Here is a 144,179-nt window from a genome sequence, read left to right as displayed (position 1 = left end):
ATTATGCAGACAACACAAACGCAAATTTTGGAGGAGAAGCGAGAAGAGGTACAAATAGTATTTTTTATAAATTAAACAAAAACCTTAATCAAAACATTATTGGTGTTGGTTGTCCAGCGCACATAATACATAACACCATTCAAACAGGTGCTGATTTGTTGCCCGTAGATGTGGAAAATATTGTTATTAAAATATATTCTTATTTCTATATAGTCACTATGCACATTGAAATGCTTAAAGAATTTTGTGAAACTGTGGAAGTTGAATATCGGAAAATATTTGGATACAGTAAAATGTGCTGGTTAGTTCTTTTACCAGCTGTTGAAAGAATTTTGAAAATATATGATCCTTTGAAACCCTACTTTCTATCACAGGATAAATGTCCTAGAATTTTAGAAGAGTTTTTTGAAAAAGAATCTTCAAAAATTTGGCTAGAGTTTATACACAATCAAGCAGCACTTTTTGAAAATGCTATAAAACTTATTGAAGGTGACAAAATTTCAGAAATTGAAGTAGCAAATGAAGTTTATAATTTAAAATTTCAGTGTCAAGAGCAGTTAGAAAATAATTTTCTTCTGTTAACTATTTGTAATAGTATAAGCCAGGCAGAAGAACAAGGTGAAATAAATCATGCAGATATCATGAATCACATTAAAAAGTTCTATAGTAATTGCATAGATTATTTAGAAGAGTGTATGGTACATTACAATGATACTGAACATTTTCATTGGGTTATATTAAAACAAGAACTTAATTGGAATGATGTGAAAAAAAATCATTTGATCATATTACTCAAAATTTCCCACATAGTAATATTTCCAAAACTGACCTTTTCATGAGGTATCATTATTAAAAATATATATTGATAAAGAAAAGGTTAAATCTTGGGCATCAGCAAAAATCACAATAGTGAACAAATGGTTAGAAATATTTTATCATTTGGCCACAAACCATGTTCCATACAATAATGCACTAAAAATTGTGGAATATGCGCTGTCTTTACCAGGAAATAGTACTGTGACTGAACATGTTTTCTCTATAGTAAATAAAGTGTGGATATCAGAAAAATCACAATTAAGTATTGAGACTTTGAAAGCCATTCTTTGTGTGAAATATAATTTAACAAATTCTTGTGAAAATTTTCATGACCTTTTAAACAATGACAGCAATCTACTAAAAATATTCGCTCAAAAGAGAAAGATGCCAAAGAATAAAATAATACTATACATAATTTTAATGTATTATATTTGTAAATTGTACCTATGTTGAAATTTAAAATATATACCTTAAAATACTATTTTTGCGTTCCATGAAAATTTTTGTTGTTCCATATAGACCAATTTTTAATCAAGACCCACTACCCCCTCCCCCCAGGTCAATGGTGTCCTGCTTTACCAATGTTAAAATATGGTCACCTCAGGTATCAGGCATCTAATACCCAGAACAAAACCATACCCAATGTGAATGGGGACGGGGGGTGGGTGGGGATGGAGTGGAGACACAATGTCCATCTATAGACAATTGGACATCCCCTCACAGAGGGGTCACAGAGAAGAGATGAGCTTGGACAGCGTGCAGTATGGCACCGATGAAACACACAACTTCCCTCTAGTTCTTTGGTGCTTCCTTTCCCCCACTATCATGACCTCAATGCTACTTACAAATCGGACTACGCCAGAACATACACACTGCTACAGATAAGAGCTCGCAACACAGGGAAACCAGGGTAGATAAACTCCTCAGGGTCTACCATGACAGTAAGGATACCAGGAGGATTAGGGGAATATGTGGGGGGGAGAGGGAAGGGGAATCGATCACAGGGGTCAACTTATAACCCCCTTTCTGGGAGATGAATAATGGAAAAGTGTGTGAGGGGCGATGGAGGACGATGTAAGATATGAAAATAATAATCTATACCTTATCATGGGTTCGTGAGGGAGGGAGGGCAGACAGTGGAGGGAGAAGAAATGGGGAGTTTGAGATCAGGGGCTCAAATGGGAAGAGAATGCTTTGAAAATGATGATGGTGGCATATGTGCAAATGTGCTAGACACCCTGGATGAATGTATGGATTATGATAAGAGATGTCAGAGCCTCCAATAAAAATAAGAAAAAGGCAAAGAAAAACTCCCAACATCAAAAAGTCTGGGACCAAATGGTCTTACTGGGGAATTTCATCAAAAATTCAGAAAGGAGTTAATTTAAATTTTATATTAACTATCACACAATATACACATGGACAATATTCTACCAAACACAGTTTACAAAGCAACTATCACTTTAACACCTAAGCCAGACAAAAATATTACCAGAATTAAAAATTATAGACCAATATCTCTAATGACTATAGATGCAAAGATTTTCAATAATATTCCAGCCAACAAACTTCAACAAAGTATAAAAATATAATATCACGATCAAGTGAGATTCGTACCAGATAAGAAAGAATGATTAAATATTAGGAAAAACCCAATGCCTTTTACTACACTGAAAACAAAAGAGAATAAACATATGCTTATATCAATCAATGCAGAAAAGGCATTTGATAAAATTCAACACTCATTCCAGGGGAAAAAAATTCCTTAAAATAGGAATAGAAGGGAAATTTCTCAACATAATGAAGACCATGTATGCAAAACCAACAGCCAGCATCTCACTTGCTGAAGCAAATTTGAAAACATTCCCCTTTAGCTCCACTTTTATTTAATACAGTCTGGAAGTTTTAAACAGATCCATAAGACATCAAATATTATTAAAGTTATCCATATAGACACAAAAGAAACAAAACCCCTTTATATTCACAGATGATCTAATCCAATATATAGAAAACCTCAATGATTAAATTCAACAATTGTTGGAACAAACTGACAAATTTGGTTTTGTCAGGCTATCGGATCAAAATATAAAAATCAGTTAGATACTTGTGTATTAAAGATGATGCTGAAAAAAGATATTAAAAGAATAATACAATTGTCAATTACATAAAAGATAACATATTTAGGAATAAATCTTACCAGAGTAGCAAAAACACTTACAAGGAAAACTTCAGAACATTCTTACAAAAAAACGGAAATAAACTTACACAAATGGAACAAGTTACCATGCTGCTGGATAGGCAGATTACATATTTTGAAAATGCCAATATTATCAAAAATACTTTATAAATTCAATGCAGTTCTAATTCAAATCCCACCACAATTATTCAAATAAATATTTATATGGAAACAAAAGAAAACCAGGATAAATAAAACACTATTAAAAAATGAAAACAAAGTAGGAGGCCTTTCACTCCCAAACTTTTATGCAGCCAGAGTATACAAAAAACAGGGCTCTGATATTATGATAAATATAATGACAACTAGATTAGAATTAAAACCCAGAAAAACAATCATGTGCCTACAGACACCTAAGTTTTGATAAAGGACTAAGACATATTATGTAGGGAAGAGATCGCTTTTACAACACATGGTATTGGAAAAACTAGATATTCACTTGAAAAAGAATGAAATAAGACCCATACTTCACACCAGGTAAAAAAATAAACTCAATATGCATCAAACACCTAAATATAAACAACACATCATAACAATAACTAATGAAAATATATGGACAAAATTAAAGGACCTAATACAATACATAGACACACCGCCAACGTAATGAAGAGTATACACACTTTGGAAGACAAAATAAATGACAGAGACTTTCTACAAATACAACACTTATGCATATCAAAAGGTTTCATCGCAGAGTTAAAAGAGAACCTACAGCTAGGGAAAAAGCACTTAGTAATGATACATCAGATAAAGATTTTAATCTCCAAAATCTATAGAAAACTTCAACGTCTTAACAAGAAAATTATTAAAAAGTAGGCACAAGGCATTAATAGACAGATTACCCAAGTTAACTTCCAGGCAGCCAACAGCCATATAAAAAGTGTTCGAGTTCATTAGCAATAAGAGAAATATAATTTCAAACAATGAGATATGACTTAATACTTATAGCAAAATGCAATAAAAGAGAAAATAATAAATGCTGGCGAGGATATAGAGATGGAACACGTTTACCTTGCTGATGGGACTGTAGAATCGTACAACTATTAAACTCAGCATGGCACGTCCTTACACAAAGACAAACACAAACTATCAAAAATGTCCAGTGATCAGTGAAACTTATTACAATCATGACAACCAGAAGAACAGTATGATTTCATTTATTTATGCATTGTCCAATGGTTTTAGAGCCAGTTCACTCTATTAGTCTGTTTGGCCTAATTTTATCAACATAGCTACTTTCCACAAAGATTGCTTTGCTCTCTGCTTTGCTCTGAGAAAAGCTATGTTCTTATGTACAAAGTTCTATCTTCCACACCTTCCCACACATCAACCCTCTGTGATTAATGTGTACATGATTGTTAGTATCAAGGTCTAACCTCATTTGTGTGGCTTCAAAGACCAATATTCACTTAGAAAATATTTGGATTTCTCTTCAATTTGTGGAGTTCTTCTTTTGTTGTGTGATCAAGGCTGCCAATAACCAAACAAACATCTAACTGAATCTTGAGGGAATTAATAAGCATAATGTCCCAATGACTTGGGATTAGTGGTCGTTTTTGAAGAATTGCTTTTAAGCTTAATAATGAAAATGTTGGAGTGTAACTGGATTACAATATTAAATGACCCAAGAGAATAAAGTAAGGCCAGATAACCTGCGGCTGTGGCACTTATGTTATAATACCTACAGTGTAAAATATGAAAATTGCAGTTCAATTACCATGATAAAATGGATTGCAGTAAATTGATATAATTAATGTAAAAAAATGACATCATGACTGCATTTAAGAGGCCATGTCAAACTCTAGCTGAACAAATTTCACAGATTTGTAAGACTACCATATAGTAACAGTGGTATTGTGAAAACAGAATGAATGATTTTATCTAAAGGTCACTTTGAAATATTGCTCCTTAAGTGCTTCCTTAGATGTATCATTTTTATAAATCCAACACATCTCCTTTGCTAGGTGTATGTATTCCAGAATTTATTTGCACTATTTAATTATCCTTCAAATTTGTTCTATCTATAGGGAGAAACTTTAATAAGTGCATTCTATTTTATTATATTATTATTATTATTGCAATCAAATCACTACATTGAATAGTCACTGGAGGAGGGGGCAATGAAGTCTGACGACTGCAGTTTGACTGAATATCACAGCCACTGAGAGCAATAAACATACTTGAAAAGAATAGGTTATCTCTGCTAAATAGGACTATTTTTAAAAGTATAATCAATGTTCCAAAAATGATATTAAAGGAATAAGCCATATGCTTGGAACAAATGGATTTTTTGTTTCACCTTTGACTGGAGATTAAAAGAAAACCAAAATGGATCGAATGGAGATTTCAGTCACACCATATTTAATCCAATTTGCTTTGGATTTAATCTCCAAAACAAGACTGGTCTGCTAATTCCCAATTATAATGGCACATGTAATCAGACTCCTCATTAACAAAGACTGGCTATATTGTGTATTAGAAAGGAAAATTTGAAATGCAAATTCAGCAAATCAAAACATTAAATGAGCTCCTACCCAAGACACTCTTAGCTCCTGCCCAGGCAGACCATGCTGGCTGACACCTGCCCAGGATCTCCCCTCCAGCTGAATGTTTCCTTCAGTTCCTGCCTTTGCCTCCTAATTGACCTGCTTATGATCTCTGCTACAATTAACATATGCTTATTAGCAATGGCTCGTTAAAGATTTCAACTGCTGCATTTTACAAAGTATAATAGAGTTGGCACACCACAGGACGAAGCCATTGTTTTCCTCATCAGCAAAGTCACAAAGGGTGGAGTGCGTGTGCTAAAATTAGGTAATACTTTCACACCATCTGATGTTCAGAAATTGGTACTAACTGACACTGGAAATCAATGCATACTCCTATCCTCATAAATACCCAAAAAGATGCACGTCTTTGGTGAGCAGATAACCTTCATTTTGGTTTTAGAAAGAGGGGAAACAAGTTTCCTAACTGCTTCAGATGGCGATGGGATTTCATCTACTCTGAATTGAGAGATCATAACTACCCCCCCACCCAACAAGACACTCACCTAGAAGAACCCGCTGGGCTCCTTCAGAAGACCTTAACTATTGGAAAGACAGTAATGCTGTGTGGCCTTCCGTGCGTGGAAGAACAAAAACAAAACACCCAGACCCTTTGGAAATCTCCGATGGAGAAGAAGGCTACAGTTCTGAAGCACTGAGTTTTGCAACCCTCCCCCGATTTTCAGAGTCTTTAGACCTAAACACAAATATGACGAAAGACAATATACGTATTCTTTCATCCATATGTTTTCCACCTGTAAAGTAGGGGTAGTAATAATGTTAACCTCAAGACATAGTTGTGAGAATTTAACAAGTTAATTCTCATAAAAAATTAGCACACTAGGTGACACACAGTTAATATTTAGCAAATATTATTGTGCTGTCATTTAGGTCTGAACTAGCCTAGGTCATGGTTTTAATTAATCTCACTGATATATTAATTTTAATGGTATATTTTCATATAGTTTAAGAATGCAGTATTATTTATAATTTACAAACTCCATGAAGTCATCCCAAATGGAAATTAAGTAGATAATATAAACAAAAGGATCAGGATTTACCTGAAACAGAATTCCACAAGATCTCCTGGTTTTTATTATACAGATCATCAGTGATGCCATCACTCAGAAGAATACATTTTCTTTTTTGAAATAGTTCATTGGGGGCTTGTACAGCTGTTATCACAATCCATACATACATCCATTGTGTCAAGCACATCTGTATTTGTGTTGCCATCATCATTTTCAAAACATTTGCTTCCTACTTGAGCCCTTGGTATCACCCCTTCATTTTTTCCCTCTCTTGCTCACCCTCCTTCCCTCATGAACCGTGGATAATTTATAAATTACTATTATTTTTTCATATCTTACATGGACCGATGTCCCCCTTCATCCACTTTTCTGTTGTCTGTCCCCCTGGGAGGGGGTTAGATATAAATCATTGTGATCGGTTCCCTCTTTCTTCCTTGACCTTCTCCTCCTTACTCTCCTGGTATCACTACTTTCATTATTGGTCCTGAGGGGTTTATATGTCCTGAACTCCCTGTGTTTCCAGCTCTTATATGTACCAGTATACATGCTCTGGTCAAGCTGGATTTGTAAGATAGAATTGGAGTCATGATAGTTAGGGGGTGGGGGAGCATAAAAGATCTAGGGGAAAGTTGTATGTTTCATTGGTGTTATACTGTACCCCGACTGGCTTGTCTCTTCTTTGTGACCATTCTGTAAGGGGATTTCCAATTGTCTACAAACAATGGGCTTTGGGTCTCGACTCTGCCCTCCCCCTCATTCACGTAGATAGATCTTTGTTCTGGGTCTTTGATACCTGATACCTGAACCCATCGACACCTCATGATCACATAGGCTGGTGTGCTTCTCCCATGTGGGCTTTGTTGCTTCTCAGCTAGAAGACCACTTGTTTATCTTCAAGCCTTTAAGACCCCAGACACTATATCTTTTGATAGCCGAGTATTATCAGGTTTCTTCACCACATTTGCTTATGCACTCATTTTGTCTTCAACAATCTTGTTGAGAAGATGAGCATCAGAGAATGCCAGGTAAATAGAACAAAGTGTTCTTGTGTTGAGGGAGTACTTGAATAGAGGCCCAAAATCCACCTGCTAACTTAATACCTAACATAAGTATGTACATAGATCTATTTCCCTATCATTATATAAAAATATATTTACATATGCACATGCCTGTATTTAGACCTCTATCAATGCCCTTTGCCTCCTAGTTCTTTGCTCTATTTCCATTTACTTTCCTCTTGTCCCACTATCATATTTGGCCTTCATTTGGGCTTCAGTAATTCCTCTTGGCTACATTGCCATTGATCGAGCTCCACCAGGCATCCTATACCCTCCTTGCCATTGATTTTAAATCACTTGTTGTTCCCTTATCCCTAGATTGGCTGATGCCCACTTCCTTTTCTCCTTCTCTTGTGTCTCCCTGGAACCCTTGTTTTCTCTTCTGGATTGCTTATTCAGCTTATATTTTTTAGATAGACATGCAGAGACAACAAAAGAACAAAAACAAGGCAGAGCAAAACAAAGCAGCAAAAGAAGGAAAAAAGAACTGAATAAAACAACAACAACAAAGAAAAGCCTATGGTTTGTTGACCGTTATGAATGTTTTGCAGCTGAATCTGATGTGGCAGCCCACTCTGTCCCCAAAGTCTATTTTGGTATTCCCCGGAGATTTCATTGCTCTGTTACCCTTGCTGCTCTGTTGCATGCCTTAGCGTTTTGCCCCGGTTGGTGGGGTCGTATCGGGCACAATTCCCACACTGTGTCTTCAGTGCTGTGCCTTTTAGCACAAGGGTCAGTGAGGAATGTTGTGTCTCATGGTGGGGGCTGAACCTATGGTCCTCGCTGTGCATTAGAGGAATACTTTTTCTAGTTAATTTTCTACACACATGGTTTTGAATATTTTATATTTATTTCTTAATTCCATGGTTAGCCACCACTTAAAAATGTAGAGAGACTTCGGAGAGTGTAAGATATGACAAAACCATAATTTATAAATTATCAAGGATTCATGAGGGAGGGTGTGTGGGGAGGGAATGGGGAAATGAGTAGCTGATGGCAGGGGTTTATGTGGAGTGCAAATGTTTTGAGAATGATGAGGGTAACAAATGTACAAATGTGCTTTATATAATTGATGTATTTATGAATTGTAATAAGAGTTGTATGAATCCCCAACAAAATGATTGGGGAAAAAGGAAAAGAAAAAGAGGAAGACCCTCAATGATATGACTGGTCATAGTGGCTGCAACAATAGTCTCAAACATAACAACGGTGGTGAGGACCTGGGCAGTGTTTAATTAGTTATACATAGGGTCACTGTGAGTTTTAACTGACAGACACCACAGCACCGAAAGACAATAATATAATAGTGACATCTCTGTGGGTTGAAAGTGAAACAAAAATTCAAAACAGTGAAAGAAAGGTCTACAGAAATTATCACATTAATATAAATTGAGTTGATTTATTTGATGGATATATGACTGTTGTTAAAAACCCCAATGTTACAATTGAATTGGAGAAATGAAACACTGTTGAAAGACCTATTTTTGAACTGGGGACCCAAAAGGTGAAATGGTGAACAACTACAAAATCCCTAAAGAAGAAACTAAAGAAAATGTAGAAATCAATATTTCATTCTAAATGCATCTGTAGACGTATAAAAAATGGACACATTTTTATCTATCAGATGGATATTTTTGAATAAAAGAGTTATCTTTTATATAAGAAAAGAAAAAAAGAGAGAGACACTTTGGAGAGCAAACTAAGAATAATAGTTTAACTGATGAAATGATATATTTCTTATCTCTATCACAGTTTAACTATTTATGTGTCACTGATTCTCGTTTGAGCAAGCTTTAATGGTTCCCACAATTTATCTGCCAGTTTTTTTAATATGGTGGCTTGCATGTTGCTCTGATGCTAGAAGCTATAAACATGGTATTTTACATACCATCAGGGCCAAACAAGGTGAACAAGGTTCAGCATAGCTTCTAGACTAAGAGGAGATTGTGGAGAAAGACTCTCACTGCCCTCAAGTCAATGCTGACTCAGCGACCCTGGTCACTGAGGAGTAGCTGCTGGTGGTTTTGAATCGCTGATCATGCAGACCTCAATTCAACGCTAGGCTGTTGAATTGAAATGTTTCAACCCAATGATAAAGCACTAGAAGACCTCAATCACCTATACCAAGAAATTTGGAAGGCAGCTACCTAGTCAACAAAATTGAAAAAAAATTCATATTTCTACCCATTCCAAAGAAAAATGTCCCAAAAGAAGGTGGAAATAATCACACACTGCCATTAATATCACATGGAAGGAGCTTGTTCCTAAAGATTACCCAACAACAATTGTAACAATACATTAAAAGGAAGCTGCCAGTAATCCAAACTAGATTCAGAAGAAGACGTAGAACAAGGGATATCATTGTTAATGTCATGAGATGGATCTTGACTGAAAGCAGAGAATACCAGAAAGAGATTTACTTGTATTTTATTTACTATGCAGAGAAATATGACTGTGTGTGTGATAAACTGTGGATAACATTGAGAAGAATGAAAATCCTAGAACATTCATTGTGCCCAATATATTCATTACATTACATGTGCTCATGTGCATTCATTATGTACATGGATCAAGAGCCAGATGTATGAAAAAGAGAAAAGAATACTGCATGGTTTAAAATCAATAAAGGTGAACATCAAGGTTTTCTCCTCCATCATACTTATTCAATCTGTATGCTGAGCAAATAATCTGAGAAGCTAGACTATATGAAGAACTCCGTTTCAGGACTGGAAGAAAGTTTCTTAACAACCTGTTATTTGTAGATGACACACTATTGCTTGCTGAAAGTGAGAAATACTTGAAGCATTTGCTGGTGAAGATCAAGGATTTCAACCTGCAATATGGATTACAACTCAATGCAAAGACAATAAAAATCCTCAAAATGTGGACCAATAGGTAACATGATGATAAAGAAAGAAAAGATTGAAGTTGTCAGGGATTTCATCTTGCTCAGATCAGCAACCAATGTTCATGGAAGCCTTAGTCAATAAAAAATAAAATACTCCTTTGATTTATGGTAACAAATAGAATTTATTCAAATTCAAAATCATATGTGATCATCAAAATCATATTGTTTTAATTTCTCTTTCTAGATAATTCTACAATTTAGCCAACACACATTTGACTAAAGTAGTGGTTCTTACCCTTGGTTTCATATTGGAGATTTTTAAAGGCGTTGTCCTAGTCTCTCCCCAAAGAGATGTGATATAATAGGTCTAGAGAGGGGGACTTATCCTGGGATTTTCTTCACTTTTATTGGCTATGTTAGTTCAGGTAGACCAGAGAAACAAATCCAAGGAGAGTCATTTATGTATAGGAAAGAGCTTTATATCAAAGATTAATTGTTTATTAATAAAACATTTCAGAATGCACACCTTCCCAGCATGATTGCTGAAGAAAAATGTGTGCATAAGCAATTGTGGTAAATAAAGCTGACGGTGACCAGCTATCAAAAGATATAGCATCTGGGGTATTAAAAGCTTGAAGATAAATAAGCGGCCTCACTGTTAGACATCAAAAAACTAAAAATCATATCAATGGGCACCCACATCCCTGATACAATCAATGAAGACAAATGTGTGCATAAACATATGTGGTGAAGAAACCTGATGGTGCCCAGCTATTAAAGGACATAGTTTCTGGGGTCTTAAAGCCTTGAAGATAAACAAGTGGCCATCTAGTTCAGAAGCAACAAATCCCACACAGAAGAAACACACCAGCCTGTGTGACCACGAGCTGTCACAGGGATCAGGTATCAAGCATCAAGGACCAAAAATCATACCATTGTAAATGTAAGTGAGTACAGAGTAGAGACTCAAAGCCCATTGGTAGTCAACTGGACAACCTCTTACTAAAGGGTTGTGGGGAGAAGATGAGCTAGTCAGGGTGCAGGGTAGCAACGATGAAACATATGACTTTCCTCTAGTTCTTAAATGCTTCCTCCCCCACTATCATGATCCCAATTCTATCTTACAAATCTGGCTAGATGAGAGGATGTACATACGTACAGATAGCAACTGAAAACACGGGGAATCCAGGACAGATGACTCCTTCAGGATCAGTGGTGGGGGCGGCGATGTCTGGAGGGTGGAGAGAATGTGGGGTAGAAAGAGGGTCTGGTTACAAGAATCTACATACAGCCTCCTCCCTGGGGGATGGACAGCAGAGAAGAAGGCGGGGGGAGACGTCAGACAGTGTAACATATGACAAAATACTAATTTATGAATGATGAAGGTTTTATGAGGTAGGGGGACTGGGAAGGGAGGGGGGAAAGGAGCAGTAGATATATTTTTTTATTTTAACAATTTATTAGGGGCTCATACAATTCTTATCACAGTTCATACATATACATACATCAATTGTAAAAAGCACATCTGTACAGTCTTTGCCCTAATCATTTTTTTCTCCTCTCTTCTTTTTTTACATTTTATTAGGGACTCATACAACTCTTATCACCATCCATACATATACATACATCAATTGTATAAAGCACATCCATACATTCCCTGCCCCAATCATTCTCAAGGCATTTGCTCTCCACTTAAGCCCCTTGCATCAGGTCCTCTTTTTTTTCCCCCTCCCTCCCCTTTCCCCCCTCCCTCATGTGCCCTTGGTAATTTATACCTCGTTATTTTGTCATATCTTGCCCTATCCGGAGTCTCCCTTCCCCCCTTCTCTGCTTTCCCTCTCCCAGGGAAGAGGTCACATGTAAATCCTTGTAATCAGTTTCCCCTTTCCAACCCACTCACCCTCCACTCTCCCAGCATCGTCCCTCACACCCTTGGTCCTGAAGGTATCATCCACCCTGGATTCCCTGTACCTCCAACCCTCATATGTACCAGTGTACAGCCTCTGTCCTATCCAGGCCAGGAGCAGTAGATATTAAGGGCTCAAGTAGAAAGCAACTGTTTTGAGAATGATGATGGCATCCAATGTATATATGTTCTTGACACAACAGATGTATGTATGGATTGTGATAAAAATTGAACAAGCCCCCAATAAAATGATTAAAAAAACAAAAACATCCCAGCTCAGTCCAGATCAAGTCCATAAGTCTGCTATTAGCCCATATGTCTGATACCAGCCTATAAATTCCTCCAGACTCACATAACACATGCAATGATGCCGAATGCAGGAAGATCACAGGCAAGTGGGTGGAAAATCTCGTGGATCCAGTAGTGGTGGAAGCATCTCAGCGCTGGTATGGGTCTCCACATGGCTTATTATCAGGAAGTTGTAGCATGGAGAGAGTATGTACCACCTCCAGGGAGGAAGGAGAAGTTTCCAGAATCCTCCTGGTGGGTGTTATCTTGTGACCTGTTTGATAAGCTAGACTCCACTCCTTCGCACAAGTCATCAGGAGATTATGTAACTGCCACGCTGACCCATAGCCCCTAACAATCTGCCTTTCAGACCTCCACTCTTCCAGTTTACAACTCCTGCCATTCAGGTCCATCTTTGTGAACTAATCACCACACCCTCACCTCTATTGATGCCTAACTTATTAATGCCTAACTTATTCCCGTTTGGCTTTTAGATCTCAATTCTATGGTAATTTTCCCAGGAGACTCTTATTTAACATCCTGCACACAGTTGTGCCGTCTATTGGGTTGGCCAGGCAACTCCTTTCAGAATGATTCATCCCCTTAGAGACAGGGTAGTGGAAAATTTTAAGTCATGTCATCATCATGGCCTACCTGTTGGACTTGGACAAGTTTTTTTTTCACTTCTCCATGCTTCAGTTTACATATATATAAAATGAAGATTTCAATCATACTTACCTTTTAAGTTTCATATGAGGATGACCAAAACTAATTGCAGAAAACAATTAGAATAGTAACTATAATTAAATAACCAGGGTACAATATCGCTATTTAATTTTTACTAAATTGTGTAATTATTGTTAAATGCAGTATCTATTTCATTCACTAGAATTCGGGCTCTATGGCGGCAGGCTCATGGCTAGCTTTTTCGTTTGTTTACCTTTTTCCATTTCATTCTGAAACTAGGCTCATAGTAAAAGGACATAGTACACATGTGTTGAGTACATGGGTGACTATCTAATGTAAATTCATAATTATGAACATGTAGCACATCATCTTTCTCAGAGCATTGTCTTATAAGCCCTCTTTCATCATTCAATATTGTTCAACTTTATGCTTTTAAATTCTAAACAAGTGCAAGTAAACCAAATACACAACCATCCATTTCTTACATATTTAATAGAACGCAATAATATGATTTTTCTTCTCCTATTAACATTTTTATTTACACAGGAAACTGTTAGAGGGAAATAAATGACCGAAAGTTTAATAGTAGAATCAACCAGGTTACATAAGTTAAAAATTAAGTCTTAAGGAAGCAGAAATTGACAATACCTTGATAATGTGCAAGAAATATTATATAACAATAATGCCATTATAAAATTTGGCACTTTATATTTTACACCTGCCCACAACATTTTAATGTAAATCGATCTTATGTTTCATTTGTGAATGCTGACAAGAAGAAATGCAACCTCAAAATCCAATGTGTCTGGTTTTCCAGTTTGATTTCCACCTTGGTTTAGCGTCCAGCCTGGTGCTATCTATAAGAAGGCATTGAGCACGGAGTCATCACTGGATAAATGATCAGATAGATAATGCAGGATCACGGCTAAACAAGGCCATGACTGCTATCCATGATAGATGCACACCGATAAAGTAGATTTTTATTTACACTTATACCTCATTCTTAGGACTAATTATGTTTCTGGGAACTTTTGCCTTCATTACGGCTATGTGAGAAGAAGCAGTTAATTTGGCCACCTGATAAAAAATGTAACACTTATGAATTTCTAAACCTTTTAATCATTTTATTGGGGGCTCATACAACTTTTAGCACAATCCATACACACGTCAATTATGTAAAGTACATTTGTTGCTCTCATCATTCTCAAAACATTTGCTTTCCACTTGGGCTCTTGGAGTTAGCTCCTCATTTTTCATTTCCCCCCTCTCTTTCTGCTCCTCCCTCCCCCTGGAAACCTTGATAATTTATAAATTATTATTATCTTATCATATCTACACTGCTCGACATCTCCCTTCACCCACTTTACTGTTGTCCATCTCCCAGGGAGGGGGTTATATGTAGATCCTTGTAATCGGTTCACCTTTCTACCCCACCTTCCCTCCACCCTTCCAGTATCAACACTCTCCCCACTGGTCCTGAGGGGTTCATCAGTCCTGGATTCCTTGTGCTTCCATTTCCTATCTGCACCACTGCACATGCTTTGGTCTAACCAGGTTTGAAAGGTAGAATTGGGATCATGATAGTTTGGCAGAGGAGGAAGCATTTAAGAACTAGAAGAAAGTTGTGCATTTCATCAATGCTACACTGTACCCTGTGACTCATCTCCTCCCTACTACCCCTCTGCAGGGGATGTCCAGTTGTCTACAGATGTTCATTGGGTCCCCACCCCACATTCCCCCTCATTCACGATGATATGACTTTTTGTTCTTTGGTGCTGATACCTGGTCCCTTCGACCCCTTGTGATCACACAGGCTGGTGTACTTCTTCCATGTGGGCTTTGTTGCTTCTGGGCTAAATGGCTGCTTGTTTACCTTCAAGCCTTTAAGACCCCAGACGCTATATCTCTCCATAGCCTGGCACCATCAGCCTTCTTCACCACACTTACTTATGCACACATTTGTCTTCAGCGTTTGTATGGAGAAGGTGAGCCCACAGTGATGATTTTTGTTCTTTGGTGTCTGCTACCTGATCCCTTCAGCACCTCATGATCGCACAGGCTGCTGTGCTTCTTCTATGTAGGCTTTGTTGCTTCTCAGCGAGATGGCCGCTTGTTTATGTTCAAGCCTTTAAGATCCCAGGCAGTATATCTTTGATAGCCGGGCACCATCAGCTTTCTTCACCACATTTGCTTATGCACTCATTTGTCTTCAGCAATTGTGTCAGGAAGGTGGGTATTATGGAATGTCCATTTAGTCAAGCAAAGTGTTCTTGTATTGAGGGAGTACGTGAGTGGAGACCCAACGTCCATCTGCTAGCCTACTATTAAACCTATAAATATATGCACATAGATCTGTTTCCCCACCATTTATATTCATATACAAACATATTTACATATGCACATGCCTGTATTTAGGCCTCTGTGCATGCCCTTTGCCTCCTACTCCTTTCCTCTAGTCCTTTTGCTTTCCTCTTGTCCCACTACCATGCTCAGCCTTCATTTGGGTTTCAGTAATTCCTCTCGGTTACATTGCCCTTGATCACTCCCTACCAGTTCTCCCACCCTATCCTTGCCACTGGTTTTGAGTCACTCATTGTTCCCTTGTACCTGAGTTGGTTAACATCACTTCCCTTCCCTCACCTCCCATTCTCCAATGTGTCCCCGAACCATCAGCCCCATTGTTTTCTTCTCCACATTGTCTCTCCAGCGTATCTTATCTAGACAGACCTAGAATTTCTAACTTTTTTTTGTTTAATACAATATATTATGCTTTCTCACAACCGTAACCAATGTTGAAAAGTATTTTAGTGGTTACTAGATTGGAGGAATTATCATTAAATAGGAAGGGATCAAAAGAGTTCAGATTTCCAAACTTTGGTATATACACACAGACTACTACCCAAAATTAAAGAATGACAATGAATCTGTGAAATTGACATGGAGTAGTGAACTTAGGGTAAATGTTTTATGAGACCACTATGGTAAAAAGTAAAGACATAGTTTTCACAATAAAAGAAGCATCCTTTGATGGTCACCAGGGGTGTAAAAGGAAAGGAAAGTAAGCTACAGGTTAGAGGGTAGACTCATGGTAACTTGGGTGAAGGGAAAAGCCATATACAAATTTGGTGGCCAGTATGTCCGTCAAGGAACCTTGGGGTTGCCACGACCCAAACACTTGGCTGCTAATGGAAAGGTAGTAGTTGGAACCTAACAGCCATTTGAAGGGAGAGTGTTTCCATCACTCCATTTAGTTCATTTAGTTTTTTTGCCTTTCAATATGAAGTTTAGCATAAGATTATCACCTTGGCATCCCTGTAGAACAGTACTATTTGGCCTCTAGGATTGCTACAAAATGGGATGTACTGGATGACAATGAGTTGGCTCATTCAGTGAAGGAATTCTTACCGTCCATCCTGGAGACTAGAGTTCAATTGCTGACTGACATACTTCATGCACAATTATATCCTATAAGCAGAAGTTTTCATGTTATTATGAATTTCACTTGCCAGACTAAGAATAGGAAGAAAGGTCTGGTGATATACTTTCAAAGATCTTACAATAGAACCTATATGGATCACAAACGTTCAATTCCCAACCGATCATGGAGTTAGTGCAGGATCAGACAGTGTTTGCTTCTATTGGCCATGGAGTCGACATGAGTTAGTGCTAACATAACAGTAGCAAACAACAAAGCCCAATTTAAAATTCCTATTGGAAAATGATGGTAGAAGTCAATAAACTAACCAACTAATAAATAGAAGAAGTTTTGGCTTCAATATGACTAGGTGAACCACAGAAGGCAAAAAAATTACAATGAATGAAAGAAACAATCTCTTTAGCACTATGCAGATACTGATCATGATAATCATAATAGTAGTAGTAGTAACATTTGTTAAGAGCTTCAAAAGAGTAAGACATTTTATTATCACATTAAAGTAAATGAGTATTTCTTAAGCATCTCTGAATACTATCTATATTCACTGAAAATTAATACAAGTATATGACGGAATGAATGCCTAGGAATGCTCATGATCATTTAACTATCCACCCACCTATGAACACGTTGAGAGCAGTTTTACTTATTTTTGCCAGGAGCAGAGCAGCTATTCAATGAATGAATGATAAACATACAGCAACTTGTCTGGTTGTTTAGCTACACTTCCTTTAATACTGAAGAATGATGTCTTACCCTCCTTGAAAACATTTCCCTAACTTCTACACTGCTCAGCACAGAATATCAACTCCATAAAAAAAAGTATGACTCACCTAATAAAGAGTTCAGAGCAGGACTAATGCCAAATATCAAGCATTAATCCTGTGTGTTGTCCCAGGAATTAGAATTATAAACTAAAAATATATCAAATATCATAATAGTCAAGGTTTAATAATGTTTAGTTGATGATGAACATGTAAACAGAGAGTGAGACAGCTAATATTAGTGATGCTTCTATTGTGGATTTTATTTAGCTGAAAATATATCTTCATGGTCATGATCAAATCAGGAGCAGGCAATATTTTGGAAGTTCTAATTTAATCCATCCACACAAGCAGCAGCTGTGGATGCCCAGTGCAACCTGTCCATATTACACATGAGGCCCAATTATTGAGCCACAGGGAATTGGAATCATGAAATCTTAGGGTCAAGTTCAATTAAACCTCACACAAGAAGATAGAGCTGATTTTGCCAAAGAGAGACAGGATGAAAGCAGTGGAGTGATTCTCCCAGCCCAAGTGCCTCTCATGTACACACATATAAACACTATTGCCTATAGGGTGCTTTTAAAAAATAGCTTACAATTTATACTAAAGCTGGTATTCCTGAAAGTATATTTTGAATCATTGTTTACTTTCCTTCCATTGCTTTCATATTGAAGAATGGATTTTTTTTTCCTTGTTTGCTAGCACCTACTGTGTCCATCGCTCAGCAGTCCTTTGTCAAGATGCCACTATTCTCACATTGTGGAATTTCTGGGATCCTAACTTTCCTCGCATCTGCATCCACTTAGGAACAATGTCCTCTTCCTTTAACCTCTTAAACATCATCTCATTTTTGAGCAGCTTCTTAGTACAATTATTAAATCAGTTCTATTGCAGAATATTTCTAACACTTGACATGTCACCCAGCTGGTAGCACATATTCAATATGTATTTGTTGAATGTATGAATCTGCCCTTCCCTCTAGTCTCACTGCCATTAGTGCACATCAGTAAATAATCTAACCATTGTTGTCTTCTCGATTCTTGCTTTAGCCAATTTATTATGGGACTGCCAGATTGATCTAAAAATGAAAATCTGATTTGTTGTGTATGATTTATATGATTCTGATTCCCTGATATAAAATCCTTTAACAATTTTCCATTACCAACAGGAGCAAATGCAAACTCTACACCAGTGTTTCCCAAAGTGAAATTTGGACAGTGCTGAAGCAATCCCCCAGGGCTGCAAAAGCAGATACCAAGACTTTAGCCTGGATTATGGTCTATAGTACAATAGTTTTAAATTGCCAGGGATGGGGGGCCACTAAGTGAAATAAACTTATTAATTATAAATTTAAAATAATTTTTTTCTGTGAAGAGGGCAAGTAGGGCAATACATTTGAAAACCTGTGCTCCTAGCATGATATTTGAGACCCTGGCTGCCAATGTTCTTTTTTCAGCACTTTGCCCTTTCCTGCCTCCTATATCACTCTCAGAATACTGTGTTTCAGACACACTCAGTGAACTAAAGTTTCTGGTGTATCCATTGTCCACAGCCCATCTTTCTATACCTCACGTCTTTTACTGGTCATTTGTCCTCTTTGCAAGAATGAACACAAGTTTCACTTCTTCATTCAGGCAGATGCTGACCCCAGTTTCCAAGAAGACACACACCTTGGAAATATCTAGTTAAATCTTCTGTCACTGCATTTATAGTATTAATTAATCTTGTTTATCTTTATGATACTGTTTAACTTATATTTATGTTTGCTTCTACATATTATGGTTTCAAATATTATGAATATAAGTAATTATATTAGGAACCCAGTCAAATTCATTTATGCATACACTTACTTAACATAGAACCTGGGTATATAGGAAACATTAGATTAGTGTTAACTAATTGAAACCATTATTGGTATTTCTTAGTAGGTTATTAGTGTTTTTCTGAGATAGAATTTAAGCTTGAAAATAGGAATCACATTGCACATCATTTGTAGTCCCTAGATATATCTTAGTTTTTATACTCAGTACTCAGCTCAGTACTGTTCATTCTTCATGATGTTGACTATGATTTCGTTATAAGTTTCTAAACTATGACTTGCTCAGTTTTCTAAAAGCATAAAAAAAAATCTACCATATGGCTATTGTTGCTGCTTGGTGCTCATGAGCTGGTTCAAATTTTTAGAGACCCTGTCTGCCAAAGAATAAGGGACTGCCTTGTCTTGTGCCATCCTCAGAATTGTTTGAGTCCTTTACTGAAGCCATTGTGTCAATCCATTGGCTGAAGCCCTTTCTCTTTTTTTGCTGCCCTGCCACTTTACCAAGCATGATGCCCTTCTCAAGGGTCTAGTCTCTCCTGAAAACATGTCTAAAGTACATGAGAAGTCTCACAATCCTTGCTTCTAAGGCATGTTCTGGCTCTACTTCACCTGAGACAGATGTGCTTGTCCTTTTGGCAGCCCGTGGTACTTTTGGTATTCTTTGCCAACCCCATAGTTCAAATGCACTGACTCTTCTTGAGTCTCCTGAAGCAATGTGTAACTTTTTACATGCATATGAGGCAACTGAAAATGCCATGGCTTGAATTAGGTACACCTAATCCTCAAAGGAATTTCTTTGCATTTGAATACACTAAAGAAGTCTTGTGCAGATTTACATAGTGCAATACATTATTTGACCTCTTGATTGCTGTGTCTAAGAGTTTAATTGTGGTTCCAAGCAAAATGAAATCTTTGGCAGTTTTTTCCTCCATTTAGTGGTCCAGTTGTATTTTTGTTTTCTTTAGGCTGACTTTTAATCCACAGCGAAGGCTACACTACTTGATCTTCATCAAAAGTGCTCCAAATACACCTCCCTTTCCGCCAACAAGGTGGCTCCCATCAGCCGCATACTGAAGGCTGTTAAAAAGCCTTCCTCCACTCCTAATGACGAGTTTTCCTTCATATAATCCAGCTCCCTGATGATTTGCTCAACATAGAGGTTCAATATTTATAGTGAGAAGATGCAACTCTGACACACACCTTTCCTGATTTTAAATCAAGCTGTGTTCACTTGCCCTGTTTGCATAACTGCCTCTTGATCCATGTACAGTTCCACATGAGCACAATGGAGTGTTGTGCAACTCCATTCTTCCAAGGTCATCCACAGTTTTTATCATCCCTACGGTTGAATGACTTAGCAGTCAATGAACACAAATAAACATCTATCTAATGTTCTCTGTTTTCCACCAAGATCCATCTGACAATGATATCCACGTCCTCTTCTGAATCCGGCTGAACCTTTGGCAGCTCCCAGTCCATCTACTGCTGCAAACGTTGTTGGATGATCTTTCACAAAATAATTTTACTTGCTTATGATATCAATGATAGTGTTCTGTAATTTGAGTGTTCTGTTGGTTCATCTTTTGTGGTAGTTACAGAATCTGTTGTTAATTTTTGAGATTTAAGAGTGAAGGGGTGGAGTTTAGCCTGTCCATCAGGTCGCAACTTGATGACCTCATTTGGAGATGCTAAGGAGATAAACAGCTTGCTAGAGGCAGGACACACAGAGCCCTGGAGCTGCAGGAGCCGCGTGACGAAACTTGCCAGTGCTGAGATGCCTCTACTGCCTCTGGATCCACAAGACTTTCCACCCACTGTGTGATCTTTCTCCATCTAGCGTCACTGCATGTGTTGTATAAGTCTGAAGAGGGATTTATAGATTGGTATTGGACATATGGGGTAATATTGGACTTATTGATTTGATCTGAACTTGGATGAGATGTTTTCTCAATATTTTATTTTTCTTGTATGTAAACCACGTTCTTACACACATGTGAGTGTCTCTGGATTTGTTCCTTGAGTCAACCCAGACTGACACCCCTTTCGTTGGAATGTATCAAAATATGGATCTCTTCCAGCCAGTTGGCCAACTAGTTGTCTTCCAAATTTCCTAGCATAGATGAGTGAGTGCTTCCAGGGATTCCTTAACTTGTTGAAACGTTTCATTTGGTAGTCCACTGGGAGCTTTGGTTTGGGCTAGTTCTTTCAATGCAGTTGCACTTCTTCCTTCTGCATCATTGGTCTTGCTCATATAAAATTTCCTGAAACGGTGGAATGTTAACTACTTCTCTTTGGTATAGTGACTCTGTGTATTCATCCTATCTTCTTTTCATGCTTTGTGCATCATTCAATAGTCTTTCAAGGTTGCAACTTTAGGCTTGAATTTTTTTTCTTGAGCGTTTTCAGTTTAAGTTATGCTAAGTATATTGCTTCCTTTTAGTTTTCTAGCTCTTGGTCCTTGCCCATTTCATTGTAATATTTGGCTTTGTCTTCTAGAGCTGCCCTTTGAAATTTTCTGCTCGGGTCTTTGACTTCATCATTTCTTCCCCATGTTTAGCTCTTCTATTATTAAGAGCAATTTTCAGAGTCTCTTATGACATTCACTTTGATCTTGTCGTTCGTTGCTGTCTTGTTTTTTTAAATCATTTTATTGGGACCTCTTACAAACTTACAACATTCCATATATCAATTGCATCAAACATATTTGTACATATATTGCCACCATCATTTCCAAAACATTTTCTACTTGAGCCCTTGCTATAAGCTCCACTTTTATCCCCTTCCTCCCCCACCGTCCCACCCTAGTGAATCTTTGATCAATTATATATTATTATTTTGTATCTTACACTGTCCATTTTCTCCCTTCACCCACATTTCTGTTATCCATCCCTTTTGTGGGGGGGCTATATATCCAACCTTGTGATGAGTTCCCTTTTCCCCCGTCCCCAACCATCCATGATCTCACCACTCCCACTACTGTTCCTGAGGGATTTATCTGTCCTGAATTCCATGTGTCAAGAGATCTTATCTGTAACAATGTGTGTTCTCCTGTCCAGCCAGATTTGTAAGGGAGAACTGGGTCATAGAACTGGGAGGGGAGGGGAGGGAAGGAGAAGCATTCAGAAACTAGAGGAATGATGTGTGCTTAATTTGTGCGATACTCCACCTTTGTTGAATCATCCCTTCCTTATAACCCTTCTGTGGGGGGACATCCAATTGTCTACAAATGGGTTTTGGGTCTCCACTCCAAACCTCCTCATTTGCCTTGATACGGTTATTTTTTTTAAATGACCTTTTGTTATTTTCATGTGTGATGTTCTTGATGTCCTCCCACAGCTCATCAAGTATTCTGTCATTTGTGCTCAATGCATCAAATATTTTCTTGAGATGTTCTCAGGTGGGATGAACTCAAGTTTGTATTTTTGGCTCTCATGGACTTCTTTTCATTTTCTTCAGCATCACGTTGAAGTAACATGTGAGTAACTGATGGTCTGTTCTGTAGTTGCCTCTGACCTCAGTTTAACTATTTATATTGAGCATCTCCATTGCTTTTTACCACAGATGCAGTCAATTTGATTTCTGTGTATTCCACATGGAGCAGTACTAGTATATAGTTGCCATTTTTTGTTGTTGAAATAAAGATATCTACAATTAAGACAGTGGTCTTTCAAAGTTCTATCATGAAATCTCCACTTTTGTTTCTATCACCAAAACTACAATATGTAGTTTCCACCTACTGTTTCTACCTCTTTGTTTCTTATTTTTACATTCCAATCACCAATAATTATGAATATATCTTAATTAAACATCTGATCCATTTCAAACTGAAAACAATGATAGAATTGGTCATTTTCTTCATCACTGGCTTTTGTGGTTGGTGCATAAATTAGAATCATAGTTGTATGGATTGGATTTCCTTGAAAGCAGATGGATATAATACTATCAAAACAGCATTGTCATTTAAGATAGATCTGGAAATGTGCTCTTTGGTGATGAATGAAATACAGTTCCTCTTGATTGTGTCACTCCCAGCATAGTAAAACATATGTTTTTCTGGTATAATATGACCAATATCAGTTCATTTCAGCTCACTATCACCTAGGATATTAATCTTTAAGCTTTCCATCCCATTTTTTACAATTTCAAATTTTCCTACATTTAGTCTTCATTCTTTGTAAATTCCAATTATTACTTGATGTTTGCGGTCATTTCTTCTCAATTCACCGTATGTCCCATCAGCAAATGAAGTATTTGAAGACTTTACCCGTGAAAGTTTTTATACATCCATGTCCTTATGATCGACTGTACTTTGAAAAGGCGGCTCTTCCTCGTTCATATTTTGGGTGACCACTGACCTGAGGGACTCACCTTCCTGCACGATTCAGAACAGGACTCAACAATCTTGTGGAGTTCCTGGCTTAATGCAAGGAACTTAGACAGTATTGGCACACCGTAGAACAGCTGGCTATTGTGTAATTAAGAAATAGGGGGTGACACCTCATCAATTTGAATGGGACACTGTATATGGGTTTGACTTTATTAGCTCTTGCTATTAGCTTTCTAATACCACTGATAAAAAATCACAGTTCCTTTCAGTACTTTGACACAAAAGCGCTTGGTTCCAAACCAAGCAAACCAACCTAAACCACTTACATATTGTAGTAGATTAAATATGGTCACAATTTTTTTTAGCAGTTTCTCCAATAAAGAGGTACAATCTAATTTCTCAGCCATCACGTTGGAATGTCTTTACTTGTAATTTCTTTGGACCAATACAATAAGGATGAGATGACATTTTGATAGTTCAGGGGCAAAGGCTTTAGAAAAATATGTGGTTTTCATGTTTTTCCTTTGGAAGGTTTTCCAAAGATGGTCAGATGGAGAAGCTCAGATAGAAGGCCATGTAGTGAGAGTGACCCACTCAACTCCTCCCACTGAACTCAACTTAGTTTACAGGAGTGAAGTTGGTTTTTCTATGTTAATTTATACCTTGTCATGCTGCCCAGTCTCTCCATTCTTTCATATATATATTCAAATCTTTGAGATTTTCTAAATATAAAGTCATCTCATCTGCAAAAAGTGAGAGTTTTACTTCTTTACCAATATAAATCTTTTCATCATTGTTTTTAAGTGATGCATAGTATCTATTGTGTGCATGCACCAAGGTTTCTTTATCCATTCTTCTACCAATAGGCATTTATATTATTACCATCTTCATGCTATTGTGAACAGTGCTCCAATGAACATGGATGTGCATATGTCTGCTTTATTATGACTCCTACTTATTTAAGATATATGCCCAGAAGAGGGATTGCTTAATAGTATTGAATTTCTGTTTCTAGGTGCTTGAGGTATATATTGATCATGAACATTACTAATAACGCTGAATAAGACTTCCAACACAATGTTGAATAAGCCTGATGATAGCGGGAATATTTCCTTGTCTTGTCTGAGTTCCAAGGGAAATGCTTTTCTCCCAGGGAGCTACATATTGGCCCTTGGTTTTAGTTTTCCAGTATTGAGAATTTTCCTTATATTCCTCTTTTGTTGTTTGATTTTAGGAATGGGTATTAGATATTGTAAATTCCCTTCTAAATCAATTAATATGATCATATTTTCTGTTTTGTTTGCATAATATTGATTGTTGTTCTAAAGTTGAACCATCCTTGTATATCTGGTATGCATTCTGTTTTATCATGCTGTATTATTTTTTTGACATAATGGATTCTATTGGTTAGTATTTTGTTGAAAATGTTTGCATCTATTCCGTAACATTCAGTGTCATTATAGATATGTGTGTGTTTGTTACTGTCATTTCAGTATGTGTTTTTGATAGTGTTATTGATTTATTTTTCCTAGATTTCTTGTTTGAAATACTGCTTTAATTGTGTTGATATCTGGGAGGTGTTATCTTGTTTGTTGATCTCAGGTGTTTTAGGGTTGTTTTTGAGTACATATGAAGAGCGCCCCCCATAGTAATTTTTGTTGTCATGGTCGTTTTAAATTTCATCAATTTCTCCTTGTCTGGAAATACCCTTAATGGATATCAGATTCTTGGTTGACAATTATTTTATTTCAGATTGTTATGTATGCTATTCCAGTCTTCCTGCCTGCATGTTGCTTCGGGAAAAATCTGAGTTTATTCTTGGTGGTTTTCTTTTGTAGGTGACGGCTTTTTCTTCCCTGCCGCTCTCAGGAGTCTTTCCATGTTCTTGATATTGAAAAGTTTGACTACATTATTTCACAATGTTCATCTTTTGAAGTCTACCCCTTGTGGGGTTTTTAAGCTTCCTTAATAGTTATTCTTTTCTCTCTTTTGCGAATAAAGAATTGTTCTTCCATAATTTTTTGTAATTGTTTCTCGCTTCTGTTTGTTTCCTTCTGTTTTTGCAGTCCCGGTGAGATGTTAGTTGTTCCTCTTGACAGTGTCCAAATAATTCGTAGGCATTCTTCAGACCCCTTTGCTGTTTTTGTTGATTGCATACTGGAGTTGAGAAACTTATCTTCAAGTTCACTAAATTGATTTCAACTTTTTAAATTCTATGACTTTTGTCTTTTAAAGTATTGTCTCATTATGATATCTTATATTCATCTTCTGGATTTCTGTTTGGTGTTTTGTTGTAAGATTTCTAATTTTTCTAAAAAATTTTGTTATTCTCCCGAACTCTTTTTCTAGTCATTGACAGAACCTGAAGATTATTCTTACAAATCCTTTGCTCCGGAAGCTCCAGAGGCTTTTCTTTCACAAAATAATCCTTAGGCCCTTGTCTATGCCTACATTCCTGTCTGGTTTTTCTTTTTCATGTGGACTGAGACTCACTAAAGTCTCCATGGCACTCTGGTGCAAGTGTGAAAGCTGGAGGGCTGCTTAGTTCAGTGAGGAGAGTGGAGTCTGTCAAGTGGAGGTGCAAAGGAAGTGTAGAAATTACAAACAGAACAAGGAGGAAAGAAGAATAAAGAGGAAAAGGGAGAAAAAAGATGATTTGGAGAAAAAAACAAGAAAGGAGGGAAAAACTGTCAGTTTGTGAAAAGATAAAAGGAGCTATTATTTTTTCTAATACCCCCCCCCAAAAAAAAGGAGAGGCCTACATTTATAATCACCATTTATGTTACTGAAAAAAAGTATTTGTGATGCAGAGGTCTTTGTGTTGTAAAATTTCATCATGAGAACACCAGCTTTATTTCCAACCACGGCTCCTTCCTCTGTTTCCAGTTTTGCATTCCAGTCACAAATAAATATCAGTGCATCTTAATCGCATGTTTTGTCAACTTCAGACTGAATAAATTAGTAAAATTCAATCTTTCCCTCACTAAATTTAGTGATTAATACCTAAATCTGAATAATACTTGTATTGACCAAATTTTCTTGTGTGTGGATAAATGTTATTCTATTACAGACAGCATTGTATTTCAAGATAGATCTTGACATATCCTTTTTGGAGATTAATGCAAAGTTATTCCCCTTGAATTGGTCATTTACAGCTTAGTAAATCATGTGGCTTTCTGATTCAAAATGAGCAATACCAGTCCATTAGAGATCACTGGATGCCTAGGATATTGATTTTATGCTTTTTTGATGACTTCCAATTTGTCTAGATTCATACTTTGTACATTCCAAAATCAAATTATTAACACATTTTTTCAGCTGTTTCTTTTCATTTTTAGTATGCCCATCAGCAAATGAAGGCTCCAAAGGCTTTAGTCCATCCATTGTTATGGCCAACTCTACTTTGAGAAAACAATTCTTCAGTCATATTCTGAGTGTCTTCTACCCTGAGAGGTGCATCTTCTGGCATTTGCTCTGACGATGTTCGGCTGCTATTCCTGCAGCTTTCGGTGTTTGACCATGTTTTCTGCTATTCATAAGGCTTTTAGTGACTACCTCCTCAGAAGTAGACAGCTGATTCCTTCTTTGTAATCTGTTCTTATCATCTTAATCGCATGTTTGATCAACTTCAGGCTGAAGAAATTAGTAAAATTCAATCTCTCCCTCACTAGCTTTCATGATTGGTGCCTAAGTCTGAATAATACTTGTATTGACTGGAAACGGCTGAGACTTGTTCATTTTGCCTGATGGTGCTCACATTTGAAATAACAGTGCGAGGGCTTCCAGGATCATTGCAACATGCAAGCTATCACCAAATGACAAACTGGCATACAGGAAGATGCAGTCAATACTTTTTCAAGTTAATTCTGAGAAAATAAAAAGAGATATTAATACTAGTGTTGATATTCTTATGTTCAGAGGATTGATAATTCAAATAGCAGGGGTCCTGAAAAGCTAAATATTCATTTATTAATTATTAAGGAGATATGATTAGGACACTAAGACCATAGATTCCCATATTTGCTACTGAATTGGTCTTATCTATTTGAAATATTGCCCCCAAAAGCTTTATCCTAAGGAAAGATGAAAAGTAATGGTTATACTGTAATATTCATGTTCCGCTCAGCAGACAGAATATTCATTCCATTCCTTTAAATTTTTGCTCTTTTATAGTCACTAAAAAGTCAGTTTATTGAAAAAGAAATGAATTACTGAGAGGTAAATGATGGGTAAACATAATAGTGGGGTAGGAGAAAAAATGTATATATATTTATATGAATGTCTGTATTTGTTTATATATGTATAGATATGCACTCATAACAATGAAGCAGATAGACTTTTGACTTCTACTTAAATCTTGCCTCAGAATAAGAACTGAGGTTTGTTCTAACAATGTGGCACTATGTAATAATCGCCTTTTGATAGGATTGCTGCAAACAAAATAGATACAAGCAAATGTGAAGAAAGCTGATGGCACCCGGCTATAAAAAGATATACTGCCTGTGGTCTTAAACAAGCTTGTTTAACTGTTTGTGGTCTTAAACAAGTTAAACAAACAAGCTGCCATCTAGCAGGAAAGCATGAAAGGTCAGATGGAAGAAGCACACCAGCCTGTGTGATCATGAGGTATCGATGGGAAGAGGTATGAGAATCCCCAAAACATACTTCCAAATCATCGTGAAGAGCCATGGATATAGTGGAGACTCAAAACCCACCTGCAAGATAATTGGTAATCCCTCTCAGAAGGGCCGCATGGAATGGATGAGACCATCAGAGTGCAAGGTGGCACTGATAAACCACATAACTATCCTCTATTTCTTTAATATTTCCTCCCCTTACTATTATGGTTTTCACTTGTCTTACTTCATTAATCAAGTTAGATTTTCATATATCCATTTTTATTTAAGATTATTCAGTACATGAAAGTCAAGATAGATAACACTTCAGAAATAATGGTTCCCTGAGGGTGCGGGAAGGGGAGGATGGGGAGCTGATAACAATGATGACTGTATAACCTCACTCATTGAGTTTGAACACCAGAATTGAATGTGAATAGATATACTGGATTGTGTGAGAAATCCCAATAAAACTAGTATATATAAATAGTTATAGATAATATATATAAAGAAATAGGTCTTTATGATCACACTGCATCACTAGATAGGTGAAATGATATACAACTTTAGTTTTTCAGGACTTCTCATAGTAGAGTGTAGAACAGGGCATAGAGTGTCTCTTTGGGATTTTCTTTTCTTTTTTAAAGGAAAGATTTAAATAGAAATGTTATTGAAGGGGTATACTTTGGAAAAGAAATCAAAAGGCCCCTTTACTATTCTAGGAAAGCCTCTTTGGAAATCTTTTGAGTAGACTCTCTCTATCACCAAAACACATATAAATAAAAATATATTTGAGTTTCAAGTGTTCAGAGGATCCTTCATAATATACTAACACTGAGATTAAATATCTTTTCTCATCATCTATATTTCTTATGTCTCAAACGTGGCTAATAAGATACACGAATCATATATCTTATTAATATTATGGACTATTTTATTAATATTAATAGTAGCATTGTCAGAAAATTATTAGCATTACCTAGCATTTACTGGATACTATGATCAGAAATATCCTACCAATAAGGAAACAGGGGTGTGGAGGGCTTAACTTTACCCAAGCAGCTAGTTAGAAAGTGCTGAAGCCAGAGTTTGAAACTAGATAGCCTGATGCCACAGATCACACTCTTTACCAAAATATCTTTCATATTATAAATGCTCAATGAACATTAGTTTCTGTTATTTGGGTACTATTATTTGAAGATAAAGGCTATACTTTTAGAAATAAATGAATTCTCTAGTACTGTAGTCAAGCGATTGCCTGCTAACTGAAAGGTGGACACATAGAATCCACCAGCCCTCTATGGAGTAAGATGTAGCACTCTAATCCTACCAGGACAACAGCCATCTGGGGCAGTTCTACTCTCTTCACAGGAGCATTATGAGTTAGAATGACAGCAATGGGTTTGGTGTTATGCTTTTGTAGAAAAAATGCATAAAACATAATTAAAAACTAATTTCTTGAATAAGAGGAAGTTTTTTTCTTTTGATTTTATAGCTGTCCCTTTTTGCTATTCATTCTAATAATCAGTTAATGGATCTCACAACCATTATATGTCTTCACCTTTAGCTAGGGACACATCATTCTTATTGTGGTCCATTATCTGTCCATTAGTGTCAACCAGGGTGTCCCTTGGCCCTCTAGCTCACATCAAGCAGAAGAGGAGGAGGGGAGGATATGGAGGTAGCGGCCTTTTCAGGATCAAAAGTGAAAGATACTCCAACCACTTGTATATTGAGATCACTCATTTTCCTCCTGCTGAAAAATCCATCATGGAAGTACTGTGAGTAAAATTTAGTCTGTTTCCTGATCTCAACTCCTGGACATTAGTTCTTCCAAAAGAAGTCAAACCCAGTAATAGAAAAACTCCGCTCACCTTGTGATTGGTTCCTCCTTTCCCCCTTCCAGAGCCCCACCCACCCCCACCCTCATAGTATTGCTACTACCACTGCTGTTCCTGAGAGGTTTATCTGTCCTGAATTCCATGTGTCAAGAGCTCTTGTCTGTACCAATGGGTATTCTCAGATCTAGTCAGGTTTTTAAGGTAGAACTGGGTCGTGGTAGTGGGTAGTGGTGGTGAGGAAGCATTCAGGAACTAGAGAAATGATGTGTGTTTAATCAGTGCTTTAATTTCTTCAGTACCGAGGGTGAGGAATATCCGGTGCATTATAGGCAGTTTGACAGCATCCCTGACATTTGCCAACTCCTAAAAGAGGAAGCCAAAATCATCTCCAAACATTTCCAATGATTTTTGAAGGGTCAAAATCACCCACAGTTGAGAATCATTGGCCTAAATCAAGGAAGGTAGACTGAGGTTGGGGTAAATTGGAGAGATTTTCAAGAGATGTGAAAATTGTGAAGCATATAACAAACGACACTGAAATAACTTGCATACAAAATGTTGACAGGAACTTATGCTGCTGTGGAAACCTATGAAAAAGGAATATAATATTTTTAAATTAAAAATTTTCAGTGTGACAATCACAACAAAGATATCAATAAGAACAGCATGCATAGAACTCTATTACTGACTCAATATTGATGTGAATGATGACAAAAGAGAAGTAGAACACTGACAGAGAGAAAAAAACAGATGGAAAGCAAGTGATTCTTGCCCATGGGTAAGTACCTTACTTATAACTGGTGCCTCGTTAGTCTAATAATGCCACAAGCCACAAGCAGACAGCATTTGACAATTTTGTTGTTGTTAGTTGCTGTTAACTCCAACTCCCAAAATGAAACATTAGCTGGTCCTACACCACCTTCTTGACCTTTGATGTCTGTGTTCATTGTTGCAGCTGTGGTATAGTGCCTTCTAACCTAGATATTCCAGCACTATATCAAACAATATTTGGTTTTGATCTCTGGAGGTCTCATTGACTAATTTTATGAAGAAAATCAACAAGTCTATTTTCCTTATCTGTCTTAACTTAGAAATTCTGCTGAAAACTTTCTTTCATTGATGACTCAGATCCTATAGGAAAAACAAATGGCATAGTTTCTAGGCTTGTAGAAGCACAAAACCGCAACAGTAATATAAATTGACAGACAGTACTGGTTGAAAATAGTGGATGGACACAAAGCATTGTGCTTCATTGAATTATTTAATCCGATTGTGGAAGAGTGAGGTTCATATCGTATCACCTTGTGTAGCTGTGGTTATATGCTGGCATGCAGGGGCAAATGAGGTCTGAAATTCAGTTCCTCAGGACTCATTGAACCAGTATTTTGATGCTAGGCTATGTTTACCAAGAAGGGGACTTTTTGTTAATGTACACAAAGATGACTTGTTTGTGAGACCTGGTTTTTATTTAATAAAGAAAAGCTTCAGGGGGAGGTGGCAATATGGCAGCCAGGTAGGCAGCTCAGAGTGGGAGCTCCTTGGAGATTGGTGAGTGGGGAGATCTGGGGGCTGAGTAGGAGTTGCTAGACTATTGGTTAATTCCTGTGACAGTCCAAGGTGAGTCCCTGAATCTGGAATTTACTCCCACCCCATATCCTGCACCCCAGCAGTGTTCCCAAGGATGGGGTCTGTTGCAAGAACTTTTCCAGTCTGAGCCTCCTGCATGGCTGTGGACCACTATGCCTCTGCCAGCTACATCCCCCAACACCTGCCAACCACCTAGCAGAGGCTCCTACAGCTGTGGTTTGATATCATGTATGGCATGGGGCCTTCCTGTTGCCATTGGCTGATCCCTCCTCCAAGAATGACATGCTCCTTCTTATCTTTTCCCTGCTCTACCATGTATTTCCCAGATGTATTCTATAGATGTGGATGGGCCCTATTTCCCACCAACCCACCTAACCACAATGGCTCTAGCCAGGAGTAGACGACCCCATCCCTGCCCGATCCCACTAAAGCTGCATGATTATGCACCTTGGACAGTACTTTCCTCCATACCTTGGTCTGCACAGTTGTTAGTGGCTTCTACAGAAGCCTGTGCGGTCCTGGAGGGCAAACACAGGCTGACCTCAAAGCCTGGTGACTAAGAGGATCATACAACATGCCCTCCAAACAACAGATTCCAGATAGGCAAGGGTGAGAAGGAAACCCCAGTAGGACAAAGGTGAAACACAACCCCTCAGGGAAGTTGGCTACAGGCAGAGTGCAGAAGCATTCAGAGAAACCTCCCAAAGGAGAGCCCAGGGCACTCTAACTCCTGGAAAATAGCACCAAATTCCTCCAAAATGACACCAAACAGCAAGTTTCCTAAATAGTCTCCAAAATAAAACAGGAGAAACAAAATCCAATGTCAGAGGATAACCTGAACCTAATGGCAATCATAGAAGGGCAGGTGTTGACCTGCCACACAATGATTTCAGAATGTTAATTAGAGCCATATAGGATATGAGGGAAGCAATACAGGAAAAGGATGAAATGATATAGGAGATAAAGGCCATGCACCAAAGGGAACCATAAGACCTAAGGGACTAGGTAACAGAAGCCAGTAGCCAATTCACAGACTTCACCAACAGACCTGAGGAGACAGAGAAAAACACCAATGTCCTAGAGGATAACCAGGCAGACTTCAACAAGCCCAAAAGACCGTCGAATATGATAAGAGAAGTGGAAGGAAACCTGAGAACATGCCTGATGCTATGAAAAGGAACAATATGAGAATAATTGGACTATTAGAACGAGACAAAATGAAGAAGTCAATGGCAAAAATTGTGAGGAAATTCTTAGAGCAGTGGTTCTCAACCTTCTTGGGATTGAGTCTAGCTCAGTGATTCTCAACCTTCCTAATGTTGTGACCCTTTAATATAGTTCCTTATGTTGTGGTGACCCCAACCACAAAGTTATTTTGGCTGCTACTTCATAACTGTAATTTTGCTAGTGTTATGAATCGGGCAACACCTGTGAAAGGGTCATTCAACCCCCAAAAGGGTTGTGACCCTCAGGTTGAGAACTGCTGTCTCAGATGAAAACTTCTCCAGCTTAATGAATGAAAATCAGGCAACTATTCAGGAAGCTGAAAGGACACTGACTAGACTGAATCGCAAGAAAAAGTCACCAATGCATATAATAGTTAAACTATCCAACTTTGAGGAAAAAGAGAAAATCATGAGAGCAGCTAGGGAAAAGTAAGCAGTCATCGATCAAGGCCTTCAAATAAGGATATGTTCAGACCTATCAGCGGACACTAAGACGAAGAGCAGTGGAGTGACATATTCTGAAAATGGAAGGAAAATAATGCAAACCTAAGAATACTCTATCCAGTCAAGTTTTCTATCAAGATAGATGAAGAAGTAAGAGTCTTCCCAGAAGAAAAGACTCAAAGAATATGTTAAAATATACCAGCCCTACGAAATATCCTTGATGACCCAGTATGGGCAGAAGAACAACACTCATCGAGTAAAAATAAGAGACCAACACATAGAACAACTCCACCCAGAAGTCAACAAAGAGAAAACATCCCCCAAGATTACGTTTGCTTGACTGTGGAAAGAAGGCAAGAATGAATCACTCACACACTCACATGCACATTCATTGATAAGAAAGGGAGGAAGGAAAACACCCAACACAAAAGGTACACGATGACACCACAGAGTCCACAAATGGATGTAATAATCCAGAATATAAATGGACTGAACTCAGGAATTAAAAGGCAGAGGCTAGCAGATTGTCTTAGAAAGCACAACTGTTGATCTGCTGCCGACAGGAGACGCATCTCAAGAGTAAAGACAAAAATAGGCTGACAATCAAAGACTGGTAAAAATATACCAAGCAAATGCCAATTCCAAAAAAGGCAGGGATTGTAATATTAATGTCAGACAACATTGATCTCAAGATGCAAGCTGTAACAAGAGAGAAGGAGGCAGGACTTCTGGCAAGATGGTGACAGAGTAACACATACCAGAGGGACTCCACCGTAATCAGCACAGGAGAAAGACTGAGGGAAATTCCACTCTGCTGAGTCACAGGAGGAGTATCATAAAGATAAGTAGACACAGATTCACTAGGTTTTAAGGAGCTGTGGTATTTTGGTTTACCACTGTTGAGGCTGGCTAAGTCCCTCTACAGTCTCAGTGAGAGCCATGCCCCTTTGGCCAGCCCAAAGGCTTTATTTGAACACAGACACAACTTGCTGCTACTTCTTGGCAGGGTTTAAACTGCTCCAGCCCCACAGTGAGGCAGGCAATTAGAGTTCAGTTATATCTTTACTTTTGTTTCTCTCGTTTCTTCACCCCCCCCCCCCCTGTCAGTGGAATCAGTTTTTTTTTCTATTCTTTTTCCTCTTACTCACCACTGCCAGCCTCAAGGCCACTTCTCTTCACCTAAGGCAATTATGCCAGATTCCCACTTAGCTGGGGGAGCTCGTACACTCTATGGCATAACATGCAGCTTGGGAAATTCTGCCCATCTGCCACCACAGGGGAACTCCTACCTATCCACCAAGGCACTTTAAGCAGCTGAGGAACCTCCCAACCAGCCTTTGGAGTTTTCCACTTGGCTGGGGAACTCCTTGCCCATTCTCCACTGTCCCATGTCGATGAGGCAATTTCCTCCTGCTTGCTCTAGTGCTTCATACGATCTAAGGCAATTCCAACAATGCTCTCCTACACTCAGGCTGCTGAAAGAACGTCTGCCTGACCTATGCAGTGATATAATCAATTAGGGCAATTATGCCCACTTTCTGTGGTCCTCTACACTAAAGTGGGCACATCCACCGGTCCTTCATGACACTCCTGTTGCAGCAGGTATTTGCACGTGCCCTTTGCGATGCCCCAAGCCACCATGGGCTACACCATGACTTCCTGTGAGATCATACAATGCAGCACCATCCTCGTGAGTTCATAAACACCCACCCAGCATCCCCTGAGAGGACCATCCAACTTGTCCTCCAAATAACAGAATACTGACTGGCTAGGGAAAGAGTGAAGCCAAAGGAGGATAAGGTGGTAGACCAACCCACAGTGAAATTAGCTGCAGGAAATTTTGAAGAAACATTCCTACAAGTCTCCCAAAGATAGAGCCCAGTGCTCTTCAACTCTGGAAATCAACTCTCTAAAACAACACAATGCAAACAATAATCAGCCCAAACAACCTCAGTGAAAAATCAGAGAAACAAAAAGCAATGCTGGAAGAAGTCTTGAACCTAACAGGCAGAGAACCACACCACTGACCCAGAGGGCAGCTAAACAAACTTCAAAAAATGTTATTAAAAAAAAGTCAAATATGATCACGAGAGAAGCTGAAGAAAACCTGAGAACCATGTCTGGTGCTATGAAGTGGAACAGCAAAGAATAATTGGACTACCTGAACAAGACACAATGAAAAAGTCAATGGCAAAAACAGCAAGGGAATTCTTAAAGGAAAACTTCTCCAGCTTAATGAATGTAACCAGGCAACCATTCAGGAGGCCGAAAGAGCACCAGCTAGACTGAATCCCTAAGAAGAAGTCACAAAGTCATATAATAGTTAAACTATCCAACACTCGAGGAAAAGGAGAAAATCATAAGAGCAGCTAGGGACAAGCAGGCAGCCACCTATAAAGGTACCCAAATAAGAATATGTTCAACCCTATCAGCGGACACTATGAAGAAGAGGACTAGAGTAACATATTCTGACAATTGAAGGAAAATAATGCAAACCCAAGAAAACTCTACCCAGCCAAATTATCTATCAAAATAAATGGAGAAGTAAGACTCTTTCCAAACAAGGAAAACCCCAAAAAATTTGTTAAAAGAAATCCTGCCCTACAAAAGTTCCTTGATGACTCATTATGGACTGAAGAACAACACTTACTGAATACAAATAAGAAACCAGCACAGAGGTCAACCCCACCCAGAGGTCAACAGTCCTAAGACAGCTCTAAGATAGCATTGGCTCAAGGGTTGAAAGAAGGCAAGAATGAAATACACACACATACACACACACATATCCACAACACACTGAGAAGAAAGGGAGGTAGGAAAACACCCAACACAAGGTACAAGATGACATCACAGAGTCCACAGATGGATGTAATAGCCCTGAATATCTATGGACTGAACTCAGGCATTAAAAGGCAGAGGCTAGCAGACTGGCTTAGAAAACACAACTCATTCTTCTGCTGCCTACAGGAGACACAGCTCAAGACTTCAGAAAAATACAGGCTGATGTTGATGTTTGATGTTGGAAAATATACCAAGTAAATGGCAATTCAAATAAGCAGGGCTACAATCTTAATCTCAGACAAAATTGATCTCAAGGTGCAAACCATAACAAGAGATAATGCTTAAGGGAACAGTAGACCAAGAAACAGCATGCTTACGAAATATGTACGTGTCAAACAAGGTACCCACGAAATTCATCACTCAAAAAGATGAAAAATAAAATTACAAGATCAATAATTATAGTATGTGACTTTAATACACCACTTTTGGAGAAAGGTAGATTACAGGGAAAGAAGCTTAACAAGGAAGATACAAATCTGAACACTATGATTAGATGAGTTGATAGATAATTTCAAATGTAAAACAATTCACAGTCTTTTAAAGTCCACATGGCAAATACTCGAAGACAGACCACATGCTGGGGCACAACTCAAATCTTTGTAAATTAAAGTACAGAGAGATCATACGGACTTCTCCAACCACTATGCTATAAGGTTGGATATCACAAAAGGACAATTAAGAATACAAGGGCAAACAATTAGAGACTGAATAACTCCCTATTGCAAACGGGGTATGTACTGGCCGAGAACAGAGATGAAAACAGGAAGTTTCTAGAAACAACAAGAATGAGAATACAATGTACCAAAACTCTGGAACACAGCAAGGCCAGTTATCAGAGGATTTTGATAACAATATATGCACACATGAGATGTATGATTGATACGCTGACCCAAAACTTGCAGCAATTACAGCAGTGTCAACAGGACAATCCTACTAATGGCAAAAGAAAAGAAATAATAAAAATCAGGGCTGCAATTCATGAAAGGGAAAACAAGAAAACTATGGAAAAAATGATGCAGCTAAAAGTTGGTGCTTTGAAACGCTTAACATAATCAATAGACATAACCAAAGAAAGAAGGAACAAATTTCAGCAGCAAGGGTTAGGGATGAAACAGGGGACATTAAAGTGGACCCTAATGATAATCAAAAGGATAATTACACACTACTATGAAGGTCTGTACTCCAATGAATTCAACTACTTGGAAGACATAGACAAATACTTGGAAAAACAATCCCTCCCTAGACTATCCCAAATGGACACCAAGAAGATCAACAGACCCATAGCAATAGAAGAAATAGACAAGGTTATCAAAGGATTACCAACAACAACAACACACCCCGGACCAGATGGTTTCACAGGGGAATTCTACAAAACACTTAGGAAAGAACTGACACCAACCCTACAAAAACTCTTCCAGAACATAGAAAAAGACAGCAAACGGCCAAACCCTTTCTATGGAGCTAGTATAACTCTGATACCTAAACTGGGCAAGAATCCCACAAGAATCAAGAACTACAAACCAATATCCTTAATGAACATCTATGCAAAAATCCTTAACAAAATATTGGCCAATAAAATATAAATGCATATAAAAATAATTTACCATGACCAAATGGGATTCCTAGCGGGAATACAGGGAGAGTTCAACATATGAAAGACCATTAGTATTAACATGATAAATGAGTAGAACCACAGGATAATATCCATAGATGTGAAGAAAGCATTCAACAACATCCAACCCCAAATCCTGTGTAAGACACTTAAGAAGATAGGAATGGAAGAAAAATTCTTCAATATAATGAAAGCTGCATATGAAAAACCATCAGCCAATGTGGTTGTCAATGAAGAAAAGACATAAAATATCCCACCGAAAAAGGGTATACCAGACAAGGATGACCCTTGTGCCCACTCTTATTTAACATCACGCTGGAGGTACTAGCGTAATACCACAAGGCAAAGAAAAGAAATCAAATGTGTTTGCCTGTGTAAGGAAGAGGTGAAACTATCTTTATTTGCTGTTGATATGATGTTACCCGCGGGAAATCCCAAAAGCTTCACAAGGGAGTACTGAAAGCAATAGAGGAATATGGCGGAGTGACAAGATACAAGATCAACAAATAGAAGTCTGTCAGACTGCTATACACATCAGACAAGACCACAGAAGAGGGGATGAAGGGGTATTAACCTTTACAATAGCCAAGCAGAAATAAAAATATTTAAGGATATATACCTGACTAAAAAAACTAAAGACTTGTATGAGAAAATCTACAGTACACTATTACAAGGAACCAAGAGTGGCCTCCTCAAATGGAAGAATACCCCCCTCTCATGGACCAGAAGACTCAATATAGTAAAGATGTCTGTTCTGCCCAAGGCATTATATAAGTTTAATACTATCCCAAGACAAATAACATCATCTTTATTCAAAGAATTAGAAAAACTAATTACCAACTTCATATGGAAAGGGCAGAAGAGCAGAGTTAGCAGAGAGCTCCTCAAGAGGAAGGACACAGTTGGACGGCTTGCTTTACCCGACTTTAGCACCTATTATACAGCTCCAGTAATCAAACTGTGTGGCATTGGTATAATGACAGATAGTCAGACCAATGGGAAAAAACTGAAAACCCAGAAATGAAATGATCAGCTTAGAGACAACTGATCTTTGGTAAGTGTCCCGCAAACATCATATGGGAAGCAGATGCCCTCTTTAACAAGTGGTGGTCGAAAAAATGGATATCTATCTGCCGAGAAATGAAGCAAAATCATTACCTCCCTCCATGCACAAGAATAAACTCAAGTAGGATCATAGAACTTGAGTTAAAACTCCAAACTGTTAGGGCCATCAACGAGGGATTTGGAATAAACCTGAGAGCTTTGATGCAGGGACTACATAGGGTATCAGAAATAGGGAAGGACCCAAACAGAGAGGAGGCACAAATTGACAAGTGGGATACACTGAGATAAAACACCTGTGTACGTTGAAAGAATTATCCAAGAGGCTGATAAGAGAGTCCATATACATGGAAATCATCTTTAGCACTGACACATCAGACAAAGGCCTTATTACTAACATCTACAATACTCTGCTAGCTTACAATAAGAAAAAAAAATTGCCCACTGAGGAGGTGGGCAAAGGACCTGAACAGAAGTTTCACAAGAGCAGATATCTGGATGGCCAATAAACATATGAGAAAATGTCCCCAATCTAAATTAAAACAACTATGAAATACCATCTAACACCCTCAAAGTTAGCCCAATTCAAAAAATCAGAATGTAACAAGTGTTGGAGGGGCTGTGGTGAGATAGGAACTCTCATCCACTGCTGGTAAACCTAGAGATGTGTAGAACCATTACGAAAATCGATTTGGTGGTATCTAAAACAAATGGAAATCAAGCTACCACACAATCCAGCAATCCCCCTACTAGGCCTATACCCAAAAGAGGCAAGAAACAAACTGTGGCCAGATGTCTGTGCTCCAGTGTTCATTGCAGGGCAGTTCCCAATCTCAAGGAGTTAGAGACAACCTTTCCATCCTTGGACAAATGCATTTAAAAACAATGGTATATGTGTACAATGGAGTACTACACATCCTGAGAAAGCAGTGATGAATGCATGAAGTGCATGACCTCATGGGAAGAATTGGAGGAAATTATGCTCAGTGAATTAAGCCAAACACAAAAACCCAAGTACAACATGAGTCCACTGAGGTCAGCTTAAAAATCAAAAGGAGTATATGGGAAAAGCCAGTATATGCATATATGTTCCTGGGTGAGATCCAGGTACTATGGCAGGGGTCAGACCCAATGCAGGAATCATGCTCAGCAACTGAAGCCCAGCACAAAATAACAGTACAACACGAACCCACTGAGATATGCTTAAAAAGTAAAAGGGGCAAATGGGAAAAATCCACTATAGCATACATTCTGAGGTGAAATCCAGGTACTATGGCAGGGGTCACACCTAATCCAGTGATACATATGGCGTCCCACTAAAAAGGAGTGGAAAAAAAACCCCAAAAAACAACACACATGGGTAGTGAGGTAATAGGGGACTAACTCACCTAAGGGGATGGTATTGCTTATATCTCCACAAGAGAGGGAGAGAGGGACCAGACTCCAACCAAGATGTGAACACAACATACTGGCATGAAGCAGCAAACTAATACTAAGGTCGTGCAACAGAGCAGCAAGGAAAGCAAAGCAATGAAGTTCCAGAGGAATACCAAAACTAGACTTCAGGGCCAGAGCATGGCACGCCTTCAGACTCCACTGGAAAACACTCATAAAAGTCAACAAACAGACCTGGAACTATTTGTAGGATTTTCTTTTTTGTTGTTTTGTCAGCGCAGGTGTAGTCGATGTTGAAGTTCTACTCATTGGGTGTTTGAGCTCTGTGGCAAGAAAAGTATTTCTGAGCAAAATCAATGAAGTTCTGAAGGTCTTAATGTTGCTGTTGATGAAAAGGATGAGGTGGTCTTGAGTGCAGTCCTTGAAGATCAAGGCCAAGATCCCAGTCACAAGCTCCAGGGCCCAGGAAGAATATGAGGCCAAGGAACGCAGAGCAAAACTTGAGCGGGAAGATGTTCTCCCACAGGGCTTTGATGCATCCAGCGAAGTCCACTACCAATAAGACACCTCTCACTTCCACTAACAGCCAAATGCGACCAAGTCATAGAGATCCAACAGCCCTGGGAATTGGAGAGCATGCCCTGCTCCCCACAGAACCACAGACTGATAGCCAGGATAAAAGCTCCCAGGACTCGGAAGACAAAGTTGAAGCCAATCAGGAAGATTTCCCAGAGCAGCCAATTTTGGGTTTGGGGAAGTGCTGGTCCCTGCTCAGAATAGCCAAGTGGGTCTTCCCAACACTTTTATAAGAAAATGGGAGTGTAACTGAGTCCCGCAGTCAAATCTAGAAAACACATTTAAATTTATTCAAGGAATAGATATAATCATTCATTTTTAAAAAAATAGATATCATTTTAATTATAATAGCATAAATGATCATTGGTGACTAATATCCAGGTTTTTCCTTCCTGTACATTTTCACTAGAGTCCTAGGTCTTTTGAGTCGTACTTCCGGAGGCATGGAATTAGTTGGTGTATCTTGCGCACAATGATGTGATGCTTTGGGGGCTTCTAGGGATTAGGAGGGGTAGGGCAATAGCTAGGATGAGAATTTGAACTTAAATCAAATCAAGAAGCAATGATAAGCCTTTATGTTAGAAAAAGACAAGTTTTAGGTCCAAACGTGTGGCTGGCTCAGGGGTGGTGCAGCATTTTCAGTGGGTAGAAGGTAGACTCATGCAGGTCTATTGTGGGCTAACCTTAACATGACCTCAGCTTGTGATCATAGTAGGAAGTGTTCTTACAGACTGTATGAAAAAAGAGCATCATTTATCTGGGGGATTTGCCATGATAAAACTGGCACTCCCAAGTGCTATTCTACATAGTATACTTTTGATGCCCACTTAAGAAATTTTCATTTGATCTTTGAAACTTGCAACTATGACTGAGCATGTCTTCTTTCTGTAAGAGACCTGAGCTCTTGCAAATTTTGACTTCCATAATAATCTTAAGATCATCCTAACCCAGAGAAGTGCTATGCAAATACGGGATGTTTAAAATGGTGTTAGTGAATCAGTGAATAGACAAACACATCAATGTGTGTACAAATAAATGAGTGAAAAGATATTATAGCTCCATATTCTTTCTTATTGAGAGCAAAAGGTATGCCCTGTTAACTAACTCTGATCTCAATTTGGAACTTAGAGAGTCACTGATAAATCTGCCTAAGTTAATAAATAAAAATGACTGTAGAATTACTAAATGAATCAAACATTTTATAATGGTAGCAAGGTTATTATCTTTGCCCCACTCATAATATTATATTCTATATTAATTTCTAAAAAATTGACCATAGAAAAACATTTCTGCATCTCTTTATATCTTATAATAGTAGGTTTATTTCGGAAGAGCTCACAAAAACAGATGTTATTACTAAAAAGTATATCTATTTGCTTCATTTAAAATACCAGAGAATCTGTATGTATATCATAGTTCACAACTTAATTGTTAATCAAAGTATATAAATATGACACAAAGAAGGCTGTAAGTTAGTTTCTCAACTATAGTGCCAGAGATCAAGACTGTTAATGCTAAAAGTAATTGTTAAAACTTAAAAGTTGTTCATTGTTTATGTTAAAAGTTAATTGTTAAAAGTAATGTTGATTAGGGTCTATCTTATAAGAATATTTGAGGTGAGAATTTGAGCTTAATAGTTCTCTTCCTCTTTTCTATTTCAAACTAAATTTATGTGCTAACAATAATAGTCTAAGTAAAAACTACAGAATTTAATCCTGGAATCCCAATAAAAGTGCACTCTTCATTGATTACTCTTGTTACTACTTGAGCTTTCAGGTGTCTTGCTGTACAAATCTTAAATCTTTTCTAGATGGCAGCATTCTATCTTGACCTCCAGAACAAAGGCTTTTTGTAATTAATTATTGAATATTTATATCTGAAACAGTTCAGAGAAAAAACAAAGAACCCTAAATTATAATAAATTTGGAATTTCTTGTGTATTTTTGTTTCCTCATCTTGTGTACATTTTTTACCCATTCTCCTCCTAGTCAAGGTACCTGTTGTTTCCAAATTCTTCCAATTCCTCACCATCTGCATCGATGACATGGACTCATGTTAATGATTGGGCCTTGGAGCTATCTTCAATTTTGTTGCTTTCCCAGAATGCTATTCTGATGATCATATTCATGTATTATGACCACGGTTTTAATTGGGGTGTTAGATTTTCATCGGCATAATAGAAAGGCCAGTCTATAGACCACATCAAAATAGAGTGAAAAATGTGTCATAAACTAAGTGAATAATTGTTTATTGGTTTGAATATGTGTGTGCACACTGAAATAATTCAGCTGGTGACTTGCTATAAATTTTATCTCTGTTTTCTTCCATTCCTAAATTCCAGCATTCAATAAAGAGATTTCACTCACTGTACTGCAAGAAGTATCAGATGATACAAGCCCATTTGGGAAACAAATCATGATTCTGAATGTTTTTTCCATTTTAGTTATGTGTAGATTTTATGAAAGCTACATTATAGATTTTTATAGTTTCTTAAAGAAAGTAGACTATTTTAAACTGCTTCTGCATTTACCAGCACTTTTCAGATCATCTTTTTTTTCTCTTTAAAGAAAGTTCCTTTGATCTGAAGGTGATTTTGCCTAAGGCTTAATAAAATTCAATAGCTGTTAAACTTTACTTTCTGCCTTACATGCATTTTTTATTAAATTATTGAAGATTTCATCCTGGATTAAAAGTAATCAGAGTATTTGATATATCAATCAGTACCTTGATTCTCAAAATTAAAACACAGATATAAAACAAATGAAAAAATATGTGTTCTGTATTTGTTAATTTTCCTTTTGTACAGTTAAAAATTTTTAAACATTATTGTTGCTAATTAAAGGTTTTTTTTTATTTTATTTATGATGCTACATACTGAATTTCTAAAACTAGTAAGACACTCTGTTGATATTTGGGAATTAAAATTTGAATAAGGCATTTTCCTGCCTCATGTGAATAAAAACAATAGGGGTGAGGTTATATATAAATAATTCAAAAGTGTGAGGGGTGGAGGCAAAGACAGAATGCAGGAAAGAAGAAGAACAGGAACAGGGAGAAAGATGGACTATATGGCATTCTCTGTGCCGAGGGAAAATGCGCGGCTCCATTGCCATACTACGTGTGCAAAAAGAGACCCACTAGTATTATCTTGCTCTCGTCATACTTACTCGTTGGTCAGCAGTTCCTAGTCTCCTGCCACTCTGAGAGAGAAAGGCAAGGCTCTCTGCTTTTGTAAAGGTTTGTTTAGGGAATCTCAAAGGGCAGTTCCACTCTCTGTCCTATAGGGTCCCTATGGGCTGGGAGCAATGCAATGATACTGAATAATATGCCTATATCTAATACTCATCGCACAGACAGTGATTCTAATGACCATTGATTGAGAGCAGACTATGTTATAGATGTTTGCTCATTTGACTCTTATAAGAACTAGTTGTGATTATTTCTGCAGAAGAGGAAATTGAATGCACAAAGGTAGATCAGGTGGAGGAAGATGGATGAAATCAATGTCGGAATGACAATGAAGCCCATGTCAAGGTAGAGAACTATTTTATCTTAGAAGTAGGAAACAGAGTGAATGGGATGAAGGTTTTCAAAACCAAACTCAAAAGTATGGCCCAGGCAACTGAGCCCTTTGTCCAGGGCAACGGGATATTATATTGTAACACGTGTTTTGGTTTCCTTGTAGATGTCTTCTCATAAACCAGCATAACTCATGCTGGTAAAAGTAGACATTTGGTTTGACAGATAAATGATACTGTTGTTATGTACTGTTGAGTTGACTCTAATTTATAACAACCCGTCGCACGCCAGAATGAAGCATTCCTTTGTCCTATGCCATCCTTATATCCACTATTATGTTTGAGTCCGTGGTTGTAGCTAGTGGGTTAATCAATCTCATATTCAGGTCTAGGACCCTTCTGATAACACGTCTCAAATAAGTAAGACAAAGTCTTGCCATCGTAGCTTATAAGGAATATTTTTGGCTGTACTTCTTCCAGCAGATTTGCTTGATCTTCTAAAGAGTTCAAGGTATCTTCAATGTTTTTTGTCAAGATTATAATTTAAAGGTGTCCATTCTTTTCTGTTCTTTTTAATTGTCCAACTTTCATATACATATGATATGGAAAATATCATGGCTTGAGTCAGGTGTAGTTTAGTCCTCAGAGTGATTATCATGCTTTATGGAGTCTAATTAAATGGCACATACTTTTTTTCTTGGTGTAGAAGTTGGAAACAGGGTGCTTGGGTTCCACCAACTAGGTTGGCAAACAAATTGCAAGACTATTTGAGCTCTTCTTGTCATTAGTAAAATAAAAGGAAAACATCCACCTTTAGTGATAGCTTTGAAAAGGAAATCAAATTATAAGCAGTGCACTAGGCTGTTTCTCAGCCATTTGTGTCAGTAAAGTACTTAAAATTATCATTAGTGCGTGGACATAATCCTACTCATATTTGTGCTTCCTTTATGGATCATATCTTAGTTTTTGTTTCTAATATATTTGATGAAATTAGAGCACTGTAAATTCAGAAAATCTTTAAAATCACTCAGAGAGAAATAACTAATTTCCTGGCCCATTTATTACACGAAGCTTCCTAAATTCAGGCCAAAAGAACTCTGGCTCTGTTTACAGCCCTATCACATTAAACACAGATCTAATTTGCAAATTATTATTGCCCTTAGACTTCAGATTTCTTTTATTCCCTTGCCTGGACATAATTCATAACATTTCTTCCACATCTAGTCATTTGCATTTTCGAAGGCCAAGTTTCTTTTTATGTAGACAGTTCTAACTTCTTTGGATTATAGTTCTGGCCTCCCTAGTGTTTGCCACTGCTCCCCAGCTAGGATCCATCTTAAAATTTTATGAATATGTTTCTCAATCTCCATCTTCCCCCTCCACATTAATAAAAATATTGAATTGGAAAAGGCCTCATTCAGAATCCCTATGGCAACCTCACTTATATATCTCCACAGTTCAACAAAGATTTTTATGAAAATGTACTTAGTTCATTCCAACAAATGTCTCTGAAGGCCTTCTATGTATTGGAGGTGAAGAAAGAGAGCCCTCGTGGCACTGTGGTTTTAGTGCTCTGCCGCTAACTGAGAAGTTGGCAGATCAAATCCACCAGTCCCACAAGCTGCTCCTGAGGTGAAAGATACGCCAGCCTGCCTTGGGAATTCCATGGGGCAGTTCTACTCTTTTGCATCACTTTGAATCAGCGATGATGCAACAAACGTGGGTTAGGTTTTAGCGTAGAGGTGAAACCAAGTATCTTTATACAGACGGTTCACTTTATCGTGCCTTACAGCAACCGTGGCTCTTAGAAATGGGAGGCTCGTGACCATCCTGAGTCAAGCATAACCTTTTGGTACTGTTGTTTTTATTTCCCCCAACAGCTTGATCAGTTTGTGTCCCGATCACATTTTGGTAATTCTAACAATACTTAAATGTCCTCCTAGTGCGACTGCACACTTAATAGACTACGGTATAGTGTAAACAGACTTGTATATGTACTAGGAAATCAAAATGCTTTTGTGACTTGTTTTATTGTGAAATTGACTTTAATGCAGTGGACTCCAATAGAAGCTTCTGAAATATGATTTTATTCACGTTTAAAGACTTCATATGTGACTATCCAAATGAATCCGCTTAGCGCCATGACATTTTAGTTGCTGTAAAGCTAGGAGATAATATTTCACTTCCTTAGCTCCAGTACAGTTTAAAAAGCGGAAAAAGTTACAACGAGCGCTATTGGCTATGACTTCTCTGTTGTGCTATGACACCTTTGCAGATTAACTCATAGTTGAAAGGAGACTGGGGGTGCAAGCAGTTTGTGATCCGCAACTAACCGTAGTTTGGCGATTAAGGCCCACGTAGAGGTTTCACAGAAAGCAAGGGTAACGAATGACTTCCATGAAGATTTACGGGCAAGTGAATCCTGTGGAGTAGTTCTACGCTGCAACACACTGGGTTATACTGAGTTGGCGGTTATTGAACAGAAGCTAAATATAGCGATCGATAATTGAAGAAGCGAATCACTTTGGTGTTGAAAGACACTGGCAGGTTTATCTCGGAAACCCACAGGAGCAGCTCTACCCTGTTTTATAAGGTCACTGTGAACGGGAATGGATTCAATGACAGCAAGTGAGCAGCTTTCGCTGGTGTGGTTCTGCAAAGCTCAGATGGAGTGAAAGTGTCTAAGCATGATCACACAGCAAGTTAAAATTACATTCAATCATTATTGGAACCTGTCTCCCTATCTTCTCTGCACTGCCTTGATAATTTGCATATGCATGGAATTGGTGTTTTTATCAGGGTAAATTCTGTACAGTTTCTCTTATGAATCAGCCATCTACTTGCTCTTACAACTAGATTATAGTAAATTTTGTTTGTTTTTTTCAACACTGAGGCAGAGATGGCTACTCATCCATACAAAATCTCTGCTTCTTCTTTTTCTGTACGGAGTTGTTCCTGCAACCTGGTACCCCATTCTGGGACTACATTTCCCATCCTGCTTTGAAGCTAGGTAGGGACACATGCCTAGTTTTTAAGCACTGAATGGAAATATGTGTTACTAGGCATGCTCTCTTTTAAAATTTTCCCTTTGGAAATACAAGGCCCCAAGGCCCTGACTGAATGATGTAATTTTAAAAAGTAGGGAGTCCAGGTCTGCAAATTATGCATAGAAAATTATTCACAGATCAATGATCCCCCCACTGTCAGATGAGGATAGAATACAAATTCATTGACTTTCCCTCTGTGAATTTCTCTGAGAATGCATGTCAATCTCAAAGATATCTCACATTTTCCCAATCATTTAAAGAAGTAAAGCAGAAGAAACTGTTTTCTGTTGAGTATGAGGAGCGGTGATATACTTCAGTGATCTTTTCCAGAGAAGCATCTGAGAGACACTCATGCCCTAATGGCTGAGTGACATCCAAGAAGTGGGTGCTCTCTAGTATAGCAAAACCAAAATGAAGCAAAGTGAACAAAACAGAAATACTAGCCCCAGAGCCACTCTTACTCAATCCAATGGCAGCAAGACGCAAGCCCAGGCAACGCGGTGTAGGAATGGAACAATTGGGAGACCTGTGTTCTGGCTTGATGGATCCATTAACTAGATGATAACTTTGGATTTACTCCCTCCTCTCCCTCTCTCCCTCCTTCCCTTTATTTCATATTCTCTTCTTACTTCCCCTCTCCCTCCCTTCCTTCCTTCCTCTTTCTGACCCTCCCTTCTTTTTGTTTTGCCTGAGTTGAGTTTCTTCCAGTATAAAACGGTACCATTCTCCCTCATTTCAGTGAGGCTAAAATTCAATTGTTCATGATAAAGCTCAGTGAAGACTCTGACTCAAGGCAAAGCGTGAGTTCCCTTGAGTTGATGTCTATTCCAAGGGCTGTTATAAGTCCTATAAAATGTAGCAAATTACTCTGATGCTTCAGCCTCTCAATTTACAACTCATGTCAGTTTAATCAGTCATGTTCAGGGAATCCTATTGTGAGTAACTATTAGTAGGCTTTTTCATTTTAGTTTTATGGGATTAGGATTACATTTTATACATTTTAATTATCTTTGCATTTCTAATTACACAAAACACGGAGACTTCTATTTAGTAGGTTTTAAATTATGTCTATAGAATTGTGTAAGCAGTTTGCAATTCCTCTTTGCTTTTATAGATTGGTGTTACTAAATCCCCAGTTCAATACACATGGAAATGTTGGCATGAACCAAGCCAACAGAGAGAAACAAGCAGGAGTCTTAACATCACACAGCTACAGGTTATTTTCTCTAAATCTTAACCTCTCTGAGCTTTCCCAGAACCTCACCCTTGTAATTACCATGCGTCTCCTAAATCAAAAATTTAACTTTCTTATTTCTGGATTATTCCCATAGACTTAAATCATACCCCGTTTCCTTCTTCCTTTTTTTTAAAAAAAGACAAACATCACTTTTGATCCCACATCACCCAAAAGCTGTTCCTCCCATTTCTCTGCTTCCTTCTTGGCAAAACTTCTTGAAAAGATTAGCTAAACTTTCTATCTAAAATTCCTCATCTCCTCCTCGTTATTGATGCTATAAGAGTTTCCAGCTGGCCATTAGTTTTCACAAGTTCACCAGGTAGACACTCACTAACATCACCAATGGCCCCAAATTCCTAAAGCCAAACAACTTTTTTCTGTTCTCACATTACTGGATGCATCTTCTAGAAACAAGGTGCTTTGGGATATAATTTTGTTTTCACAATGACTGTTTCGCTTGGGTTTCTGTCTTCTTCTGTAACAGGGGGACCTCTTGAATCCTTGCGTTCTGTCTTCAGGAAATCTCATTCCCTCACTTGTCTTTAAATACTATCTAAGTGTTGATGATCCCCACATTTTTATCCTTAGGTACACAATTAAGGTTACCGTATATACTCGCGTATAAGCCGACCCAAATATCAGTCAAGGCACCTATTTCTACCACACAACTGCATAAAAACTGTGCTGAAAAACTCAGCTTTTACACGACCTTATACGGGATTTGACTTCAAGACAAAAGACTCAACTCTGGCTAATGTATGGCTGTTGCTATTGTTGCTGGATGCCATCAAGCTGACTCTGACTCAGATTCTTTGTGGCCTTCCATAAAGCAGAAGGAAATGCTGCCCAGTCCTGCCACATGTTCATGGTCATCAGCGTGATAGGTCTGTGTGTGCCATCATGCCCCCATATGAACATGTCGATCGAGTTTAGTGTGATTGGAGGGTGATCAGGGAAGGACTGCTTTCACCTTCTGTTGACAAGTCATGTGCAGCCAGGCTGAGCCCTGCAGGAACCCTGCAGATGCTTCCACTGCCACTGGGTCCACACGGTCTTGCTCCCGCTGGCCTGTGATCTTCCTGTATTTTCATCATTGCATGTGCTGTATGAGTCTTCCAAAATTACATCATGTGCTGTATCCCGGTCCATCTTCATTAAGAAGCTCACCTGATCACCACCGATGACCCTATTGCATTTTACATAACAGTGCTATAAATCCAGCCAGCATCGCATGCAAGCTACCACATTATGAAAAATGTGGTAGAAAGTATGAGTGGTGAAACCGATGGCTAATTGGCATTTATTGCAACATTACGAGTGGTAATAGAATGGATGATGGCTTAGGCTGGGTTCTCTAGAGAAGCAAAACCTTGAATCTTCTGTGTATACACAGAAAGATTTATCACACGGAAATTCACAGGTCATAGAGGCTGGCAATTCCCAAGGCTGTAGGTTATAATTCAAATTGGAGGCACTTACATTATAATATAATATGTCTTTACAAGGGTAGAGATTTTTCCCCTGTTCCCCTCCCCCCACTATCAAGATTCCAGTTATCTATTCAGTGCCTGCCACACAGGATCATGCAATTAACATTTCAAATAAATAAATTACTTACAAAAGTTTTCAAATGGGGAAATATAAGGGCGAGTAGCTGAAATAAGCATAAGGTTAATCAATAACAACATTGAACTGTGGTCTCATCTACCCTGAGACCAGAAGAATAAGATATTGGACTAAAAACACCAACTATTTTAATTAGGGCTATAATAGGCAGTCCCTGATAGAATAGGAGAAAAAATATGGAACAGAATCTGAAATTCCTAAATAATAGTAATAACAAATCCAGACACACTGGATTTGTGGAGACTCTGCAATCCTTTGAGGCTGTTTCCCTAAGATACTTTTAGAAACCTTGAACTGAAATGCACCCTTGTGGTCACCTTTTAACTAAATAACAAAGTGGCACACAGAATAGTGAGCATCACCCATAAGTACACTGCTACTTTAAACTATTTGTATATTTATACATATGAGACCAGGTGGTCAACAATTTACTTTAAGCAAGAAGCTTTAAAACAAAGAAGGGGCTGTAGAGGGACAGGGAATGTTATTAGGGAAAATAGAACAAGCAGAACAGAAACAATGAGAATGCTCACACATAGCGAAGAGTGTAATCAATGGCACCAAATTACTTATGTAGAAATTGTTGAGTGGGAACCTAACTCTGTGTAAACTTTTACAGAAAATGCTATAAAATATGTTTTTGAAAAGCACACATACATAGTAAAAACAAAACAAACGAAAACTGAAACAATACTTAGAATTTCAAAAAGTACTAAAACGTTCAAGTCCTGAAGTCAGTTATTTTTTACTTAGTATTTTATAATCATGCAAACTAAAAATCAATAATGCAGGTAGAATAAAGGAATTTTAAGCACCCAGACTTGTTATTTGTAAATTAAAGGTTGACATATGTCTAAAAAATGAGAGTGTTAACGATGAAACAAACTGAGGAATGGGAACTGGTCAAAGCAATTCCTAACATGATGCTGCGAAGTTTCTTTGCGTTTTATGTCGGGTCACTACTACTCAGGACCCGCTTGATGGCACCCGATAACAACATCATGCTACCCAAGGGAAGGCGCGACAGCTACGGAGTATTCCTAACCAACAGTTGGAGTAATATAAAATAGATTCTCAAAAGACTGGCACTGATAGATGGACCTAATGTGATTAAGAGGAATGTTATAGTTCTACCGAGAAATGAGGAAATCTTATGCCAGCAAAATTTTGCAGAAGATAATGAAAAACTGATTGCAACAGTACATCAACAGGGACGCGCTAGAAATTCAAGCTAAATTCAGAAAAAGATGTGGAACAAGGGCTATCATTGTGGACATCAACCGGATCTTGGCTAAAGCAGAGCATACTAGAAAGATGTTTACTTCTATTTTACTGACTATACAAAGTCATTGGAGTGTGGGAATCTTAACAGATAACTGAGACATTTCAACGAATGAGAATTCTAAACACTTAATGGTGCTCATGTGGAACTTATACACGGACTAAGAGGCTCTGCTGTTCCAACAAAACAAGGAGGTATTGTTTGGTATAAAATCAGAAAAGAGTGAGTGACAGCTGTATCGTTTCTTCCTACTTACTCGGTTGTATTCTAAGCAAATCAACTGAGATACGTATGGCCTATAAGAAGATAAGCTTAGCATCGGGACTGGAGGAAGGCTTATCAACAACCCGGCATATTCAGGCTACACCACTTTGCTGAAAGAGGGGAGAACTTGATTGATTTACTGATAAAGATCAAAGTAAAGAAAGCAAAAATCTTGACAAAAGGACAAATAGGGAACATCATGATAAATGGAGATAATATTGCAGTTGCTAAGGATTTCATTTTACTTAAATCCACAATCAATACCGATGGAAGCAGGTACTTTGAAATCAAATAACACCTTGCCTTGGACAACTCTGCTGCATGAAATGTCTATGAAGTGCCAAAGAGTCAGATGTTAAGCCACGGTATTTTGCACCAACACTTAAGCTGGTGAAAGCTGGACAAGGAAGAAGAAAGGCCACAGAAGAATTGATACATTTGGTTTGGTAAGTATGGTGTTGGCAAAGAACCTGAACAACAACAAAAATTGTCTTGGAAAACATACAGCCAGAATGCTCCTTAGAAACGAGGAGGACAAGACTGTATTTCATGTGCTTCGGGCATGTTGACTGGAAGGACATTGTGCTTGGTAAAGTGGAGGAACAAGAAGACGCTCCGTGAGATGGGTGATTTCAGGGACTGCAGCCTGCATTCCAACAAAGGAAAGATCCTGCGTCTGCAGCAGGACTGGCCACGTTCCTTCTGCTCTACATAGGGCCACTGTGATTTGGAGCCAACGTCAAGGGTCAGAACAAGGACAACAACTCAGAGGGATTTAAAGGATGACTGGTGAGAGGTATAAAGGAAACTAAGGAAGGAAAACAATCACTCTATTACTATTGCTAAGAAAACATGTAAACCTCCCTGCTATCAAGCTATTCTGACTCACAGCCGCCCTATATCTTGTTTTGGAGGTTTTGCACACCTTAAAGGGAGCAGAGAGTCGTGTCTTCTCCTCCAGAACAGGTGGTATTTTTGAACCACTGACCTTGTGCTGAGCAATCCAATGCTTACCCAGCAAGTGTCCCCGGAGCATGAACAAGATTAGAGTGCATTCAGCTTTGAACAGTATTTATGTTTTTGTAGTACTATAAAGAGTAAAACCTAATTTAATTAAAATTTGTGATACAGTATGATTGAAAGGCTTGAGCCACGATAAATATCCTCATTTTCCATAGCAAGAATGAGGTGGATGATGCTTAAAACTAAGAAAGGAATAAAAAAAAGGCTCCATAGATATTTAGATATTGGAAGTGAAGACACTATTTTAATGATAAACAATGCATGATAAACAGTACAATATGCATATGTACATATGAATATGTATGTATGCAATTTAAGAAACACATATTAAACAGTTTCATGAAGTACACAAAACCTGCAGAAAGTCAAAGGAGTTTGAGCAACCCTTGGCATTTCTCAAACTGAAAGAACTAAGACAAATTTAAACCTTGAGTTGAAATATTGAAGGCTTCTCTGGGGAGGGGCTGAGAAGAAATGAGGCAGGAAACATCAAGAAAATGGAATGAATACAATTTGATAAATGGATGTTTCAACAGATGCAGACTCTAGCGGGAAAAATCGATGGAACTGCAGGGGGAAGGTCAACAGCACTGAACGCACTGGCAACAACTGAGACTCCAGGAATTCACAGAATTTCATGGAAATGCTAAAATGTGGACACAATGCTGGAAGGCCTCACAGAGCGAGGCCAAGAAATTCAGAAGGCAGCTACCTGGCACACTGATTGAAATAGATCATATCACATCGATTCCCCAATGGCATATGGAAATTATCAATCAAAATCTTTAATATCTCATGCAAGCAATTTTATGCTGAAGTCAGAGCGCTGCAGCCATGCATTGACTGGGTATGCTGGAAATCCAAACCAAGTGCAGAAGAGGGTGTGGACTGAAGGATATCACTGCTGATATCTGATCCATCTTGGCTGAGAGCAGAGAACATTAGAAATCGGTGTATCTGTGTTTTATTAGCTGCAGAAAAGAATTTGACTGAGTGTATCATAAAAATTTTATGGATAGAATTGCAAAGAATGAGAATTCCACTTGATGGTGCTAATGTGGAACTTATAGATAAAGACAAAGTCATTAGAATAGAAAGGAGAGAGACTTACTAGCTTAAAATGGAATGCTACTCATCAGGGTTTTAGCTGTTTATCACACTTATTCAATGCTATTTGTTGAGCATATAATTGGGGAGCTGGACTAAATAAAAGGAAAGCAGCATCAAGAAAAGAAGACGGTGGTTTTTAGATGGCGCATCTTGCTCACGAAAGTGAAGAGAATTTGAAGCACCTACTACTGATGAAGATTAAAGACTAACACCTTCAATATGGAACAGAACTCACAGAAAGAAAACGAAAATCTGCACAACTGGATCAGTAAACTACCTCTTGATAAGTGGGGAGAATATTGAAGTTATAATAGATTTCATTCTACGTGGATTCACGAACAACACTCCTGAAAGCAAGAGTAAAAAAAGTAGACTGTGCATTTGCATGATGCAAATCTGTTGCTGCTGCTGCAAAAAACAACAACAAACAAAACAAATGGTTTTAAATTATCAAAGCAAAGATATGTCCCTTTGATGTGTAAAGGGCATATTATCCAAACAATCAACCACCTCAAATTTATATGAAACTTAAAACATTGAAAAGGAAGACAGAAGAGGAGTTGATGCAGTTGTATTATGGTGTTGGCTTAAAATATTAAATATATTACAGCCTTCCACAAAAACTAATATGTTTGTTTGGAAAAAGTCCAGCCAGAATGCTCTTTAGAAGCAATGATGGTAAGCCACAATTGTCTGGCTTACCTTGGCCCTGTCATCGGGAAGGTCAACTTGGTAGAGAGTAAGCAAACTTTCCATGAGATGGATTGACCAGCTGCAGTCATGAGCTCCAGCATACGATTGTGAGGATGGCTCAATAGCAGGCAATGCTGCATATCGGGCACTCACTCTGAGTCGAAGCTCACTTAATGGCACCTAGCAACAACAATAACAATCTGTGAAACATATATGTGAATGACATATGTAATATATTAAATCAACGGTAAAATGTACACACAATATAGGCAGTTACAGAAGTACATTTGGTGGAAGGAAATAACTAGAATTTTGCCAAGTTGGACTGTCTATGAGGACATGTTGAGCAAGTCTGGGTTAGAAAACTTTCCATTTGGATTTTGTTTTCCAGGAAAGAGTAAAAAGAATTTTAAATTGGGGGATGACAATTACTCATAATGAAATTGATATTTCAGCTTTTGTGTGACTAAGATAACAGTGCTTCCAATGTTTTCACACAACCCAGGGTGTATATGATTAAAAAGAGAAAAATGCATTTTCAATTACATGGTCCCATAAGTTTCTTCAGTACACAACTATCTAGATGTAGTTCTCTGTTACATATTTTTATTTTGGAGTAATATTACACATAGCTCTTGGAAAATATTTAAAAAATAACTTCTTGACTGTTTATATTCCATTTCAGAGACTGGGTAGAAAGTAATTTATTTCTTTGACCCATAGTTCTAAAATGAAGAAAACAAACATGATATATTGAAAATAAGGGACACCTAATAAAAATTGAGATTCCAGTTCTTTATTCTTACTTTCAAAAAAATTTTAGTGGTATAACTGTGAGATGCCACATCCTGCACCAACACATGGCCCTACACAGGACAGCACCTGAGACACAGTGGGGGATGTGCGACTGAGCTGACCCCACCACACTGAGCCAAACATTGGGGGCGTGCAATGGAGCAGAGGAGGAAGCAGAGCAAAGGGATCCCAAGGGAGTTTAAAGGATGGACTTTCAGACCAGGATGTGGCACCTCACAAGCTACATCTAGAAAACACTCCTAAAGGCCAACGAACTGACCTTGAACTACTAGCAATTTTTCTTTTAATATTTGCTATCTTTTTGTTTTGTCTTTTTTTTTTACCTTGTAAATTTTGTATGTTAGCGGCTTTTCTGCTTATCAGCGTGTCGATGTTGCTGCTGTCAAAGCCATGTTCTTATGTGCCACTTGGGCACTATCAAAGTCATCTGCATTTGTATGCACATATTACTATATCAGCAGGTCCACCTAGACAAGATAGGCTGGGCAAACAAAGAGAGAAGAAAATAAGGGGCCAACAGTCCTGGAGGGACATGAGAGCGTGGGAGATAGGGGAAGGGAGGAGGTGTCGCCCAACACAGGGACAAGGGAACAGCGAGTGGTTCAAAACCAGAGGAGGGAGGGGAGGGGAGGACTGGTAGGGAGTGACCAAGAGCAAGGTAACTGAGAGGAATTACTGAAACCAGAATGAAGGCTGAACATGGTAATGGGACGGGAGGAAAGTGAAAGGAAATAGAGGAAAGGAGTAGGAGGCAAAGTGCATACAGAGAAGCCTAAATACAGACATGTGCATATGTAAATATATTTATGATTATGGGGCAATAGACTTATGTGCATATATTTATAGGTTCAGTAGTAGGGTAGCAGATGGACATTGGGCCTCCTCATGCATAACCCCCCAATACAATAGCATCTAGCTCTGCTAAACGGTCATTGCATGATACCCACCTTCCCGACATGATCACTGAAGACAGACGTGTGTGTAAGCAAACGTGGTGAAGAAAGCTGATGGTGCCCAGCTATCAAAAAGATATAGCGTCTGGGGTCTTAAGGCTTGAAGGCAAACAAGCGGCCATCTAGCTCAGAAGCAACAAAGCCCACAGAGAAGAAGCACACGGCCTAAGCGAATACAAGGTGTTGAATGGACCATGTAGCAGACACCAAGGAACAAAAGCAATCATTGTGTGATCACCTTCCTCACATGATCGCTGAAGACAAAAGTGTGCATAAGCAAGTGTGGTGAAGAAGGCTGATGGTGGCCGGCTACTGAGAGATATAGCATCTGGGGACTTAAAGGCTTGAAAGCAAACAAGCGGCCATCTAGCCCAGAAGCAACAAAGCCCACACGGAAGCAGCACACCAACACAGGTGATCGTGAAGGGCAGAGGAGACCAGGTCTCAAACAACAAAGGTGGGGTGGTGGTGAGAATCATATCACCGTGAATGAGGGGGAGTGCGTGATGGGGACCCAATGCCCACCTGTAGACAGCTGGACACCCCTTCCAGAGGGGTAGTGGGGAGGAGATGGGTTACTCAGGGTTCAGTGTAGCAACAATGAAACTCAAAACCTTCCTCTAGTTCCTGAACGCTTCCTCCCCTCCCAATTATCATGACCCCAATTCTACCTTGCGAACCTGGTTATACCAGAGGATGTACAGCGGTGCAGTAGGGATCAGGAAACACAGGGAATCTCGGACAGACAAACCCTTCAACACCCGCGGTAGGAGTGGCGACACCAGGATGGAAGGGGGTGTAGAAAGGGAGAACCGATCTTGGAGATCTATGTGTAACCTCCTCTCTGGGAGATGGGCAATGGGAGGTGGGTGAGGGGAGACGCCGGGGAGTGTAAGATAAGATATATTAATTATTTATAAACTATCAAGGGACCAGGGGGAAGGGGGAGAGGGGAGGGAGGGGGAGAGGGGAAAAAAAGGGAAACCGAGCTGATTCCAGGAACCCAAGCGGAAGGTGAATTATGAGAATAATGAGTGCAACGAATGTATAAGGGTGCTTTGCTCAATTGATGTATGTACGGATTGTGATAAGAGCTTTATGAGCCCCAATAAAAAGATTTATTAATTTAAAACAACAACAAAGAATTTTAGTGGTATATAAAATTTCCATAAAAATTCCCCATGATACTGCATAGTATCCATCTTAGGTTTCACTTATGAAAAGAATGTATTGCTTTTGTGCATGTTCATTAGCATAATCAACTATCTGGTTCACATTTTTTCTTTAATACGTAAACCATGAATAGATTTCCAAGCAAAGTCCTTTACATGAGCAGCCAAAATGATGATATTTCCAAAAGACGACTTCTCTGTCCCTTTCAAAATAGTATACGTATTGTCAGAGATAAAATCCAAACTGTAGTCATCACACAGCTGATGGAGCAGGAAATCAAACTATGTGTGTATTGCTGCAGTCTACCTCAATTCCATCTGAAGTTAGGTTTCTGAGGAAGCATCCCCTAGGTGAAACCACAAAGAGCCAGCCAAACTGGACGAAGTAAAGGTGACATTGGAACAACCGAACACTTCTCCAAAACCATTCACTGCCATCAAGTTGTTTCCGACTCATAGGAACTGCTCACATGGATTTCTGAAACTCTAACTTTACTGGAGAAGAAAGCCACATCTTTCTCTTGTGGAGCAACTGGAATTGTCAATGCTGCCCTTGCAGTTAGCAGCCCTAAGAGTATCCCACTTAATTTGCAGCTCATAACTCTTTTGGCTTTAAGATTCATGTGCAACTTTTATTAGGGCATATATATTCTACTTCAGATATAGTAACATTTATGCAGCAAGGATTACATACATCTTTGTTTTTTAAGTAATTTTCACTAATTTCCTAAAGATTACTTATAATTTATAAATGTATAAATTATAAATTTATCATGTCCAGTTTTGTGATTGTGGCCAGATTGAAATATTTTGTAGCAATTTTTATATGCATCACACATTAGATTGTTCCATATAAACAAAAATCACTTTCTCCTTGAAAGTTTACCACTGGATTTTGAATAATTTTTAATAAAACTTTTATGTATCTCTATCTATCTATCTATCTACCTAGCTAGCTAGCTAGCTAGCTAGCTATTTTCTATTTATTTGTTTATTTTCTTTTGCTGCCAACTAGCAAAATGTTATTTCTGGGCTCAGCTGCAATCTCCTGCATTCTACAATATTCTACACTATTTCAGAAAACTCCTTTCATTTTTTTAGTCATCTAAGTAGCTGTAAACACATTTGCATTTATTTTATTGATGTTATTATATGTTACCACAGGAACCCTTGTGGTGCAATGGTGAAATCCTCAGCTGCTAACAGAAAGCTCATCCTTTGAACCCATGGGCTGCTCCACAGGAGAAAGCTGGGGCCCTTTGCTTCCATACGAATGACGGCCTTGGGGACCCGTGGGCACTTCTTCTCATTCCTGGCAGGTCGTGGGTCGCTGAGAGCAGAAATGGACTCCATCATGGTGGGTTTTATTATCTGAGTGGGCCGCAAAACGTTTTTGTAAAATTAGAATTAAAAGATAATTATGTTACTATTATGTTTTCAACTTGACTGTTACAGACCGCACTTTCCCCCCGCCTGGTTTTATTTCTGTAAGTATATAATTTGTAATGCATGCTGGACTTGCCTTTGAAAGTACTGTTTTCTCTCAGGGTGCACAGCTTCCATAGCTTTGCAATGCTAGTTTATTACTAATATTAACAAATTTGGGGTGGTGTGATACACTAGTATTTAAATGTCTATTTTTTCCCCTTGTAAGTGGTTTCAAAGATAGTATATTTGTCTTCTGAAAAAGAACAAACTCAATTCTCTAATGCAGTTACCATGCCAGCTCAACATATCCCGAGGCTACTCTGGCAAAGGATTGTAAAAGATCGGTATTGATATTCTATGGCATTCAGATTGTCAAGCTCCCCACAGGAGGAAGAGCATTTACAAAATCTGTCCATGTGGCAGCTAATTACACCATTCTAAACTAAATTTACAACAGGTGACTGGTGGGCTATGCATTGACAACAAGCACCCCAGCCTTTCGTCAATTATTCTACCATAAATCTCAAAGGCAAAAGTAGCATTCTCTATACCCCACGTCAACGCAGACATCGAGGACACAGTGCCCAAGTCCTACGTGGGTTTTTACAGCACAGGCAACTGCTTGGTGCTTGATCATTTCCATACATATATGTTTTTTAAAATTTAGTATTTTCCTGCGATGCTCTATGATTTTTTAAAGCTGAAGACTCTCATTCAAGTCGTTAGAATACAACTAAGGGAGATGGCACTACATTAAAGTACTTTGGGGGTTCTTTCGATGGGACTTTGTACATTTGAAAAGTAGAATGTATGATTGATGTTTATATCTGAAGTCAGTTTTGTGTGCTCTTGTCCTTTAAAATTTATCGGGTGTCTCAGGAAGCATGTGCTTTATAATCAGGCATGATCCATGCGACATTGAAGTCAAAGCTCCAGTGCGCTATGGAAATTTTCTGATGCATATTATAATCGGTTGTTTGCCATCTTGGCTAGATAATCCTGCTTCATTTATTGCGACTCCATTTGAGCTGCACTGTCAACAGTAGAGGAGGATTGGGTCACCTTTGCCTTGAATATTATGTAAAAATTGTCAAATGTTCAGGGTTATGGGCACATTAAATGTCTGAAAGATTTTAGGCATTATCAGTATTACTGAAGAAAATTTAAATGGTAAGTTTGTCATTATTCCTTGTTAGATAGCTTTCACTTGTGCTAAAATCATGAAATACTATGACCAAAAAATGATTAGACCCAGTTCTTTGTATAAACGGAACAGATGTTAGTAAGTTTATCTGGTTATGTTTATAAATGTTGGACTAAGCACATTTTAAACTAAAAAGTGGCATAATCTGTCTTATTATCTTTAAGAATTAAACATGTACTCCTTTCCCCATAGTCATACAAGCCCAGTGACAACACTGACCTTTCACTTTTGGAGGATGACTTTATTATAAACCTCAATACATTTCATCAGAAATATTTATATTTTTTATCAAAGACACAGCTCCCAGCAAGACTATAGTAGCTTATGGTTATTTTTAAGTTCTAGGAGCTGTGGTGGTGTACTGGTCACACCTTGAGCTCTAACCACAAGGTGAACAGTTCAAGACTACCAACCACTCCTCGGGAGAAAGATGAGGCTTTCTATACTTGTATAGCGTTAACAGTCTCAGAAAACCACAGGGGCAGTTCTGCCCTATCTTATAGGGTACTCATGAGTCTGAATCAACTCTGTGGCAGTGAGTTTGTTGGTTTATTGGTTAACTATTGTGTGTTGTACATTATGAGAGCATGGGGTGTTAGCAAAGCTATTGGAATAATAATTGGACTTTAAAATTATATTTTAACGTTAATTTTCTTTTTCTTGATATGTAATGACTTTATTGTGGATAATGTGTGCCTAACCACATGGGACCGACCTGGTTGCTGTTCTTGACTGGAGTTGCCCGCTGTACTCCTGATATTTTTTTCTTTCTCTTTTTTATAATCATTTTATTGGGGGGTTCGTACAACTATTATCACAGTCCATACATCCATCCATTGTGTCAAGCACATTTGTACATTTGTTGCCATCATCATTCTCAAAACATTTGCTTTCTACTTGAGACCTTGGTATCTGCTCCTCATTTCCCCCCTCCTTCTTCCCACCCACCCCACCATGAACTCTTGATAACTTATAAATTATTATTATTTTGTCATATCTTACACTGTCTGACAGTTCCCTTCACCCGTTTTTCTGTTGTCCATCCCCCAGGGAAGAGGTTATATGTAGATCCTTGTAATCAGTTCCACCTTTCTACCCCACCTTCCATCCACTCTCCCGGTATGGCCACTGTCACCAGTGGTACTGAGGGGTTTATCTGTCCTATATTCCCCATGTTTCCAGTTCATATATGTACCAGTGCACATCCTCTGGTCTAGCCAGATTTGTAAGGTAGAATTGGGATCATGATAGTGGGGGTAGAGGGTGGAAGCATTTAAGAACTAGAGGAAAGTTGTATGTTTCATCGTTGCCACACTGCACCCTGATTGGCTCTTCTCCCTGTGACCCTTCTGTAAGGGGAGGTACAGTTGGCTACAGATGGGCTTTGGGTCTCCACTCTGTACTCCACCTCATTCACAATGATATGAATTTTTTTGTTCTTTGATGCCTAATACCTGATCCCTTCAACACCTCATGATCACACAGGCTGGTGTGCTTCTTCCATGTAGGTTTTGTTACTTCTGAGCTAGATGGCTGCTTATTTACCTTCAAGGCTTTAGGACCCCAAACACTATATTTTTTGATAGCCAGACACCATCAGCTTTCTTCACTGAATCTGCTTATGTACCCATTTGTTTTCAGTGATTGTGTCAGGGAAGATGAGTATCATGGAATGCCAGTTTAATTGGACAAAGTGTTCTTGCATTGAGGGAGTACTTGAGTAGAGGCCCAATGTCCATCTGCTACCTTAACACTAAGCTTATAAATATATACGCATAGATATATTTCCCCATCATCCTATATAAATATATTTACATATGTACATGCCTGTATTTAGATCTCCATAAATGCCTTTTGCCTCCTAGTTATTTCCTCTATTTCCTTTTACTTTCCTATTGTCCCATGATCATGCTCAGCCTTCATTTGGGTTTTAGTAATTCTTCTCGGTTACATTGCCCTTGATCAAGCCCTACCATGCCCCTTACACCCTCCTCACCACTGATTTTGTATCACTTGTTGTTCCCTTGCCCTGGGTTTGTTAACACCACTTCCTTTCCCCCACCGCCCCCTCTCCCATGGCCCCCCAGAACCATTGGTCCAGTTGTTTTCTCCTCCGGCTTGTTTACTCCATCTATCTTATCTAGATAGACCTGCAGAGATAATAACATGCACAAAAACAAGACAGAGAAAAACAAAGTAACAAAAGAAAACAAAACAACAACAACAAAGAAACCAATGATAAAAAAAAAGCCTATAAATAGTTCAAAGTCTGTTTGTTGGCCTTTCTGGTTGACTCTGATGGGGCACCAGGACCTGGCCCCAAAGTCTATTTTGGCTATTCCCCGGGGAGTTCCTTGCTCTGCTCTCCTTGCTGTTCTGTTGTACTCCCTTTGTGTTTTGCTTTTTTGTGGTGTGGTGAGATCGGGTTCAATTCCCACACTGTGTCTCCAGTTTTATCCCCTGTAGGGTTATGGGTCAGTAAGGGATGCCGTGTCTCATTGTGTGGCCAGTCTTATGGTCTTCTCTGTGCATTAGCTGCTCTGAGCAGAGATATCGTCCTGAAGGCTTGATGGGCCAGGATGTACTCCACTCTCTCTTTCTCCCCTTTCATTTGCTCCCATGTGCTCTGATCAGACATGTCCCTCTCCCTGAGCTGTAGCTTCAGTTCTGTCCTCTGAAGGAAGTGAATTCTTCTGGGGAGAGGGGCAGCTGTCCATGTAGTTGGGATTGTGGCCGACCCCTCAACTACAGTTATTAATTTTCATCAACAGTTCCACATTACAAAATGACTTACATTATGCTCAGGAAGAATCCTTCCTGAAGTGCACGATCGACATTTAACATCATAGAATTCTATATACCCAGATTAATGTTTGCATGCTCAAAAGTTTGACTATAAAAATATTATCAATTTTAAATACAGAAAATTTTCATATAGAAATATTAATTATTATATTGATATAATATAAATGTAGAAATGTTAATTAATAATTATATTAAACAATTGGACCTTCTGTTTAGAGGGAAGTTTCTGAGACATTTATGATTCAGCTTTCCAGGTGGAAGCAAACCCCCGAGGAGATGGTGGCTGGTCTAATGGGGAGGGAAACAGATAAAGGGATCCTGGAGCAGGTGTCCTTTCTGAGGTAGCACAATTTGGAATGAAGCCTCAGCCAGAGCACTTAGAGGCTGAGGCCCCAGATGAAGAGCTGAAAGTACCCTGGGACTATATTTTCACCCAGCTACTTTTTTCTCTGCATTTCCACTCAGTCCTTATCCTTGGATATGCACACCCTTAACAAACTGGTTTATTGTCTTTAATACCTTTAAAGATCAGCTTTTCTTTTTGCTATGGTTACAGATATATCTATTGCAAAACTTTTGCCAGGTTAGCTTTTTATATATGTAGAACTTATTGACAGTAGTTACGACAACTGACTGTGCAATCCTCCCTTAATTCACATGCCATTTTTATCCGCTTTACCCCCTCCTTTCCCCATCCTTGGTGGTGCAGTGATTACATGTTGGACTGCGATCCACATGATCAGCAGTTCAAAAGCACCAGCAGCCCCTGGGAGAAGCACTCGGCTATGAGTTAGCACTGACTCTACGGCAGTGAGTTTGTCTTATTTTGTTTTTCCCCATTCCTATCATGCTTGATACTTAAAAATCCCCAAACCAAACTCACTGCTATTGAGTGATTCAGACTCAAAAGAGCCCTATTATAGAGTTTCTGAAACTATAAATCTGTATGGAAACAGACAGGTTCATCTCTCTCCCATATAGCAACTAGTGAATTGGAATTGCCAGCCTTGTAGTTAGAAGCCTACCATCTACACAACACCACCACCAGTGCTCCCTTGGTAATCACTGATAAACTTTGTTTTCTATATATTTTATTTTCTTATCTTTTTATATAAGTGAGTCATACTTATTTTGTCCTTTTGTGATCCTGCAGCAATGTTCTCCAGCTTCATCATCTTATATTATGTATCCATCTTTTACCAGAGGAAGAGTATTCAATTGACTGCAAGTATCCCATTTTGCTTACCCATTCATCTGTTGATGCCTATTGAGGGTGTGTTTACCTTTTGTCTCTTCTGAACATTGCTAGAAAGAACAATGATGTATGAGTCTATGTCTGAGTCTCTGCTCTCAGGTCTTTGGGGGTATATAGTTAAGAGTTGAATTGTTGGGTATTGGTTGTATTTTCAGGTTTTGATTGTTATTGTTTTTGAGGAACCGCCACTCTGATTGCCACAATATTTACACCATTTTCAGTTACATCAGCAATGTGAAAGGCTTTATTTCCTCACAACGTGTCAACATTTGCAGAATTTCAGTATTATTTAAAGGGGGCAGGTCTGGAAGGCTATTGTTTTGTCTCTGTTTTCCTGAATGTGTGTCTGACTGAACTATGTTTTTGCCCCGATGTTTTCCCCCATGGAGCATGAGAAGGTAAAGACCTGGAGGTCCTGACCAATAGTGTGAGCCACGTTGGCAAGAAGTCATAACTATAGCATGGTTATTAATTAATACTCGATGAATATACTTTAAAGACTATTTTTCAATTAATATCTGAAATGTTATAGATATAGATAGATACACTCACACATATAATCTAATTTCCTCAGAAGTCCTAGTAATGCAGTGACTAAAGTGCTCAGGTGTAACCCAAAGCTCAGTGCTTTTCCCCCCTAGCCTCTCCACAGGAGGAAGATATGGCAGTCTATGCCATTAAATATCTGTTACTCCTGTGGGAGGGTTCCACTCTGTTTTATAGGGTCGTTATGAATTGAAATAGAGTTGAGGGCAATGAGTTTCAATCATATCCACGCAGTACATGTGCGTAAGCATTCAATTCTTAGCTCAACGGTTGTTGGCAATCTTCTGACAAATGGTTGCTGCCTTAAAAGTCCTAGGTTGCAGACAGCCCAACTCACCTGAAAAGTCAGATCTCTATTTCCTGATGAGGCTTTGGTAAAAATCTAGAAGATCTGCTGTATCGTTTGGACATTTTTGGCTTCTTACTGTGAACCCAGCATTTGGCTCACGTCCACCTGACCTTTGGATTTGGGATGAACAACACCCACCAATATGATTCACGAATGGGACTTAAACCTACAAGTCAGGCAAGAAGGCAATCGAATGACATATATCAAATTTGGAAAGAAAAACACTTTCAACCATGAATCTTATGCCCAGAAAAAATACCCCGCAAACACAGGGAGAAATACAGGTATTTGCAGGCAAGGAAAACTAAAGGAATTCATAAATATAAGACTAGAATTACAAAAGTAAACATGTAATTATAGAATTATTGAATCACTGTTGACAGAGAATCAACAACAGTAGAAATCCTGAGTGTAACATATAGAACAGCACTGCTCATAAACCAATATAATGAAATATTCAAAACAACCTAAAAGAAAAGGAGGAAAAGATACATCAATAAAACCAAACCAAACAAACACAAACTGACAGTAACAAATCTACATATATCAAAAATGACACTGAGTGTCAACAGGTTAAGTGCACCAATCAAGAGACAGAAAGAAGCAGACCGTATTAGAAAATGAGACCTATCTGTGGCCTGCCTGTGAGAGACACGTCTTAAATCAAAAGACAAAAATAAGCTAAAACACAAAGGATGGTGAAAACCCACTAAGCCCATGGCAACTGTAGGCAGGACAGGCAATATTAATCTCCGATAAAATAGATTTCTGGGCAAATAACACCATGACAGGTAAGGAGGGACTACAGAATCATTAAAGGCAAAAAAAGATACAACCATACAAAAATTATATGACACTGAAAGATACTCAAAATACCTCAATCAAATCCTCACATAGTTGTAGAGAGATATAGCTCAAATTTAATAGCAGGAGACTTCAGTACACCACTCTCTAGGAAAGACGGTCCATCAGGAAATAAATTCAATTAAAAAAACCCATAAGAGCTAAACAACACAATCAAGAAGCATGACCTCTTCAAGACAGAACACTCCACCTGACAATAGTACAGTATATGAGCTTCTTTAGCACACACAGTACATACTCTAGAATAGATCACATGTTAGCTCATAAAGCAAGTCTTAGCAAGCTCAAAAACATCAAAACCCTGCAATCCTTTTTCTCAAACATAAAATTGTAAATCAACAGTAGAAATAGCAGGAACATAAATACAAATAAATGTATGGAGACTGAGCAATGTAGTATTTTTAAGTGATTGGATAACAGACCAAATAAAGGATGAGATTAAGATATCGGCATCAAAGAAAAAATCATATCATTGGGAATGAGGGACAGTGCAAAGTGGGGACCTAAAGCCTATCTGTAGACAACTGGACATCTCCTTACAGACGGGTATCAGAGAGGAGATGAGCCAGTCAGGGTGAAATGTAGCAACGATGAAGCATACAACTTTCCTCTAGTTCTTAAATGCTTCCTCCCTCCCATTATCATGATCCTAATTCTACCTTACAAATCCGGCTAGACCAGAGGATGTACACTGGTACAGATAGGAACTGGTAACCCAGGGGATACAGGACAAATGATCCCTTCAGGACCAGTGGTAAGAGTGGTGATACCGGGAAGGTGGAGGGAAGGTGGGGTGGAAAGGGGGAACTGATTACAAGGATCTACATATAACTTCCTCTGTGGGGGATGAACAACAGAAAAAAGGGTGAAGGGAGATGTCAGACAGTGTAAGATATTACAAAATAATAATAATTTATAAATTATCAAGAGTGTGGGAGGGAGGGGTGACAGGGAGGGAAGGAAAACGAGGAACTGATACCAAGGGCTCAAGTAGAGAGAAAATGTCTAGAAAATGATGATGATGTCAACAAATGTACAAATGTGCTTGACACAATGGATGTACATATGGATTATGGAAGGAGTTGTATGAGCCCCCGATAAAATGATTATAAAAAAGAAAATTTTTAAAACAAATGAGAAGAGAATAAGAAAGAGAAGATGCACATACCTAGAGTTAGTGATGAACCGGATGACCTCAAGAGATCCAAATGCAATAAAAAGAATTATAACCCACTACTATGAAAGTCCATACTCCAACAAGGTTGACAAACTAGAACATGCAGAACAATATTTAGAAATTAACCACCTACCCAAATTAACGCAGGCTGATGTAAGAAACCTTCACAGACCCATGAAGACACAGTGAAGGTCATCAAGAAACCTCCAGCAGAGGTATGCTCAGGATTAGACAGCTTCACAGAGAAATTATACCAAGAACTCAGAGAAGAATTGCTACTCATTCTATGCATACTACTCCAGAATATAGAATGGGACAGCAAAGCCCTAAACCATATAACGTGAGCTTAACCCTGATACAAAAACCAGAAAAAGCCTCCACAAAGACAAAAACCTACAACCCAGTATCCCTCATGATAACTGATGCAAAAATTCTGAGAAAATTCTGGCCAATAGAATCCAATAACGTATCAAAAAAATAATTCACCATGATCAAGTGGGTTTTTACCAGTGATGCAAGCATGAGTCTTCTACCTTAGATAAACAATCAATGTAATTCACCACATGAATCGAAGAATCACAGGATCATATCAATCAATGCAGAAAATATATCTGACAATATCTAATACCCATCTGATAAAAATATTCAGCAAAATGGGAACAGAAGGAACATCCCTTAACATAATAAAAAGTAAATATTGTATGTAAAAAGCATCATGTTCAATAGGGAAAAACTGAACACGTTTCCCCTGAGAATGGGAATCAGTAAAGGATGCCCCCTTTCACCACTCTTACTCAATGTTGTGCTGGAAGTCTTGGCAAGGACCATTAGACAGCAAGAAGTAATCAAGGGAATGTAATGGGCAAAGAAGTAGTAAAACTCTCACTCTTTGCAGATGATATTATTTTATATGGGTGCTCTGGGGGTATAGTAGTGACAAATTGGCTTGCTACCTGCAAGGCCAGGAATTCAAAACAACCAGCTGCTCCTCATGAGAAAGATGAGGGTTTCTACTCCCATCAGGACGTAAAGTCTTCGAAACACACAGGGGTATGTCTACCCTGTCTTACTGGATCGAGGTGAGTTGAAAGTGACTTGGTGGCAGTGAATGTATAGTAAGAGTGGTACTTTATAAAGAGAGGATGTCAAAAGCTCTACAAGAAGATCGCTGGAAATGATTGATTTGGTAAAATAGCAGAATACACGGTTAACAAACAGATATCAATTGGATTCCTTTACAGCATCTAAGATATAAGGAAAACAGTATCGTTCACAGTCGTCACACAAACGGTGACCTGCTTAAGAACCAACCTAACCAAAGAAATAAAATAGCCATGCGAAGAAAGTGACCGAATCCCACCGCAAGACGCCGATGAGACCGACACAAGTGGAATAGCCCGTGCTCGTGGATAGAATTGCATGTGAGTGGATGTAGTGGATGGTGTAAGATGCAGCAAAACCAAACAGATAAATAAATAAATAGAAGGGTTCCTGTGAGGGAGGGTGGAGGAGGGAGGAAATACGAAGGCGCTGCTATCAAGGAGTTCAAGAAGAAAGAAAATGTTTTGAAACTGACTGCAGTAGCAATTGTATAATACTGCTAGATGGAATATTATATCTGTAAGAATAAAATGCTTAAATAAATTAATTGAATTAAAAAACAGAATGAGAACCTTCATTTCTTATTCTCCTGAACCCCTAGCACAGGCATAAAAAGACTGACGTGGTAATTTTAGCTTTGAAAATGAATGAACTTAGCATCATAGGAAGCGGTTTATGAACAATTGAGATCAGCCCCCAGTTCATATTCTCCCTGGACTGCTGGCACCATTTAGACTAGTTACCCTTCATCAGAGCTTTAGTGGCTATCCATCTATTCTGCTTTCCATGCAATTGTCCTCTGTTTCTACTGGATTGATGTTAGATAATAATAAAAAAATGATGATAAATGATCATAATAAAAATAAATAAATAATAAAAATAAGCCTGGACTCACAAAAGTAAGAGGCTTCGGAATTATTGCTGGCTGGAGAGGTAGAGGAGGATTTTGAAAGTGCAGTTGTCTCTCCAATGATACCCAGAGTGGGTTTCCCTGGAGCTCCAGAAGCTGCCTATCTGGACCTGGATAGATGGTGGTGAACCAACAAGGTCATTGAAGTGAAATTTGAAGGATAGTTTCACTGACAGTGCTGAAGGCTCATTGCAGCCATCAGAGGGTCAATATAAAAAGAAATGTCTTACATCCAAGTTCACTTAACTGCCCAGAGAGAGTGAAGTGAGAGCTTCCATAGCAGAAAGAAACGCCTGCTTGACTTTTAAACATAAGGAGCGTATCTATACTAGGTGGGTTTTCCACCTGTCCTAGTGACCCTTGTATCGAATTTCTACCTCTGGGTTTCAATTTGCCTTCTCAGGAGTTCAATTTCTCTTTTTTTTCCCAAACAATTATTTTGTATGTGTGCAGAACTTTTCTATAAATGGGATGAGATAAAGCTGTTCAACCTACTCTGTCCCTAAAGAAGTTCAAAGACAAGGAGGACATATGAGAGGGAGAATGAAGCCTTTCTCTAGCCCCAAATCCCTTTCAAGTTTTTTATTGTCTTCCATAGATGAAGCTCAAAAGTTAACATTTTATATTCACTTTGCCTTAAGCTAAAGCATAAATTCATGGGCTATTTGGCATTTAGCTTATCACCTGTTTTCATGGAAAATTTGGTAATCAGAGCCATTGAAAAAACATCTTTTTACCTCTCCTTAAGTTAGGTAAAAGTGACAAAAATAAAAATAAGTAACAATAGCTAACAGTAACAGTTTCATACAGGCAACAAAACGAGACATGCCTGCAAATAAATGTTCAAGCTTCACAGATATTGCAGCTTTTTAACAAATGGAAAGCACGTGACAACTCTCTTTTGAGCAATTTTATTGAAATTATTTTTCTAGTAGCATGTTTTCATTTTCTAGCTTGTTGCCACATGCTGGTAATTCCTGAAATATTTTAAATGTTTTCATAATGCTATTGCACGCTTAACAGACTACAGAATAGTGTAAACATGATGTTTATATGCACTGGGACCCCAAGAAATTCATGTGACTCTATTATGATATTTAATTTATTGTTGAGATCTGGAACTGGACCAATAATATCTTTGAGGTACTTCTCTATTTCTATGTGCAAGAAACTTTGTATACATTGACTCATTTAATCCACAAAATACTATGAGGTAGTTACAATATTTATTCCCATTTTCAGATAAGGAAAACCAAGGCACAAAGAGGATAAGTGACTTGTTCAAACTCATGCAGCTTGCAAAGACAGGATACAGCACAAGTAATGTCTTCTTTGTAAGTACTATGCTGTATGATTTCATTTTGTCCTCCATCTGAACGCCTCAAAGATTTCAGTCCTTTAACTGATCATCTGAAAATAAAAGTAGGCCTCAAGGTGTTATTTCCTGAGATCTTATCATTTAAAGTTAAGACGGATCATGTTATTTATAAAAAACCCATTGCCACGGAGTCAACTTCAACTCATATGACCCTGTGTGTTCCAGAGTCAATTTGCACTCCAGAGGGTTTCAATTGCTGTTTTTTTGCTTTTTAATGTAGATCAAGCGGCCTTTCTTCTAAGGTATCTGCCCAAATGTTAACTTCCAAATTTTTTTGTTAACCTACAAGTGCATTAATAGTTTTATCATCTAAAGATCCCTGAGGAGATGAGGTCTGCTAGTATTCATCCCCAACCCACCCACTACATCAAATCAATGCTAACTCATAGTGAACCAATGGGACAGAGTAGCCTGGCCCCTTTGTGTTTCTGAGACTTTAAATCTTTTCAGGACCAGACAACCTGACCTCTCTCCCATGGAGGGACTAATGGGATTGAATCACCAACCTTGAAGTTAGCAGCTCATTTTGTAATGCACTACTCCACCAAGGTTTTTTCTACTAGTAGAGTTTATATGCCAAATATGTAATATAACTGGATGCCTAGTTTCTTGACACAATCTTGATTTATGTCTGTTATCTCAATCTTTTTATTCTACAAAGTATTGGTTCACTCAATAAATTATATGGCTACCTTGCATTAACCAACTATGCACAAATTACATTTGGAAGAATAAAGTATTGTTACTCTGAATAAGTAGGGCTTTATTTATTCATTTGTCCTAGAAATGTGAATTGTTTTTTTTTGATCAAATTTCTACTTCTGAATTTTGAAGTGTAGCCAAAGATGTTTCTCTTGCGTGGAGTGGTGTATTAGTAAAAGAAGATTGAGGTTAAGTGATGTTCATCTTCTCTTTGGGGAGAATAAATGTTCTGTTGCTACTGCTATTGATGCAGGGAAGTTTACATAAATGGATTGCATATTTTCTGGTGTGAGTTTGTGTATGTGTATTTTTTTCTTAAAGTAGGAGGGGCTATTAACTATGTTGAATAATATGCCTTATAATAAAGAATAAAGAGCCTACTCTAGGATGATCAGCAGGTTTATTAACAACCTGCAGTATGCAGATAACATAGCCTTCTTTGCTGAAAGTGAGGAGGAATTGAAGCAATTGCTGATAACACACAAAGATTGAAGCCTTCAGAATGTATTAGAACTCAATGTAAGGAAGAGCCAAATCCTCACAACTGGACCAGTAGGTAACCCCATGATAAATGGGGAAAAGGTGGAAGTTGTCAAGGATTTTGTCTTATTGGATTCACAATCAATGCTCATGGTAGCAGCAGTAAAGAGACTGAAAGGCATATTGTATTAAATAAATCTGCTACACAACACCACTTTAGATTATTTAATGGCAAGTGTTAAGTTGAGGACTAAGGTGGATTTGACCCAGGCCATGTTATCCTACAAAGCATCACATGCATGTTGGACACTGAATAAGGAAGACCATATAGAATGGATGCATTTGAATTGTAGTGCTGGAGAAGAATATTGAAAGTACCATAGACTGCTAAAAGGACAAATCACGCTGTCTTTTGAAGAAGGCTAGCCTGTTCCTTACAGGCAAGGAAAGCAAGATTTCATCTGACATACTTGGGACATATTTCCAGGATAGACCAATCCCTGGAGAAGAACATCAGATTATATTTGGTAAAGTATGAGGTTGGCAAAAAAGAAGAAGACCTTCAAGGAGTTGGATTGACACAGGGGCAATATCAATGAGCTCAGGCATAGGAACATCATGAGGATTGAGCAGAAGCATGCAATGTGTCCTTCTGTGGTGCATAGGCTGCTATGAGTCAGAACTGACTCAATGCCACCTAACAACAACAACTATTCTGGAAATATATGATATGTGTGGGTATGTGAAACCTCGTGTGGATGGTTTAATATGAAGAGCAGGAAGTTCAGGAAAAGTCTGAAGACAGCAGAGAAGTCAACAAAGAGGATTAGGAAGCTCACTGGCCAGCAGTATTTAAGTTCTACTAAGGACCATGTAAGTGGCCCTGGAAACTTTCCCTGATAAGGAGCACAGAGGTGTGGTGCATTACACGCTGCTCCGTCCAAGCAAACTGAGACTGCATGCTCCTGTAAAGATTTGCAGTCTTGAAAACCCTATATAGGATTACTATGATCCAGAATCAACTCGACGGCAGTGGTTTAGGGTGGCACATTATAGCCTAGGAAATTCTATGGAAATAGTTCTACTCTGTCCTATAAGAAAACATCAAATTCACTGCCATCTAGTCAATTCCAACTCATAAAAACCTTGTAAGACAGTAAATATTCCCCCTGTCGTTTTCTAAGGCTGTACATTTTTACAGGACCTGACAGCCTATGTCTCCCATGGAACAGCTGGTAGATTCGAACTAATAACTCTATTTTTAGCAGCTAAACTAAAGTAATCCGCTACTTCCTCTGAGCTCTGTTTTATAGGGTTGCTATAAATTGGAATACACTCAAGTATGTATCAATAACAATAGAGAAGAGACAGATCGAACTCGAAGGACTAAGAGCAGAAATATGGATATCAGCACTAATTTGTGTGTGACTTTTCCATATGATCTGTTTTAATATTCTCTGGATGCATTGCTACAGAAAAATCTGGATTAAAAATGAAGCTGTGCAATTTGATGCAAGATGGACATTGATAATATCCTTTTCAGGGGTAGCAAGTAATGTGTGCAAAGGGGTTAGAGATAATTAATTATGCTTCCAGGTGAGGATTTTATATGTCATTTTAAGCTCGGTGTGAAGTGTTGGTATTTCTGGAGAGAGAAATTAATGGGGTTAGATTATTTCCTATCTTTTAGATTCCTTGTCTCTTCAGATCAGCAGTAATTTATAGGGGGTAAAATGCTTCTTACCATTAAGATAAGAATATTAAAAAAACTCATATCATTGTAGATTTTAAATAGAATCACATATCTCCCATGCAACTTTTGTTGATCAATACCATCCATAACTCCTATCTCAGTCACTTTCATAAAAATTGAGTTAAGCCACAATCATAGTCTTCTAATTATCACACAGCTGATTCTGACTCATTGTTGCACCAGAGTAAAATTGTGCTTCATAGAGCTTTATTTTTAATCATTTTATTGGGAGCATACAACTCTTATCACAATTCATCCATCCATCCATTGTATGTCAAGCACATTTGTACATTTGTTGTCCTCATCATTCTCAAAACATTTACTTTCTACCTGAGCCCTTGGTATCAATCAGCACCTCATTTTTTCACTCCCTCCCTACTCCCTCATGAACCCTTGATGATTTATAAATTATTATTATTTTGCCATGTCTTTTTTTTCCCCTCCCTCCCCATTCCCCTATTTTGCCATGTCTTATACTGTCTGATGACTCCCTTCACCCTCTTTACTGTTTTCCATTACCAATGGAGGAGGTTATATGTAGATCCTTGTAATCAGTGCCCCCTTTCTACCCCACCTTCCCTCCACCCTCCTGGTATCACCACTCTCACCACTGGTCCTGAATGGATCATTCGTCCTGGATTCCCTGTGTTTCCAGTTCCTATATTTACCAGTGTACATCCTCAGGTCTAGCCGGATTTTTAAGGTAAACTTGGGATCATGATAGTGCGAGGGAGTGGGGGCAGCACTTAAGAACTAGAGGAAAGTTGTATGTTTCATCATTGCTACACTGCACCCTGACTGGCTCGTCTCCTCCTCGAGACCCTTCTGAAAGGGGTTGTCCAGTTGCCTACAGATGGGATTTGGGTCTCCAATTTGCACTCCCCCTCATTCACAATGATATGATTTTTTGTTCTTTGATGCCTGATACCTTCAATGGAGTACTACACATTGCTATAAAGCAGTGATGAATGCATGAAGCATATTGCTGCATGGGAAGATATGGAGGAAATGATGCTAAGTGAAGTAAGCCAAGCACAAAAGGACAGGTATCAGGCATTCAAAGAACAAAAAAACATTTTAGAGGTTGATTTTTGTAAGCATATCACCTGGCTTTCTGATGAGGCATTTGGGATGAACTTGTACTTCATATCTTTTGATTAGCAGTCAAGCATTCTAGCCATTTGCATCACGCAGGAACATTAGCCTAGGTTCTCTCAATAGTTGAGATAGAGGCAAATTTCCAGTGATTATAAAGAAGTACTGGCAAGGAATTTCTGTGAGGAAAATCATGGAAAAAGGATTGAGTCAGGGATGGATAGAAACAAATATATACATCATTGTGCTGGCCAGCCACTGATTCAGGATCGCTAACCACGAAGTTGGCAATTTCTATCTACGAGGTCCTCTGTGGAAGAAAAGCGAGGCGGCTTGCTCCCACACAGCTCTACAGCCTCGGAAGGCCTACATAGGGTCATTTTGAGTCAGAGTTGAGGGCAGTGGAACCTATTCTTACATAATTGGTTTGTTGGCACGATGAGGTGTTAAGTTCCTTTTTATTTTTTATTCTATGATTTAGCTCCTTTGGAAACTACTGCGTGTAATATTTCATTATATCCTCTAAAACAGTGGTTCTCAACCTGTGGGCCTCGACCCCTTTGGGGGTTGAATGACCATTTCACATGGTCTCCCAATTCGTAACAGTAGCAAAATGACAGTTATGAAGTAGCAACATGAGGAACTATATTAAAGGGTTGTGGCATTAGGAAATACCACTGCTCTGAAAAGCTCTCTAACATAAGACCTTCAACTCCAGTTCAGAGTTGGTTGGAGGAGCCAAAAACTAAGGCAAGTAGTTATATTGCCATAGCAGCAGAATTCTTGAATTCAAAGGGTGTCTTTGACCTTATGCAAGTGGAGATAGGCAGAAGGCCAGGCTCAGAAAACAGAAGAGTTGAGAAGGCTGTATAGAAAACATATTGGAATGAAACTATATCCTTTTATTCCCCCACATCCCAATTACAGATTCTAACACAGTACCTATAATACTTTCTTATATATTTGTTTCTTCTTAGAAAAATCTTAGAGAGAAAAAAAGCTTATGAGCAAACCTTAAAGTTTTGGACTTTGAATGCCAGTATTACATGGCATCTTGCACATCAAACATAGTTAATAAATGTTTGTAGAATAGAAGAATTATTTCAAATATTACTCCTCACTAAAATACAAATTCCAATCCCAAAAATAAACTATCTAAATTCTTACGACATTCTATCTACCAGACATGCTGACATCAGAAATTAATAGGTAAGACAGTAGACACTAGTCCTCTGTAAATCCTCTGATAATTTCAGTTCAATTAAAAAATCACACGATTTTCAAAAAATCTAAAAACTCTAGGTATATTTTCTTAAATTATAAACCGAAACCAAACTTATTTCATCAAGTTGATTCTGACTCATAGCAACCCTATAAAAAGAGAGTAGACCTGTCCCTGTGTGCCTCCAACTCTACCCTTCTTAATAGGTGTAAAACAAGTCATCTTTCTTGCATGGGATGGCTGGTTGTTTTGAACTGCTGACCTTGCAGTCAGCAGTCCAATAAGCAACCCACTAAACCACCAGGGGTCCTTTCTCAAAATACAGACAGGCAACATGAGGCCCTCTAACATGCTCTGTTTTTATTGTTTTGTTTTTAATCACTGCTTTATTTCCACTTCAGTACAATTGATATTTAAAGATTGGTAGTAAAGGCTAGCAGGGATTTTTTCTTTCAAAAACCTATGAATAAATACAGGTAGAAGAAAGGAAAGCCTCCTAGATAGATAAATAGAAGAAATAATGTAAAACACTATTGAAAAAATATTGTTTCAAGCATGGCTCATGCTATACCACATAATGGATCTCAAAAATCTAAGTGCACTGCCTTTGCAGTTTTTCTATATAAATCCAAAATTTGAAATTAGCTTTTATGTCTTCGAAGGAGCAAATGCTGATCAAAAAACTGGAATCCTATAATTGATTTTGAAATAAAATACTAACTGAATTTTCTGCATCTTCTCAAATGGGGAAACTTATATTAACATAGAGGAAAAGGAAAAAATTAAAACAAAGGCAAATCTTTCTATTTGTTACTGGAAAACACATTCAGAAGCATCTGCTGGTGGCTGGCAGATGCGATGCCAGAGTTCTAAAGGAAGAGAAGCTGACCTATTGCATTTGCCTCTTCTGCATATGTAGGCCTGTGCATCCATTCCATTCTGAGCTGCACACCATTTCTCTTAGCAGCATGGCAAAGCACAGAGTGCACTGAGAACAAGAGTGGTGCTAGGCCCTACCAGGTTCCTGATAAGTAAGTGCCTGGTAATTCAGATGAGCCCAGAATCTTGAAAATTCAAGCCTGGGGATATACTTGTGAAAGACTATAGTCTTAAAAAACTCTATGGAGCTTGAGCTCTTGGTATCTGCTCTTCATTGTTCCCCTTCCTTCCTACTCCCCACTCCCCCACGAACCCTTGATAATTTATAAATTTATAAATCATTATTTTGTCATATCTTATACCGTCCGATGTCTCCCTTCACTCACTTCTCCACTGGGGATGCCCCAGGAAGGAGTTTATATTTAGATCCTTGCAATCTGTTCCCCCTTTGTCCCTCACCTTCCCTCCACCCTCCCGGGATCGCCACTCTCACCACTGGTCCTGAGGGGATCATCTGTCCTGGATTCCCTGTGTTTCCAATTCCTATCTGTACCAGTGTCCATCCTCTGGTCCAACAGGATTTGTAAGTTAGAATTGGGATCATGATTGTGGGGGTGAGGAAGCATTCAGGAACTAGAGGAACGATGAGTGAAACAAATGTATAAAAGTGCTTGACACAATAGATGCATGTGTGGATTGTGATAAGAGATGTACAAGCCTCCAATAAAATGATTGCATTATTTTTAAAAAGAGAACGCTTTCTGAGGAAGTAGCATCAGAGTGAAGGCTGAAAGGTCAGAGAAGAAAATCAGAAGACTGTCCCAGCAAACAGAAAGTGCGAATGCCCTGAGTCGAGGACTTGTGCATTCTCGGATGGAAAAGTCTAGTTGGAATGGAGGAGAGAAAGTAAATATCATAATGCTACAAAACAAACAAACAAAAACTCCATGGAGCAGTTCTAATCTGAACACATTGGTTTGTCATCAGTCAAATAAGATGCAATGGCAACTAATAACAACAGCAAGTCAGTATCAATGTCCACAGATTTACTTATTTATTTAGGGGATATTAATTCACTATTATCCGAAATGAAAACCAAAATGCCAGGAACTCTGTTCTTTGCTTTCTGAATTAAATTTTGACATCCAAAAGGAAAAAAAATAAGAAAGCGGTATTACTTAAAATTATGAGAGCTGGAGAAATAAAAATAATTAAAAGTTAAACTCTTTTAAGCAAACAAAATAACTAGCCATAGATGTTTCAAATGAAATATACACTTGGCAAGTGTATATAAACCCAAATTTATGCAGAGTTTCCCCTAAGTTTTAACCTAATAGCATGCAGTCACAGCGACACTTTGTGTCCACTGTTAGGGACACACTTTACTGCAACATGGAGAACGGACGTGCGACTTGTGAGCCCATAAAGGTCACGATCAAAGGATACCCTGAGTGCTCTGTACTTGAACCAGACCTAAAAAGAAAACCATTGTTGGTGAATTCAAGTGGAGGAAATGAGAAGCATAGTGAATCAAACTTAAGTATACGTGTTTACCCTGACTAGAGTCACAACAACCTGATGTGTCCTTAACACGCGGATAGTGTTCATTCCAAATCCCTTATGTTCTTGTATTAACTGAAAGAGCACTTGCTTTCCCTTTTAAAGTTGACTGGCAAAGAAAACTCTGTACATGAAGTATCTTGTCTATAGTATTTATTTAGAGATGTTGTACTAGATCATTTTAATTGTACCTTAAAACCAATAGATAGTGGGATTTACAAAGCTCTGAAATAAATTCAGGAAGGAATCTATTTGTATACAAAAATTTAATTCACCCCTCCTTAAATAATATGTTTCACTTAAATTATGTACTCTGACAAATGAGCAAATGACAACATATTTGAAAGACTTCTTGTGAAAAGTAGATCGGTTTGAATCTAGGTATCCAAAAACATAACTGTAACAACTGGTTAAGGATAATTATTTTTTGTGATATGGAAAGATTTTTTTCTAAAATTATAAATATGTTCATAGAGATTGTATAATATAGATTTAGAAGAAAAATAAACATTAGATATAATACTTAGAGGGCATGGAGTTTATATGAATGAGGAAGAGGCAATCCAGGAAGGGAGGAAAATAATTACACAACTTGCAGACTAAAATTAATGTCATTGAAATGCACATGTAGAAAGCGTTCAGTTAGTGGGTTTCTGCAAAAATATCAAAAATATTTTAACAAGTAAAATTTGAATTTACTAGAATATTTATATTATAATAAAGTATGTTGAAATGTTAATCCCTTTCAACGGTGAAATAAGTCATAGAGTTTGATTCTATTGGGAAGTTGTGTATCTAAACATTAGGCAGAGCCTCTGTTGGTGCAGATGGTTTAATGCAATCAATTATCAACCAATAGGTTGGTTGTTTGAATACATCCAGAGGTACCTTAGAAGGAAGGCTAAGCAATCTACTTCTGAAAAAGCAATCATGAGCAGCCTGCAGAGAACAGTTCTACTCTGCCTCTGACAAGGTCACCATAAGTCAGAGTGGTAAAAGGTTATACATTAAATATTTGACTACTCCTGATTGAAAGGAGAACATAAGTGGCTGAACCAGGAGACCAAAGGATAGAGGTCAACTGGAGTATCAGAATCATCACGTCCAAAGTTCTAGTCTAATCCTATTCTGTGCTGCTCTCTTTCCCAAGATTCTCACTTGCTTTTCTTCAGTTCATTTTTCTATTTTAGATATTGTCTAAATATATTTGGAAGCAGCTAAGAAATCAATTGAGAGCTAACTAGGGACAATTGATAATGCCTGATAGAAACTTATTATAACTGACAATATATATACACACATACTTACAAGCACACATATTTTTACTTAAACCAACTGTCATAGTGGCCATATAGAGGATTTCTGAGGCTTTGCAAATCTCCCTGAGAGCAGATAGATTATCTCCCTTCCATGCAATAATTAGTGGATTTGAACAGTCAACCATATAGTTAGCAGCTGTGTGACTTACCAGACAGCGCCAACATATGTACACAAAATAGATCATAAATTAATTTATGGCCATAAAACTAAAGGAGCATTCCCAGTAGAAAAAATATTCGCTTTCAAAGGCCTTCCTTAAGGAATGCCTGGAACACACTGAGTCAAATTAAATGTACCTTAAGTGGAGTTAGGAGATCTAAGTAGTAGAATCCAGTGATATAGCTTTTATTCTAGATTTAAGTAAGGAAGTGATGTAATGAAAGACTTATTCTTTTGTTTTGGGATGTCACTAGTAATTGGAAGCATAGTAAGAAATGAGCAAATTAAACTGAGGACAAAGGGAAGAAGGTTGCAGAATGCTATCAATAGCAATACTCATTCTAGACCCCCCCAGTGGAAGAAGGGAGGCCATGCCAACTCCTTAGAGATTATAACCCAGGCACTCAGTGGGCAATTCCAATTGTAAAGATAGAGTAGTAAGGGAAGTCGGATGGGGGAGAGGCTATCAACCAATCCAAACCCATTGCCATTAAGTCAATTCCAACTCATGGTTACCCTACACAACTTTTCTGAGACTGAATTTTTACATGAGCAGAAAATTTCATCTTTCTCTCATGGAGCACCTCGTGGGTTTGAACAATTGACCTTGAAGTTAGTACTCCAAGATGGACTTAATCAAGAAGAGGTGCGAAGAAATAAACCAGTTGCTGCAGTGTCAGTCCTGACTCATGGCAATCTTGTATGTCAGACTAGAACTCTGCTACACAGGGTTTTCAATAGTTCGTTTTTGAGACATAGATGCGTGGTAGTTACATAATCTGCTGTCAATTTGAGACTTAAGAATGAAGGGGTGGAGTTAGCCTGTCAGTCAGGTTGCAGCTTGATGACCTTATTTGGAGACACTACAGAGATAAATAGCTCCCTGGAGGTGGGACACACACTCACTCCCTGCTAGACATGCTTGCTCACAAGACATCTGTAGCCATGCTGGAGCCCTGAAGATGAAGGAGCCACACGGAGAACTCTGCCAGTGCTCAGATGCCTCTACCACCACTAGATCCACAAGACTTTCCACCCACTGGCCGGTGATCTTCTTGCATTTGGCATCATTGAATGTGTTTTGTGAATCTGAAGAGGAATTTATAGATTGGTATCAGACATATGGGGTAATATCAGACTTAGGGATTTGATCTGGACTGGGCTGCTATGTTTTCTCAATATTCAATTGCTCTTTTTTATAAAGTTCTTTCTTATACACATACGATTGTCTATGCATTTGTTTCTCTAGTCTACATGGACTAACACAAGATGCTAACACTTTCTTCCAAGACCTTGGTTGAATGTGAGCATTCAGTCTTTCTAGTAGCAGCTAAGTGTATTAAACTTGTGAACTCAGTGACTTCAAAGAAGAACCACCTATCTAAATTCAGACACTACCTAGAGCCCCCTTTCTAGTGAATTGTCATGGAAGCAGTGTCAATCCAAGAAGTTGGGTAATCTAAACATGGTATGTGAAGATATGGCTTTAGAAATTCAGGTATGACCTAATTTGGGCTTGGTCTATGACCCTGGAATGTTAAATTACAGGCAATTAGTCATGGACTAGTCGTGACTCTGGCAGCTTCATATTTCATTGCTTTCACTGCAAAGGCTCTCTTAACACGTTTTCAGTATCCTTTGCAGAGAAAGTATGACTTTTTCTGGCAAAACATACACTAAATTTGGCTTCTCTTTTCTTTGGAGGTGAGAACATTCCAGTCTAAACTAGAAAGAAGGGTTCAAGCCCTGGGATGATCTAGATGTGAGTGTCAGCGCCCTTTCAGCCTTTTAACAATGACCATTAATTAAGCAACACTACATTATGACCAGTTCGGCAACATTAGATCAATGTGTAGGTTTAGTTGAAGGCATGTGCGCTTGCATTAGTATATATTCTCCTACCTCAGCCATAATACGAAACCTAATTTATGCACGAGACTGCCTTGGACAAAATGGGTGGGGGTGGTGGAAGGAGAGGTCAGAACTCAAGGTAGCCATTTCACGAGTTGACATTCCCTGCTCTTTGCACCTTTCGAGCCAGAAATTGCAATCTTCACCTGGTGTGATGGAGTATTATTGTTTTCACATATGAGATTTTGTTTTCTCCTTTTGATAGGAGATGTCTTTGCAAATCTGCTTGCCTCGTCGCAGGGTTCTGAGGGTTAATCATTTATTTAGTGAGTAGAAAAGTACTTTGGGCATCTCACAAGAAATAACGTGTACAGAAAATAAATCATACAATGATAACAGGATGGCGAACTGTAGTTACTGGTTCCATGGCTGGGCCGGGTGAGTTACATAAGTAAAATGCTTTGAGTTTGGTTCACAAAGCAAATCAGCTGAATAAAAGGAGGGCTTATAAGAGCTGGGCTGAGGAGGAGAAGCAAAATAGAAAAACAAGATAATCCAAATAGAGGATATGTAGCCTTTCTAGTTTTGAAGAATATATCTTTAAAATTTTTTCAGGGATTGAGTGAGGCATTGTGGCTCAATTTCATTCTGATGGATGCTGTACTCCCAATATATCATTTTTTAATATCCACTCGTGATCTCCTGAGTGTCCTCTTAAAGGACAAAATGTAAGCATTCCTCTCTCCCTACAGCAGATTTCAGATAAAATTAATAAGTAGTCCCCAAGTCCAGATTCATAGACCACACATTCTCAGCCAATGTGGACCTAATCCAAGCTAACTTAAACGACTCCTATCTTCTCCACTATACAATCACCAGCATTGTCCCCTTCAACCTTTCTCATGAGAAGGGAAGCATACACGTGAGCAGAAAATTATGCAAAATGCATAAGCAACTCATGGAGATCGAACAAATCTGAACAAAATCAAGTCAGTAGCTTCTCCTCCACTAGTGTTTTCAGTTTGTTTTAAATTCTATTCAGAGTCTCTGGAAGCAAACTCGGTGATGATGCCAGTCCTTTGGCAGTGAAGCGGGGCAGACCCAGAGTCGCCGTCAGTCACTCTTCTGTGGAGATGATTCCTTCTCGCCCCAGTTGTCTTGGACTTGATTCCAACTCCTGCTAACCCTGGGGGTGTGAAAGTAGAACTGCTCCTCATAGAGCTTTTAGTAGCCCATAATTCAGAAGTGAATTCTCACATGATTTTTCTAAGATGCCATAAACCTGGATTCAATCCTCCATCCTTTCAGTTAGTACACGGGGTGTTTGATCATTTCTATGCACAGGTCCAAAGATGCCTCCGCTAAACTGAAAGTCATCAGGGAAGGTCATTTATATTCCTGGAAGACTCACTTCAGCTGGTCACAATACTCTATTTGAATTCATAGCCACCGAGGAAGAAGGCATTTGGTGTAAAAAAGAGATGGGGAAAGAAAGGTAATTTTTAGGGCAGAAGCATTTTTGCAAAGTAAACAAAAGGCTACCTCTTTTGATTCTCTAAATATGATTACAAACTCCCGGCGCACCACCACCCCGCCCCCACAAAACTATCACTGCCATCAAGTCAATTCATGGCTCACAGCAACCCTGTAGAGCAGGGCAGAACTTCCCCTGTGGGTTTCCAAGACTGTGACTCTTTATGGGAGTAGAAAATTTTGTTTTTCTCGCAAGGAGCTGTTGATGGTTTCAAACTGCTGGCCTTGAGTATAGTAGCCTAACTCATAACCACGATACCCCGAGAACTTCTTAGATATAATACAGCCCTACTGATTCAAATAAAAGTTCGTAGAGTGTGGTCCAAAGACAATGGGAGGTAATTAGTCAGTGGAGAGAAAAGTCACACTAAATGCTGGAGAGAGAGGTAAGAAGTCTCAATGACAGTGCTGGCAGAGTTTGAAACTGTGTGTATGCTTATCATAAGCCCTCCTCATCAACTTCCTGGAGACGAGATGGCTTCACTGGATATAATTGGTCCTAGTTTCTCTAGGAGCTCTGGTAGCATAATGGTTAAGCACTTGCCTGCAACCCAAAAGATTGACAGATGGAATTTGCCCAGTGATGTTGTGACATATCTGATGATCCGCTTCCTAAAAATTGCAGCCTAGAAAACCTTATGGGGAAACTGCTCTGCACAGGGATTGCTAGGAGAGAAAGGGCATTTGTCAGGGCTTGACAACAGTTACTTGCTGGTCTCCATACTTAAGCGCTGTTCATTTCCTCTGCAGTGAGCTATTCCTACTCTTGTCACACCTTGAAGCACCGTCCTTCTAATACTCTGGCTTGCACAAAAAGGGTCGAGACTAGCGCTGTTGGAGTAGAGGGACTTGATCCGCATTCAGAACTCATGGAACATGAACCTCACGTCCTTCGAGAACCAAGCAGATGGTCGTCTTCTGCTACCTGCTTGAAGTAGGCAGGCTGTCCATGGGAAAGCCCAAGGTAAACTATGCAGCAGGAGCACAAAGCACTTCTCTAGGAGGACCTTAATGTCACTGCGAGTCCTTTGGAGAATAACCTGCTGGGCTAAAATCCATGGAGCCAGCATAGGGAGGCTCTGCTGAAGGTCAGACTTAAGGAGGTACTTTTATGGCCAGACCTCTGAAATTGTCTGGGATGGGAATAAGAGAAGTGGAATCTCGTTTACTTGTGTCCCCAGGAAGGTGATGTTGCATGGTCCCTGGGCACTAAGACAAGAGCAGTCTTTTGCATTGACTGAAGCTGTTTGTGTTGACCAACTTTAGCTGTCAGTGAGGAGGCTACTTACTCTCCCGAGTGCCCCAGAGAGGTAGCCCCTGTCTGTGTGGTTACATGCTATCCTGTCTTTCACAGCAGCAGGATTCTCCACGCCTATCCCTGTGGGGCCCGTGGGTGCTACCTGAGAGGCTGTGCCAGAACAACCTGGAAGTCTAACTGCTCCCCCAGCCGCCAGCTCTCCACTGCCTCTGCAAAAGCAAACAACAAGCCAGTTGTGGCTGAGGGAATTCCAACTTAGGGTAACTTCCTGAATTGCAGAATAGGACTCCACGGGGGCTCCATAGAGATTTCAGTGGTTGACCAGGAGGATTTGCTTTGAGGTTCCTGTAGGTGGGTTTGAACTGCCAATCTTCTGTGACTATCCAAACAACGTCACCCTTTGCATCATCCAGGGGTTCCTCCGGCTACCCCTCCAACTCATCATTCCTGAGATCACTCCATGGGATTCTCACCAGAACCGGATCTAAAAGGATTTGTACTGTTCTCCTTTCTGCTGGAAAAGAATGGAGCTCACCATTCAATATATTAAGTAAAAGTGACTATGTGGATGTGGGTGTGTTTGAGGGGTGGGGGTTGGTAAAGAAAATGTAACATTTGTCAGTTGAGGAAATCAATAGTCCAAATATTAGCAGGCCTCATATCCTCTTAATAGCTTCATGTTCAATATTCCTACTCCAGAAAAACCTTCATTCCCTTTGGTGAGAAATATCCATGTGTAAGGAATATAGATCCTATGCCTGAGGCAAGGACTATATGATTCTATAATCTAAATAATTTTAGTTGTACAAAATAAACGGTTATCAATATTGAAAAATGCTGGTTTTTAATAGCACCATTAACCTTTTACCATCAAGCACAGTTACTTGTTTATTTGTTTAATGATTGAAAACAGTGTATTTTAGTGTGTACACCATTATAATATTTCAGTGCAATGCAATATTAACCTTTTCCATCCCTCCCAAGTTTTGTAATATTTTGGAAATAGAGAGTTTTGTAACCTATTGGAACCAGAGTCTCCAGGAAAATCAGATCCAGCCTTCATTAAAGAAGCAAAGGAAAGGATTTCCCCTTTGTCCTCTGCACATTCCCGCCGAGTCCCAGGCCCAAATGTAATGAAGGAGTTATGTTGAGTCAGGCCACATGGACTCAAAGTATGAGTCTAACAGTATTGATCACCAACTTGCTTTCATTTTTTGTTCCTGGTCCGAGCCACTTGTCGAGAATCAATACACTTCCCATGACTCCCTAAGATGTGCGTACCTTTCTTGAGTTGTCTAAGAGCTTCCCTGCATCTGCTTTTGTTTCCTTAGGAAACGTTTTTTTCTGGGAGATGGAACTGGGGAGGAGGCGGAACATGTGCATAAAGCAGTCACAATCGTGCCCGTTCTACAGATAAGAAATTTGGGATTGGGGGACGGGGAGCTGGAACACCGACCAAAATGTAGACGTTACCATCGTCGTTTGAATTTTGAGTTCCCAGTATATTTAGCATCTTTAGATAAGTGTTCTACTTTCTTTTCTAGTTCCTCCTCGTCATCTGTTTCTGGCATCACTTCACAGGCACTACTTAAAAAGAAAACTTATTCCTGTCTCACGGTGGGCAGAATTTTTAACTTCTCTGACCTCCTCAGATCCTCAATTGAACTCATTTCCAGTCTGGCCCTGCCCTCTGTGTGGCCTCTTTCTCTCTAAGTAACACGATTCTAATCAATTTGGACTTGCATTGCTGTCACACATTCACCAGTGAGACATTTACATTCTGACCACAAAAATTTCAAAATAAATTTAGAAAATGATGATAAAAAATCGAATTTTCTACCAGAACTAATGGGTAGTCCCAGACAAGTCCTTTTTTGCACACTCTATGCCGTCCATAAATAATGTCAGAAATGGGCCCTGCTCCTTTCATAAGGTGGTCATTTAATGTAAGTAAATCCACATTAAAAATTGAAGATCAGAAAAAAAGCACTCTCTTCAAAAAGGTCACATTTAAGTGAAGAAAAAAAAAAAACACAACAACAATGTGTGGGGAAAGGACCAGCCTGGTGCTGGATGGCACAGAGTTAATGGCTCATAGAAAGCATATACATGTTTTTTAAAGATGTTTTATTGCTTACAAAAGGAAGTAGTCTTGAGAGACTGGATACATAAACTGGCTCCAGCCAGCTGCAGCTGTCTGACTAGGAAGGATCCTGTTCAATTAGTGTTGTAAAATAAAATACTTTGTAAAGGAAATAAACACGATGAGAGCTAAGATTCATGCTTTCAAATATACACATGGTTTGAATTTTTAATTAGGGCTGCTAATTACAGTCATCAGAAAGCAGAACAGAATAGATTTTACCTTACATTTAGCAGACAAGCCTTCAACCCCAGTGTATTTTTCAATTTCATTAATATTTTATGAAAATGGCCCTTGCAGCTTCAGCCTATTCCAGTCTCCTACGAAACTGCCCCACATTATGGATGCCAATGCCTTTAAGCCATGTACATTAGTGTGATGACAAAATGCAAAACAGCGTCTTGTCAACCATTGCATCAATTGATTCTATTAGATAGTGTAAAAACAGTTGGGTGTGAGTTATAATGTCAGTGACATTAATGATGAAGCAAGATGCTGGCTGAGAACAGCCATTAGCTATAAGCTAGAAATTAATGATTCTAATATTTTTGAACAAATTAACCTTAATGAACTGGTCTTTCAAATACTGTACTAGCTACAGATAAGTCAGTTAATGGAACAACACTGTTACATGTATGCCTGGTGAACTTAAATAAATATGGAATTAAACAAACGTCAAATCAATGTGTAGGTAATTTGAATGTTTACCCATCCCTCATGTCTACTTGTAACTCAGATACAATAGACTTTTAACTAGTCACTCTTTGATTACAATATAATTGGTAGCGACTTAATATTTTATAAAATTGCTCAGGACATACTAAAAGCTATAAAGAAAACATTCTCCAAAAGTTAGAAGGTAGCTTAGGAAAATAAAAACTTTAATCTTAATATACAGAGGATTTTTTATGAAATTACAAGAGAATTGTTGTGTAAAATAAGTGATCGGTTTTATGATTAGTGTGAAGAATATCATCTTGTCTCTCCATAATCATTCATTCATTCGTTTAGTTAGCTTTGGATTTCTAGATATTGGGTTTTCCTAAGGTAAGGCCTGCCTACATTCCTTCTTGGACGGAGCCATTGGTATTTACTCTTTGGATCTACTTTGGGAAAGCTCATTCCAGTAATCCTATACTGCTCATTGGTGTATTGGTTTTGAAAAGAAAATATAATGACACACATTTTACTGTTGGTAGCAGGTTCTAACTAAGTGAAAAATGCTATACAATACAGTTTTTGCTCAGTCTTATATTTCAATTAGTGTGCCAAAGTTAACGAAATTCAATGAACTATAAAACACTTGACAGACAAAAAAAATGGAATACACCACCCTAAGACAGTTCGCTTTGAAACTCAACTGTTGCTCCAACATTTGTTTTTCAATATTGCTTGGAAAGTTGTTTTGATTGGATAGTTTCCCTTGAGTTTTCCTAATGCAATACTACTTCAATTGTCTTTCCTAATGGCAAAGGCGACACTCTGGTAAACACTCTACTCATCATAAAAACCATCACGTCTATTTATTTGTTTACTTCGGAGTGAGTAGTACCTATTCTAATCTGTGGTCCCAAGTCCTGAAACCCACTCACAGATACCGGAACAAAACTCAAAAGGCAGAGGAAACAAAAGTAAAGCACTTGCCAACAACAGTTTGTTGGCTTAACTTTGACTTGCTTTCCTGGGAAGGAAGAAAACAGAATTTTCAATGTGAACTGTCAGTCCTGGTTATGACAGAAGCTCACCGGTGAGAGATCCCTCCCACTGACAGAACGAAGCAAAGAAACCTTCCAAACAGAATTCTTTCAAGCTTCCGCTACAAACTCCACTTAAATAATTTACTTTTTTTTCTCCTCAGACTATTCTTTCTAAAGTTGGTTGACATGTGTGTTGACAAGCTTGCTTGACTGCACAAGATGACCTGTATATTTGGAAAAGAAACCACAAAACTCCCCCAACTCTAAGACTTAGAGACCTGCTCTGCTTTGTGAAAATGCATGTGGTTAGTCTTGGCTGTGGAAATAAGAGAAGCCCCAACCAAACCACCCCTATTGCTTTTGAGTTGATTGGTACGCAATGGCATTATTGGAACGAGTGGAACCTCCCCGTAGGGTGTTCAAGGCTGTAAATCAGGCTGAAAGCAGGCTGCCACCTATTTCTTCTGTGGAGTGGAGGGTGGGTTCCAACTCGGGTATTTCCGTTAGCAACCATGTGCTTAACCCCAGTGCCACCGGAGGTCCCTAATATGAGTGGCACTGATTATAAATTAATATATGGTAAATAGTTGCTTCTGAACATTTTTTTTTCCTAATTTGAGCACCAAACCCATGGCTGCCTACCTAATTTAACAAATCTAATGGTCATAGAATTGGTAGATTAGGCAGAAAAGTCTTATATTGGTGCATGGAATACAAAGCATAATTATTTAATCAGCAAAATTTAATTTTAAATGTATTCTTTTAAAGTTTTGACAATTACAGTGGAATGCAATAGATGAAAAAATTGGTGGGTAATCATGCTACGCGCAACTGTTGATTTTCTAGCTCCTTGCTCTCATACTTCAATGCATATGATGATGTCTAGTGATGAAAATAAAAGGTGAAAATAAATGAAACCTCAACCGTTTCTCCATTTATCACAAGGTTCTTTATTGATCCAGTTGTGAGATCTTGGTTTTCTTCACATCGAGTTGCAATCCATACTGATTGCATACTGTCTTTTGTTTTCACTGGCAAGTGCTTCAAATCCCCTGGCTTTCAGTAGGCACTGTGTATCATCCACACATCACAGATGACATGCTAATCAGTCTTCCTCCAACCCTAGATTATCAGTACTAGTAAGAAAAAATATTGTGTTTTCTGAATATCAAATATTGTTTTCAATGAAAAATTGTCTTTTTGCCTATGCGTGAAAGTGTTTATGCAATTCCTTTAAAAATAGTTCCTAGAACTATTTTAGAGGTATGCAGTTTTGTATATCTATATTGAATAGATTTTATAATATATTACTAAGATATTTTTCAATTCTTCCTTCATGCTATAGCCTTCTTTTATGAATATTGTAACTTTATTCATAGAGAAAAATAAAATTAAATCCCCAAATTATTGAGAATTTTACTTGACCCTAGGTGTTTGATGTTAAAAACTTCTATGTATAAACAGAAGCCTGGTGGTACAATGGTTAAGTGCTTGGCTTTTAAATAAAATGTTTGAATCCATCTAGAAACTTCCTAGGAAGTTGATGAACTTCTCCCATAAAATTACAGCCCCGAAAACCCTGAGTCAGTTCTGCTCACTTACACAGAGTTGTTCTGAGGAGGAAATAATGGGATGGCACCTACCAATGACATATACAGGGAAACCTTGAGCCAAACTTGACAGGACTGACTGGAGTTTCTGAGTCTGGCCATTTTTTTTTCTTTGCCAGCTTTGACACTTTTCTATCACTCATTTTATAGAAAATTTAAAAGTTCTTCTTCTCTGACAGTTTTTTCCATACCTACCTTTGGCAAGATCTACTGTATCAGCTCTTCATCATTTTGGTGAAAATACAATACTTTACTATTAAACCTGATGTTATAACTAAAGAAACAAGTTGCATAATTGCTTTAGAACAAATTTCAGCAGAAATTACTTTCCCCTTGTAATAAAATATATTCCTAGGATTATTTTGCAATAATTATATATAATGAGCCCAGGCAAACCTGACTTTTCCTAAAAATCTGCAAAAAAATATTTTTGATGGCAACATATTTTTTCCATGTATTCTCAACAAGTATTTTGAAATTTAGGTGCAAATGATTGATTTTGAAAAGTTTCTATTAACTCAGAATCCACAGAAAATATATTTTGGAAAATGTAAGAGATTCAGAAGGTGACATATGATCATTCCCAACACCTCTTTCAGCCATAAATTCACACTTGTTCTAAAAAATGGTGACCTATATTATTCGTTTGTACAATAACCACAAAACTATTACTTTTAAAACTCTAGGATTTCTTTCAAAAGCTGGGTCGTAAGGAAGGAAGACCAGAGAATAATTGATTCATTTGAATTACAGTGTTGGTGAGGAATATTGAAAGCATAATAGAGGAACAGACAAACCTGTCTTTAAAGATGTACAGCCAGAATATTACTTAGAAGTAAATATATCACAACTTCATCTCTTGTATTTTAGACCTGTTGTCAGAAAAACCAACCCCTGGAGAAAGACATTCGTCTTGATCAGGTGGAGGGTGAGCAAAAGAGAGGAAGACCTTCATTGGCATGGCTTGACCTGCAGCAATGAGTTTAAGCATAACATGGGCTACGGGGAGGAGAAAGGGCCAGGCCACTGGTCTCACAGAACAGAAGGAGACACAGCCCTGGGCTTGTACACCCTCCCAATCCTTGCTGTGCTTGTGCCCATTACTATAGCCACGGTGCCAATCCTAATTTTCACTGTCCTGATACTTTACCAAGAACTGGTCCCTCCTGAAAACGTGTCCCTAAGTACATGAGGGGAAAGCCTAACTCTCCTCATTTCTTTGTGTGACATTCCATCACAGAGTTAATATTCTTTGCCTTTTAATTAGTCTCTTATCTTCCATGAATATGTGATGATCAAAAGTACCGTGACTTGGGTCAGTCACACCACAGTCTTCAAAGTGACATCTTTTCCCTTTGCAATAAACCTTCTGGTTCTTGGCTACTGCTTCCATTCATGTTGATTACAGATTCAAGTAAGGGAAATTCTTGCCAAATGTAATATTTTCTCCATTTATTATAATCCGATTTATTGGTCCAGGTGTGAAGATTTTTGTGTAATTTATGCCGAGCTGAAATTCCTACTGAAGGGTGTAGTCGTAAATCATTATCTACCATAGTGCTTCAAATTCTCTTCACTTTTCAGCAAACAAAATTGTATCAAGAGCATATAGTAAATTGGTAATTAGTCTTCCTACAATCCCAATGATGTGTTCTTCATATAGTCCAGCTTTCACATTATTTGCTCCCAAGACGGAATGAATCAGCATGAAAGTATAAAACACTGACACACATTTTTCCTGATTTTAAAACATCCAGTATCCCCATGTTCTTTTCTAAAGAATGCCTCTTGGTTAATAGAAAGGTTCCACATGCACACAAGGAAGTCTTCTAGAATTTCCATTCTTTGCTATAAACCATTGCTTTTTATGATCTATACAGTTGAGTGCCTCTGTATAGTCAATAAAGCAAAGGAAAGCATCTTTCTTACCTCCTCTGCTTTCAGCCAATATCTAGCTGAAATGGGACTGGACTGAATTAAGATATGTTACAGCTATAAATGGAGAGTTGGTGTCGCTGTGGATTAAATATTGGACTGCTTCCTGAAAGGTCAGTAGTTCAAAGGCACCAGCAGTTCTGCGTGAGAAAAATGAAGCAGTCTGCGTCCACAGAGACTTACCCCACAGGGACCCTCGTTAACATGTCTACTCTGTCATATAGGGCCACTATGAGTCAGAATTGATTCCGTGGCAATGGGTTTTTTCATAATTTTACATTAATTATGAGTCAAAGACATTTGTTTAAATGTGTTATGTTATATAAACTATATTGTTAAAATTAATCTCACCTATTTTTATATGTACTTAGAAATTTAAATGACATTATGTGATACACTGTCTACTGAATAGTGCTACTCTATAAAGTAGAAAGCAATGTGGTAATTTCTTGAAATCCTAAGAAGAAAGAGATAGTGACTTGGTCTTCAGAGATATTAGTTCAGTGCTAATATTAGAAATATGGGATACAAATTTCAATAATATTCTTTTCTCGTGTTTTGACATACAGAGAAAATACAATTTGTAGAAGCGATTTCTTTTTAGACAGTATTCCTAATATGTACACAGGACTTAATACTTGTAATGATTTATAAATTGCCTCTTTTGGCAGTTCACCCCAGCATTAGGTTTGACTAAACTGGAGTGCTAATTTCAGTTGGCCGATTACATTGACCTTTGCCTTCATTAAGACTTCAGTTACTGCTGAGGTCCTCAGCCTCATGGAAAGGGTGGGTCTTTTGCCAAATTACCTAGCAGCCAACCAAGGTGTTATACTGGCCTCGGTTGCTCTGAGCCATTGCCATTTAATTCCCTTGACTCTACTTAAGGTCAAGACAAGGCTTTGTGCGGCCATTATCTGTGCACAGAGTTTTTCTCAGTGAGACACTAATTTGCCTGTGCAGGGATTAAATCTGTGACTTTGACCCCATGATCATCATAGTTCCACTACTCTAAGTGATCTGGTGGTGTGATGATTATATACTCAACTGCTAACTGAAAGGTCACAGGTTGGAACCCTCAGCTGCTGTGTGAAAGAAAGATGCGGCAGTCTGTGTCCATAAAGATTATAGCTCTGAGAATCCTATGGGATTGTTCGACTTTGTTCTATATAGTCGCTCTCATGGACTTCATGACAAATTCAGCTTGGGTTTACTGCTATTGATCTTTCTCAAGTTGAATCTCCTTGGGAAAGGCAGTGCGGTGCCCGTCCTGTGTAGCACTCTGACTCTGAAAATAAGAGAAGTCTGTTCCCGGTGCCCTAACACCACTGGACCATGTGAAGTATTTTCTGGACTGGTGAACATGAATTGGCTTTGCTTGGTTCATGGCCAGATGGTATCTTTGTTCCTACAACAAAATCTTTCAATTATTATACAGAGTTCCTTCTTGTTCTGATTTCCTCAGAATAGCTTTTATTGAAGACCATGAATTTATGCTTGTTGTAGGTGAAGCTTAATTTCAAAGGGAGGTAAAGGGAGTTTTTTTTTTTTAACATGTTAGCAATGCCACTACATGACAATTCTAAAATGTTTTGCCAGTAAAAGAAAGGGGAGGTGAATGATTTGGTAATCAGTGAGTAGGTTGGTTGCTGGCTCGGTTGGACAGACAAATCCATTTGCCCAGTATTTTATCTTCTGAGCTTAGTTTTCCTACTTCTAATTTGATTGGCTAATGGTAGCAATTGTCTGACAAGTATGGTAAAGGTTATGAGGCCATCACTTTGTGATGGGACTTGATGCATCTGTCTATAAACTCCTTCTCTTCCAACCCCTTTAAGTACCCAATGGCTAACCTAAAATTGCAGATTCACTTCTAGTCCTATTTATTCCCCATTTATAACTGAAGCAGGGCCCCACAAGACATAGCATGGATTAAAACATCTTCACTGTTCAAATGGTCAAATAAAATGTTTATTTTCAGTAAGCTTTAGATTAAGGCTACTGATATCTTTCACTAAACTAATATTGAGGTCTATGAGTCAAGAGATAGGAAGTTTTCTCATTTTTGAAAGATAAACAACTGAATTTTTTTACCAAATAAATTTATTAATAATCATCATTACAATATTAATTTGATGGAGAAATAAAATTAATCACACTATCTACTCTTTCTTCCTTTGTTTATGCATCACTTTACTATTTTCTCTGTACCATTTTTGAGAGAATGCAAATAATCTTTGAAAGAATTTCATCACAATGCTAGATAGAATGTGGTTTAGTTTTCTATCAATATATTTGATGTTAGATATAAAAGAATCTAAATGTCTTTATTTTTATATATTGTTCTATTGCTATAAAAAGTGTTTGAGCTTCATATTTTTCAAAGATAAATAAAGCAACATACCTGAAAGCTTTTTTGAAGGCATGCAAAATGTCCTCAAGAATATTTTACATTCCAATAGAAATGACATCCATATGGCAAGTTTTTCAGGAAAAAAAAACAATCGCCTAGAAATTCTAGTTGTCTTTAATCAAACAAAAGACAATTCTAGATTAAAGATCTTTTATATCAACTTAAAAATGAAAAATTAGAGTTTTTATGTATGCATAAAGTGAATGGATTATAATAAAGTCATATTGTACTCTGTCATAAAAATAGTCTTATTATGCTCTGTCTTAACAATATTTCACCATTTATAAAAATATTTGAATATATAGAAATTTTCAATATGGTAAAACATGAAGACAGAAATATTAGGCTTAACCTCATCATGTAAACTACTATACGATTTATGCAGTTAACAGAAGCAAAATTTCAATAATGTAATTATAATATTAAAACTTTATTAGAAAATAAGTTAAATAATTAAATAAAATCTATATGCATTTAATATTTCAATTATAGCTAAGTGTATGAAGAATGAATCAGTAATATTTTCTACTGTTAATACATGGTTAATTAATGTTTAAACACTGTTTTACTGCTCACTCATTAATGATTTATTACAATTACTTAAACAGTTTCCCAGATTTGAGTGCCTTAAATACACATCTAAAGATTCCTTCCAGGTTTACCTTCTTCCTATTTTCTATCGGTTACTGTGTTTTCTATTGTATTACTCTGATCTCCTTTCAACTCAGAATAACAATTATGTTGAATATCTGGTCAATAAGAGAAAATTCATTGAATTGCACAAATTTGACCACTAAAGATGCATATGAAAAAGGACACAGGTGTGTGTCATTTCAGCGCCACTCTTCCTATAGATGTGTGTTCTTGAACTGTGTGTGGAAAAAGTCTACCACTACCAGTCCTACTGAGTTGACACTGGCTCGTCTTGACCCTGTGTGTTTTTGTGGTTGTGATTTTTTTGGAAGCAGATAACCAGGCCGTTACTAAAAGGTAATTCTGAATGAATTCAACCTCCCCGCCACCCACCCCATCCAACTAATAGATTAATAGCCCGGTCCTTGATTGTATATGCTACCCAGGAACCAAGGAGAACAAAGGACTGGGCAAGATTAAACACAATTGAAACCTATCTTAGAATCCACTCCTTGTACCAACACTTAAACAACTTAATGTTAACTCCAGTTCTACCTAAGCATGCTCCCTGCAAGCCTAAGAGGGGGAGGATATTGCTTGTGGCAGCCAGTTACAGAGCTGCCTTAGCGATACAGGAGCCTTGGTAGCATTGTGGTTTATGCTTTGGGCTGTAATCCACATGGTGAGCAGTTGGAAACCACCAACAGCTCTTTGGGATAAAGATTGGGCTTTCTATTTCTGTAAGCAGTTACAGTCTCTGAAACACACAGAGGGTCACTATGAATTAGTATTGACTCCATGGCATTGAGTTACGATGCAAGTATTGGACAGGATAGCATCTCTCTTGGTAATGTAGCCGTATGCCCAGGCCAAACTAGTCTCAACCAGACAGACATTCAGTTGGTAAAATGAGAATCTTTCGTTATACAGTTCATTTGGAGGCGGTTGATATAGTAAGGCATCACAAACACAGCGTTTGTATTTCTTGGCAACTTAAAAAAATGATCACAAATGTCTCTGTTACTGCTTATGGATTTGCCTAGTGTCTTTCAGAATGTAATTATATCTTCTGATATGCACTTGACAAGAAGACTGAGGTGTTTTTCCTCCCATTTTGGGAAACTGCATAGAAATAGCTTCTGGGTTGTGAATTGCAATCCTCATGCTTGTCTTTATAGATGTGTTTGTCCTTATCATGGGATTCTGCAGCTGCTCGGTGACTATGTTTACCTGGTTTAGAAAATGACAGTAGTGCTCAGGAAATGACTGTACTTTTCTAAAAATGACAGGCATATCATGCAGATGAAACTACAAAACTTAACTTTCATCTCAGTTCACTTCTTACAAACAAGCCCTGGTGACACAATGGCTTAAGCAGTTGGTTATTAATTAAAAGGTTCACAGTTTGAGTGCACCCTGTTAAAAAGTAGAATTTTAAAGTACAAATTATCAGGGCAAATTCACTTGTTTAATGCCTTCTGAGGAAAGACAGAGAAATCTAACAAATTCTTAGTACAATAGCTTTAGAAATACTGTTAAATACTGATAGACTCTAGACTAAGTCCCTGCACCATAATTCATTTTGCAAGTAGCTACCAAAATCTAATTCTAAATAAAATCCCTGTCATTCTAAAGCTTTACTTATTTTGAATCTTCTTAAGTGAAACTTAAGGGGTGAAAAGGGTCAAATTTCTTACACAAAAAGAGAATGGAAGATGGTACCTATCCTTCTTTGAGAATAAAGTGATATATATTGAAGAGAAGTTGATCCAGAATGGAGGAGGAAGTCAGGTTAAATATTACCAATTAGTGCTCTGTATCAACACTGATCCCATCCTATCTATATTATCGATTCAAGGGCCAATACATCTTAAAATGCTAACATTTATAATATAGATTCAATATGTACATGATATAACTACATATAATAACAAAAACTAATTTTATTACACTTTCAGAAACTGTTAGGAGTCATGTTTATTTTTACCACTCACAGGTTGTTTGGAATCCAGATTTCAAAATCATTTAGTTACAACCTATGACTAGCAAAGGCTTTATGGAGGTCATGTTTTATTTGCTTGAATCCTGTTAAATTTGTCATCCTTCAATAAGGTAGGAATTAGATATGTGGATGTTTTAAGAAATATACTGAGAATACAAAGAAGAATCTGGTAAAAGCAGACTACTAAAATGTTTTGGAAATTTTCTATCAGCCTAAAGAAAATGGATTTTTCTATGACAACTTTGAGGATAAAGCTAAATACCAGGGGGTCACCCCCTAAAAAAATAACAGATTTTTCCCGCAAAAGATATGGATTTCTTTTTGTTGTTGTTTTTTTTTACAAAACAACCTTATCACATTTGAAGTATTTTTCATTATACTTAACACATTTGTCAAACCGGTGAACCAGTATGGGAACATTTTTCAAACTCATGTTTGGATGGCTGACAGCACTTCCCTCATTCTTTTCTTCACCTCCTCTACATCGTCAAATAGCTGTTCTCTCATGGCCTTCATTCATGGCAACACAAAGAAATCGCATGGAGCAAGGTCAGGTGAGTAAGGTGTGGGGGACAAGAGAGGCATGGTGTTTTGTGCCCAAAACTGGCACACTCAGATGGTTGCATGAGCAGGTGCATTGTTGTGGTGGCAAAGCCAGTTCCCCATTTGCCACAATTCAGGACTTTTTTTTTGTCTCACACTGTTATACTATCTTTTCAAGATATCTAAATAGAAAGCTTGATTAACAGTCTGACCTGGTGGAACCAACTTCAATTTATTATAAGTAAACATTTTTGTCCATTCAGAAAGTTGATGGACCTCTAAAACAAGGTTTGTCGTAAGTTGGAAACTACTTGAACATTTGAGTGTTTCCCATAGCACTGTTCTTTTAAGCTGTGTTCAATATCACAACAGCTTCTGTGGCATTTTTCCTGAGCAGGAAACAAATTTCACAGCCACATATGGTTCTCTAAAATAGGCTCACCAAAAAACAAAGTTTGAGCAAAACTTCCTATAGGAAAAAATTCACTCTGACCAGAAGGCACCTACCCAGGCAATGCCACTGGTTGAACTAAATCAGAGCGAGTGGCTCGAGGCTTGCCTAGCGGGAAAAAGGAGTACTATGAAAGTTCCTCTCTGCCCAGTGCAATTCCGGTTCATTTTTTGGTGCTCCCTCCTATATTTATTTCATTAAGTCAGTGGAGACATTCAATCGACCATTAAGATAACCTCTTAGGTTGTACACTAATTCTCCATGCATGCAATTATTTGTCATTCGTTCAGGAATCTGTGTTGCTTATACACTCTGACAGGCAATTGGCTAAATCAGGTCAGGAAGCCAGTGAAGTGGCATTATTGTAGCAGTCTACACTGAGTGTATATGACTCAAGAGCAAAATATTTCTTGATGTTTTTGATTTTATTATGCCAATAACCTATCATGTTTTTATTAAAACTGATTTTGATATCGACAGGCACATCATGCTAAGTAACTTTATGGAGTGACAAATTCTGCTACCTAGAGGTGACCAGCAGCACAACTACCAATTGCTATTGGCTCATTTCTGACCCAGGATGACTCTAGATGTAGAGTTAACTAGGTTCAGAGTTGAACTAGGTTCCATAGCATTTTCAATAACTGATTGAAGATAGATTGTCCATCCTTCTTCTGAGTTACCTCTGGGTGGGGTTGAAGCTGCAATCTTTTGATTAGCAATTGAGTGTGCTAACCATGTATACCACCCAGGATCTCCAACTAGAGGCTGTTACTGTGCACCATCAAGTCAACTCTAACTCATGACAACCCTATAAGACAGATTAGAACTGCCCCATAGGGTTTCTAAGGCTGAACGTTTTACAAGAGCAGATCATTGAGCCATTTCGTGTAGCAGAGCAACTGGTAGGTTTGCACCATTGACCTTTGGGTTGAGAGCTTAGTAACTGTGCCATCTATCTAGATGCTAGGTTCTAGAGAAACAGCCAGGGAGGGAGTGAGTGAGATAGATAGATAGAGATAGATAGATAAGAATCTAAAAAGAAAATGACACACAGTTGTAAAAATGGGCCAATCTGAGCCTAGGCAGTTTCCATGTCCAGAGATCAGAAGTTAGCCGGAGGCGTCTCCTGTTTCACATAGTTTGGGGGCTGATGTACCCCAAATTGGCAGGAAACTGCAGAGGCACATGAATGCAAGATCTGCCTCAGGGAGGCAAGGATTTATCCACTGAAGCACAAATGGATTCAAGTAAGAGAATGCAGCTCTTGTTACTTAGGGACAAAGAGGCTAACCATCTATTTTCAAATATTGACTCCTTTTCTGCGTTTCTTCTCCCTCGTAGAACTAAACCACTCTGTGTTTCATGTGCATTCCTTTGGACACCACCTTTAAAAGAATAATTCATGACTTGATCAGGTATAATCAAAGATAAAGAAGTGGAGCAACATGTTGCTTAGGCCTGTTACTTGACTTTATTCTGAGCAGAAGGAATATTTATACCTCTAAAGAGTGCATTGGAAACCAAACGAAGGTCTCAATATAAAAGCAGGAGGGGGCTGACAGAAAATTGTCTTTATTTATAGTATCTGTTCTTTCATAGATGGGCTTTAACTAACCTGTGGATCCTTTATACTGTTTTCAAAGTTTTGTGTATGTAAGAGGCTTTGTGTTAACTTGACAGGATCAGAATTCTCAGAAGTTTCATAGTCAAGTCCAAGAATCCCCCCATGATGTGACCTAACACAATGTAAACAGGATCTTCTGTGAGCAGTCAATCCCAATCCGTTGTACAAATTTTAGGGTAGAGTGCAACCTCCTAATTCAAGTTACAACCTTGCTGAAATTGTATGGAAGTTTTCTCAGGGGTGTGGCCCATTTTCTATGTAAGTGGAAGATAAGCAAAAGCTTTTTAGGGTTTTGCTTGGTATGGATCCTGCATCTGCCTCAGCCACCTCTGTTTCTGACCCAATAACCTGCCATATTGCCTGTTGATTCTGGGGGTCACGAGCTTGCCACCTGACCTGCAGATCTTGCATTCATGTGCCTCTGCAGTTTCCTGCCAATTTGGGGTACATCAGCCCCCAAATTATGTAAAACAGGAGACGCCTCCAGCTAACTTCTGATCTCTGGACATGGAAACTGCCTAGGCTCAGATTGGCCCATTTTTACAACTGTGTGTCATTTTCTTTATAGATTCTTATCTGTCTATCTATCTATCTATCTATCTATCTATCTATCTATCTATCTATCTATCATCTATCTATCTATCTATCCCACTCCCTGGCTGTTTCTCTAGAACCTAGCGTAAGATAGTATGTATATGAACTTTTCTAAGAAAGGGTCTATGGTTTTCTGCAAATATTGGAGGAGTCTTAACTTCTCCCAAATTAAGAACAAATTCCTTAAAAGAAAAGTTCAGTGACAACACTATTACGTAAGCATAGATGTCTTTGCATTCTGGTATTTCAAATATTTTATGTAAACTGTTTCCTTCATGTGAATATTAACTTTGCAAGCTCTAGGCAAGATCTACTGTGTGATGACACCAAGAAGACTTTTATTACTTTTCATGACTCAGTTTCATATCTGAACCCTGCTTTAGCTAGGAAGTATTTCCCCCTGAAAAACAAGTAAAGAATCTTTGTTAATATCTATAATATTTCAGCATATTTCTTAGGTACCATAACATAAATACCACTTTTAAAATCATTTCATAGTTGTAATTGGGGGTGGGGAGCTTGGAGTGACTTCCCATGAAAAAAATTCCCTCTTCAAGTAGGGGCAAAATAATTCAAGTATTCCTCCCTTAGAGTACCAATATTTTATTCTTCTAACTGAACACTTTTCTGACCTGATCCTTGCTACTTGAAATCTTTGCAAAGTAATACTTTATTTGATCCCAAAGGTGCCACATGTCACCTTCCAACTCCCCAAACCAAGAAATGACAGAATCTCAGTAGCTAACGTTGAGGATAATAGTTGCTGACATATCTAAATGCACTTTGAGATGGAAAAAAGTTTTTCTATGAATAAAAGATGTGAAAAACTCAGTCATGCTAAGATATCATTTTAAAGCATATAATTAGGATAAAAGAAAATTTTCCTTTACGAGTAAATTACTTGGATTTTACTTAATAAGAGTTCTTATATACATACTAATTTGTTCAATTGATTAAAAAATTGTGTAAAAACCAACTTTGCATGTAATATATTATTTTGATTTTGATAGGATGAAATTTATTCATCCTGGCATTGGGTTTTGACAAGTTCGGTTATGTTTAGGCATCCAAGTGAAGAACGGAGAAAGCACATTTGTTATTTCAAGTTCAATTATGCTTCTAGATAACATGATGACAACTGCATTTGTCACATCTATCTATAGAATTTCGATAGAAAATACCAGATATAGAAGCACAAGCTCAAATGACTTGTAGGTTCAATATTTTAACATGGGAAAGTCCTGCTGGAACTCTTTTACGCTCACAAATAGCATGGCTCATTTTACCGGAATGCTGGGCTCAAATGGCAGATCTCTTCTGAGGCTACAGTTTAGAGAAAAACAGATTTATGAATTATCAATGCACTCATTTGACCATGGATGTTATCAGCCCATCCAAGATGGAAAACATCAGGAAACTTAGCCAAGAATCATTTTATTTTTGCCCTGCTTAGTATATGCATTGGAAAAGAACCCTATTGGCCCTTTTTTAGCTAGTAATGTCTAATGCAGGAAGACAGGAATAAGCAGAGTAGAGAGCACCTGTCAGCTCTATTTCCCACTCTCCTTGATTAGCATGAAACATTCATAGGGCTTTCAGAAATCCTGGACTGAAATGGGCTTTGCTTGAGAACGTGTCGGTCTTTACTGCACAAAAGCCACTGTCATTAAAAAAGGGCAGCTAACTAAAGAAGACTCTTCCTTGAAATTTATACCTTTCTTTTCCCATACAATGACAAATTATTTTAATAATGGGAATCACACATACTGCCATTTGTATAATGTTTCCCATAAAATGCCCCCATTAAATCTGCTCCTTTTCTTGACTCATCTCTTTTTTTTTAAGAGTGACACATGCAAAATGATACATCGTGCCTTCCTATAAAGAATTGAAAATGAACGTACTGTAATGGGTTAACCTACATTTTAATAAAATTTTCATTGTCGTGCATTTCACTTTTCAGTCCTGAAAACCAGGGATGTTCCAGTAACCTTGGGCAATGCCTAAGGATAAAACAAATCATATGGTGGTGAACTATTTTCACCTATTTATTCTTCTACAGAGAAAAATGTCCATAAATACTACAGAAAATCAGTTGTTCACCAAAATATTATACTTAGCCTTAATCTATTTGACCACAGATTACATGTCACCAGATAATAAAAATAAAAGAACCACCAAGAAGTCTTTTGGGCATTTGTAGGATATTTTAAATGATTTGGTATATTGTTCAGTGTAGTTCAGTGTATTGTGCAGTAGCAGATTGATTTTGGTTCCCCAAATGGACACAAAAATTTCCAAGGCATAATAGGGCTCACGTCAGAAGGTCACAGATCACAAAATACAACTTACAGTCATTTCATGAAACTGTACTTGCATCTGTGAGTGTTCAGGTATAGAATGTTTTGATTTGTGATGACTGCTTATCATATATGTGCATATGCATACACACACATGCATATATAGCTATTGAATGTGTCCTTACAGACGGCATGCCAGGCGGCACACCCATGTCTATTGTATGTGGTTTACTAAGAGCACAAATGCAGCAGACAACTGCCCCAGGAAAGATGAAGCATCTATTATAATTTTATTTTAAAAATAATAATACTCAGTGGAAAACTGATGTTGATTACCCTACTTCTGCCACTCAGCTGCAATGAAGCAGCTTGAATTAAATGAAATGTACATTCAATGTGTATCCAATATTTTTCTGTGATTTTGAAAGCATATAGGAAGATTCCATAGGCACCAGCAGAGAGGAACGTTTAAACAATGAGATTATCTGTCTGTTTAGCACAGAGAAGCTGCTGTTTAAAATAATCTAAACTCTGTCCGGTTAAGATTTCTGTCATGAGTTCTCAGAGCGATACTGTGGATAATATTATTCTAGCAACAAAAGGAGGAGCAGGATCAAGAGCCATGGAAGGCAGTTAAGGGGAGGAAAACACATGGAAAAATATTATTACATGCAATTGTTCGGCAACTCACAGTGAACTACTGGTGGTAACATACAAATAGAGTCTTTCAAACAGATTCCGAAAAGTTGTGAAAATTCTGTATTTTTTCCTTCAAGTAAATCTTTTGCTTCATAAACTGAAAGCAAAGTGCATACAGAATACACCATAGCCTATGTGTATTCTTTCAGAACACCCCTGTGTTCATCACACACACAAATTCCACAAAGCAGTGACAAGCCTTTCTTGGACACTGACGGCTGAAATTGACTTTCGCAGTTGGGACCCCTAGGTAGAAACGATTCCAGTTATATGTCCTGATGAATCTCTGGGTAATATTATCTGGCTCCCTAGTTGTCAAGAAAGCAAGTTAAATTTTTTCAACGTATTAAAGCCTTGCACATTGTAGGGAAGTGAATTAAAGCCTCATGCGCTTGGGATACTGACATGAAAACAGGCTGTGAATCATGGCCAAGGGCTTCAAATTATTATTATAGAAAGGGAAAGAATTATAAGTAGGCAAATGTACATCTTCAGCTAAATGTTAATCAATAGGTCTATAGATACATAAAGCTTAATTCCAGAACTATTAATGTGAAACAATAAAATAAAAGGAATAATGCATATTCACTGCCCGGCTGCATTTTCTAGTAAAATGCATTGCACTTTGCTAGCTTGTCAATCTTTAATAGAAACTCATCAATTATTTGTGGGCAGGAGATTGAAACGGCTAATAGCTCAAATATATTCCTCCACTTCATTGCATCAGTAGCTCAACATTAGTGCCTGTATTTTTCCCCAAATTAAGTTTTTAAAAAAGTAAAATAGAACTGCACATTCGATTTTAGTATATATTTAGCATATAGGTATATGAATAAACATTTGTTATCGTCACTTGAATGAAGTAAAAGAAACAAGTGTATCTATTTTTGCAAGCAGATGAATGAACTAAGAAGCCAAAAAAATCATATTTATCAATTTCCACATTTAAATCATGATAGCACCCCAGCTTAACTAAAATGTTATGAAGCAAACCACGACAGAACAAACAATGCTTCGAACTTACTTGGCCTCTCTCATATGACTGACATCATCTAATAACCTGCACCCTACAAAGTATTTATCAAAATATCATGTAGTTGGAATGCAGGGTGCTCTCCATAAAGCGACTTATATCCAATCCTACCTAATTAAAAATGAAACTTCTCTGACATCAATAGGCAGTAAAGCAAATTTACAGGGAGGTACAAAACATTTCAGTCAAAAAACTTAGCCTCCAACTTGAGAGAAGACAGGTTTTGCCAATCACATGCCAAGAATCTACCCTCTCTGACCCCAGCCATCTCTCAGATAGCAGATGCTGGCATTCTTTGCACATCAGAAATATGCCAGCAGAGACCATTCAGGAGGGAAATAGGAAAGCAAGTCACATTTGAACAGACAACAAATGCTCCCCAATCTTGACCCATTACATGCAACAGTGAGTGAGCCCAGCACCCAGCACTGTGAGAATGACCAGGTACTACAGGTACTCTGACCTAGTCCCTGTCCTGCTGCAGGATGCTCAAGTCCTTACACATGACAGGTCTTTAGAAATAAGTAACTAAAAGGAGGTTTGCATTATCATCAGAAGCGAGTACCCGTACAACAGCACAGACAGATGACACACTTACTGTAATGTCCCATGAAGCAAAGTCCCCAGCTAGAGAGAAGCACTGTTTGCATTATTCCACTCCCTGAAAAAGGGTTAACCATTATGAAGAAACATTATGCTAGACATTAGCAGACAGCCTACTTAGAGATTACACTTTTCCATACATGATAAATCCTGGGTAAACCTGTTTTTCTTTTTAAACACCTTGCAGAGTGAAGCCTAGCGCTGCATCGAGTTGCCAAAGCACAATCAATATGGAAGGAGCGGTATTTTATGATTGGAGAAGTTGTTGTGTTTTTGGTGGTGAAATTCATTATTTAGTATCTGAACCCTCAGCATTTCAGTATCATTTATTCATAAAGTCCCTTTTTGCCAGGAGGAAATGGATACAGCTGGAGAGAGAGAGTGTGTGTGTATGAGAGAGGGAGAGAGAGGAGAGAGAGAGAGAGAGAAAGCACCAGCGAGTGGGAGTGAGGTGGATTGATGATATTGATCAGGTACCATCTTGAAACAAAGGCGAGGTGCTCTATTTTAGTTGACAACTATGACACATAAAAAACAAGCAAGAGAGGGGGAAGGCTAGGGCCTTGAACATCACAGGCTTTAAAAAGCGTTTGAAGAAGCCATTATGACAAGCAGGGCTAGGGAAGCTGCTGCAAAAAAATGTATTCAGAAGAGTCATTAAAAAATGATGCTTTGTTTGCCTTGTGAATATGCGGGTTCCAGCACACTGTGGTGCTTGCTCCTACACAGGGAGGGAGCAGGTCTGCCCGCTGCTGAGGTACGGGCATTCTCTAGTCTGAGGGGTGGGGTATGGCAAGGAGTGGGGCAGGAAGGGGTTCCAAGGGAAAGGTTGGATGTTTTCCCCTTGAGCCTCCATTTAGTTCACTAGAGGCATAATTCCCCATTATTTCTCACATCACCAATTGCTCTCAAAGAAGCTGACCATTTGATTTCAAAGTGATGCATTTCCTATGAAAGCGTTTAAACACCTTTGAAAGAGTTAACACAAATAGTTACCGCTTTGCACATTTTCAGATGGTAAGAAAGAAACACTATTGGTGTAGCATTCAGCTTCTGGCATCAGGTCCCAGACATTTTTTCTCTCTCTAATCACACACATGGATGCATGCCATGGGAGGCTAATCGAAATTAGGCAGAAATTCATTATTTGTTCAACCTGGGGGGTGCGGGGGGGTGGGGGAAGCCTGAAGATGTAACTAGCTTTTAAAATCCAGGAGGGTGTGTTCTTCTGCTGGCCTTGTGAGGATCAGTGCTAGTATGTGTGTCTTTTTAAAAAGATAATGTGCTGGAGGCTTTCCGGGTCAGTCTAGGGAGCCCCTTCTTTGGAATTCGGGTAAAAGGGGCTTGTGATACAAGAGATCAAAATAGTACTATTTCTAGGCAAACAGCCCCAAAGGAAACGAAACGAGTTCTTTTCTGATGACCACCTGTGCTGGCAACACCTGATAATGCAAGCAAATAACAGTTGGTTCGGGGTTTCCCAAATCGTTTTGCAGAATGTTCTTTCATCTAGAAGTGAGGTGGCCAGGAAGCAAACACTCACTATCATTGACCGGGTTTCAATTCATGCTGACTCCGTACTGGGTTTTGGAGGCTGGAAATCTAAGGAACAGATAACTTTGACTTGCTTCCAGGGAGTGGCTGGTGGGTTTGAATCATGGACATTTCAGTTAACAGTTGGGCACGTACCAGACAGAGTCAATTATTGAGCAGGAAGGAGGTGGGACAATCTAATTCCCGGGGACTCTGGGCGTCCAAGTAACTGCACTCCATGGGGTTTTCAATGTCTGATATTTGGGAAGTAGAGTGCCAGACCCTTCTTCCGGGGTGCCCCGGGTGGACGGACTACCCAGTTTATGGTTAGCAACCAAGTGCATTTGTCTTTAAGTCACCCATGGACGCCAGAAGGAAGAAAGCAAGGTTATTGTTCTTCATGCTCCTTTTCATCTATCTTGAGAGCATTTGCTTACCTGAAAATGTGATTGCTGAAAATGAGGTCAGTTTTGGGCATCTCTGTGTGCCTGGGCGAACTCCTTCGTTTCTCTGAAGCACAGCTCTTCATGGTTCTGAGAAAAAACAAGTTTGCGTGTGGGTTTTTGTAAGAATAGAGATGCTGAGATGTTAATAGCAAGTATCCTTACTGTAGTCAGACCACAAAAGGTGTTAGTATAAATTCCTTGTATTAGTACAGGTAAAGAAGCCTGTTTAAATTGATATTTGTGAAGTACAACCCTTTATACATTGTTCCTCTATGTTAATAAAACAGTATGGATGAGAGAGATGGCTTATCTAGCAGTTAGTTTAGTGACAGTATAGAGAACAGTTCCCATGAGGAGAATAAAAAATAAATAAAGCTAATAAAATGATGTATAAACACAGGATTTCCCCCCTTCTGGATTCTATTGTTTCTTCCCAAGCTATATTCAGTGATCTCCATGATATCAAATAACCAGTATATGTAGTTTTTCCCCCTATTTTTTTCAATGCAGAATATGAATGAAACCTGCACATTTCACTTGTGAAGTCCAAGCAACACTGTAGCAGGGATGCAGACAACTAATTCCTAATTTTTGAGATAGAGGCAAAATCTAAGTGTGCATGCTTTTCATAGACTCAGATGCATTTATGTCACTAATAGTCGCCCATCCATCTGTTCCTCCAGCATGTACTTTATTTTATTGTGAGTTGCACAATGAACACACATTACAGTAATATCAGTAATTGTGTTTTTGAGAATTCCATATTTCCCAGAGGATCACATCATCACATACATTTGGAGCTAAGATAACAAAGTGATTGCTGTATTTTCATTCTTAATATATCTAAAAAAGAAATGTTAACATCCACTGATATTTCTGAAATTTCCCTAATTAGCATTACTTCTCCCATAAAAATCAATTTGAATATAATCTGAAGGAGCAGAAGGGAAGTCATGCTTTTGGGTGTAATTCATTCCCAAAGAAAAGCAAAAAGAGGATCTGAGAAATGAAAACATTGCTCTTCAGATGCAATGAGTGAACAAGGGAAAGGAGGCGGGGAGAATGTATTGAAGATCAAACTTCTTACAAATCAGGAGTGAATCAGCATTCGGAACGCCCAATATTAAATTTGAGCAATTCCTAATGAAAAGTTATTTTCTATCAGAGTTCAAAATCTCATGAAACTTCTGATTTTAGATGACATATGGAGTTTATAGTATACTCACTTGATTTGGCAATAACCTATGCATTTAAATCTGAATTAAGTATACAACTATACTTGAAAGCAACCGGGAGAACTTTTGCTGATTATTTATGAGAGATAATGAAGGAAACAGATGGGAAGTGCTAAGGTTGTAGCCAAAGGCAGAGGTTATCCCCAAGTAGGTACATACCAAAGTCAGAAAGATTCCAAGGAGACTTATTAAGAAAGTAGCCACATAATCTTTCATGAGATGATGCCAAGGAAAAATGATAAAAATATCAACAAATGAAAAAACTAACAGAGATGAAACGGTGTTAATAGAACAATCAAAATTAAAATGGAAGACATATGTTTCATATAGCCAGGGAGATAAAGAGGTAAATGATGTCACTAAAACAAGAATAAAAATTGGTAGAATAGTCAGATATATGGGTATATTTGTTAATATAGTAATATTAAGAGCAAGACATAGGCAAAAAGAGAATATACTTCAACTATAAGATTGAAATTAAGTGAAATAGCAAATCAAAAACACTGGGATAAATGAGATATAAAAGAAAAGTTAAACTACATTAAAGACATAGCTAAAAATGTCTAACCTGCACAATTCCAGAGAATAGAATTGAAAGAAGAAAATAAAAATATTTAAAGAAATAGTAGCTTATACCTAAAGAGGTATGCATATCCTGAGGAATGTGGTAACTATTTACACTCTTGTGTTTTGTGAGAACTATCTGGCAAAAAAATAAATTTTAAAAGGCATGCATCAGGCAGAAACAAATACAAATCTTCTCTAGCGTGCTATTCTTCAAGTAAAGCACTTTAAGAATTTCCACCAAAAAACTCCAGTGAATATCATCTCACAATAAAAATGACAAAACACCTTAAGAGACATACCATATGAGAGAGTCAACAGGAACAAGACACTGCTGACTCAAACCGGAGAAAATTGACAATGATCCAATCATTTGAAACATTCTGTAGGCAAATTTAATATGATTCAAATTTAAATTGGGGGAAATATGTAATGAAGATGCTATCAAACATATCCAGACATATTTTCAAATAAGTTTATTACATTTAAATAATTTCAAATGAATTATGAGTTGAAATACATAATGACTATAATTAGAAGTACAGTAGATGACATAGCACTTTTGTTGTTCACTGCTGTTGGGTGGCTCTGATTCATGGTGAGCTGACATATAAGAGGAGGAACTGTTGCCTGTCTTATGGCATCCTTCTGATCATGGTACGTCTGAACTTGCTGCAGCTACTGGGGCAATCCATCTCTTGGAGGGTTTCTCTTGTTTATGCTGACCCTCCGTTAGACAATATGTCATTTTTTAGAGACCGGTTTTTCCTTTTATGTATAAAAGTTTTACTCACATGTAATTCACATAGCATATAATTCAACAGTCTGATTACACTAAAAGAATAATGCAATCATTACCAAAATCCATTTTACAGTATTTTTTCTTTTTTGTAATCATTGGCTGCCCACTTCCCTCAATAAAACACCTTTGAAAATGTTTATCCAATCACTACCTCTTTAGATTTACCTATCCTGAATTTCATATTTCAGAAAAACATACCAAACAAGAGAATAATGACAACAAAACTTCCTCAGACTTTTCTGCAGCCTTGTCTCCCCCAGAGACATGTCAAACATTAGAGGCTATTTGCCAGCACATGGTGGGAGGTCAGACGCTTAGAGACATCCTCCCTGAAGGCAGTCAGTTGCCAGACTACCCTCTGAGCCCAGGACAGGTAGTCCTACTCCCTGCTGTTAAAGACAATTGGTTACTTCTCCCTAAAGGCTTGGGACCATCAGTGTGGTCCCTGTAGGTGGGGTTTACACCATACTGATAATGGTTTCTATGAAGATCCAGATAACAGGTCAAATCTGTGCAGTGACATCCAAAGTTAGGCTGCCATCCTAAATCTAGGATCCGCCCATCTTGTCACATGTGTATCCCCAGTCCCTCCTCTTCCTATTGCGTGTATGTCCTAGATTGTCCCCCTCTCATTGCTGTATAACCTATAGTGCAACCCCTTCCTGTGACGTATGTCTTTACCTGTAATTAGGGGGCTTGCACACCCCCAAAAGATATATAAGCCTTGGTAAGGAATAAAGAGCTCTCTCGAGCTCCCCTGGTCCTCTTGTGGGCTCCTCTCCCCAAGTCCTCGCTCCCCTGTTCCTTTTTCCCTTGTCTTCCTTCCCCTCACCCTCTCTCCAGGTGGACCACCAAGCGGGCTGAGGTGAGCATGCTACTATGAAATGTGCCCGACTCCATTATTGCAATCTCTCTTCTATCTCTTATGCTCTGTATGACTTTATTGTCATATATATGATATATACATATATATTAACCATACAATTGCACCTATCAAACCCACGATTATTGGGAGGGGGGGCTGGCCTTTCCCCCACTGCAAAATGAAAAAAAAATTTTAATGGATCAAAATGTCAAATCAAAGCCACACTTTCACTGAGTAGATGAACACTATACTCTCAGTGACCCTGTAGGACAAGCAGGGTAGTGCTACCTCTGAACATTTCCCAGGCTGTAACTCTTTACAGGAGTAGAAACCTCCACCTTTCTCCCTAGGAGCAGATGGTGGTTTCCAACCACTCAATTTGCAGTCAGTAGCCCAATGGACACCCCCTACACCACCAAGGCTCCTTAAAGGGGAGAAGATTGTTAAGGCATTAAAATTTAACCAAACTAACTGCAATCATCCACTTTCCACCGCACTCTGATAGCAGGGTTTTCATATACTGGTCTATGGTGAAAGGGGATCCACCAAAGGCTTGATTCATGCAGCCACCCTCCAAAAAAGATTCTGGGTTTCCACTGTCCTTCATAGAAAATTGATCAGGATTTAAGCTCTATTACCATTCCTTCCTCCAGCCTTGGTTTAATTATTTACAGTCTTTGGATCACACAGGCTGGTGTGCTGCTTTCATGTGGAATTAGCTGATACTTCACTTAGATCACTGTTTGTTTGAAGAAGAGCCTTTAAGAAAAGCCTGTAAAATTCTCTCTGATAGCCAGACACCATTTGACTTCATCTCCACACTGCTCTAGCACCCATATCTCCAGAGATCTCTCTATGAAGGCAAGTATTGAGTGGGGCCATGTCACAAGCTCTAATATTCTTAGAGGAGGGTTACAATTAAGTGGGAGCTCAAAATCTATTGATTTATCTATGCTGTATATGTGTCCCTGGCTCACTTTAGAAACATCATTATCTTTTTATTTGAGAACATTATAAATTATTCACATGAAGTATATGGTAATTCTATTGATAGTATCCCTAATTTAGCCAATAGTATAAAATCGAACGCACTGCAGAGAAAAGGAAAGTGGTCATGTACAGGACAGCATTGTAGGTAAAATACATGGATTGTTGACATGTACAGATTCAAAACTTAAATGACTGGGCACCATTTACACAATGAGGGCTGGGGACGGAGCAAAAGTGAAGTTATCTTTCATTAACAAGGGCATAACTATGCCTGCTGGAATAAGACATGTCATAAAAAAGGGAAAGAACATATGAAAATACAAAATATATGGAAGTATTGAGTTGCCATTTATTGGGCACCTAGAAAAGGAAGAGACTTGAACAAAAATTCAATAGCTTCCAAATCCATAACCCTGAAATAATAATCATCTATGTCTCACACTAGAGCACTCTAGTTTTATATCCAAGTGAGCATTTCCGTTCCTTTAATCTCTGTAGATTTATTTAAAATAAAGCCCAGCTTCCTTGTATAGCTTCCAAATTGGACTCTTCTGATGTGGCCTATGAAGGATAGTATGCACCTCAAAAGGAGAAAGTCTAAAGTAGCAATTGTCTCTAGCATGTGGCCCGAGTCACCAAGGGTTTGCCAAAAATGCCCAGTTAAGAAGATAAGATGTGGTGGATTCTCCCCTTGAGAGGTCTATATAAGTAATGTTCACTTTCTTGTTTTCCAATGGCAGGTTGTCCCAACTATTTTACCCACCAACAGAAGTGAAATCACCTTCCCTGAGACAGACATATCCCCCCAAACCCTGCCTCTGGATTTGAATTTCCATTATGATTCACAAGACCTTGTGAAAATGCTGATGTGGGGAGACCTTAGAACAATGGCATATGGTGAGCTCTGATTGGTCTTCTCCTTTTCCTTGAAACATGAGAAGTTGACCCCCATTGAGTTGAAGTCTCCTCTGTCAAAGTGGCTTTTAAAATGTGCCAATATGAGAGTCATAGAGTTCATAAGCATTAGGCAGAAACACCACCGTGTTGTTTTGGAGACTGGAAGATTACATGACCTGGGGATATATGCTTGCCTTTGTCTTGGTGTTCATCCTAGTGACCTTATACAACATTTGTCATTCCCTAACTACATGAGATGCTTTGTAGTTTCATCGCTGTTTTTTAGGGATGTATAGTATTTCATTGAAAGCATATACCAGCATTTTTCTATCTAAAAGGGATTTAGGCTGTTTTGTTTCTTGCTATTGTGAACTGTGCTACAAGGAACATGGGACAGTATATATATCTACTCATGTTCTCTCTTTTACTTTTGGGGGGTATATATCAGTGGAGATATTGCTGGATTGTATGATATTTCGATTCTTAGTTGTATTAAGTAGCATCATATCACTTTCCACAGGAGACTGACATTTCTTGCAGACATGCTCTAATAGGTAAGTAAAAGTCTCTCTATCCACAATTGTATTTTTTACAGCTGATTTTTGTTGTTGATTTTTTTGTGTTAGGCAGTTCATGGTATATTCAATATTCTTTGTCAACAGTAAAGTTAAACTGAAGCTATCATTCTGCCTTCCTTTTTCACTGTCCAACTTCTGCATGAGTATTAAACTCATGCCGAGTCAGGCAAAACTTAGTCATCAAAGTGTTATCTTTTCTTTTTAGAACTCTAAAGACAGTATTTACAGCAAATTAATGAAATGTAATATGCCATTTGATTTCATGGACATTGACCATTGATCCAAATGGAAAGAACTCATTGAATTCTGTCCATTTGCATAACATCCAGCAGTACAGTTTTGAGTAATTTTGCTTTCTTTGTGTTTAGTCACATTCCATACTGAAGGTGAGAATCTTTGAACTTCATTAGTAAATGCCTCAAGTGGTCTTCAGTTCTGGCAAGTAAGGTTGTATCATCTGTATATCACAGTGTGTTACTGAATATTCCTGTAATTCTGATGCCACCATCCACATTCTTCTTCACACAATCTAGTGGGTTCGACTGGGTTGTCTAGAGAAATAAAACCAGTGCATAAGAAAGAACTATATATATGTGTGCATATATAATTATATATATGCACACAGATATAATTACATATGATTTTATATCAAGAAGGTGTCAGCACTTAGGAAAAATTTAGAAAACCTAAAGGGAGAATAAACCTGGCACTATGTTCCTGGTTAGAAAATTATGATTTACCTTCTGCCCAACCCTTGGTGAAACTTACCATGTCCTACGTCCTATGATACTATGATGACCTCAGACACGGTCCTTTTGGGGAACCTGTCATCCTCCATAGGCCACTCCAGAAGGACTCGACATGACATGGAAACCTCACTGAGTGAACTGGGCTCTACCTCAAAATTCCCTATAATCCTTGGATTTAAGACCAAATTCCCAAGCGTGGGAAGAAACCAATAATGGCCCCCGAGACTGTGGAATTGGCGTTGTTGGATCTTGGTTGGCATCCCTGGCTTAGTGCATACCCAGTGACAGTTGGTGCAGAAACACCTTATATTTACTCTTTTAGGGCCTTCCTTTATTTAACATGGCACGTGCCAATCTGATAGCCAAGGATCTTCCCTTGTAAGAGTTACTAGAAGAAGTTCCCGTGCCTCAACCTCCACAGTCAATGTAAGCAGAGTTCAATGATTTAAAAATGAAATCTGTACAAATCAACAATTCATAGATTGCTGTTTGGAACTTGGCTATACCTGCATAACTTCCTTTTCTCAACAATATGTTAAATTCCATGCCATTGGATAAACTAATGGCACTATCAATGGAAGTACTTTATGCTGCAAGGGGATAATTGATGTTCTTTGTCATAAAGTGATGATTAAACTTCAAAGTGAACCAGAGTTGTACATAATCCATGAACAAGTGAATGAATTCTGGGTGCACACATAATTCTAGCCCCAGTCTAAGAACACTACATTCTTATGACTTGGCCCTGCTCAACACTCACCTTCATGAAGGGATCACTGGAGATGTGGGTGCTACAGGAATATGTGTGGTGAAGAAAGCAGATGATGCCTGACTATCAACAAGAATAGTGTCTGGGGTCTTAAAGGCTTATATTTAAACAAGCAGCCATTTAAGTGCGGCATCAACTAAGTCCACATAGAAGAACACCATTCTGTGTGATCCAAAGATAACAAATAACGAAATCTAAATATGAAGGAGGGAAGGTATCAGAAATTAAATGTTGAACACCCAATTTGTAGAAGGCTGTGGATGTCAATGGGAACCCAAAATCCATTTGCAGAGTATCTATTCAGATTAAGCCTTAGTCAGATCCCATCTGACCACAGTGGACAATAATGGCCTGGTTATCAGACAGAGAGAAATGTATATTTGAGTATGGTAGATGGAAATATCGTATAAAGTGATACCTGGTCACTTGATTTCCCTCTCAATAAATCCTGATTTGTTCTACATTTAAATGTTTCTTGCTTGTTGCTTTACAGAGGTTTTCTCTCTGGATTAGTTTGATATTGCTAGTGGTTTCTTTCTTTCTTTCTTTATTGAAAAAGGAAGTACAAACATGGTTTGTGCTCTCTCTCTCTCTCTCTCTCTCTCTATATATATATATATATATATATATATATATATATATATATATATATATATTATGAAACACATAAGGGGTGGATATATTGAAGTGGAATAGCTTATTGGGAATTGGAGGGAGGTTGAGGGGAATTTGGGAGTATTTGGGAGTAAATAATGAATATGGGAGAGGGAAGCACACTAGATCTGAATGTGGTGATGTAGATACAACTCTGTTTAAATACAACTTAACTATGATATGTGAATTATACCTCAATAAAACTATTGGGGGAATAAAAGAAACGGAACTGAAGATAAGGGATCTTGTAGATAAGAGGCGGGAGATCAGAGAGAGACATGCCTGCAAGCATGGCTGAGAAAAGGCTATGAGAACAAAAGACCTATATCCTTAACATTTTAATAAGCCACATAATCATAGGAAGAAAGGAAGGAAGAAATAAAGAAAAAGTGCCGAAACAGTTAAACTCAGCTCCATGAGCTCAAAGCCAGCGAGAGCCCCCTTCACGTTCACGTGGAAGTAGGTGAATGCAGCAGATACGGGAAGTAGGGATCACAGGCTGATGGGTGCAGAGTCTAAGAATGGTGGGAACATGGCATGGCACCAACAGCCTTCAGGGTCATTGTCCCACATGGGGCTGCCCCTGGAGACAGCTTTAAAATCCCATTAAGCTGGGAAGGTAAACAGCAAGAGTGAGAGAGGCTCCCAGTGTCTCATAAAAAGACCACACCTTACCAAGGTATCATCAGACTGTGAGTTAATTGATAGCTTGGATTCTACCCTTACTTTCACACAGGTTCAAGTTGACATAAGATATAGTCATCACAACCAGTTTCCTAAGTTATTTTAGTATGCAAATTTAAATAAATAAAGTAAAAGGATACAATTTTCACACAACTTCTATTTTAAATGATACTTCAAGTTGTTAATATTGCTAGATGTTGTCATGTCATACGAGTCATGACTTACATACTATAGAATGAAACACTGTTCCTTCCTGCACCATCCTCACAATTGCATATATTTGAGTATCAACTTATACACCATTAAAAAGAATATTAGAGAACTGGGTGGTAAGTCTTAAGTAATGGCTCCAAAGGCATTAAAAAGAAATAAAAAGATGAAGAATGAGAAACAGAGATAAAGGAATGGAGATTAAGAAAAAGGCAGGTAGGACAGAAAAGTATACTTTATCTGTCTAATCAGAGTCCAGAGTGTAGGAAATTAATGAATGGGACAGAATTTTGAAAACTGTTCGAAAGTTTTTAAAGATGATAAATATAAAGTTATAATAAATCATATATTGTCTTTTTTAGCTTTCTAAAAGAAGAAATAAAAATATATATCCATGCGTAAATATTCAAAATGACATTATTCATAATACCCCAAAAGTGAAAACAATGCAAATGTCCATCAGATGATCAATGGGTAAGCAAAATGTAATATATCTACAGTATGAAATATATTTGATCATAATAGAGGAGCACTGAAAGATTTACATATTAATGATAAAAGATGTAAAATAGTATGGCATTTGGAAGCACAAATATACTTTAATTTGGATCTTAAGCTTCCAAGTATAATTGTAATATACATCTCAACAAAAAATGCCCACCAGATTACTAAAGAAATAGGAGGTACCCCCAATACAATAGCACCTCGCCCTGCTAAGCAGCCATTGCAGGATACCCATCTTCCCGACATGATCACTGAAGTGTGTGTAAGCAAATGTGGTGAAGAAAGCTGATGGTGCCCGGCTATCAAAAAAAGATATAGCGTCTGGGGTCTTAAAGGCTTGAAGGCAAATAAGCGGCCATCTAGCTCAGAAGCAACAAAGCCCACAGAGAAGAAGCACAAGGCCTAAGCGAATACAAGGTGTTGAATGGACCATGCAGCAGATACAAAGGAACAAAAACAATCATTGTGTGATCACCTTCCTCACATAATGGCTGAAGACAAAAGTGTGCATAAGCAAGTGTGGTGAAGAAGGCAGATGGTGCCCGGCTACTGAGAGATATAGCGTCTGGGGACTTAAAGGCTTGAAAGCAAACAAGCGGCCATCTAGCCCAGAAGCAACCGAGCCCACACGGAAGCAGCACACCAACATAGGTGACCATGAAGGACAGAGGAGACCAGGTCTCCAACAACAAATGTGGGGTGGTGGTGAGAATCACATCACCGTGAAAGAGGGGGAGTGCATGATGGAGACCCAATGCCCACCTGTAGACAGCTGAACACCCCTTCCAGAGGGGTAGTGAGGAGGAGATGGGCCACACAGGGTTCAGTGTAACAACAATGAAACTCAAAACCTTCCTCTAGTTCCTGAACGCTTCCTCCTCTCCCAACCATCATGACCCCAATCCTACCTTGCCTTGCGGACCTGGTTGTACCAGAGGATGTACAGCGGTGCAGTGGGGATCTGGAGGAACAGGGAATCTAGGACAGACGAACCCTTCAACACCAGCGGTGGGAGTGGCGACACCAGGAGGGAAGAGCATGTAGAAAGGGAGAACCGATCTCGGAGATCTATGTGTAACCTCCTCTCTGGGAGATTGGCAAGGGGGAGGCGGGTGAGGGGAGACACCGGGGAGTTTAAGATAAGATATAATAATTATTTATAAACTATCAAGGGACCAGGGGTGGGATCGGGGAGGGAGGGGGATGGGGGGAACAAAAGGGAAACCGAGCTGATTCCAGGAACCCAAGTGGAAGGTGAATTATGAGAGTGACGAGTGCAACGAATGTATAAGGGTGCTTTGCTCAATTGATGTATGTACAGATTGTGATAAGAGCCTTATGAGCCCCAATAAAAAGATTTTTTTTAAAAAGGAAAAAAAAAGAAATAGGAGGTAAATGATATAACAACATATTTCATATTGTGAATGTGTCAAATACCCACTCTGTAGATTCACAATATAGTGCATCTTGATAGTTTGAATTTTATAAAAAGGCATATCTATAATTCATAACCAGAGTCAGATACATAAAGGTGAAAAAGGATTAAATAGCATATGCCAATATGCTCTTGAAGAACCCTTGGTAGCCTAAGGGCCAAGCTCTTGGTTGCTAAAGCAAAGATTAGTGGTTTCATTTCACCCAGTGGCTTCATAGGTGACAACCTGCACTTGATGGTGCAGTTCACTCTGCCACTTGCATCTGCATGTTTCAGAATAGATGGTTCCCAACAGCACCAACAACAGATCTCTGTATACTGTTTCCCACTCTTCTCTGCCGCCACTCCATTGTTAGTTTGGATCCGACAAACTCAGTTTTAAACTGAACAACTTATATTTTATACAGAATGTCCACTTTAAGCATTGTGCTCTTTTAAGCAATTACATATATGTGATAAAATGGACCAAAATAACTCAAACACAAATGAGAACTTTAAAGGGCAGAGATTGGAAATTAAGAGTAACAAAATAACATGTGCAGAGTTCAAGAGTGATCACTGTCCACTATCATCCACTATATGCATCATAACAAAGAATGGACAGCCTTGAGAAGAATGGGAATTGCAGAACACTTCATTGCGCTCATGCAGAATTTGTACATACTAAGGGCTCGAGTAGAAAGCAAATGTTTTGAGAATAATGAGGGAAACAAATGTACAAACGTGCTTGACACAACGGATGGATGGATGGATTGTGATAAGGGTTGTATGAGCCCCCAACAAATTGATTTTTAAAATAAATAAAATTATGTGGTTTGGTTGCCCATGATGAAATCTCAACCTTCAGTATGGACTAAAACTCATTGTAAGGAAAACCAAAGTCCTCATAACTCAACCAGTCAATTAAGATGGCAAATAGATAAAAGACTGAATTATGAAGCATTTAATCTAGCTTGAATTCTCAATTAAGACGCATGGAAGGAACAACAAAAAGAAATCAAACCATGCATTGCATTAGTTGAATCTGCTGCATATGACCTCTTTAAAGTGTTGAAAAATAAATATGCTATCTTGAGGACTAAGGTGAACCTAATACAAGCAACAGTATTTCTCATGGCCCCATGTACATGTGAAAGGTAGATATTAAAAAAGAAGAAGACTTAAAAGAATTGATGCATTTTAATTGTGGTGCTGCTAAAGAATACTGAAAGTATCATGGACAACTAAAACCACAAACCACTCTGTCTTGGAAGAAGTAAGGCCAGAGAACTGCTTGAAGCCAGGATGGCAAAGCTTCATCTTACATACCTTGGACATGTTGGTAAGGGAGACCAGTCCTTGGAAAAGGACATTATGGGTCATAAAGTAAAGGCACAGCAAAAAAAAAAGGGTAAGACCCTGAATGAGAAGGATTGACACATGACTGCAGTAGTAAGTGCAAACATACAAGGGGGTACCCAATAAAAACAAAACAAAAACAAAAATCCTGATCACCTCCCCATAGCCCAGTATTTAAATTGTTGTCCAAAACAATCATATCACCTTCAAAGTACTCTCCATTACATTTAATGCCTTTGTCAAAGCTGCGATTCCATTCTTGAAAACGTTTTTCAGACTCATCTGTTTGGATGGCTGACAGCACCTCCCTTGTTTTTTTCTTCACCTCTTCTACATTGTCAAATTGCTGTCTGTTCATGTTCCCCTTCATTCACGGAAACAAAAGAAGTCACACGGAGTGAGCTCAGGTGAGTATGATGCGTGGAGCATGCTGTTTTTTGGTCAAAACTGGTGCACTGAGATGGCTGCATGAGCAGTTGCACTGTCTTGGTGGCAAAACCATTCCTGTCTGCCATACTTTCTAATACAATCTTTTCAGAACCTCAAAAGCAGTGGTCATCGACCATCCTAATGCCGCGACCCTTTAGTACAGTTCCCCATGATGTGGTGACCCTCCCCCAACCATAAAATTATTTTTGTTGTTACTTCATAACTATACTTTTGCTACTGTTATGAATCGGGCGACCCCTGTGAAAGGGTCGTTCAACCCAGAGGCTGAGAACCATTGCTCTTAATAGAAAGCTTGATTAACAGTCTGACCTGGAAGAACAAACTCTAAATGCACTACGAGTCAACATATTCATCCATTCGGGAAGTTGACAGACGTCCAGAATGAGGTTTATCCTCAATCAAAACGTCACCTTTTGAAATGAGAAAACCACTCGTACACTTGAGATTTTCTCATAGCACTGTACTTGTAAGCTGTGTTCAACATCGCAAAAGTTTTTGCAGCATTTTTCCTGAGCAGGAAACAAAATTCACAGCTGCACGCTATTCTCTTAAATTAGCCATAAGAAAAAATGAGTTTAGAACAAAACAGCTTTTATGAAAACATTCAATGTGACTAGAGAAAACCTTCCCAGGTGAGGCCACTTGGTGCACTTAACTCAGAGCAAGTTGCTTTATGCTCACCTAGTGGGAAAAATGCATACTATGAAGGCTCTGCCCAGTGGAACTTTTGTCCATCATTTGGTGGGTGAGACACTTGAGATGATATTGCAGCACCAGGCAGTGTTTTGTGCTGATATGCATAGCTCTCTGTGAGTCAGAACAGACTGTACAGCATCTAACAACAACCCTTGTCAATGAGCCATACAAAGAGAAATGTGTATATTTTCAACAATAACAACAACAAATAGGATTGGGCTAAGAACACTTTTTAAAGTTTTACTCTTATGCAGTCTAATTTCAGAGTTAGTATACTTTCTATTAAACTACAACTAGCAGTTAAACCCATAATCAACATTCTTGGAAACAGCAGCCAGGAAACAAATAGCCCATTGTCAGGCAAATCAGCTGCACAAACACCTTTAAAGTGTTAAAGAACCCCTGGAGACCAGTGGTGAGAGTGGCAATACCAGGAGGGAGGAGGAAAGGTGGTGGTAGAAAGGGGGAACTGATTACAAAGATCTACATATAACCTCCTCCCTGGGGGACAGACAAGAGAAAAGTGGGTGAAGGGACAGCGGGCAGTGTAAGATATGATAAAATAGTAATTTATAAATTATTACGGGTTCATGAGGGAGGGTGGAGTGGGGAGGGAGGGAAAAAAAAAGAAAAAACAGGGAGCTGATTCCAGGAGCCCAAGTGGAAAGCAAGTGTTCTGAGAATGATGCGGGCAGCGAATGTATGTGTGCTTTACACAACAGACATATGTATGGATTGTGATGAGTTGTTTGAGCCCCAATAAAATGATTTTTTAAAATAAGTGTTAAAGAGCGTAGATGTCATTTTGAATACAAGGTGTGCCTGACCAAAGTCTTGATATTTTCAATCACCTCATAGGCATATAAAAGCTGCACAATGAACTAGGACCACATGAGAAAAACTGATAAAATTTAATTATGGTGTTGGCGTTGAATACGAACAAATAAATCTGCTTTGGAGAAAGTACAGGCAGAATGATCCTTAGTAGTGTAGACGCCTAAACTTTGTCTCACACGCTCTGGAAATGGTATCAGGAGAGACCAGTCCCTAGAAAAGGACGTCATGCCTGATAAAGTAGAGGGGCAGTGACAAAGAGGAAGACCCTTGAAATTTTGGATTGACATGGTGACTGCAACAATGGCCTCAAATATAACAATTATGATGATGACTTCGTATTAGGCAGTGTTTTGCTCAGGTATGCATAGAGTCACTATGAGTCAGAGCCTCCAGCGCAGTTAACTTTCTCAACTGTGGAAATACGAGGAACATATTTAGGATAATAAAATCAACCTTTCTGGAAATACAGAAAAGACCTAGGAGACAAAGGGCATTTATAGAGGTCTAAAGATAGACATGTACATATGTAAATATATTTATATATGACGATGAGGAAATATATCTATGTGCATATATTTACAGGTTTAGTATTAAGGTAGCAGATGGATATTGGGCCTCTATTCAAGTACTCCCTCAATGCAAGAACACTTTGTTCTATTAGCCTGGTATTCCATGATATTCACCTTTCCGACATGATCACTGAAGACAAAGCAGGTGCATAAGCAAATGTGTTTAAGAAAGCTTATGGTGACTGGCTATCAAAAGATAGCCATCAAAAGATAGTGTCTGGGGTCTTAAAGGCTTGAAGATTAACCTGTGGCCATCTAGCTCAGAAGCATCAAAGCCCACATAGAAGGAGCATACCAACCTGTGTGATCATGATGTGTCAATAGGATCAGGTATCAGGCATCATAGAACAAAAATTCATATCATTGTGAATGAGGAGGATTGTGGAGTGAGTCCCCAAAGCCCATCTGTAGACAATTGGGCATCCCCTTTCAGAAGGGTCGTGGGGAGGAAATGAGTCAGTCAGGGTGTAGTATAGGTGAGTGGGTTGGAAATGGGGAACTGATTACAAGGATCCACATGTGACCTCCTCCCTGGGAGAGGGACGGCAGAGAAGGGGGGGGAAGGGAGACTCCGGTTAGGGCAAGATATGACAAAATAACAATGTATAAATTACCAAGGGCACATGAGGGAGGGGGGAGCGGGGAGGGAGGGGAAAAAAAAGAGGACCTGATGCAAAGGGCTTAAGTGGAGAGCAAATGCTTTGAGAATGATTGGGGCAGGGAATGAGCAGATGTGCTTTATACAATTGATGTATGTATATGTATGAATTGTGATAAGATTTGTATGAGCCCCTAATAAAATGTAAAAAAAGAAAAGGAAAAAAAAAAAGAAAATGATTAGGGCAAAGAATGTACAGATGTGCTTTATACAATTGATGTATGTATATGTATGGATTGTGATAAGAGTTATATGAGCCCCTAATAAAATGTTTAAAAAAAAAGAAACTTACAAGGTTCCTCTAGTTCTTTAATGCTTTCTCCCCTCCACCCCCACACTGTCATGTCCCCAATTCTACCTTACAAATCTGGCTAGACCAGAGCATGTACATGGGTACAGATAAGAGCTGGAAACTCAGGGAATCGAGGTCAGATAACACCGTAGGAATAATATTGAGAGTAGCCATACCAGGAAGGCAAGGGGAAGGTGGGGAAGAGAGGGAGAACTGATTATAGGGATCTACATATAACCCTGAGGGATGGACAACAGAAAAGTGGGTGAAGGGAGACATAGGACAGAGTAAGACATGAAAAAATAATAACTTATAAATTATCAAAGGTTCATGAAGGAGGGAGGAGGAGGGAGGGGGGGAAAGGGAAACTGATACCAAGGGCTCAAGTAGAAAGAAAATGATTTGAGAATGATGAGGGCAACAAATGCACAAATGTCCTTGAAACAATGGATGGATAGATGGATTATGATAAGAGTTGTACAAGCCCCCAATATCCAAGTTATCCTTTCAGAATGCACATCAGAACAGGCGACACTTTTGTTGGAACATTCAGTGACTTTATATCTCATTCAAAAGAATTGGATGATCTAACATAATTTCATATCTTCCTAATTTTATAACCAATTATTCTTTCCCACCTTTATCACTTTATTATATTTGGCCTCTTCGTTTTACCTTGAATGTTTAAAGCATAGAAACTTTATCCTTGTTATTTGTACTGATTCAAGTGTTCTTGCTCTAGATAATCATATATAGCTCTTTTTGTCCTTCCAACACTTTCTTTAAATGTCCCTTTCTCATTGACATTGTCTAACCATATTTTTGACAGTTTCACTTTTCTCTAAGACATAATTTTCTAATTTAACATATTTAACTTTATATTTTTGTTTTGCTACAGTATACTAGAATGTATGCTTGATTAAGACAAGGGGTTCCCCACTATATCTCCACTGCTAGACAGTGCCAGACACATGCTACATGGATTAAATGAAGTGTATGGATTTGTGGTTTCTTCATCTTTTTTGTCTGTCCGTTTGTATGGAGCGCAATAGCTTCAAATCAACACACACGCTACCACAGAGTACAACAACCCATCAGACACGTGTCTTACAAGTGAGGGTGGCAAGACTCACGTATGTTGGAAATGTTCTCAGAAGAGACCAGTCCCTAGGAAAGGACATCACTGGCATTTCAAATGCCAGCAGGGTCACCCAAAGTGAACAGGTTTGAGCGAAGCTTCCGGACTTAGAAAAGTCAACAACGAAGGAATCAGCTGCCCACTTCTGAGGAGGAAGTAGCTGCAAACATTTTTTATATCTTTGCAACATCGTCAGATACTGAAGGCCTACTGAATGGAAGCAGAACATTGTCAAAGATAGATCCGGAGGTTGGGCCCCTCGGGTGTGTGGACACTGGACATGCGACTGAAGAGGAGCTACTTTCTCACAGTGGAGTGCCCATGGTGGGAAAGCCTGTGGAAGGGGAGCCTTCCGGATCTTCTCTTGCTGATGGGACACTACCCAAGATGAAGGAAAAAAAAATAGTTGGAAAAAATTTACTAATGATTAGATATTGGAATGTGCAAAGGATAAATTTAGAAAATATGAAAGTGGTAAAAATGAAATGGGACCCATAAGGATTGATATCCTAATCTGGCTCTTGCCAGGGTTTCTGGTCTTCAGCTCAGGAATTGAATGATGTGCACATTTTCCATTATGCCTATTCTGTTGACTGAACTTACCTGTGTGGACTCATGTTGTACTTGTCCTTTTGTGCTTGGCTAACTTCTCTCAGCATAATATCTTCCAACTCCTTCCACAAGATGAGGTGCCTCATCATTTTGTCACTGTTTTTTTAGGAATGCGTAATATTCCATTGTATTTGCGTACCGGAATTTTTAAATCCATTCATCTATTGATGGAAATCGAGGCTGCTTTCAATTCTTTACAATTGTGAACTATGAAGCTGTAAACAGTGGAGCACAGATAGCTAGTTGTGGTCTGCCTCTTATTTCTTCTGAGTATATGTCTAGGAGTGGAATTGCTGCATCATGACATAACTCGATTTCCATCTGTTTTAAGAATTGCCACATCGCTTTCCACAATGCTTTTATGTATCTACAAGACCATCAGCTGTGAATGAGAGTTCCCATCTCACTACACATTTGTTATAAAATATCAATTATCTATATTCTGATGTTTTTATTTCTGGGTTTTCTGTTATACATTGGTTCAAGTATCTATCATTATACCAGTACCATGTTGTTTTGACAACTGTGGCTGTATAATACTTTTTAAAGTCCAGTAACACAAGCTTTTCTCATCCCCCACTTTATTCTTCTTCTTGAGGAGTTCTTTGGCAATTCTGGGTTTCTTCCCTATGAAGTTGTGTTGTAGATACATAATCTGTTGTCAATTTGAGACTGAAGAATGGAGGGCGGGAGTTTAGCCTGTTAATCAGGTCACAGCTTGATGTCCTCATTTGGAGGCCCTAAGGAGATAAATAGCTCGCTGGAAGCAGGACACACACGCACACACACACACACACACACACACCCTGTGAGACATTTCCATTGAGAAGATACATGGAACTACACTAGAGTCCTGGAGCTGAAGGAGGCACATGGAGATCCCTGCCAGCCAGCTGCTTACACTACCACTGAATCCACAAGACTTTCCACCACTGGCCTGTGATCTTCCTGTATTTGGTGTCATTGCATGTGTTTCATGAGTCTGAAGAGGAATTTATAGATTGTCATCAGACATAGGGGCTAATAGCAGACTTACAGACTTGATCTGGACTAACCTGGGATGTGTTGTCAATATTCAATTGCTCTTTTATATAAAACTCTTATAGACATGAGTGTCTACGAATTTCATTTCTCTAGTCTACCCAGACTACAAGTTGGTAGTCAGTTTTTCCATTTCTTTGAAAAAATGCTGCTGCTATTTTTATTGGGGTTACATTGGACCTATATAGTCCCTTGGATAAGACTGACATCCATACAATAGTCTGTCGATCCACAAGGAGCATGGGACATCTTTCCATTTGTGAAGATCCCTTGTGGTTTCTTGTTCTGTAGTTTTCTTGTATGGATATTTGTTGTTGTTGTTAGGTATTTCCATAGCTATTCCAATTTATGCTTTGTCTCTTTTTCCTGTAATCCTATTCATTGTATATAGCAATCCAAATTGACTTCTGCTTGCTGATCTTATATCCTGCCACTCTACCATATTCGTCTATCACTTCCAGTAATCCTACTGTGGAGAATTTTGGAGTTCTCATTATATACAATCATATCATCTGCAAATAATGATAGTTTCACTTCTTCTTTCTCCAGGTGTACACCGTTGGTAGCCTTCCATTGCCCTATATTATAGGTAGGACCTCCAGGGTTATGTTGAGTAAAAGTCGGGACAGGGGCATCCTTTTGTGGTTCCCTTTTTTAATGGAAATGTTTTCTTCTTTTCTCCATTGATTGTAATGTTGACTGTTGGATTATCTCATATAGATTTGATTATATTAAGTTAATTTCCTACCAGTCATATCTTCTTAACTGTCTTAATTAGGAATGGGTGTTGAATATTGTCAGATGCTTTTTCTGCATCTGTTGATAGTATCATGTGGTTCTTATCCTTTTCCTTCTCAATGTGGTGGATGATGTTGCTGGACTGTCGAATGTTAGACCAACCCTGCAGCACTGGATCATGATCATGATGGATTATTCTTTTTATATACTTTTATATTCTATTGACCAAGATTTTGTTAATGATTTTTGCATCTATGTACATTAGAGATACTGGCCTATAGTTCCCTATCTGTGTCAGATCCTAGCAAGATTGTGATGTTCGCTGTTATACTAGCTTCCTAGAATGTGTTTGGGAGTTTGCCATCCTTTCCTATGTTCTGGAAGAACTTGTGAGAGCTTTGGTGTCAACTCCTGCCTGCATTCTTGGTAGAATACTCTTGCGAAGCCATTTGAGCCAGGGCTCTTTTTAGTTGGAAATTCCTTGATAACCTCATATATTTCTTCTTTTTCTATGCTTCTGTTCAAGTTCTTAACATCTATATGGGATAATCTGGAGAGGCTTTGTTTTCCCAGGCATTTGTCCATGTCTTCCAAGTTGTTGTATTCCTTGGAGTACAGTCCTTTGTAGTGCTGTGTACTTGGTCTTTTAATGTCATTGGGGTCCATTGTAATTCCCTGTTTCATCCCTCATCCTGGATATTGACATCTGTTCTTCCTATCTTTTATTAAGTTTGCCAACGGTTTGTCTACTATATTAATCCTTTCAAAGAATCAATTGATTACTGAGTTAATTTTCTCCACCGTTCTTTTGTTTTTTCCACTCATTTATCTCCACTCTGATTTTCATAATTTCTTTTGCTATTAAAAGGATTATTCAGGTGACTCTGTTAAAACTGCTGAAGGATTTGTGACAGGGTATGGTTAGTGTATATCCACAAGGATACCACACTCAAAGTTAAAGGTATAATGGGGTTGAGTTGGGACACTAGATCACTCCAGTCTTGACTGCAGGAAGAGCAATGGGTCATTGCAAAAGGTGCACTCCTGGGACATGAGAACCCAAAGGGCATAAGTACTGTTAGGTAAGCAGGTGCTGGGAGATGCATCCCCAAAAGAAATGCAGAATGGACTGATGGATTTTATCAGGACCCGGTTGCTGTGTAACAGAGGAATAATCATCTACTTGGGGTCAGGGCAATAGTTAGACTTGGAACTATTTTCATGGGCTTTTCTTGTTTGTTGCTTCTCTCTCTCTCTCTCTTCTGGTGTCTATCTTGTAAGATAGGCAGGATAAACAATCCCAAGGAGATGCAACAGGACCAAATGTTCCGGTTGGGATGGGCATGGGAGAGGAGAAGGCAGGGAGAGGGAAGTGATGAGCCAGTAGTGACAGTGACAGGGGAATAGCAAGGGATCTAAAAGTGATGATGTTTCTGGTCATGTTTGCTCAATAGAAATGCATCTGAAAGGAATTACTGAGAGGTGGATGATGGGTAAACATGATGGCGGGGCAGGAGGAAAGAGAAAAGAAAAAGAATAAGAAAATAAAAATTATATAGGACTGACCTTAGATCCTCCCAAGTAAACTCTGGCTTCTGCAAAACGTTCAAGTGCTGTATAGTGCTGCCGGACACCACCATGCCAGAAGTAGAAAATCCAAGATCACCGCCTCCCGCAAGCTCATGCTGAAGAGCCTGATGCTGGCCAAGGCCAAGGAGTGCTGGGAACAGGAGCACCAGGAGCCGGAGGCTGAGAAGGAGCGGTACCTGACAGCGCGCATTCCCTCCCTGCAGACCCGAGGCCTGACACTCAGCGCCCTGCAGATTAAGGACCTGAAGCTGAAGGTGATGGACCTCCGAGGGAAGTTCAAGCGCCCGTCCCTGCGTCGGGTCCGCGTCTCCGCCGACGCCATGCTCCGGGCCCTGCACAAGGTGTCCATGGACCTGCGGGCCAAACTCAAGTCTGTGAAGAAGGAAGACACGGAGAAGGTGCAGACTCTGCTGACGGAGTGCACAGGTGTGAACGTGACTATACCGGCGGGAGGAGACGATGGAGATGCTCGCTATCCCTGGTCAGAATCAGGCCAGAGGCTGACCAGCAAGCGGACCATCAATGGCTCATATTCAAGGTCAAGTCGAAGTTGAAGAAAATGAAACCGAGTCCATGAGAGTCAAACTGCTCCTTAGAAGTGAGGGCGGGGAGACTTTGTCTCATGGACTTTGGACAGGTTATCAGAAGGGACCCCATGCATGGGGAAGTGGAGCGTTTGTGGAAAAGAGGCAGACCCTTCACGAGACGGACTGACCACAGTGGGCTCAGACAGAACAATTTTGAGGCTAACACAGCACAAGGCATTGTGTCCCTCTGTTGTCCAGAGGGCCATTATGGGACAGAACTCAGTCAGCAAGTTCTGAACAGCAATATGGTCTTCATTTTTGTGTTAGAAAATGCTAATATCACCTACCTACCGATTTAATTTTTTCTTTCATTTTTTAATTAAAATAGCCTTTAAAATTAAAAAAATTATATATAGGCATAAATATAGATATGTATATATGTAGATAATTAACATATAAAGATAGGTGTTTAAATGTATATATGTGTATATGTATACATATATGTATATATATGCATAAACTTATACACCTCCACACCCATGGGTGTATACATGTAGCATATGGGCCTCTACTTTAATCTTACTTCAGTACAAGGACCATTTATTCTAATTATGTGGCAATGTATGATACTCACCTTCCCAACATGATTGCTAAAGACAAAATGGGTGTAAAAGCAAGTGCTAATAAAGCTGATGTTGCCTGCCAAAAGATATAGCATCAGAAGCCTTAAGTACTTGAAGTTAAACAAGCGACCATCTAGCAAGAAAGCAACAAAGTTTACACGGAAGAAGCACACCAGCCTGTGTGATCATGAGGTGTCGACAGGAATAGGTATCAGAAGTTCAAAAACCAAGCAACCAAATTGATGTGAAGGAGCATACCCAAAGTAGAGACCCCCAAATCACCTGCAAGGTAATAGGAAAATCCCTCACAGAAGGGCCACACATAAGGGATGATATATCCAAGGTGCAATATAGCACTGTTGAAACATATAACTATTCTCTTATTCTTTAATATTTGCTCCCCTTACTACCATAGCCTTAGTTCTACCTCATTAATCTTGTTAGGCCTTTGTATGTTCATTTGTATAATTAAGATCATTCGATTCATGAAATTCAAGACAGATAAACCCTTTGGAAGTAGCAGCAATTGGAGTAATAATTCCCTGAGGGTATAGAAAGGGGGGGGGAGCTGAGAAGGGGGAACTGATAGTAGAGATGACTATAGAATCCCACTCGAGGGGAATGGAAAACAAAATGGTAGGAGAACGGATACACTGGATGGTGTAAGATACGGCAAAAAAAAAAAAAGGGGGGGGGATGGGAGGGCGAAGAGAATAACAACAATAATAATATAATAATTAATATAATAACAAGGGTTACTGAGGGTATGGTGGGGGAGGACTGCCATAAAGGGGAGCTGATATCAAAGAGTGCAAGAAGAAAGAAAATGTTTTGAAAATGATGGTGGCACAAACTGTACAATATGCGTGATCTAATTGAACTATAGAAGATTATAATATCTGTAAGAGCTCCCAACAAAATGAAAAAAAGATTGATATCGTAGACATTTGTGAGCTAAAAGAGATGGGTAGAGTTTATTTTGAATCAGAAAATCATATATGTTACTATGCTGAACACAATCAAGAGAAATGGTGTAGCAATCATTATCAAGACTCCAAACCAAAAGAAACTCACAACTGTTGAGTCAATTCTGAGTCATGACAACATTATAGGGCAGTGTAGAACTGCCCCTGTAGGTTTCTAAGACTGTCACTATTTATAGGAATAGAAAGTCCTGTCTTTCTCCTGTAGAGCATCTGGTAGTTTCAAACTTTGGAACTTGCAGGACAACGAGGTCCAATGCGTGACCTTGTTTGCCATCATCAAAAACACGAGAAAATGAATCTTGATGCACAATGCTGTCTGTGATAGGAGTCCAGCTGTCTACTTTCAAAGAAATCCAATCAATATAATTATCATCAAATGTATTCACCAAACACAAAAAACTAGGGATTAAGAGATTAAATAATTCTACCAATGCAGTTAGAAATTGATCAAATGAGCACCTTAAAATACACCGATAATTATTTGAGATTCAAATGTAAAAGTTTGAAACAAAGAGGAAGGACTAGTAGTTGGATAATATGGGCATGGTGATAGAAATGAAGTAAGAGATTGCATGATAGACTTTTGCAAAACCAAAGGCTTGTTCATAGTAAATACCTTTTGTCAACAACACAGAGGGTGACCATTCACATAGACTTCTCCAGAGAGGATGCACACAAATCAAATTTTCTACATCTGTGGGAAGAGAAGACAGAGAAGCTTAATAACTGGCCCTAAAACCAGGTCAGGCGCTAACTGTGGAACACATTGCTCATGTAAGTCAGGTTAAAGCTGAAGAAAATTACAGCAAGTCCAAAAGAGCCACACTACAACCTTGAGTATGTTCTTCCTAAATTTCAAGAACATCTGAAAAACAGATTTGACACACTGAATGCTAATGAGTGAAGATCTAACAAGCTGTGGGAGGACATCCAGAACATCGTTCAAAGGAAAATTAAAGGCCATTGAAAAGACATGATGGACAACAGAAAAGTGGGTGCAGGGAGACATCGGAGAGTGTAAGAGATGGCAAAATAATAATTTATAAATTATCAAGGGTTCATGAGGGAGGGGGGAAGGTGGAGGGAGCGGGAAAATGAGGAGCTGATGCAAGGGCTTTAGTGGAGAGCAAATGTTTTGAGGATGATGAGGGCAATGGATGTCCAAATGTGCTTTACACAATTGATGTATGTATGGATTGTGATAAGAGTTGTATGAGACCCTAATAAAATTATTTTTTTAAATACATGTCCCTCGCTGACCCATGGCCCTACAGGGGACAGCAATTGAGACTCAGTGTTGGGATTGGCCTGGTCTGACCCTGGGACACCCAGGCAAAACACTAAAGGTGTGCGGTAGAGCAACAGGGAGGCAGAGCAGGGAGCTCTCGAGGGAGTACAAAGGACAGACTCTGGGGCCACAGCATGACACCCCATTGGACTTGACTGGAGGACACGACTAGAGGTCAAAAATCAGGCCTTGATCTATTTACAGGTTTTTCTTTCTTTTTAAAAATTTTTTTTCTTTCTTTTAAAAAAATTTAATTTATTCTTTTCTGGGTCATTGATTTTCTTTTTTGTTGTCATCATTGTGTTCTACTTTGTCACTTTGTGTTGCTATGCCTTATTTTTTGGTGCATATTATTATCCCTGCAGATCTATCTAGATAAGATAGGCTCGATGAACAGTCTGGAGGAGAAAAAAAACAGATCCAGTGGTTCCAGGGGGACATGGGAGAGGGAGGGGTAGGCTTGGAAAAGGAGGTGGTGTTGACCAACCCAAGTTCAAGGGAGCAACAAGTGATCCAAAATAAGTGGCAAGAAGGGTGTGAGAGGCCTGGTAGGGATTCAGGAAGGGCAATGTAACAGAGAGAAATTACGGAAACCCAAATGAAGGCTAAGCATTATAATAGGACAAGAGGAAACGGAAAGGAAAAAGACGAAAGAACTAGGAGGCAAAGGGTGTTTGTAGTGGTCTAAATACAGGCATGTATATATGTAAATATATTTATATAGGATGGTAGGGAAACAGATCTACGTGCATATATTTATAGGTTTAGTACTAAGGCAGCAGATGGACATTGGGCCTCCACTCAAGTACTTACTCAATGCAAGAACTCTTTGTTCTATTAAATTGGCATTCCATGATGCATACCTTCCCAACACGATAACTGAAGACAAATGTGTGCATAGGCAAATGTGGTGAAGAAAGTTGATGGTGCCCAGCTATCAAATGATATAATGTCTGGGCCTTAAAGGCTTGTAGGTAAACAAGCAGCCATCTAGCTCAGAACCAACAAAGCCCACATGAAAGAAGCACACCAGTCAGTGTGACAACGAGGTGTAGAAGGGACTAGGTATCAGGCATCAAAAAACAAAAAAATCATACATGAGAGGGAGTGCAAAGTGAAGACTCAAAGCCCATCTGTAGACAACAGGACTACCCTTTACATAAAGGTCGCAGGGAGGAGAGGAGCCAGTCAGGGTGCAGGGTAGCAATGATGAAACATACAAATTTCCTTTAGTTCTTAAATGCTTCCTTCTCCCCACTATCATGATCCCAATTCTACCTTACAAATCTGGCTAGACCAGAGGATGTACACTGGTACAGATAGGAACTGGAAAGACAGGGAATCCAGGGTGGATGATCCATTCAGGATCAGTGGTCAGAGTGACGATACCGGGAGGGTGCTGGGAAGGAGGGGTAGAAAGGGTGAACTGATTATACGGATCTACATATAACTTCCTCCCTTGGGGATGGACAACAGAAAAGTGGGAGCAGGGAGACATTGAACAGTGTAAGATATGACAAAATAATAATTTATAAATTATCAAGGGTTCATGAGGGAGGGGGGAAGGGGGAGGGAGGGGGAAATGAGAAGCTGATACCAGGGGCTCAAGCAGAAAGCAAATGTTTTAGAATGATGATGGCAACAATGTACAAATGCTCTTGACACAATGGATGGATGTATGGATTGTGAAAAGAATTGTATAAGCCCCTAATAAAATGATGTAAAAAATAAAGACAGGAAAGAAAGAAAATATGACATTGGATGTCAGAAGAGACGCCCAAAATTGCTTCTAATCATATCTTATCTAAAGCAAGCAGAAGAAAGGATGAAGTCAAAATATAAATACAACATTTCAAATGGCAGCTCAAGTAGCAAAGTCAATGATTGTAATGAAATGTGCAAAGATCTAGAGTTAAAAAAACAAAAAGGAAAAGCATGCTCAGCATATCTTAAACTGAAAAAACTCAAGAAAAAACTCAAGCCTCCAGTTGTAATATTGAAAGACTACAAGGAAAAATATGGAATGATGCAAAAAAATCATAAAAAGTTGGAAAGAATACACAGAGCCACTGGACCAGAAAGAAATAGGTGGCATTCCAAATTTCAGCAATTAGCATATGAGCAACAACCATTGGTGTTGAAGGAAGTTCAGTTAAAGTGAAAACTTTAGCCAAAAAGAAGGCTCTACAAATTGACGGAATATCAATTTAAACGTTTCTACAAGCTGGTGAAACATTCAGTAGTCTATGCCAGAAATTTTGGAAGACATATTTGACTAACTGACTGGAAAAGATTCATCTTCTATTCAAAAGAAAGATTATCCAAAAGAACATTCATACTATACAACAATAACATTGGTATCACTTGTAAGTAAAATGTTGCTGAAGATCACCCAACCACAGTTGAAGTAGTATAATGACCTGGAGCTGCCAGAAGTTCAGGCAGGATTCAGAAGAGGTTGTGGAATGAAGGATGTCAGATGGATCTTGACTGAAAGCAAAGAATACCTAAACGATGCTTACTTGTATTTTATTGACTATGCCCAGGCTTTCAACTGTGTGCATCAGATCAAACTTTGGATAACCTACTGGTGGTTCTTAGGTATCATCGAGTGGACTCTGACCCATCTTGATCCTATGCATAGCAGAAGGAAGCACTGCATGATCCTGTGGCATTCTCACAATTGTTCCCATGGATAATCTTGAAAGGAATGGAAATTCCAGAACACTTGATTGTGCTTATGTAAAATTTGTACAGGGATCAGCAGGTAGTTGTGCAAACAGAACAAGGTGAATACTGCTTGGTTTAAAACCAGGAAATGTTTATGATAGGTATTTATCATCTCATCATATTTATTCAATCGATATGCTGAGCCAACTACTAGAAATCTGGATTATGTGAAGAAAATATGGCATCAGAATTGGAGTCTTTTTAACCACCATTGATATGCAGATGACACAAACTTGCTTGCCAAAAGTGAGGAGGACTTGAAGCACTTGCCGATGAAAATCAAAGATTGCAGACTTCACTGTGGATTATGACTCATTCTAGAGAAGACCAAATTCTTCACAACTGAACCAATAGGTAACATCATGATAGAGAAATGATTGACGTTGTCAAGGATTTGGTCTTGCTTAGATCCACAATCAACGGTTGTGGAGGCAGCAGTCAAGAGATGAAAAGGTGATATGCATTGGGTAAATCTGCTGCACAAGACCTCTTTCAGGTATTGAAAGTCAAAGATATTACTTTGAGGACTAAGGTGTGCCTGCCCTAAGTCATGGTATTTTCAATTGCCTTGTATTCATGTGAAAGTTGGACATTGAATAAGGAAGAACAAAGAAAAAATTAGGCATTTAAATGGTAATGCCTGTGAAGAATATTGAAAATACTATAGAATGCTAAAAGGACACACTGCTCTATCTTGGAAGAAGTAAAGCCAGAGTGCTCCTTAGAGGCAAGGGTGGCAAAGAATCATCTTACCTAGTTTGAACGTGTTGTCAGGAGCAACCAGTTCCTACAGCAAAATACCATGCTGGTAAAGAGGAGGGGCAATGAAGAAGAAGGCTCTCAATGAGCTGAACACAGTGACTGCAACAATGGGCCCAAGCAGAGGAACAATTGTGAAGCTGTTGCAGGACCTAGCAGTGTTCTGTTCTATTGTGCGTAGGGTTGCCACAGGTCAGAATTGATTGGATGGCACCCAAAGAGGGGCCTTCTACTCGTACAGTCAAAGAAACCCACTGGGCCTCACTGAGTCAGCATTGACTCGATGGCAGTGAGTCTGGAGCGAGAACAGCAACCACAATAACCATAACATCCTTCTTGTTAGAAAGTGTGATTCTTCAACTCTGCCCTTGGTTCTAGTGTCCATTTAGGTCTTTGGTTTATCAATATTTTCTCCTTCTATATTTTCAATCTTTCTTTTTCTTTGTTTTATTTTCACTGACAATCACACAACTTCCTTCAATCCAACCTTACCTACTCTTCTTTCACATTTTTTGGAATTTCTTCACTACCAAAACTCTTCAAAACTACAGTCCATTTCTCCCTCTACTTCATGGGCTTCTGTGCATTCTCAATTCATTGCAGTCTCTTCCTTTCGTTCGAAGGTCTCTTTAAATCTCCATATAACTGACATTTCTGCATTGCTTTCCTGTGCAAACAGGATGTACTTTAAATCTCCTTTCTGGAACTCCTGACATTGCTCTTCACCTTCAGTTCTGTGTCCACTCTCTCTTATTTACTTTTAGTGGGTCCTGCTCCCCTGATGATTGCTTTAAGTCTACTGATCTCCAAGGTGTTGTTGTCAGAAAGATAGCTGCGTCTCTGGAAAGATGATAAATAATGGCATAGCGGAGGGACCATGGATATGTAGGATAAAGTAACAGTTAAGTATTGTGGAGCTTAATTTTCAAGATCGACAATGGTTACAGATAAAACTGGCAATTTAGCTATAGAGCAGAACATGGAGTGTCTTGAATGACATGTGGTTATGTTTTCAGGGTAATAATAAATATCAAAGAGTTTAAAACATGGGCATTATTCAGTCATATTTCATTTTAAATGGAGTCGCCTGGGTTGCAGCTTGCAGGATGTTTGTAACAGTGACAAGTCTGAAAATAGTTCATCTGGTTATGTAAAACTGAAAGGATTGTGCCTATAATCACATTAGAGACATCTACTAGGAATTCCTCAAAATAGCTGGAAGTCTGGAGGGTTCATGGAGACACCACATTAGTCATCTGGGGCAAAGTCTAGAAAATAATGTTGATGTGGCTGAGTCGAACACAGGATACACCATTAAGTTTCATGTGTCCAACAGTAATGAATGTAACCAAGGAATCTTAAAAAAGTACTATGAAAGAATTAATTCAGACATAGATCATGTAGTTGATTGTCATTGTGGAGGTGTGGAATTCCAATGTTAAAAAGAAAAGTCCATTATGCTGAAGCTATATACTACTGGACATAGCAGGATAGTATAAAACTAAGAGTAAAACACAGTTTGAGTGACAAATTGTAAAAGGAAACACTGTCTTGCCAACAATTCTTAGTTTTCTTGGTATCAGAAATTGAAATTTTGTTTTTATATGTATTGTTTTTCACTGTGTTTTATTTATGCTATCGAATAACAGAATGAAAAAAAAACAAAGCAACTATGGGAATAGATTAGATTCTGAGCAACATATTTAAATTCATATCCACATTTTCTGATTATATGTATTAAAATATCCTTCACTTCAGCAAATAAGAGAAAGTTGAGAAATGAGGTCTTACCACTAAAATGTGCTTTACAATATACTCATTACATTTGTAACTGACCCATAGAATAGGTTGACTATGTTTATTACAGTTATTGATTTGGTTTGTCTACAGCATTAAGGTGAAGTAAAATGTCAAAACCATTTAGTGAAGGGTATGTTTTGACTAAGATTATTTGTGTTGAGTTGTTGCTCATGCAAAGTATTCATAGAGAATAGTAACCCCTGTTAAGTTTGTACACCATATTTAATCATCAGAAAGTGCTCAGTATTTGATAAAGTGAAATTATTCCAGTGCTCAGTGATAACAGTAGTGATACTGAGTGAAACAGCGTAAAACAAACTACAGGAACCTGAAGAAAAATTTAATATGCATTTGTTAAAATATAAGATTAAAATTGATATTGTGAGTTCAAAATAATGATCTAGTTTATATACAGAATAGAATCTTAATAAAAAGGCAAAAAGAGGCTGTGGCCATCACTTCTTTTAACCATTTAATTTTACAGCTGAGCAAACTAATTTCTAGGATTTTTATTTTTTGCTAGCACCTACTAAATTACAACATTATCTCCATGCCATTGCTTGCAGAAATAATATCTTATTATTCCCTAAAATGATATGAAAAGTATGTATTTTTCAATTTCTATTGCCACTCTCACCCAAATTCAGATATTCAAGTTCTAAGAGTTCTACTATAACCAGAGTTCTCCTTGGAGGCCAAAATAGCAAGACTTCATCTTACATCTTTCTACATATTGTCAGGAGACCAGTCCCTGGAGAAGGACATCATGCTTGGTGAAGTGGTAGGGGCAACACAAGAGGGCAAGGCCCTCAGTGAGGTGGAATGATGTAGCGGCTGCAACAATTGGCTTGGGTGTGGGAAGGATTGTGATGATGGCGCAGGACCGTGTGGTGGTTCATTCTGGTGCATAGGCTCACTGTGTATCAGAACCAACTCAATGGTGCCTAACAACACCTATAACCTAATCAAAGTGGTACCAAGTTCATTACCAGAAGGCACTTCTGAGATCCCAAAGGTAAGGAGTGATATAAATCAGCTGAATTTGGAGCGCTGCTCCTTCCCTTCCCTGCAATGCCTTCCAAACATAGCCGATTTTCTGGACGTGCATGCTTTTTATCAAATGTGCCTGCCACTTATAATGACAAGTGCCTCAGGGACTCTCCAAAATTAATTTCTCAAAGCTTTCAGCATTTTACTATGGAATTATTATTACTGTGGTCATATATGCAGATCATGCAGTATTGTGGGTAATTCACCAATTTCAGGCAACTCTTGCCTTCTAATTATTATATTTTAATAGAAGCATTTATTTGAATTCTTTGTGCCCAGTCTGCTGCTTGTTCCTATCACAGTGGACTCATATAGTATCTGTCCTTTTGTGCTTGACTAACTTCACTCACATACTGTCTTCCAGATCCCTCCATGAGTTGAGGTGTTTCATGGTTTCATTGCTATTTTTTAAGGTAGAATTGACCTAGAGCATCTGCGGATATCCTGGGAATGGAGGTCGGGTGCCATAGAACGCTGGGACAATGAATCCAGGATCTTTGGGTGCACATCAAGCTCCAGAGGATCCACCGAGGAAACCCTATCTGGGAAATCCACTGGGTGACCTGGGCTCTACTGAGACATACTTGTAACCTGAGACTTAAGCCGGAAAATACATGGTGTCTGGGGAAGCAGAAGACAGCTGTACCAAGAGCAGTATATTTATTGTCGGTTGGCAAACAAACAAGATCTTGCTACATCAATGCCCTCTATGCTGTAATAAGATACGTATTATTCTGGCAATCCTGTGATGACCATTCTGTTATATTGTCCTTGTGCTTGTTTATATTAGGGTGGACCTCAGAGGTGTGTCACCATTGGGGCTCACCCTCTTGAAGATCCGTTACCTGTTTCTTTGTTTCTCAGTAATTTAAGCCCAGGGATTTTGAGCCTATAGGGAAAGAAAATATAACAAGGGTTTTGGGGCAAAGGGCATATAGAGGAGTGGGGGAGATGAGAGGCAGATAAGACCAATAAGTCCAGGAAGGAAAAGTATGTTTGGAGACTGATTATGGAAGCAAGTATGATTCTGTTTGACATAATTAACTATGGAATTATGTATTTGACATCTGTACTAATTCCCAAGTTACAGTAAAAAAACAAATAACACATAAAAATAAATAAATAAAGCATTGATCCCGGAATGGGTTTTGGATTTGCACTAAATTCTACCTCCAACTGAAGACCAATCCGTTCTCTTACATCATGACCTTGCTCAATACTTCCATTCATAAAATGATCACTGAAGATTAAGGTGCTACAGCAAAATGTGGTGAAGAAAGCAGATGGTGCCTGGCTATCAGTCAGAATAGTCTCTGGGGTGCTAAATGCTTGTATTCAAGAGATAAGTTCTGCCCTGTCCTATAAGTTCACCATGAGTCAGAATTGACTAGCTCGTAGTGCTTGTTTTTGTATTGTTTTGTCTAAAGATGTCTTTCTGGAATATTCTTGATCTACAGTATAAAGTTTAAAGATGAGGTCAAGGAAATAGTTTGGGGGATTCATTCAGCTTCAATGCCTTCAGGAAAAGGATGGTTGCACAATTTCAAGAATGTAATCAATGTCGCTCAATTGTAGTCATTGTTGAGATAGCTTATCTTCTGCAGCATAGCTCTCAACAATACCAACAAAAATACAGTCATTTAAAGAAATCACTAGTCAAGTGTTCTTGAATGGAATGGACATGACTACAGGTAATGAATTTTACTAAAATCAAAGTTGTAGATGGTTCTTTAATAGTGCTGTTATGTGCAAAGCCAAAGGCATAGATTCTCAGTGCTTAAAACTCACTCAAAAAGAGCTGCCATAAAAATACATGAAAAATTTTTTTTCCTTTTTCAAAACTCAGCATATAGTCTATGAATGAAAGAAGACTATTTCAATTGCTCTGATGGACCTGGAGAGTCGCAATAGAATTAATATCATTAGCACGGGCTTTGTGTTTAGATATATAAGGAGTGATCTTATAACTTATATATCAGCTGTGTTGCTTTGGGAAAAATACTTTTCTTGCAAAATATTTCTTATGGTTAAAATGGGAAGAATAACACATCACCATTTGGGTTTAATAAACTTAAGCATAGTGATAATGAAAATTATTTGACATGGGTATCTCAAGTATCTGCTGAGCCTATTCTTATATTAAATCTGTAGCTCTGTGTTGAAAGTGTGAGTTTGTGACACACAGTATCCCACGTTGAACACATATGCATTACTATCTTTTCCATGTATAGAAATTGAAAAATACTTTGAAGAGAAATATTGAGGGCATTTACCGTCAGAGAGAGCAGGGAAAATTCATGGATAAATATACATGTGGTCTGTTTATTGTAGTTGCTGTGTCTCCAAATATGGCCATGAATAATCTTTTCTATCCCTGAATGAACATGAAGTTAAGTTTAAGGGATAGAGATGTTAGAACTTGAGATGGTTTTGAGAGATGTTTTGACCCACAGAAGTGACATTCTGGGATGTGTGAACTGTGTCCTTGGTGTTTTGTCAGTTTCCACAATGTCCCTGTTGGAAAAGTCCTTCTTGGAGACCAACCATCGTGCTGTAAAGACGCCAAATCAAAGGGCCACGTAGAGAGATTATGGAATGTGACAGGCTGCTTTGGAAATTCTAGACTCAAATGAGCTCCCAGCTAAATGCATTCACCTAAGTCAGCGATTCACAAGCTGTGGGTTGTGACCTCTTTGGGGTCAAAAGACCCTTTCACAGGGTTTGCCCAATTTGTAACAGTGGCTAAATTATAGTTATGAAGTAGCAACGAAAATAATTTTATGATTGAGGGTCACCACAACATGAGGAGCTACATATTATTTTTAAGATATTGTAGGACAGAAATTCAGGCAGGAATTCCTAAACAAAATAGGTAGTTCCTATTTAATTCCTGAACTAAATGGGTAATTCATCTGTCCTACTTGATTTTGTCTGTGATCACTTAATTGGTGGTTCTCAACCTTCCTAATTCCATGACCCTTTAATACAGTTCCTCGTGTTGTGGTTCCTGAATTTCGGTCCCATGAGATCTTAAAAATAATATGTAGTTGTTATTTTAAACCATGACACTTGGGAGTGGTTTGTTATACAGTGACAGGTGCTCAAAACAACTATCGACACTCAGAAATTATGCGTGACTTGGGTAGAAAAGTTGCATTTTCTCTGTCTATTGGAGAGCCCTAGTGACATATTGAGTGGTTATGTATTGAGCTGCTAATTACAAGATCATCTGTTTGAAACCACCAACCGCCAATGGGAGAAAGCAGCTCTCTACTTCCATAAGGAGTTACAGTCTTGGAAACTCACAGGGGCAGTTCAACCCTTTTCTATAGAGCAGTGGTTCTCAACCTTCCTAATGCTGCAACCCTTTAATACAGTTCCTCATGTGGTGGTGACCCCAACTATAAAATTATTTTCGTTGCTACCTTATCACTGTCATTTTGCTGCTGTTATGAATCAGGCTACCCCTGTGAAAGGGTTGTCTGACCCACAAAGGGGTCATGACCCACATGTTGAGAACAGCTGTTATAGAGTACTATGGGTCAATGACTAGAAGGCAGTGAGTTTGTGTGTTTGTCTTTGTAGAACTCAGAATAATTCTGGCCCATAATGGTTAGACATATGCCATGCAATGTAAGCATCTAGAGCCTAGTAGCATAGGGCACTTTACCCTCACCACAGAAGCAGTACAATCTGAAGGCAAGGACAGAAGTGGAGTGTATAAGCACCTGGGGTGAGCTGCCAGGCAACAAGTTCAACAAACAAGCCTGAGCAAAGGAACAACTTTAGCACACCTATCTCTGATCACTGGGAAGGTCTACTCTAAGGCGACCACAAATAATGGGGGTGTCCTTGAGTCAGATCTTTGAGTTCCTCTGGCAAGTAGTTCAATTAATCAGCATTAGTTGCTAGTTAGTTAATTTTGACTTAGGTTGCCTACATGTGTGTCAGAATATAACTGTTTATAGGATTCTCAATGGTTGAATTTTAAAAGTAAATGGCTGGTCCTTTTTTTCCCCCCAGAAGAAAGCATGGTGCACTATTGTTAAGCATTGGGCTGCTAACAATCTGGTCAGTGGTTCAAACCCTCTAGCCACTCCATGGAAAAAGGATGTGACGATTTGCTTTCATAAAGATTATAGCTTTGAAAAGCCCATGGGATGGTGCTACTCTAGCCTAGATGATTGTCATGAGTCTGAATGGACAGGATAGGAAGGGCTTTGCTTTTTTGCTTGTTTTTTCTTAGGAGATGCCTCCGGATGACTCAGCATCTACCTTTCAGTTAGTGACTGAGCATTTGCATAACTAATAACTCCACCTAATTACTGAAGCACTTACCTTTGAATCAATCCCAGCCCATTACAATTTCTTGTATTTCAGAATAGAACTTCACTTTATAGTTTTCCTGGGTTTAACCTTTGAGACACAGATAATGAGGTATTTCTTCAAAGGTGTCCCTGACTGGATTCAATCTTTCCACTAGTTGAGCACTTAATGATTCCTAACTAGTCAGTAGGTGTTGTAAATAAGACTTTACAATGGGTTGACTTGCAAAATTTTCAAATCCATTCAAGAAACTTTAGCCAAAGTATGAATGTTTATAAGGATATGAAGATTATTTCAGATAAACCAGAAGTGACTAGTCACTGATCCTCAGGAATGAAGTGGAACAGCAATAAGGATTTCTTTCCATAGATTCTTCTCCAGCCCACTTCATACACTGTTTTCATGTTCCTCTCTTTATGCAGATCTACTTTCTAGTTTTCAGACCATAGAATGGAAACAACCAGGATGTCCATTAGCCTTTTAGTTTGTATGTTATAGATCTGGTACTCATCACAAAAATAATCTCTTCCTTAATGATTTCATTTTAAAAATACCTTTTAATTGTGAACTGGGTAAAATTTAAATGGATCATAGGAGATCAAATGTTAGGGTGCTAACTATTAACATTATGGCAGCTACAATAACCCTCTTTCCAATGCATTCTGCATGATAGCAAGGACATTCAAATCCCTGGTCCATTGGGGATTCACCAGCGGTTTAGTCCCCATTTATTTCCCCTTCACTTAAAAAAGCAAACAAAACAACTTTAAAATAGGTAAAAGGAAGAACAATGACAAGATACATTTTAATCTAACTACATATGCCATAACTGACTGATAACAGGGATATTCACATTCCAAAACTATGGTCAGAGAGGATTCACAGGAGGCTTACTCCATGGGTGCACCGTGCAGATGGGCTTTGGGATTCCAGAGCCTTCTGCAAACTAGGTGTTCACAATTTACCTTTAATACCATTTCCTCCTTTAGTTTGGATTATAGTATTCACTGTCCTTGAATCACACCGGCTAGTGTGTTTCTTCCATGCAGACTTAGTTGACATGGCACCTAGGTGGCTATTTTTTGAAAGCAAGACTTTAAGATCTCCAATGCTATTCTTTCTGACAGTTGGACACCATCTAGTTTCTTCATCACACTTTGCTATAGCACCCATATCTTCAGTGATCTCTTCATGAGAGTGAACATCTAGCAGGGTCATGTCATCAGAACTATTTGTTCTGATAGGTTTCTGGTTCACCATTGAGACAGCCTTGCCTTTTTCTGTTAGAGAGCATTAGCAATCATCCCCCTGGGTTATCACTTCTACTACCATCAAGTCGTTGCTGACTCATAGCGACTTTATAGGGCAGAGTAGAACTGCCCCTGTGCCTCTCTGAACCTGCCAATCTTCACAAGCGTTGAAAGCCCATCCTTCATAGTCAGCAGTCTAATGTGCATCAGCTATGCAGTGATTGCATCATTCATTTAGCCAACGGGACAGAATTTAAAACTCTATTGACAACAGAAAATTATACGAGTATAGGCCAGCTATGAGCTCCAATACACTATTTGTTGACTTGTAGAGATTAAACTCTTAAGTGACTGGATACTATTTACACAAGCAACGGGGATGTGAAAGGGCAAATCTTCCAATAATATTCATTCACAGCAGTAGAGCCATGCTTACCAGAGTAATAAATGCCATAAAGAAGCAAGGAGGACTTTAAAATAGGAATTCAGGCTTAAATCCAATGACTACAGGTGAGTTTGTAGTAAAGCCGAGTTCGCTTAGTGGGGTTTCCACATTGAGTCCTTCTGGGTTGCCCTGTGAAGAATGTGTGCACCTTAAAAGCACAAAGCCTTAAATCACAGTGGTCTATAGAACATGGTATGAGTCACCATGGGCTGCACAGAAACCAGATCAAAAGTGTCCACTTAGGAACCTGCCACAAGGCATATTCTCCCCTTGGTTTCCACATAAGCACAATCAAGTCTTTGGTCCTGGCAGAAGGGTTCTCCTCCCTGTGTCCCTACCAACAGAAATGTAACTTCCTTCTCAGAGACTTACATGCCTCTTCCCCCATCTTGACTTCAATTTCCAGTAGGCTTCCTCCCTATCACTCTTGTGGGGGTGTCCTTGAGTTGGAGTGATCTTAGCGCACTTTTATAAGGCAGCAATGCTATGATCTTCTCCCTCTCCACACATCTTGAAAAACCGATCCCAGCTGAGCTGAGGTTCCCTCTGTCCAAATGATTTTTAAGACGTACATATAGAGGAATAATATATGTTTCATGGATGCTAGGCAAGTTCTCTACCTCATTGCTTAGGGGATTGGATTAGAAGAAAACCTGCCCTGGGAGCAGTGGCCTGTCTTCATCTTGGTGTTTAACTTACTATAGCA

At 38.6% G+C, this 144,179-nt stretch overlaps 2 pseudogenes; one reads left to right on the top strand and one right to left on the bottom strand.

Moving 5' to 3' along the window:
- Positions 1 to 40,687: 40,687 nt before the first annotated feature.
- LOC142461041 (tetraspanin-17 pseudogene) lies at positions 40,688 to 106,877 on the bottom strand (annotated as a pseudogene).
- A 9,087-nt stretch (positions 106,878 to 115,964) lies between these two features.
- On the top strand, positions 115,965 to 128,243 carry LOC142461040 (troponin I, slow skeletal muscle pseudogene; annotated as a pseudogene).
- Positions 128,244 to 144,179: the final 15,936 nt, after the last annotated feature.

Source organism: Tenrec ecaudatus, chromosome 11 (assembly GCF_050624435.1).
Source record: "Tenrec ecaudatus isolate mTenEca1 chromosome 11, mTenEca1.hap1, whole genome shotgun sequence".
NCBI lineage: Eukaryota > Metazoa > Chordata > Mammalia > Afrosoricida > Tenrecidae > Tenrec > Tenrec ecaudatus.
This window is presented reverse-complemented; position numbering and strand designations above follow the sequence as displayed.